The sequence below is a fragment of the Oncorhynchus keta genome, chromosome 36 (assembly GCF_023373465.1).
Source record: "Oncorhynchus keta strain PuntledgeMale-10-30-2019 chromosome 36, Oket_V2, whole genome shotgun sequence".
Lineage (NCBI taxonomy): Eukaryota > Metazoa > Chordata > Actinopteri > Salmoniformes > Salmonidae > Oncorhynchus > Oncorhynchus keta.
In genome coordinates this window covers 11,843,273-11,963,748 of record NC_068456.1, presented here as the reverse complement: position 1 = coordinate 11,963,748, position 120,476 = coordinate 11,843,273, and the positions used below count along the sequence as shown (strand labels likewise).

General features: G+C 42.3%; 3 protein-coding genes across 4 annotated transcripts; 2 read left to right on the top strand and 1 right to left on the bottom strand.

The window, feature by feature from the left end:
• Nucleotides 1–8,387: 8,387 nt before the first annotated feature.
• LOC118369646 (collagen alpha-1(XIII) chain-like) lies at nucleotides 8,388–63,305 on the top strand. The gene is made up of 37 exons (XM_035754186.2): nucleotides 8,388–8,408; nucleotides 12,014–12,049; nucleotides 15,132–15,158; nucleotides 20,139–20,189; nucleotides 23,459–23,494; nucleotides 24,298–24,324; nucleotides 24,614–24,640; nucleotides 26,417–26,443; nucleotides 26,571–26,597; nucleotides 26,765–26,791; nucleotides 29,131–29,196; nucleotides 30,963–31,043; nucleotides 31,191–31,232; nucleotides 31,344–31,361; nucleotides 31,976–32,002; nucleotides 32,492–32,527; nucleotides 33,970–33,996; nucleotides 39,080–39,115; nucleotides 39,206–39,259; nucleotides 40,070–40,156; nucleotides 40,260–40,286; nucleotides 40,473–40,508; nucleotides 40,606–40,662; nucleotides 40,764–40,787; nucleotides 41,004–41,102; nucleotides 41,256–41,390; nucleotides 42,564–42,608; nucleotides 42,767–42,817; nucleotides 42,916–42,942; nucleotides 43,101–43,187; nucleotides 44,197–44,232; nucleotides 45,346–45,399; nucleotides 45,525–45,578; nucleotides 46,062–46,097; nucleotides 48,597–48,683; nucleotides 57,043–57,081; nucleotides 59,208–63,305. Exons 2-37 carry the CDS (start codon nucleotides 12,029–12,031, stop codon nucleotides 59,235–59,237), a joined length of 1,668 nt encoding a protein of 555 aa, XP_035610079.2. The 5' UTR covers nucleotides 8,388–8,408; nucleotides 12,014–12,028; the 3' UTR covers nucleotides 59,238–63,305.
• A 100-nt stretch (nucleotides 63,306–63,405) lies between these two features.
• Nucleotides 63,406–84,185, top strand: LOC118369645 (cGMP-dependent protein kinase 2-like). 2 transcript variants are annotated; one of them, XM_035754179.2, is made up of 19 exons: nucleotides 63,468–63,750; nucleotides 64,412–64,948; nucleotides 66,257–66,423; nucleotides 66,863–66,976; nucleotides 67,842–67,947; nucleotides 68,361–68,424; nucleotides 68,521–68,598; nucleotides 68,790–68,884; nucleotides 69,270–69,338; nucleotides 71,307–71,405; nucleotides 71,582–71,732; nucleotides 74,346–74,482; nucleotides 75,924–76,013; nucleotides 76,134–76,275; nucleotides 76,371–76,534; nucleotides 76,833–76,955; nucleotides 77,608–77,670; nucleotides 80,604–80,670; nucleotides 80,780–84,184. In XM_035754179.2, the coding sequence occupies exons 2-19, from the start codon at nucleotides 64,479–64,481 to the stop codon at nucleotides 80,873–80,875; spliced, it is 2,295 nt and encodes a 764-aa protein (XP_035610072.1). In that variant the 5' UTR covers nucleotides 63,468–63,750; nucleotides 64,412–64,478; the 3' UTR covers nucleotides 80,876–84,184. The 2 variants fall into 2 exon arrangements, with proteins under 2 accessions (XP_035610074.1, XP_035610072.1); XM_035754181.2 differs by lacking the exon at nucleotides 76,833–76,955 and having other exon boundaries at nucleotides 63,406–63,750; nucleotides 80,780–84,185.
• Nucleotides 84,186–89,708: 5,523 nt separating this feature from the next.
• On the bottom strand, nucleotides 89,709–119,882 carry LOC118369644 (uncharacterized). Its single transcript, XM_035754177.2, has 8 exons — nucleotides 119,475–119,882; nucleotides 109,398–110,233; nucleotides 100,853–101,014; nucleotides 96,717–96,882; nucleotides 95,710–95,843; nucleotides 95,400–95,521; nucleotides 91,780–91,884; nucleotides 89,709–91,588 (listed from the first exon to the last, which is right to left on the bottom strand). The coding sequence occupies exons 1-7, from the start codon at nucleotides 119,548–119,550 to the stop codon at nucleotides 91,818–91,820; spliced, it is 1,563 nt and encodes a 520-aa protein (XP_035610070.1). The 5' UTR covers nucleotides 119,551–119,882; the 3' UTR covers nucleotides 89,709–91,588; nucleotides 91,780–91,817.
• Between the last annotated feature and the right edge of the window lie 594 nt (nucleotides 119,883–120,476).

Genomic DNA, 120,476 nt, shown 5'->3' with positions numbered 1-120,476 from the left:
GACGGGGACACGCCCAAGAGATTGCATGTAGACATGCAACATTATACACTTCCGTTTCCGACCGCAACCAGCTTCTTACATAAGCAAGACAACAGGTGTCAGTCGCAGTTTGACAGCATTTAGCTCGACTGAAGAGAAGGTTGGTGCTTGGCTTGCTCGATATCATTGCATCGAAACAACTTCCTCTTTTATGTGTGTGTCTGTCTGTGTTGCATGTGTCGCCTTTGGCCCGTAGCGTGTAAAGCTTTGGCCTCAGCACCCCTGCATTGTATTACTGGAGTTGTGTGGGCGCCATCACATGGGCTATATTTGCAGTGCCATGCCTTTGTAACAATGTTGTCTGTAGATGTCCCAGAGCGGCCTGCCGACCTGGCCAACAGGATGTGATGGTGAGCCCAGAATGCTGCTTGAATCAGAGTCCATGCTTGCTTCCCCATGCTTACGTGCTGAGGGTTTAGGATTTTGCGTCTGGGGCTGCTCACCCCCACAATAATTATCGGAGCACCCCAAAATCTTTGCTCCGCCCATCAGTAACTCTGCCTTTGCTGGATGGGCGTGCTTTGGCGAGCATCCCATCTCTTAGCGTTGTGCACGAGCTTGCAACGCAATGCTTAATTTCTGTCTTTTTTAATAATTGAATTATTCCTTTTTTTGGCTGCATATTGAAGACTGACCAGCACTTCCACACACAGTTCAGCACAGTTTCTCTAGTTTCTAGTTTCATAAGCTGCCAATATCCCTTTCCAGGACATTCAGAGCTGCATATACACAGTCAGTACAGATCTAGAATGACTGCGCAATATGTGAAGATGTTGGCTTGGTATGAGTCGGCCCAGCCTGGGTAAAGGGATATTGCTTTAGTGGGTGTGGAGTGTAACCGGTGACTAACTGCCGGTTGTTTCTCAACCAGGGCGTCCTGGGTCGAGGGGAAAGAGAGGTCGCAATGGTGATCCAGGTAGGTTTACAGTACTGTACCTGCCCTCCACTGTCCATTAGACACCTATAGGCCTGTAACACAAAACAGGTGAAGAAACATCATAAGCACACTATATCCAATGAAAACAGCAATCTCTTCTCACATGTTACGCTGACAATGAGCTTGTTTGCGAAGGCAATATAAGAAGTGTGTGTATGTGTTTTTTGAGGAATATATTGTGGCGAGGATATTGGTGAATGTTCCACCAGATTGAGTTTAGTGTTTTGATTCTGCATTGTGATGCAGTGAAAGCAAAACGTGTCAGCCAGGAACGCGATGACCGCCCATTCTGGTGTAACCAAACATCTCCTGTGGGTTTTACCCATTCAGGTTTGAAATTCCTTGCACCTGGGTTGACTATAGCCGAGGGTAGCGTCCAAAATAGTCAGCAGAAGTTGAGACAGAATCCTCCTCAAATACTAGAAACAAAGCCTCACAAAAAACAGGAATGGAAAGGGTAATGCAGCCCCCAAAGGGAAAGTTTTGTCACCCCTGACCAGATCATCTGTTATTCCTGGATGTTATTGCTCATGTCAGACTGATCTCAGGCTTGTAGGAGAGGCCAGACAGTCTGCACTCCCTCTGTCCGTTTGGAGAGTCATTTGGGTAAGGGCGGCTACCTCTTTTAGGGCTGTTTGTCTTACGTCTGTGACAGCTACTTGCAGTATAATAAGTCAGGTTTAAAAGTGACCTTTAGACTCTGGCCTCCTTCATTACAGTGTGGCTCCATGTCGGGGTTCTCGGGATCCTGAGCCCCAGGATTCTGTCTCCTCCTCACTGAACAGAATACTTGTCGGGCTCCAGACCATTTAACAGACAAACCATCATGTGCCTACTTCCATTCCCATTTTTCACACTGTTTTTAATGCAAACAGTCTGGAAAACCCTCATTATCCATTTTTTTCTTCTTCCAGTTCAGGCATTTATTTTACTCATACAATCCTTAACTAGGACCGGACAAATATGCCACTGAGAAGATAATGCTGGTGATTTGATGTGACGTTAAAGGGAAGGGATTTGTCATCAGTGATTTTCCTCACTGTTCTGTGATTGATGTGACGCCATCCTTTGTGACCCTGTCTTGATTTTGCAGTAATTGATTCTGTCTGGTGACTGAGGTCTTTCTGATTAGCCTTCTGAAAGGTCAGCGGGGGGGTGCGTGGTCACAATGTAAGAAATATACCTGCTCCTAGGCTCTGATTACTAGTGGAACATTGCCTCTGTAGCTGCCATGTTTTTCTGATGAGAGTTTTCAAGGTTTATGTAACCGTTCAGACGGGGCTCATGGAGTACAACGTAGGAGTGAAATAAAATGTTAATTCAGGGAAGTATTTTCAAAGAACCAGTTTCCAGGATTTCGAGTAAGCATGGTGAGAAGAGAAACTCCATTGAAAGTGCTTTTTATTCCGGGAGAAAGGGTGTCTGTGGAGATGTCTCTCCGCAATGGAAAAAAGTCAATGCAATGAGTAGTGCATTAATCTTAACTGGGTGTGGAGGAAGCTCTTGAGGAGCGACGCCGGTTTGGCGTTGGGCTCAGGCTACAGGCGGTGTAGTGTCATTTGGCATCTTCCTGGCACCAGTTTCCTTCTCTCCATCCCTTTTCTCATCAATCCAGGAATTGGTAGGCAGACAATTTACAACACTGCCAGGGAGGGGAAATGTCTCAAGGCTAGGAATGACCATCTTATGGGAGGGCTGAGAGAGATTTTGGAATCAGGCTCCCCAAAATGAATATTTCGATTTATGCGCCAATTTTCTTGTTGTGACACATGGAAAATATGACCTGCCTATGTGTGCACAGGTCCCGTATCCACCAAGAGTCTCAGAGTAGGAGTGCTGATCTAGGATCAGCTTTGCATATTAGATCATAATGAATAAGATTGTACTACTCTGCTTCTACTCTGAGATGCTTTGTGGATACAGTACTCCCTTCTATGCCTTTTAAAGGTGGTTAGAGCTACACAAAGAGTTTGGAAGAACTTCTCACTGGTCTGATGAAGTCTTCTTTACCTTCACGGGGGCTGGACGAGACATCCACCTTTTGTCATTTGTGTTTTGTAGATGGACTTGGCGAAAACACCGTCTCATAATTAAATAGGCATGTTTGAGTCATGATATTTACTGTTCTATGAATCAGTCAATGGCAGGAAGGTTTTTAGGGTGAGGCATTGTACCGCTCCAGAACAAATCCAAATGCAGGCAGCCACTGTAAACTGAACTTCAGAACACTTGAAAAACTTTCCAATTCACATTGACTTAACTCAATTTGATCAATGTTTTTCTACACTGTGTGACTAATTGAAACTTTCTCCCTCTCTTTTGCAGGACCTCCTGTAAGTAGACCCGATGCCTTGTGTGACCATGCAGAGAGTGGTAAAGTGACTGTTTTTGTGTTTGGGAATGTTTGTACCATGGATAAGTCCTTGAACGTCCAGTGAAATCTCTGTTTGATAGCAACCCCCCCCCCCCCCCACACACACACACACATCTTCCATGGATGCACCCTTTTGGTGTTGCTGTGCGGTGTGTTTGCAGAGAGCTTGTAAAGAGTGGTGACATGATGATTTTCAAAGCATATCGTTGAGCACATCAAGGCAACTATTTAAACATGGTCATTATAGTTGCTCCTCCTTGCATTGTTTGTGGGGTGGAAAAGCTTTGCGTTCGTAAGTGAATCAGTTTTCCTTATTCAAACATACATGTGACGTCTCTCTCCTTTTAGTGCACGATAATTACATTATCAGGACTGCTAAGCATTTCACTGGTTCGGCTCAGTGGAATATCAAGTGGACTTGACATTATGAATAGCATTGTGGATTTTTTATTAGGCCCTTTAACTAAAAGTCACTCCTTGGAAAGTATGAATCATAGGACCACTGAGGAGTCTTTAACGGTGCTTCTGAAGTCAGGAGCCCAGGGGTTTTTTCCACTCCCAAACTCCACCTCCATGCCTCCATTTGAAACACTCAAAGAAGCTTTCTGATGTCTGAGAACATGTCTCCCCGGTATCCTGCCAATACTCCGGGATCCTTAGCCATGTCAGCCTTAGCCTAGCATCTCAGAGCTTACCTTCTGGTTCTGTGGGGGGACAGTACGGAACACCTTGGGCACGGCTGCGACCTGGTGCTAAGAGAGGGTGAAGGTCGTGGCCTAGCTTCGGGCCATGGCAGTGATTGATCAGTCAGCAGCAGCCAGGCAGGGATGGACATCCAGACCAGGGCCAGGTATAGCCAGAGACGGCCAGGCAGGCCAGGGAGGAGTGGGTTTGTGGGTTCCGGAAGAAGACACTCCCATCAGGTTGGCTGCGTTGCACATTTGATGAAAAGTTAATGCTTAGCTATTACATAATGACGAAGTTGGTAGCATGAGGATATACAGATTCACATTTCACTGGGTCGGCATTGCTGTCACTTATACTTTTATTACGTGAACAAAGGAAGGAACCTTTCCAAATTATTTAGTGGAAGTTTGAGTTCTGGTTGGAATCGTTTTGGAAGTTAAGTGTCATTATGTGCTTTTGTGTTAAACCTTTCCACTTGAAATGCATTAGCTATTCATACGATTATATAAAGAAGCACTTACACTACATGACCAAAAGTATGTGGACACCTGCTTGTCGAACATCTCATTCCAAAATCATGGGCATTAATATGGAGTTGGTCCCCCCTTTTCTGCTATAACAGCCTCCACTCATCTGGAAAGGCTTTCCACTAGATGTTGGAACATTGCTGCATGGACTTGCTTCCATTCAGCCACAAGCATTTGTGAGGTCGGGCACTGATGCTGGGCGATTAGGCCTGGCTCGCAGTTGGAATTCCAATTCATCCCAAAGGTGTACAATGGGGTTGAGGTTAGGGCTCTATGCAGTCGAGTCAAGTTCTTCCACACCAATCTCAACAAACCATTTCTGTATGGACCTCACTTTGTGAACAGGGGCATTGTTATGCTGAAACAGGAACGGGCCTTCCCCAAACTGTTGACACAAAGTTGGAAGCACAGAATTGTCTAGAATGCTGTAGTGTTAAGATTTCCCTTCACTGGATCTAAGGGGTCTATTTTTTTAACCAGGTAAGTTGACTGAACACATTCTAATTTACAGCAATGACCTGGGGAATAGTTACAGGGAGATGAGGGGGATGAATGAGCCAATTGGAAGCTGGGGATGATTAGGTGGACATGATGGTATGAGGGCCATACTGGGAATTTAGCCAGGAGACCCGGGTTAACACCCCTACTCTTATGATAAGTGCCATGGGATCTTTTAGAGAACACAGAGAGTCTGGACACCCGTCTAACATCCTATCCGATAGATGGCACTGTACACAGTGGGGAAATGGGATATTTTTTTAGACCAGGGTCAAGAGTGCCTCCTGTCTGGCCCCCCAACCCCACTTCCAGCAGCATCTGGTCTCCCATCCAGTGACCAACCAGGACTAACCCTGCTTAGCTTCAGAGGAAATCAAGCATCAGGATGCAGGGTGGTATGCTGCTGGCCTAGTCCAAACCATGAAACACAGCCCCAGACCATTATTCCTCCTCTACCAAAATGCACAGTTGGCACTATGCATTCGGGCAGGTAGCGTTCTCCGGGCGTCCGAAAAATCCCAGATTAATCCGTCGGACTGCCAGATGGTGAAGCGTGATTCTTCACTCCAGAGAACGCGTTTTCATAGCTCCAGAGTCCAATGGCGGCGTGCTTTATACCACTCCAGCCGACACTTGCCATTGTGCATGGTGATCTTACGTTTGTGTGTGGCTGCTCGGCCACGGAAACCCATTTCATGAAGCTCCCGAAAAATAGTTATTGTGCTGACGTTGCTTCCAGAGGCAGTTTGTAACTTGGTAGTTGTGTTGCAACTGAGAACAGAGGATTTTTACACACTACGTGCTTCAGCACTCGGCGGTCCCGTTCTGTGTGTTTGTGTGGCCTACCACTTCGCAGCTGAGCCATTGTTGCTCCTAGATGTTTCCACTTCACAATATCAGCACATACATTTGACCGCCGCAGCTATAGTGGGGTAGAAATGTGATGAACTGACTTGTTGGAAAGGTGGCATCCTATGAAGGCACCACATTGAAAGTAACTGAGCTAATCAGTAAGGCCATTCTACTGCCAATGTTTGTTTATGGATATTGCATGGCTGTGTGCTTGATTTTATACACTTGTCAGCTATGGGTGCTACGAATTAGCTACACATTAGCCGAATCCACTAATTTGAAGGGGTGTCCACATACTTTTGTATAGATAGTGTCGCTATACACAAGATCCAGAATTGCGCAGGTCTCCCGGAACTTTCACATAGTGTTTAAAACACTCTAAAACAATCAGAGTTGATGGGAAACACCTTTAGACTTAAATGAAACTAAACAGCTTAAACACTCTCCATCAAGCTCCACCGTTCTCAAGCTCAGATTCAGGTTCAACATTGCTCAACACACACAGTTGACCACTATAAAGTGTACATTTGTCTGAGAATAACATATTGTTAAAATTTAATTGCTAACAGGCCTGTTTTTTCAGACCCGTTTTTTAGCCTTTTCTGGCAGCCTTATGGTTAGATAACAATCAGCTTCAGATCGACAGTAAATCCTGCTGCTGCCAGTGTCTGAGGGAAGTAATGAAGTCCAAACCTCTCTCCCACACCTCAACCCTCACCACTAAGGTTACAGAAAGGCCCCAGGGGCCACGGAAGCCCCTAGCGGAGGCCCTCTCATTCGTCCACTAGCACCCGGCCCAAATGGGAGCCACATGTGCCAGGTTACTGCTTAATTCCAATGAGAGGTTTCTTCCGGAGGTAGGGCACCCCTGACCCCTGCAGACGGCCCCTAGAGGCCCTGTAGCAGGCAAGCAGACAGACACCCATGTGCAGTGTGTTCTCACTCAGTACTTGGCCCTGCACCTCACCTCAGCTCTGCCCCAGACCTCCAGGACCATGCAAGGTGCTCCACAGAAGCACCAATCATTAGGCTTTCTAACAGCAGCCACTTGATTCACTCCCCAGATCAATACAATGTTGCTCAACTAAAGAAGATGAAATAACATTCTGAGAGGCGATGGGGAGTGTGGTAGCATATCTTCCCTTTATGATTTTCGAATGGATTGTTGATGCAAGATGAATGACTTCCTGTCTGGAACTGTTGGCCAATAGTGGCCCACACACTCAGTATAGGAAGCAGACACAATCATGACTCTTGTTGGCTTTTCAGGGAAGAATAGAGTCAAAATGTCAGTCTGTAAGCCCAAAAACTCCTCCATAGAGATAACATACTCCTCTGTGGACAAACAATGGCCAGTGGCTTTGGGAAATGTCAAGGGTTCCTGTTCCGTCCGACCAGTAATTAGTGCTGTGTCCTTTGCTGAAACAACACAGACATAAGGACTCTTGATTTATGTTTCCGTAGCTCACTGAAAACAAAACACACAATATTGGAGGAAATGTTCCTTTGGCAATATTGAACACCGTATCGGACATCCTTATGTCTTTGTTGGTTGTTCAAGACGCTAAGCCTAAGGGGAACATTTGTTTTCCATTCAACTTAGCCACCAGATGAATAAAGAACTTGCATAGATGAATCCATGGCATGCCTTCTTACAAGACCTATCTTTGCATGCTTTTACATGCTGATTGAAATGCATTGAATTTATGGTATGTTCTTTAATGTTAATGAGAATCTACAGTATATTATAGATAATGAATACCTTAAACTTCAACTGCTATGGTTTATGATTCATCCTCAACTTAAATAAGCATGTTATCAGCTCTTTAACCTGTTCAACTCTGACGCCCTCTGGTGGCATTTTTTAAATGATGCATAATATTGTATACTACCCTCATAAAGTACAATTCGGTTCAAAAAAAGTCCTACAAACACATGCTTAGTACTGTTGGAAAGAAATGTGGGATTCTGATAACGGTGTCCGACACAATGTGACTCATACAGAGCCTGAGATATAGCAGTCTCAATTGTTAAATGTTGGGGCATAAGAGATTTAAAAATCTAGGGTTGACATAAAAATATGTCCCCAATTTACTGTTCGAAAAGGACGTAGCTTTGAACAAAACAACTGCTCAGAGTTAAACAGGTTCAAATCAATTAGGTCTATCAAATGAAATGAAATGATGTATTGTTTGATTTGTTGTGGAATGGTGTGTTTTCTTTTCTTTTATGGCTGCTTGTTATAACTGACAAAATACAATGAGCACTGAGAAACGCATTTCTTAAATGATCAAATACTCTGCAATGAGAAAGTTAAATAATGACATAATACTGTAGAAAACTATCCAAAAACAATTGTCTTTTTTGACCATTTGATTCTGGCCTGGATCAGTGTGATGTGAACTTTTTCTGTAATAATGTCAAGTTCACTTTCTATTTTGTATCCATTTCTCTCACCCCTTTTCAGGGTCCACCCGGACGATCAGGCTTTCCGGTAACTGTCTTTTAACTGTCTGTCTTTCGTTCTGTCTGTGTGTTTTGAGATCTCTCTGATCGCTCTACTGAGAAGTTGTTTTTGTCCCAGGGTAATATCCCAATTCAATGAATGTTAATTGCAAACACACACATAGAGGACAATCAACCCAGGAGTTTGATGACTTCAAATGAATGAATCTGTACTGGGATTGACAACTTCTCAGCTAAGATACTTTGGAGATATCTGCTCAACAGAGGGACTGGGTGCATTATACACTCCTTTGTGTGAGTTTGAATACCTTTGTAGACATACAATGCATTCAATAAGATTTGCAGTTGTCTTTACTTTTACTACATTTAGATTGGAGATATAATTTGCATTGAAAAGGTTATGCCCCTTTTCATGAACAGCCCATTAGAAACCCAATTGTATAAGAATGAGAGACTTCCACAGAGCATCCCAGACATAAGTACTGTAGAGTTGGTATCACCTCAGACCCTCTTTGCCTAGCTCTTTGCTTACTGTGTCCCTGTCAGTTTCCTGGTTACCCAGCTCTAACATGACTAACTCCCAACCAGCCAAATCCACATGGTCTCCATCATAGAATGGCAACAGGAGGCCATCTTAGATCTGACCTTTGACCCAGCTACCAGCTCAAACCTGTGAACCCTCCTCAGTCCTTTCGGGCTCACTGGTGAAACAGGCCCATAAAACAGTCTGAAGTTGAATAGACGGCTCACAGGGCGAGCTTTTCAAGGGAGATTAGCTGACAGGTTTTGTCAAAGTTCAGATGTGATCCCTTCCAGGTTTTTGTGATTGATGATGCTGTCAAAGAACTGGTAATTATATCAGAAGTGCTCTCTCCTCTTCTTGGGAAGGATGTGGTTTTGGAGAGGGAACTTGTCTGCATTCGAATCAGTCATTTCTCCCCTTTTTCCATAGAGTGTTGTATGTCAGATTTGAGCTTTGAACAAAAGCGCAAAACCACCTTGTGTGATGTATGAACTCTAAGCGCTTTTTCCTTTTGTGATTAATCAAAGGACGTGATCTCCGTACAGTCCCGTCACAATGACACTACACCTTTTTTTCTTTCTACTTCGAGCCTGATCTATTAGCACATTTCACAATATCGTCACGTAATTATCACATTAAGATGAGCGTTTACTCTCATAACACTTTTGAAACCCTATACATCCTCCTTCAGTCACGCCTCATCTAAAGTAATGCAGGGGTCTGAGTTGTGTGCGTGTTGAAGCAGAAGCCGTGCTAGCGGTGGCGAGGGGAGCCGCTATGACTGCGGTCAGTCTGGAGAGTGAGAGTGTGCTGGTCCCTAGGCTATAGTCCAGCTGAGTCTCATTACTCCTGCTAAAGGAAAAGTCCACCCAAAAACTATCTTTTGGTATTTGTTTCATTAGTCCATTGTTGACATAGTCCCAAAATGTTTTGCTTGTCAGCAATCAAGTTTTGCATCATCTGCTGCTGCGTTTTGCGTCATATGATGCAGATACATCATACAGGGATGATTTCTGTATTTTGAAAGTTACAAACTTGTATCTTGAAAACTTGATTGCAAACAAGCAAAACATTTTGGGACTATGTCAACAATGGACTAACGAAACAAATACCAAAATATAGTTCTGGGTGGACTTTTCCTTTAATACACCTGAGAGGCCTCCACACTGCACCACTGAGGCCCTGTGTAAATCGTCCTGTCCTGAATCCTGACTGTACTGTGTGGGTGGGTGTAGGGGGAGGTGTGTTTATGAGTGTGTTTGGAGGGGGGGTCAGCAGTGTGGTCAGAGACCACTGAATTTGAGACTGCCGCAGCCCCAGCAACTCTATCTCCCAAACTGGGAGTGACAGGCGCTGCAGAGGGAGAGAGAGATAGGGAACAGGGGGTGGTGTGTGGAGAGAAAGTGGTCGCTCCAACTCTTATCTTTTTTTTAGGGCAAAAGACTTCAACAATAGAAGGAACACACATTGAGTAATAGAGTGGGGAGCGTTCAGATTTCTGTCTGAGATTTCTCGGAATGCTGCCTAGCACAATAACAGACTTGGCCCTGTGCGCGATAGAGGTTAGAGAGCCGGCTGTTCATCTGATGCTCGGAAATCAACAGTTTGAGGGAAAGCACTGTTAAGTGACCATAGGAAATGGTTTGTCTCACTTTTGCTCGTTCTGCTCCTTATAAAGGCATTATACTGAATCTGGGGGAATTTTGAGCAGTTATGATATCGCACGGCCTTGTCTTGAATCAGGACCTTGGACAGGGCATATAGAGCACTGCCTTAAACCAGCATATCTCCAGAGACCTGATAGCAATGCTCCCATATGGAGATCATTGTTTTTAAATCACAGCGAGCTGTAGCTGTTTGTTTTTGTGTAATTAGGCAACTCTCTTGGTAGTGGTAGATAGTGGTAGATAGTCAGCTTGATATTCAGATGCACTGAAAGATAGTCAGCTTGATATTGATGAACACCCATGTTAGGTTATTAATTAGGTCCATACTATATTGGGGGGGAGTGGAAGGTCAACCCAGGCCTCTCCACTCAACACCCCTCACAGATTCAGGTATCCAGCACATGTTGCGTTGCTGTGCGTTGTGATGACTTATGGGGCTGGCCCCAACCTGGAACTTGTTTCCGTAACACGTCATCGGAGTGAGTCGTCAAAAAGCTGTCATCGCCAGCCTACTCCAGGATGCCTGTCATGGGAGTGAGAGGGCGAGTTGCTCCTACTAAGAGGCTTTAGGAATGAACACCTTTTGCATAATAAATCATTTCAGCGCGTCCAGAGTTTACGGTCATTTAGAAGAGTGTGAACAAAGGTTATGCAATGGCAGATGGACAAGGGCATGACCTGGGGGAGGAAGGTCATTGTGGACTGTCACGTCCACTGGTGATGTTTACAGTGTTGCAAACAAAACAAATTGCTGTTAAATGTGTCCCAAATTGGACATGATACAGTATTTATGACCACCCAGATGTCTTGTAACCCTCTATGGGCAAAATAAGAAAACGGGGCAATATGTTCCAGCAATTTATTTAGTTATACATGAGGAACTAGAGAGTTCTATAGCTGTCACATAGGGAATGTCACTGTTAGTTGTGGCCACCTGGCAAATTGAATCTCTGACAAGTATCTGATGTGTAAGTATTAAGTGAAACTAATACAGTATATTAGGTAGTTATGACATAATGTTTACCTTTTTGATTTGTTTCAAATAATCCCTGATGAGGCTTGTTCTCTGACCACCATTAGTTCTCTGCTGCACTGACTTCTTTCAAGGCCTGGCATACTGTAGCTAGCCATGGGCCTTGAGGGAACCTACAGTTCTGGGCATGGCTGCATCAAAATTGCTCATCCTACCATAATGTTTAGGAATAGTTCCATAGTTCCAAAGCTACACAGTGCCTTGACTTTATCAGACTTGACGTACAGAGCCCGACCGTCTGCCATCAATTTAGACACAAATACATACTGTAATCTGTGTTTGCTGAAACAGCATAATATTACATTTTGATGGCATGACAGAATGAAAGCTCATTGGCTGTGATTGTAGTAGTGCTGGAGCATCTCATAATTTGTTTACCCCTTTCTTCTTGACTTTGCGTTGCTTATTAGGGTGACAAAGGAACAATGGGAATTCCTGGAAGATTGGTGAGTGACATGAGAATGTGCAACCGAGTAGTGTGTAGAAACAAAGGGACTTTGACCAAATAGAGGACACTTGGGTAATCACTTGAGTAGCATGTCTTCAACATTTCAAAGAAAAGACGGAAGAGAAATGGCACCAATGTTTAGGTTATGACCAGATAAAGATTTTTCAGATTTTTTTCCTGACATTCTTTGTTAATTAATATATTGTTTAATATATGCATATGGGATTTTTGTGAAGTTTAGTACGGCCCATTGCAGAATGCAACCCTTGGTGCCCCTTCATAAATGATAAAAACTGATATATGAGGAATGGGTTTGGTATAGTTTGACATAGCTAAAGATGCAATGCATTCAGAAAGTATTCAGACCCCTTGACTTTTCCATACGTTGTTACGTTACAGCCTTATTCTAAAATTGATTAAATATTTCTTTTTTACCCTCATCAATCTACACACAATACCCCATAATGACAAAGCAAAAACAGTTTTTATGAATTTTTTGCAAAACTGAAATATCACATTTACATAAGTATTTAGACCCTTTACTCAGTACTTTGTTGAAGCACCTTTGGCAGCGATTACAGCCTTGCGTATTCTTGGGTATGACGCTACAAGCTTGGCACCTGTATTTGGGGAGTTTCTCCCATTCTTCTCTGCAGATCCTCTCAGGTTAGGTTGGATTTGGAGCGTCGCTGCAAAGATATTTTCAGGTCTCTCCAGAGATGTTTGATCGGGTTCAAGTCCGGGCTCTGGCTGGGCCACTCGGGGACATTCAGAGACATGTCCCGATGCCACTTCTGCGCTGTCTTGGCTTTTGCCCCAGTCTGAGGTCCTGAGCACTCTGGAACAGGTTTTTATTCAAGGATCTCTCTGTACTTTGCTCCATTCATTCATCTTTGCCTCGATCCTGACTAGTCTCCCAGTCCCTGCAGCTGAAAAACATCCCCACAGCATGATGCTGCCAATACCATGCTTCACCATAGGGATAGTGCCGGGTTTCCTCCAGACGTGACGCTTGGCATTCAGGCCAAAGAGTTCAATCTTGGTTTCATCAGACCAGAGAATCTTTTTTTCTCATCATCTGAGAGTCCTTTAAGTGCCTTTTGGCAAACTCGAAGTGGGATGTCATGTGTCTTTTACTGAGGAGTGGCATCCGTCTGACCACTCTACCATAAAGGCCTGATTGGTGGAGCGCGGTAGAAATGGTTGTTCTCCCATCTCCTCAGAGGAACTTTGGAGCTCTGTCAGAGTGACCATTAAGTTGTTGTTCACCTCCCTGACCAAGGCCCTTCTCCCCCGATTGCTCAGTTTGGCTAGGTGGCCAGCTCTAGGAAGAGTGTTGGTGGTTTCAAACTTATTCCATTTAATAATGATGGAGGCCACTGTGTTCTTGGGGACCTTAAATGCTGCAGAACTTTTTTGGTACCCTTCCCCAGATCTGTGCCTCGACACAATCCTGTCTCGGAGCACAATTTGCGTCTCATAGCAAAGGGTTTGAGCTCAAGCTCAATTTCGGGTCTCATAGCAAAGGGTTTGAATACATATGTAAATAAGGTATTTCTGTTCAAAAATATATATAAATATGCCAAAAATGTCTGAAACCTGTTTTTGCTTTGTCATTATGGTGTATTGTGTGTATATTGAGGAGGATTTTTTTGTGTTTAATCCATTTTAGGATAAGGCTTAAAGGTAACAAAATATGTAAAAGGGGGAGGGGTCAGAATACTTTCCAAATGCACTGTATGTACAGTAGTTGTACTGTAACTTGGCATGTTTGCATGATGCTGACAATTTAACTTCACAAAAAGGCTCTTATATACAGTAATGGCATTTATAAGTTGCTCATATAACCTAATATTTGCACTTGTAGTGTGTGTGGAAGTGACCTGCTTTTAAAGCGTTGTGTCATAAATGCCTATGACTGCTTATAAAGCCATTTAACAAACATTGTATCATGTTAATGGAGCTGATTTTGTTACAGTAGTTACATACAAACATGCCAAATCACTGAAAAGTCTTAGAAATATCAAAAAGGCACCGATCGGAAAATGCTCCGTTTTTTTGTAAAACATCATCCACTATTCCATTACTCGCCCCTCCCACCCTCTTTCACACTTGTAGCTTTCAATTTATTCATTAATTTATTAGAACACAATGATTTTGTTTTAGGCCAATGGTTTAGCAGACATTTTAAAAAATATATATATTTTAGAAACACAACTTCCCCTTATTTCAAATCTGTTTCTTTTTTGGCCCGATTACTGAATATATTCACATGTTTTTGTGATTCCATGTGTATTTTGTAGTTTTCTGAATGCCTTTAGGGAAATGTTCCAATCAAATGCTACTTGTTTACCCGATTTGGAATTGCCTGGAGACATTACATGCACACATTCTTTATTTTAAAGATGAGGAAAACAGGTCGCGCTGACATGTTGCACACTTTTAGTTTTCTCATTTATTTAGATGTGTGTATTTTGGATATGGCCATATTTCAAGGCAATTTTACCACCGCAACATTTAGATAGATACCAGCAAGATAGATACCAGCACCTCGGCTCTCTCTGTTTTGCTCAGTCATCGTACTGGAAGTGAATTTTCACAAATCCGACTCCGGTTTGTGGGCTTGAAATTCTGGCTTTAAAAACACTCCCTCCTTCCCCAACCTGGGGCGTTCTACAGTGTCGCTCCAACTGTGAGGCCCATGCAGAGTACGCAATATTTCACACAGTGTAGAGGAGTTAAACTACTTTGTGGTCCTCAAGCGCCTCCTCAAAGGAAGTCCTTTTTTCTGGCCTGTCCCTCGCTCCCAGGCTCACTGCCTCTCCCCTCCCTTCACTCACTACTACTTCTGTGAGAATGTACGTCTCGACACCAGACAGCTCCCCGTGGCCCTAGACTTCAGCCAAGCCCAGCCTCCTCTCCCCACCCCCCATTCCCTTCCTTTCCTCTCCCTGTGACCACTTCTGAGGCTGATGCATGCCCTGTGTCTCTCTGTGCCTGTCTAACCCCGGTTCCTCTCTCTCTGTGTCTCTCTCCTCCTTCACACTTTGCATGCGACTGTGTCGGCTGTGACTGACCAGGGGTTAAAAGGATACGCAGGGGTGAAGGTAAGTCTATAGGGACGTCAGTATGAACAGCCACCCTCCAAAGCCTGCAGGAGACAAGGCGGGGAGAGAGGCTTCAGCAGACTTAGTGGGTGGTGGTGCTGGTGGTGGTTAAAAGCACACACTTGTTCACTGTACAGTAGTGTATGGAGGTTATAGTTGATTTATTTCAAGGGCCCTAGGTCTGTATTTTTAAAGGGTGTTAGGGTCACATTCTGAAAAGCATTTCCCACCCTGGTTGGATTACCTGTGCTTTTTTCTTTCAATGAAACAGAATAGCAAAGAATTGTCACATAAGCGTCTCGGAGTTCTAACTTAAGGCTCCCTCTAGAACTTTTATGACTTTTATGGAGATCATGGTATCAGCAGATTCCACTATAGATTTCAGAACCCTACGACTTGGAATTATATACAATGATGACAAATCTGCGTTGGTGGTGGTGCATTGCATCACCATGTGATCTTATTTCCATCTCGAAGATCTCAATATGTGTTCACTCCCTCGAATGGCCAATAGTAATCTGACCATGCAGACGTTTCCAGTCCACTAAATGGCCACATTTGCAAAAGAGATCAGATTTATCCACAAAGCAACCACTTGTGGATTCACTTTCATCAAACCTGAGGTGATTTGTGATGTGCAGAGCTGAATGTGTGACTAGAGGAGAAACATGCATTGCATTCTTAACTGTCGTGCTGTAGAGAGTAGCAAGCTAGCCAAACAACTCCAATATGGCTCAGCCAGTCTGCCTGCCGGCGGAGAGCCTCAGGAGTTATGGGTAGACTAATGTGACCACCAAGACGTTAAACGGAGAACCAGACAACGGCACTGGCTTTGGGAGGTCTCAACAGATCTGGGTCCAAAACAATCCAATGGCTTTCCTCATATTTCTCTGCACCGATTGTTTTAGGAGTGTAATATTGTGGCCCATTTCCCTCTGTGTGTGGTTAGCTCTGGGTGCCAGGAGAGAGGATGAGGAAACACAGGGGTTAGACAGGGAGGCTTGGATGAAGATCTTCATTAAATATGAAAACATCCTCTCCAGAACAGACAGAGCCAACACAAGGGGAGCTGGCAAAGTCCAGCTCCGGCTGGGCAGCTTTTATATTCTTCTCTTAAAACTTTAAAACAAACGAGTTCTGTGGGTTTGGTGGTGGGTCGTAATGTATGAGGCAAGTGACTGGCAGATAGACCAGAGAAAAGGAAAACAATGGTGAATTGGTTAAGTAGAGAGAGAACCACTTGGCCACTTGCGGCTGACTTTATGTGTATGGGAGAATTTCATATGGGAGGAAATTAAATCTCAAAGGCAGTCTCTGTCCTTGGTGTTTCATAGGCCTTGGCTGTAAATGTATGTATTTTGGGGGGTGGTTTCTGGTCTTAGTCGTGATTTTGGGGCTCTTGAGTTTGACCCTTTCCAACACCAGTAATCTGACCGCTCTAGAAGGGCATACATGTTGTTACATTACAGCCTTATTCTAAAAAGGATTAAATGTGTTTTCCCTCATCAATCAACACACAATACCCCATAATGACAAAGCAGGTGTTTAGAAATGTTAGCAAATTTGGAAAAATAAACAACTGAAATATCCCTTTTACATAAGTATTCAGACCCTTTACTCAGTACTTTGTTGAAGCACCTTTGGCAGCGATTACACCCTCGAGTGTTCTTGGCTATGACGCTATAAGCTTGGCACATCTGAATTTGGGGAGTTTCTCCCATTCTCAATAAATCCTCTCAAGCTCTGTCAGGTTGGAATTGGAGCGTCGCTGCACAGCTATTTTCAGGTCTCTCCAGAGATGTTTGATCCGGTTCAAGTCCAGGCTCTGGCTGGGCCACAAGGACATTGAGACTTGTCCTGAATCCACTCCTGCGTTGTCTTGGCTGTTTGCTTAGGGTCGTTGTCCTGTTGGAAGGTGAACCTTTGCCCCCAGTCTGAGGTCCTGAGCGCTCTGGAGCTGATTTTCATCAATGATCTCTCTGTACGTTGCTTCGTTCATCTTTCCCTCGATCTTGACTAGTCTCCCAGTCCCTGCAGCTGAAAAACCTCCCCACAGCATGATGCTGCCACCACCATGCTTCACCGTAGGGATAGTGCCAGGTTTCCTCCAGACGTGATGCTTGGCATTCAGGCCAAAGAGTTCAAACCTGATTTCATCAGACCAGAAAATCTTTTTTTCTCATGATCTGAGAGTCCTTTTAAGTGCCTTTTGGCAAACTCCAAGTGGGATGTCATGTGTCTTTTACTGAGGAGTGGCATCCATCTGGCCACTCTACCATAAAGGCCTGATTGGTGGAGTGCTGCAGAGATGGTTGTCGTTCTGGAAGGTTCCCTCATCTCCACAGAGGAAAACTGAAGCTCACCTCCTTGACCAAGGCCCTTCTCCCCCCGATTGCGCATTTTGTCCGGGAGACCAGTTCTAATAAGAGTCTTGGTGGTTCCAAACTTCTTCCATTTAAGAATGATGGAGGCCACTGTGTTCATGGGGACCTTCAATGCTGCAGAAATGTTTGGGTAAAAATAAAGGGAACACTAAAATAACACATCCTCGATCTGAATGAATGAAATATGCTTATTAAATACTTGTTTCTTTACATAGTTGAATGTGCTGACAACAAAATCACACAAAAATGATCAATGGAAATCAAATTTATCAACCCATGGAGGTCTGGATTTGGAGTCACACTCAAAATTAAAGTGGAAAACCACACTACAGGCTGATCCAACTTTGATGTAATGTCCTTAAAACAATTCAAAATTAGGCTCAGTAGTGTGTGTGGCCTCCACGTGCCTGTATGACCTCCCCACAACGCCTGGGCATGCTCCTGATGAGGTGGCGGATGGTCTCCTGAGGGATCTCCTCCCAGACCTGGACTAAAGCATCCACCAACTCCTGGACAGTCTGTGGTGCAACGTGATGTTGGTGGATGGAGCGAGACATGATGTCCCAGTTGTGCTCAATTGGATTCAGGTCTGGGGTATGGGCGGGCCAGTCCATAGCATCAATGACTTCCTCTTGCAGGAATTGCTGACACACTCCAGCCACATGAGGTCTAGCATTGTCTTGCATTAGGAGGAACCCAGGGCCAACCGCACCAGCATATGGTCTCACAAGGGGTCTGAGAATCTCATCTCGGTACCTAATGGCAGTCAGGCTACCTCTGGCAAGCACATGGAGGGCTGTGCGGCCCCCCAAAGAAATGCCAATCCACACCATGACTGACCCACTGCCAAACCGGTCATGCTGGAGGATGTTGCAGAAAGCAGAACGTTCTCCACTGGCGTCTCCAGACTCTGTCACATCTGTCACATGTGCTCAGTGTGAACCTGCTTTCATCTGTGAAGAGCACAGGGCGCCAGTGGCAAATTTGCCAATCTTGGTGTTCTCTGGCAAATGCCAAACGTCCTGCACGGTGTTGGGCTGTAAGCACAACCCCCACCTGTGGATGTCAGGCCCTCATACCACCCTCATGGAGTCTGTTTCTGACCGTTTGAGCAGACACATGCACATTTGTGGCCTGCTGGAGGTAATTTTGCAGGGCTCTGGCAGTGCTCGTCCTTGCACAAAGGCGGAGGTAGCGGTCCTGCTGCTGGGTTGTTGCCCTTCTACAGTCTCCTCCACGTCTCCTGATGTACTGGCCTGTCTCCTGGTAGCGTCTTCATGCTCTAGACACTATGCTGATAGACACAGCAAACCTTCTTGCCACAGCTCGCATTGATGTGCCATCCTGGATGAGCTGCACTACCTGAGACACTTGTGTGGGTTGTAGACTCCGTCTCATGCTACCACTAGAGTGAAAGCACCGCCAGCATTCAAAAGTGACCAAAACATCAGCCAGGAAGCATAGGAACTGAGAAGTGGTCTGTGGTCACCACCTGCAGAACCATTCCTTTATTGGGGGTGTCTTGCTAATTGCCTATAATTTCCACCTGTTGTCTATTCCATTTGCACAACAGCATGTGAAATTTATTGTCAATCAGTGTTGCTTCCTAAGTGGACAGTTTGATTTCACAGAAGTGTGATTGACTTGGAGTTACATTGTGTTGTTTAAGTGTTCCCTTTATTTTTTTGAGCAGTGTATTTCATAAATAATAATGCTGTAATGTAACAAAATGTGGAAAATGTCAAGGGGTCTAAATACTTGCCGAATGCACTGTATGTAGATCTTCATTTGTCCAGTTTGGTGAATCTCTGTATGATGGAAGTAACTGTAGACCTCTGCACTGTAGCAAACCATTTTTCTTAATGGTTTGCCTTTTGGTCACTGTGAGGCACAGGCACCATCAGTCCATCTTCTCCAGTACCACTGCGAGGTGACAAACCCACCTAACCTGAGTGTGAAAACAAATTCCTCCCCTCCCCAGTAGGCATTTGTTGAGGAACGTTAAAATCACCTGCGTTTTATGATGGCTAGTTGGGCTATCAAAGATGTCCCAGTGATAAGGTTTCTGGGGAGAATGCTAATTAGGGAAAGTGCTGGTAACCCGAGCAGGCCCTGTCTGGCCCCAATGGGTTCTGAGATTTTGCTGGAAGGGTCCGTAGGTCTGTATGGATGGGGCTGACACTGTGCAAATCACCCACTTTGTGCCAAAGGAGCCCAGAGGGTTTCCCCCTGTTTTTACAGCAGTGCTGCTGACCTTCTGAGCACTGCTGTCAAGGTTTAAAGTATGGCTCTGAAATGAGAACTTTTGACTTTGCTGGAAATGTATAGAAATAAGAACACTGTTGCTCTTAGGCTTGTTTCCTTAAAATGTGGGAAAGATTAAGTGTGTGTAGGAACTAGACTTGCTATATGTGTTACAGATGGTATTTAAAAAATAATTTTCCTAATTTACCATTGTATTCATTTGAGTGTTGTACATATTATACAGAATTACTAAGGAGAACATCTGGTGAGCTGACTAACACTTTGAGAGAGGTATTGTTTTGTTCCACTGTTGGTGCGTCTTCTCAATGTCTGTCTGTCTGTCTGTCCATAGGGAGCGCCAGGGGAGCCAGGCCTGTCCATCATTGGGCCACGAGGATCTCCTGTAAGTGTCATCACTTCTTCCTACAACTAATAATACTGTGCATGACCTGTACTGTTCACTTCCGCTTTAAGTCTTCAGTTCAATGACTCATGACCTTTCACTCTGAATAAGCCTGGCATGATAGTAATGTCATGAATTTGTCAACATGAAGAGTATATATTGTGAACCCCATACACATGACCACATACTGTAGCACAAATACCAGAGATTCTATGTTTGCCTGTCAGGACTTTCCAGAACAAGTTCTTGAGCTTGTCCACCACTGTGCTAATGGAGATTGAAGACTGATAATTACAGGTTGTTTGAGAGTACTTTGGCATTTTCTGAGGAAACCAGAGCTTCGATTTGGCTGTAATCTGGATCATTCCGTGTTTCCTCAGCATGAGAAATGAAAACATTCCTATACCTCTTAATAAAGTATTCCAGACACCAGAACCCAATGGTCCCTATTGTATTAAATAATTGATGTTCGTGAGATAAAATAAGACTTTATCCTGATTCAACTCCTTTCTTCTCCATTTCTCTTCTTTTTTTTATCAGTAGACAGACAAAAGGCTTAATGTGTTGGACCTCACTTTTGCAATTTCCTTTTTGATTATGCTGTGAAGAATTGGACATGTTTTATTTAGAGGTTTTCTTGTTCCGCCCTGGTTTTTGGACTGCGGGGTTACGGTACCTTGTTGTGGAGCCAATAAACTGGCTACTCAGGAGGACCAGACATCTGTTTTCCCAATTGACAATTAGCTACATACCTGTGTGCCCACTACCCTGGCCGGTAATAAGGCATTTCTAATGAACACCAGGCGACAAAGGAAGTAAAGCACAGCAGGAGAGTGAAGGAGGACACAGAGAACCAGTCAAGCAAGGGTACTTAAAAGGTGATTTCCCACAGCAGGTGAGGTCGATATGAGAGACTCACTCTTGACCTTAGGAAAGGGAGAGGGAGTGGATTTGGTGGAGAGAAAAGAGTGGAAATTACAGCTTAGGTTGGCCAGGTGGTTCCTCTTATCTTGAATGACGACTCACCCTGCCATCCTAGAAGTTGTTTTTGTGACTTCAAAATGAGCGGCGTTGTACAAAACAAACTCATTCGCAATTGGATCTGTAACCAATAGGAGTATCAAAGTTGATAACATCGTCACGTAGGCCGGTTCTGGCCCAATCCATTGGTTTCTGGGACCAATCAGAACGGTCAGAATGTGTTCGCATTCTAGAAATTGTCGGGGAGGGACGCAAATACAGACTCATCGGGGAGGAGAAACATTAGTTGGCCAGAGCGATGTGGATGGGTAGCCAGGCTGCCTGTTATCTGCCCGTGTCCTGCACACTGTCATTTCACAGATGACTAGACAAGACCTTGTTCTACTGCAACCTGACCACAGGGAAACAAAGGGAAAGGACCCATGCAGTTGTTTCAGATTCTAACAGTGCAATACTGAAAACACAAATAATCCCAAGAAAGTACAAATGAAGAAGGAACAAAAAATTAAGAAATACCCGAACGAGCAATGTCTGGAATATAAATATGTGGTGTGTGTATAGACAGTATAGACAATACATAAGAAAAAGGTATGTACAGCAGTAGATATGTAGGATGAGCTATGTCGACAATACAAAATGTACAGTGAGCTACAAAGTATTGGAACAGTGACATATTTTTGACATATTTGTATTAGTTCTGTCTCTGTACTCCAGCACTTTTGATTGGGAATGATGCAATGACGATAAGGTTCATTTGAAGGTATTTCCATCCATATTGGGTGAGCCGTTTAGAAATTAGTGCTTTTTGTACATTGTCTCCCCATTTTAGTTTACTGTGGATGTCACCATGATTACGGATAGTCCTGAATTAATTGTGAATAATGACGAATCAGAAACTTACAGAAGCACATATATCATACCCCAAAGACATGCTAACCTCTCAGCATTACAATAACATACTTTTTTTGGTGGGAATGATATTTGTGTGTCTAACTTTCTGACTCATCATTATTCATTCAGGACTATCCTTAGTCATGGTGGCATCCACATTAAGGTAGAGGTGTTTAGAAACATATTATATTATTATTTACAATAAAAGTGACTCCAAAATGACACAACACATTATTTACCATGCATTTCTATTGGGCACAAAATACTCTGAAACACAACCAAAACAAACAGCATCCAACAAATGTGTAGAGTCACAAGTTGGATGTAGTCATTGTGTGCAAGGAATATGGGACCAAATACTGAACTTTTTAGCACTTTATACACATATAACTGAATTTGTCCCAAGCCTAGTGGTTAGAGCGTTGGACTAGTAACCGGAAGGTTGCAAGTTCAAACCCCCGAGCTGACAAGGTACAAATCTGTCGTTCTGCCCCTGAACAGGCAGTTAACCCACTGTTCCTAGGCCGTCATTGAAAATAAGAATTTGTTCTTAACTGACTTGCCTGGTTAAATAAAGGTAAAATAAACAAATAAAATAAACCAATGATGAAGTCAGTTGACCATACATACAGCTCAACACTTTTTGCATGTTCAAGCACAAAACAACAGCAAGATTGAGAGAAAATGGTCCCATATTGTGAATATTTTTTTTAATCAGTGTTCTAGATTGTCTGTAAGGTTCATGTGCAAAGCATGTCATAAGCCGTGTCCTTAACTGTCTTTTCAACACAGACAATCCCTTTCGGAGGAAAAACATGCATAGCCTCCAATAACTCGTCTGGTCTCAGACATATAACCTGTTTCGTTAGGAAGTTCACCTCTTCTTTGTAATTTTCTCCCAGTTTGTCTTTACTGCCCCCCTCTCTTTTTCCTGAGATATTGAATGGCTTCCTCTAGTCCCACAGGCCGGGTAGCATATCCACACCTAGTGCAGAATGTCTTCAACCAAAGCTTTTTCATGAATCATTATTGACATTTACTCATTCAGTTTATTTGGCTTCTTCTCATTCGCAGTCGATCTTGATTCGATCAGAAAGCGCCATCCTTTGTTTCTTTCATTATTCTAAGACTTTTCAGTGTTGGGTTTCTCCCTCTTATTTCCTTTTTGTTTTGAGAATCAGTTGGTTTCCCCTCCACAACTCCCACAGCAGGCTCTCCCGGTAGTCTGCGGTAGCACTCGCCCTGTCAAGGTCAATTACAGCTCTGCCCAAATGTATTACTATGGAAGAGAAAAATGGCACCCTCTCACGCTGACCCTCTTTCACCAGATTTTCACCTCAATTTTCCAGCAGAAAAAGAATCCCTCTAACTCAACATCTATTTCTGATTCACTTTAGGGACAGCCAGGAACTAGAGGCTTCCCAGGCTTCCCGGTAAGACTTTGCAGCTTCCCCAGTCTTTAAGTCTTTATAATCTGTGTTTTGAATGTTTTGGTTACTATTTTGCAAGTGGCGCTTTATTATGTAGTCGAAGCTCCCAAATGTCAAAACGTTAGAAATAAGTGGTTTCTTGGCTGGTGTGAGCAGATTCTGCGTAAACACCAAGTTGACCAAATTACTCCAGATTTTACTTTTGGCTTCACCCGAGATTCCCTGGCTGGTTAAGTGCATAAGTGCCTTGATTATTGGTCTTGTTTTATTCAAATCTGCAGCCGTTCTACTGTCTCCTTTATGCCTCCTAATCAGGAATAGCACCATGTCCAATAACAAAGCTTGCTCTTTATGTCGAGAGCTCAGGACTATAAGGTTCTATCTGCAAAAAAAATGGTTCTGATATAATTGGCTTTAAAGTTCCCCAAAGCCTCATTGGTTTGAATGGGGTCAGCAATTGTTCTGTTGTGTTATTTTGAACGTACCAACATGAATTGGGGTATTTAGAGGACTATATAGGTAGAGAATATTGAGCAGGACAAGGCTATGTCAACGACTCTATTTTGACAAAAATGCAGAACCTTGTAGTTCCATGCTCTCTACGTTTTAACGTGCTTGTTTTACATTTTGTGTCGAGTTTGAAAACAAAACATGCTCTATTCTCCATTTTTTTTGTTCTTGACCTGGAAATACCTCTCTTCCCTTCCTTAAGTAGGTTCATGTCAGTGCTATGGTCTGTGCAGCCATGTGCATTATAACTGCTTATAACCTGCGTTGAAATGTCTTCTCCTCTTTTTTGATCCTAGGGTCCGATTGGGTTGGACGGCAAGCCCGTGAGTTTCGCCCCATTTCTGACAAACGTTGAATAATTGAGTAATTGAAGTACTTTAAGAGCCTAGAATCTATCGCCTTATGATGATGATGAGGATAATTAAGTTCATAATGATTAGGGTCATGATTGTAATAAAATCTCTATTAGTATCATGATTGATATTATAGGACGGAGGTAATAGTGTTATTTATATTTCAAAACAGTTTCCCCAAGAAATTCAAAGAGTCGGAGCTGTAGAAATCGATTTGATTCTTTTACCACATGCATTCACTCTTTTATGCCACACACAGGGGCAGAACGGCTTGAAAGGAGACTTGGTAAGCATCGTTTTACAACACAGTTTTTCAGTTCATGTGAAACTGTAGGCATTTTGCAGTCTGTAGTGTAGACATACACTCCTGCACTTCCAAAGGACTCAAACACTGTCTTTATGCGTTTTGAATGCCTTACAAATGTGATCACCATAAACGTGCACGTCGGTCATTTCTGCTTAAGCACCGTTTGTTATCCAAGTGAACCTCATAGCAGTTTGTTTACCTTGTGCCCCAAGTGTAGCCACTAAATCCATTGGGAAAACACTGTTGTGGCCTGATTTTGTTTTTGTGGGGGGAGTAATGGGCTAGCAGTGGGTTGCCTGTTTTAAGTGACAGGGAGAATGTCTGGCCGTATTTAACTAGATGGGGTTTTCAGCTGTAATCCACTCTCGGGTTCTCAATCAGAGGTAAAACTGACCGAGATAAAGCACAAAGGAGCAAAGGCAAACAATCGGTTGACTTGTGCATTTCATGCATATGGTGATTCCAATTCTTTGAGAGTCAAATTCTTTGGAAACACTTAAATGCACCTCTAAATATACAGTATAAAAGAACCACAAATAAAACAGGCAGACCACAGGAAGCATCAATTGTTGCATAAAAGGCTAACCATAAATATCTCCTCTCCAAAAGGATCACTCAAAAATGACTTATTTAGGCTTCAGAGATATACACATTTCTCCACTGAGGTGTCAGGGGATACAGATGATATATCCCATTACTCTGACATCGTTATAGGCCCACATGAATCCTGTGAGGCTTCTGAATGAGACACAATGACTGTTGAACGTCCCGTACCCCTTCACCTCCAGCCCTCTGACCGCTGGACAAATCTCCTCTAGGAGGTTGAATCCTACTTTTATTGATCACCTTTCTCTCCAATCTCCTTTTTAAATGGAGATAAAAACCCAGTTCACCTAAAGACTATATTCTTCTTGGACGATGGTTGTGGTGCCCCTGAAGGCTGTTTCTACGTCTGGTCCTCCAGGCCAGCGGTCTGGCTTTTATCAGGCCAGCTGCCGGTTTTAGGGGCCTTTGTGTCTCTGTTAGAAAGCCATTACTCTTTGTTGGACTTGGAGAGTTATCATGATGGGGCTTTGTTTTATAAGGGGTTATTCACTTCGGCTGTCTTTCGCTCGGAGCGTGTTTGGAGTGCTGCCTTCCTACAGAAGCTCACATGCAGGGAGCCGGCCTGGGCCAACACAAATGGCATGCCTGTCCTGGTCCAAGTGGTTGGATAATGTTCAATGTTGATTAATGTTAATTTAATTAGCCACTTTTCTTCTCCTCCCACATTCCCAAAAACTGTCAAACAATATTTTAACGGGTACCGAAGGCCAGTCTGTTAAATGCATAAATGATGTCTTTCCAGTCTCCACAATGCCTTTATGGAACTCCTATTATGCGCCAGGGTCACGGTCATGGAGTGTGCTTGATGTGTCCAACTGTGCACTTTCCCTGGGTTCATTTATCAACTAGTCCTGCGCCACTGACAGATGTTAGACAGCTCTCCCCAGGCCTTGATGTGTAGTCAAACGGAGCAGAGCAGGCTATGACAAGTGGTTGGTGCTGCCCTTTGGTTGGTGTGCCTGTTGGATCTAGTTGAATTCTCCTCGTGTCCATTTATCCTCTTAAAACAAAAACCATTTATCCTCTTTTGTCACATGCATTGTCCATTGAAATGAAAGGTTGCACTTATAAAATGGTGACAGTTTGAGAACATTATGTTTTAACATGGTTTTAATCTGTTGATTGATGTACTGTTTATTACTTTTTTAGGGTCAACGTGGTCCCAAAGGAGTTCCAGTAAGTTTTTTTTCTCCCTTTCAGGTTTTGACAGCTTTTCAGTTGATTAATGTGTCTGTCTCTCTTCACACTGATCTGTTCTCTCCACTTATTCCTCTCTCCTTCTTCACCTCTGTTTACCTACTAGGGTGAATCTGGTCAGAAAGGAGAAAAGGTGAGTTTTTCAGTGACATTTTCCGAAGCTGTGAGAGCTGGATTCACCCACAATGTTAGTGGTATAATCGACTGTAAGCCACCATACAAGTGTTTATTACAAAATGACAATGTTTTTCGTTTGAATGGGGAGTCTCTAACTCACTATCCGTCTCTCTCTCTCTCCAGGGCGTATGTGGAGACTACAGTCACAGGGTAAATGAATCATCTCATATTAATTCATGTACACCTTGGAATGTTTATAGAGTGACTCTAGATGACCATGCTAAACTGTAATCATTTTGTTGCTGGGAAAATTGCCCCTCGGCAATCGCTTACCGTAGCACTGCAGTGGATGGTGCTAAAATGTAATTGTATGCTGAGTCGGAGTCTCTGTGATGTGTTCTCTGTAGCAAATAACATTGTTCTCTTCACAGGTACAGACATAAACCAAGTTAATTGTGGGGTCTGCACTGTAATGGTAGTGTGTGGAGAAAAAAACGAGGCAAGACAAAATGAGTCTGATGAGTAGCACATGCAGCACATACTGTTAGAGAAAGGCAGCCCCATTATGCAAATCAGGCCTTCTCTCAGGGGCTTGGCTGTTTGAGTGAAAACAAGGCAATTACTGGTAGCCTGCTGGAGCACACACTACGTGATAAAGGTCTATGTGTGGGGGTGCCAAGAAAAATACTCTCCTGTGTGCTCAGGGATTGTTCAGATAGCCATTTCCAATGTCCATTTCCAATGTAATTCAACCTCCCATTATGTAATGCCTTCTGTGAAGTCTCTTGTTTCCCTCAGTAAAGCATACTGTAAGAATCAAAGAGCTCATGACAACAACTCAAAGCATGTGGGAAATAATGCTTATTTGATATACTCTGCAATGTGTTTAGGCTAAATAAACAAGTATAGCAGAGAATGTGTAGTTGAGAGGGAGAAGGTCAGAGCATTTGGGGTTGTTTAAAACCTTCAACCTGTGCTGGTGCCCCCGCCATACTGTGCGTGCATTGGATTGTTTTCATAAACGTCTCGGGGGCCCCCGGCACACACTGCATGGGAGGTCCTTGCCAGCGGGTGGGGGGTTGGTGCTTTTAGTAGTGAGTCGTAGATATCAACAGTTATTATATGTGGGTGTGTGGCCCATGTGGGTGTAGGGCCTCTTTGTACAGGATCGTCCAGTGAATACCCTGGCTGCTGTAATTTCCAGTCAGGCTCTGACGTTTAAGGTTTGTGGGTGACCCCAAAACTGTGTCCCAGTCGTGCTGCGAAGACAGCCAATGCTCCACTCCCAGGCGTCCCAGGCGTCCCAGGCGTCCCTAAGCCTCTGTCTTCCACCGGTGGGGTCAACAGTTTACAGTAGAGTAGTGCTGTTCTCCAAACCAGGCCTGGTTCTCACACTGTCCACTGTTTATCTAGATTCAGAGTGGACATATTATGACTGACATCGGCCTCAATTTTCAACTCTTTTCATTCATTATATTTCTGAATGCCAGAAAATGCAGCACACACTGTATTTTACTCTATTGCCACTGAATGTGGTGAAAAAAAGCCATTTTACGTCTACTTTTTGGGGAAATTTAAGGTGGTGCAACTTACGGAATGTGGGTGTGTACGGTGGATAGCTACTGCAATGGTTCCTGTCTCTACTTATCAACAATCACATATTGTACATATTTCCTCATTGATACCTCAGCATATCATTTTTCTTGATCAATGTTATGTTAAATTTAGTTTCAGACGTCTTTGACACGGAAACATTGCTTTGGCAACTTCAGATAATATGGTGGGGACATAGCTTTTTTTTTAAACCGAAATATACCTTCCATCAAGTTGGAAATATATACTCTCTGTTAAAAGTAGTCAAGTTGTACAGATCAGGTTCTGCTATATTTGAATGGAGAAAGCAATGGGACCATACGTATTGTAGCCCTCTTTAAAGCTGTACTTGATAATGCTGGTGAATCTCAACAGAAGCGGCGTATTGTACAGCCCTGTGTTGGAGGATTGGCCACAGTAAGTCTGTACTCTCTTTGTGGCAAGACTGAATCCTGCCTGATCTCCACTCAGCTACAACAGGACAGGGGGCAGGAGTACAGTTGATCTGGGAGATTGATGTCTAAATAACTCAACTGCTGCTTTTATACAAACACCCAATGGGGCTGCTTATTGCTTAAACTGGCAGCATTTTATCTGATCAATTACCATGTTGTACAGTATTTGACCTAAAGTAAGGTAGTGTATATCGTGGTATGAGTATCCAATCTGACCATCGAGGGACATCAACACTCCCTTTTGACACCAACTCCTGGCCCCTAATTTGCACTGTTGTTACTTCGCTCACTCTCTCTTTCTCTACCAGCTCCTCTCTCCTCTCTCCCTGCCTTGACATTTTCTTGCTGTTCACGCTCATGTTTTGTTTCTATTTCTCTCCTTCTTCTTCCCTTCCCAACCCCCCTTCTCATTCTGCCCTGTTTCTTTTCCCTGGCCTCCCGGTGAACTTGTTGCCCTGTGACTTTCTTACACCGCTGGCCACCTGTGCTTTGTGACCTCAGCAGATGTTGCCCATCACCGTGCGCAACATGCCTCAAATAAACCCTCTAATCCTAAAGCGCCTCAAGGTACATTTCTCTCTGTCCCTTCCGGCCCCTTTCTGCCTTTCTCTGGATGCCAACCGCCGTCGACCTCCGCCAAACCCCCCGTAATCCTCTGTTAACCCTCTATGGCACCTGGTTGTCTCAAACCTAAATTCTGTGATAAGAGGACAAGGATAGTGTCTCAGAGTCTGAGATACACTTGGTAGATACAGTTGGAACCCCAAAAATAAACAAATCAATACTATTTACTTTGAGCATATTCGTGACCATAGAGGGTATATGAAGTGGATTATGTAAATGCCCCAGGCTTCAAGGCCAATTTAAATTCCATTAAGGTGAATGAAATGTAAAAAAATCCCAACTTGGCTTGTTACTTGGTCCAATAAATCCTGCTTTTCTGTGGGAAAAATTATTTTTTTTAGGCAAACATAAAAAGCCTGACATAAAAAGCCTTCTATGATTTCCATAACCTTAGCAAAGATATGAAAAGAACATGAAAGAAAAGTCATTTTTCTGGCAGGAAGTGAGTCTCCAATCCTCTGAAAGGACCTCAGTGTCCCTTCCTGTGCCCAGAGTCCAGCCTGCTCTGTTAGAAAGAGGGCCCCTGGCACAGGTGGACCTCTGTTGGCATCCCTCCTCCATTTTGTTTCCCCCGGTGTGCAGTCTCTCTGTGCCAGGATGGAATACCTTGTTTGGAGACAATGCTACACACTGTGGTAGATCCAACACTAAAGACTTAGAGGGGAAATACCACTCAGATTTAGTCGGAATTGGCTCTGCTGTTTAAAATGAGCCCCTGGAATCAGCATAACGGAATGTGTTCATTTAATGGAAGTACACCTGGATCATAAATCATAGCTAGACACATCTGTCCTGCATGGAATTGATAAAATATGGATTTATTGTCGATGGATGTGTTCTGGGTTATCTGAGCCTTGATGTCCGGCCTGATCACAGAAGCTCAGCTTGAGCTAAAGACGTGCTCCTTGTAAACACGGTGCAGTCTACTCCACAGTGATTAGGAAGTGTTTAAATTCAAGGCCAATATTGTGTATTATGAAGTTTCTAAAGTTAAACCACATGTACAGTAATAAATAATATGTTAGCGTATTTTTTTCATGTCATATCTAGACAGTCCTTTGTATAAAATGGAAATGACCTTGGAGATATGGGGAGATATGGTCTTAGTGTGTAAGACAATAAATACATTTCTAAGAAAGTGTGTTTTCTGAGTTTGGTCAAATAAAGAAAGTAGATGTTTGGGACATAGGTCAATGAGATCATATCACCGTAAGACATTGGAATATGAAGACATGGTTAGTTGAGGTGTAGGCCTCTTTCCTCTTCGTATCTGTTCCTCGTAAATATGTTCATCTTGATTTTGTTTAGTCTTCTATTTTGTGTTGGTTAATTCCTCAGAGTGACACTAAAGAGAGATCAGTTGGCGCTTTTGGTGTCGTGAAGTTAACACGTCACGTTGAGATCGTAAGATGCTGCAGAAAAGACAGCGTGTGCCTTTTTTATTTCAATGAGTTGGTACTGTTGAAAACACAAACTGGTTTTGACAGGATAAATCATTTGAAGCACACAAAAACACAAATATATCCTCATTTGAACTCAAAGTGGTATTCTCTCCAAACATGGTGCTTAATGAAAAGAAACACCCGATAAGTCTAGATTCTTGCTAATATTGCCCGCCATAAAACTCCCAGTATGTGGAGTGCTTTGATGTGTTGCGTTGGCATGGCCTAGCATCACGTAGCAGATGGTAACTGTAGGTCTCTCAGCAGGGTGAGCCTGGAGCTCAGGGCCCACCAGGACCTCCCGGGCCCTCAGGGACCCCCGGACTGAACGGTGCAAGTGGACCACCGGTGAGTCCCCTCAGCCAGCTGACCACCACAATCAGGACTGGACCAGCGATTGCATTGGGGCTATGGCCATGGAAGTGGAAATTCTATGAGTGTTTGCCCAGAAAATGATTGTATCGGTGATGTATATTTGTTCTGAATCTGGTGTAGGGTAAACCCGGTGAACCAGGAAAACCTGGAAAAGATCCAAGGGTGAGTTTGGTTTATGCCTCTTGCTATTTCCTGGACTTATGCATTTTCCTAATGGAAATTTGGTATTGACATGCTTGTGACTTCTTCATCTCCCTTTCCCATTTTCTCCAGCTCCTGCCAGGGATGAAGGTAAACGTCATTTCTATTCTCCATAATCAACCCCATTATACATAAACTACATACAAGTGGACACGTGTTATCACTACTTATACCTCCACGTATGAAACACAAATGATCTGTGATTGTTGTCGATTGTCACACGTGTAGCTTCGTCATTCTGTATCTGGTGTTCATGTTGGGAAGCCTTCAGGGTGTTTATTCCTGTTCTCTGTGTTGCTATTGGACTAGAGGACTACATTTCTCCTGTTTATTGCCATGGATTATTAAGAATGGGGAATTTTAGATTGTGAAGCATGGAAACAGACAGGAAGGGCTTTTTTAAAGCAGCTCGCCCAACCAATTTCTCCATTAGAAACTAAACCAAGTTCATATCACAGCCAGAAGTTGAAAGATGTGTGCACTGTATCTTTTGATTGGCTTTCACAACAAGGAATACCTTCCCTCAACTGGACTGTGGCAAGATATGGCCATCTGTTTGTAAACCAGTCTTTGAACTCCCCAAATTGAATTAAAGTAGTGCTTACTCTTTTGTTGACCTATCCATGTAATGAAAGAGGAGGCGTGTCTACTATACATGTGCTGTTTGTTACAGTGACTTTATATGAACCTTTTTGTCATTTTAGGGTGAGCCAGGCATGCCAGGAATAAAGGTAGGTTTTGGATCTCAATTTAAGCTTAAACACATAGTTCAATTGGAATTTGTGGTCTCTAGAAACTCACAAATTGTGCCGTGCATGATTTATAGGTATTTCACGATAGAGGAAAAGTAAGGACTGTCTATTTTTCCTTTAGTAGTGGAATTATTTTGTATTTATTATCAAGCACCTGCTGGGATTAAGGCACAACCAGAGGGAAGATATTTCCTTTAATCATCCCACGACTTGATGAATAAACACTCTGTTTGCTGCTTGTCAGAATGGCTCATACAGAGAATGTGCCGATCGCCAAAGGGCTGTGTTCTCTAGCACAAGTCACAGGAAGTCCAGTTGCTGAACGGTGGATTGTACAAATCATTGTGGCCTATCTGTCTTGCTGTCGTCTGCAGTTCTGCATCCGGTTACCTTTTCATTCATTCATTTTCACCCTCTTCTCTCTCATTCTGTGTCTCCCCGTTTGACCTCTGTGTCTTTCTTCCATAGGGTGATGTTGGCCCTGCTGGTCCCGAAGGCCCCAAGGTATTTTTTATGAACATTATTACCTGTTGATCAGTCTCATTTGACCTGTACCACTGACCTCACTATCAGCAGGATCAGAAATCAGCATGCAGCCATTCCTGTACCTCAGTGTACTTCCTGCCTCACTGAAATAGCCCAGGTTTTGTATTAAGAGCTTAAACTACTCACAGTTAATTCTATTTATATACCCAGGCCCAACTGTAGCCTTTCTCCCCACTAAACATGGGCTCTTTCTCCCTCTGCTCTCACATTCTCCTTTGGTATTATATTATACTGTATAGGAAATCCAGGGATGGACACAGTCTCATACCATCATTGGTCAAGGGAGCATTCTTCTCACACAAACCCATACACACTCTCTCCCACTGGGCTGCTGTCGGAGCTAACCTTGGCTTTGAAGTACTGTGGGGGGCGGAGAGAGCCGTGCCTCTTAAACTCTCCACGTGCCTGTCCTTCTCCACCTTTCCGTGGCTTAATGGACTTCCTCTGGAGGGCTCACTCTCACAGCCTCTGCCCTTCACTGAGCTGGGCTCAGCCAGCACACAGTGTGACTGCACAGAGGGGGGGGGTGAAAAAAAAAAGAGGGATTGAGGGAGAGAGAGACCGCAACAGCCTGCATGGCTCTCACATCCCCCAACAGAACGGGGTCACATCCACACGAGCCTCTAGAGCTGGTTAAACGTCTTAGCCATCTGGGCAATGTCAAACTGTTTGGCTGTCAGCAAACCACAGCCCCTCTATGATCCATGCTCAAAGTCATTAGTGCACTACCTCAAGTGATATATTGAAAGTTTGATTCAAACTGGGCGAGTTTGTAAAAATAGATATTTCTGTATGACAATTGCCATTTAATAACTTATGTTTGACCCCTATTTTGGGGAACTCTGGAAGAACCTACAGCTCCAAGCTCCCGGTTATGTTATAGCCTTGTAAACTCCAGCTTTCCTCAATAGCACTGTTTTCCCATGACAGAGCCTCAAAAAGCTCGGTCCGGTTTATGAGGAGGTTGGTCAACCCTACAGCAGGTTACCCGGAGGACGACCAAGACTAAGGCCATGTCCATGTTCTTATGAGGAGCATTTCACCCCTTTGAAAGTTTGTATTGCACTTTAGATGTTCCGAGGTGTTTGAGGTACTGAAATGTGAAGGCATTGAAATACAAACTCTCCCATGTTCCCACTGCACCCTGTTCCTTATGGAGGTCCAATACCTTTCTGTAGCTGCGACAAACGTTCGTTCACAAGTCCACTGCTTTCAGAGTCTATTGCACCACCTGGTGGCATTCTACAGGAGTGCAACTTCATTTACAGAGGCAGAAGGAGAGGGTTGACCTCTCAACTTCGACGAGCTGTATGTTCGTGTATTGAAAAAGAAATCAAAGGAATCCTTTATAATATGTAACTGTTTTGTGTGTATCTGTGTCGCTCTCTCTCCTTCCGTAGGGACTGAAGGGAGACCTAGGACTGAGGGTAAGAGCCTTATTATGTCTCTCTCTCTCTCTCTCTCTCTCTCTCTCTCTCTCTCTCTCTCTCTCTCTCTCTCTGTCTCTCTCTCTGTCTCTCTCTGTCTCTCTGTCTCTCTGTCTCTCTCTGTCTCTGTCTCTCTCTCTGTGTGTTGTTGGTTAGATAGGTAATGTCAATTTCTCGGACTGTCAAAAACACAATGTGGGAGTTCTGGCAGCTTATTGTTTAGCCGAACACCTGGCACAAATGCACCCCAGAGACCACACCCCACTGGCTTTGGTCCGTTAATATATTTTCATGAATGGGCTGAATTGTCTCACGAAAAGCCTCATAGGAGAGGAACCTCCCAGTGAAAACATGTGGTAGTGGGTGTACAGCAGCCAGGTTGTTAATATCTAAAGTAAACCGGGAGTCTTTATCTGTAGACATAGACAAATCCTGGGCTGGTTCCTGAGTCTGGTCGAGATATCATCCCAGTTCAAAAAGCCCAAGTGGCACGGCCTTCTCCTGTGTAATTCCCTCCTGGTTAGTCGGGTGGAATATTCACCTCCCCCTTCAGTCAAGGGACCACCATGACAGGCCTCAGAGCCCAGAGGCTTAGATGCTGATGAGTGGAATACTTATTTCCCTTGGTACCATTGGTTGTCTTTTGATTTCCTCTATTTGAAATAGCATGATTGCTTTGCCCATGTATTCCTTCTGATGTCATCTCCATCCACACTGTAGGGAGATGAGGGGAAGACAGGTATCATAGGGTAGATGGGAGGGAAGGTCTAATGGAAGCCATATGTAGAGTGTGGCATCTTAAGAAGTTATTTTCGTCAATATCACCTCGCATGGCAAGATATCGAATGCAAGAATTTTAAAGAGAATTTGATCTCTGTGGATGTCTGACTTGAGTTTGTTATTGCTTGTTTAAGATACTTACCCCAATAGAGTTTGTGCTGTTGAAATTGCAAATCGTCTTTAAATGATCTTACCGTTGATGCTTTCCTAAATCAGAAGGCAAACGTTTATTTCAGTCATCACAATATGTGGGCAAATGTGCATCGGATGATTGATCTTATACATCATGTCGTGCAATCAAAGAAACAGACCAAACAATCCTAGAATGAAAAACGCATTGTCAGAGAAGGCGCCACATGTTGGTGGGAGGAGCCTTCCAGAAGAAATGCGTCTGTTTTGCCCATCGCTGCAGACCTCAATGCTTCAACAACAAAAACTGGGCTGCTCTCATCCACACCATTCCCCTATGGGATTTGAACCTTCTCAGTCTCTCATAGACACTGGCCTCTATGTGACGTGACCGACTGATGCAGTCCGGCCACTTGTTTTCTTATCTGTCAGCCCCCTGCCGTACTTTAAGTCCCACCCGTTTCCATGGTGAACATTCCCACTCCCTCGTCCCGAGATGCCCGACACAGTAGTAGCAGACGGCGTGTGTTTCCCCCATTAGACTCCACATATGGAGGGATTGGGAAAGAGAGGGAAAAACACTTCAAGGAAGGGTGCACGGTATCCACAGCAACAGTGTTCGAGCCATTCCTCTCACAGTGGGTTGTGAGAGGAATGGCTCAAAAAAAATTATACTAAAGAGAAAGTGCTTTTGCAGGCAAACACTTCAAAGCTGCACTAGATTCACCTTAGGATATGGGGTTTGCCTCTGCCCAGGGGAACGTTGTTCTATATTTGTACTCACAATGTTGGATCAGGATTACTGTATTGTACAACCAGATTGTAATAAAAAGAACAGGTAAAGGTTTGTGGCATGGGCCATCATCGTTAATGTCCACATGGTGCCGACCACCAGTCTGACCGAGCTATATAACTCTCAAGGCCCTCACTCAGCAGGTTACAGTCTCCAGGCTACAGTCGTCAGGCTGCAGTCGTCAGGCTACAGACGCCAGGCTACAGACGCCAGGCTACAGTCGCCAGGCTACAGATGCCAGGCTAGACATGGAGGAAGTAGACAGGACAGCCATAGACCTCCTCCTCTGCTCTCCTCTGCTCCGCCTTCATAATGGCTAGCTCACCATTACTGTACAGTGGTTCGCCATTAGCCCTGTAATGACGGATGTCTCTCCCCCGGTCTAGAGGGCCGGTTGATTTAATGAGCCTGTTAGACTGTTAGAAAAGCCTGCTTTTCATCTCTCCCTTGGGTCAGAGCTGTGTGGGCACTCTGAGACGCTCCTGTCAAGGTAAGCAGACGACAGAGACCCAGAGACAGGATAAGGTGACAGTGGTGCTCAGAACACAGGGGGGGAAGAGGTGTGTGGGGAGGTAGGCTTTGCCAAGCCTACCGTTTCAGACACAGACTGTCTGTCTGATTGACTGAATGGGGATCTTCCCTTCCTCTACCCTCACTCTCCCTCAAAATCAGAGAGCCCTAGACCAACACAGCTGGAAAGCACATTAGAACTGAGAGGAAGACAGAAAGTAGGCCTCTCTATTCACCTACCTAGTGCTATTATTCCTTTCACTTGCCTCAGATCCGCTCTGACAGTGCTTGTAGCTGCGGTGGCCATTCTAAGGCCATCTTACAGTATCTCACACTGTTTACGCCCTCTTTACTGGTGTATCAGAGGGATCATTACATTTAGTTTTGAACAGATGATGAATCTATTCCCCTGTTACCCTCAGGGCATTTCCTCTGAACTGGAAAGGCCATGTCCGCGTCGTTTCAATGAAGAGATTAGCGTATTGATAAATCAAGCAGCAGGCATGTCAGTCGACAGATTACGCCCATGGAGTATCATACACACACACACCGGTGTGAAAATAGAACCAGGGGGTGGAGAGTGACGGTGACGGGAAGGGATAGCTAAGTAGATGGGAGGAATGGTGTGAGCTGATTGGAGAAGCAGGAGATCAAAGCTTCCTGTTTCTGTGCTGTGCTGTGTTTGCTGGGGGCCCCTGAGGGCCACTCCATGTGATTAGAGCCGTCACCGCTCACCTGCCCTGATCCCACCCTGGTCAGGGTTCTGGACAGGAGGCCCGCACGGTGCTTTCATCTTCCCAGAAACGGATGGACACTCTATCCCCACGTTTCGATCCCCTGACAGGTTGGTGTGAAAGCGTTCATGGGGCAGCTGGGCAGGCTGTGGCTGCAGGGCTGGGCTCTGGCTCCAGTACAGTCTGCAGTCTACTGACGCACCAACCTCACCCTCCCTCCGTGGTGAGCCCCAACCACAGCACCTGTCAGAGGCTCCAGCAGAAATGCACTTGCTGTGTGTCTGTCGGTCAGGAGGGGGAGAGGAGGGTAGGGGTTGCCAAGTTGGGCGATGCCACCTGCCCCTTTGTCAGACCCTTAGGAGTCAGCCTGCCGCCTTTGCTCTCTCCACCAGGGACGTTCTATCACTCCTCCCTGTGTCTCTGTTCTTATTTGTTTATGTAATCAATCTGGTTTATTCTTAAGGATCTTGGTCATGGACATTGATCATTTGTTTTCATTACTTTTAAACATGACATGGCAAATACAAAGAGGTATGTTTTGGTTGGTTGATGTGCTTCCAATTAGTATGTTTCATTTGAGCTTCAGTGTGTTTCGTCAACCCAAACGTGCAATACTGTATGTTTATTGTCCCGCATCTAGTTTGAGATCGCTGTGACTGTAGTTATTGATAATCAATGTGATCTCTTAGAGGGACTTTGGTATACCCGGAATGCATGGGAAACAAGTGTTGAAGGTAGACCACCATGTGAAAGTAGCCCCTGACCTTTGACCCTTGTCCTAAACCATACAGTGTATCTGAGATTAAATAATTGGGCCACTCCAGTATCTTCCTCCCTCCAGATTGTTCCTCCCCAGACTGGTTGATCTATGAATACTTTTGAGAATGCCTTATATACAGTTGAAGTCGGAAGTTTACATACACTTAGGTTGGAGTCATTAAAACTCGCTTTTTAACCACACCACAATTTTCTTGTTAACAAAATATAGCTTTGGCAAGTCGGTTAGGACATCTACTTTGTGCATGACACTACGGTTTGCAACTACACATGGAGACAAAGATCGTACTTTTTAGAGAAATGTCCTCTGGTCTGATGAAACAAAAATATAACTGTTTGGCGATAATGACCATCGTTATGTTTGGAGGAAACTAAACTCTCTTCTTAAAGAACTACCAGCCTTCTTTCCCAGTATTCTGTTGGATTGTATTGTTGCCTGACAAAGCATTTCCTAATCCAACTGTTCTCTAAAATGCATGTCAAACCAATGATGAATAGTGCATGTTTTTTTGGCTCTGAATAATACTCCCAGGTCCAATAGTTGTTCTTCATCTGGATTTAAGAACCATATCTTGACATTGATGATTAGTAATTTGAAATGGGGCATAAATGTTACGAGAGTAACAAGTCACCCTCGTAACTCTGTCTAAAACATGGTTTTGAGTCTCAGCAAGCCAAGTAGATATAGTAAAAGCAAGCGAGAGAGATGGATTGTGTCCCAAATGGCACCCTATTCTCTATATAGTGCACTACTTTTGACCTGGGCTCTGGTCAAAAGTGGTGCACTTCATAGGAAATAGGGTGCCATTTCGGGCGCACCCACAACCTTCCATAAGCGCTATAAACCCATGTGGGTCCTGTGGTCACAGCTGTGACCGTACATCATCCGCCGTGCGTCCGCTCGTTAAGCTGGCCAATTGAAGAGGAGAGCAAACACAGAGATGAATTAAATAACTATCATGTGTTCCTTTACTATTTATAACAACCAATTTCTAGGGTTAATTGGCTTGCGGTGAGCTAGAAGCTCTTGACGAATGACAATCAGCGACAGTTCCATGTCCAAACCTAGACCAGCTATATGGGAGCATAGAATGCACCAACTCCAACATGCCTTTCCAAATATTGATCCCATTGCATGCTGTACTGAGGGAATTCTGTTCTTCCAAGAAAACTAACAAACACATGGATGTAAACAGGCCCGATGCTGTATCAGACTATTACAAAATGAATGAAAAATGCTTGTTTGGAAGATGTGGCCTGGCTACTGATGAAAAGAGCCTTACTGAATAACAACTTTCCCTATTTCTGTCTTCTCTCATTTCCCCCACCTTTGACCTTTGTGCCATCTTGGCCACCGTAGGGAGAGCCAGGTTTTCCAGGCACTCCTGGAAGAAAGGTAATTCCCTTGAAATGGTGTGGCTAACACAGAGTGTAAAGGCCTATATTTATCTGGGTACTAAAACTCTGTCTTCCTTCCACTGTAAAGGGTCAAGCTGGTACCCCTGGAACACCTGGTATTCATGGAAAGAGGGGCTACAGGGTAGGCCTGGAATGGGCATTGTGTTTGTGCTCTGTGTCTGTCAATCATGAGTGTTCCCATAACAACCAGAGCTCCATCAAGTCAATTGTCTATTATCTTCCCATTGTTTGTCTTTGTGACCCACTAGAGCTGCGATTCGTCTTGAGTTGCTTCTTTAGCTTTCTCCTCTGTTAGGCTGCCCAATCGGTTTCTGTAGAATTACTTTGATCTTTGCATTACTTATGGACTGAAACATCTGGGCCTTTAATGGCTTTGTTACTATAGCTGCTTGTACTGCAGTGGTGTGGCATCATCATAACATGTCCCATGTGACAGTGGACCATTTCAGAGAAGTCATTAACTAACATGACCCACACATTCCTGTTTCCAGAGAGTTTGCAAATGTGTGAAAACATTATCTTGTTGGAGAATGCCGTGATTTTTTTTGCAGATTTGAGTTTGTGCCTGTGTTGAGGGGTTGAGATCTAAAGCTGTGGACAAGAGGCTGTGCTGTTGGATGTTTTCATGTCATTCACTTTGATTTAGATCCATGTAGGTCCGTTGTGTCTTCTGTGAGACCAACCAGTGCTGCACTATTGAACTCCCATCAATGGCACAGTCAATGGGGCAGTGTCACTGTTATACACTAGAGCAAGTGTTGTCCTGTCAAATTCAAATCAAAGTTTATTGGCTGTGTACACAGTTTAGCAGATGTTATAGCGGGCGCAGTGAAACGCTTATGTTACTAGCTAGCTCCTAACAATGCAGTAAAATGTCAAACAGGTACACAAATGATCCATTTATAACAACTCTGTCCATGTTCTGTGGCAGGGTGACAAGGGTGAACCCAGCACAGCGGGGACTGGCATCAAAGGAGAACCAGGGACACCAGGACTTCCAGGCCTATCAGGATTCAAGGTACTATAGCTACCCAAATAGAGGCTGTAGAATAATTATAAAAATACACCTTGGTTTAATAATATCACGGGGGCCCCTTAAAATGATGTGTTCTCTTTACCAGGGTGACAAAGGCGACCAAGGTGTCAAGGTGAGATGGGAACGTTCCATAACCTCAGTTGACATTTTTGCACAACAGGAAATGTATGATCACTAAACATGATCCTCTCATTTGCTACAGTACCGTTGGATCCCATCCTTTTAGTGTTGAACACTGTGTTGAGGTTAATAATTGAAAGGAAAGAGGCTAACTGTCATACCTTTCATCACCCTCCAGGGGGAAGAAGGATCTGATGGCCCAGCTGGACCAAGAGTAAGTGCAGGCTCTGTCATAACGCATGCATTCATGTCAAAAGGAGATTTGGGAGATTTGCACCAAAACATTTTTTTTTTTCCCCCCTTAACTTTAGGGTCCTCCAGGTGCAGCAGGGGAGCCAGGAAAATCAGAAATCATCAACAATGAAAATGTATATCACCAATTATTTACTGCCTTATGTCAATTGTTTGATTCATGAAGTATTATCAATTGTTACAGGACTTCTATAACATTGTTTTTTTTTCTCCTTAGGATATTCGGAATGTACCTTTGATGGTGAGTGGACATCTCTAAAGTCTGTTAATGATGCATTAGAAGTGCATAGGCCTTCTTTATGCAGAAAGACAGCCATGTTGTCCGACAGACCATTTAAAGGCTGACTGTATTTTGCCACTGTAATTCCAATACAATGTTTGCTAATATGAATACAGTACTAGACATACAGCATACGTTTTCAATAAGTCATTCTGATCTGTTTCTTTATCGATCCAGGGCCCACCTGGACTACCTGGCCCTCAAGGGGGCCCCGGAACACCAGGAACAAAGGGTGAAGTTGGCCTTCCAGGCCCTTCAGGTCTTGACGGAGAGAAGGTCAGATCACCCTCTTATGGTCTATTCTTCAGTATAAATGTGCATTGTTAACCTGTCATGTATGATAAAACACAGCATCTACAACAACATGGCGATGACAATAATGATAAAAGTAAGGACAACAATGACAACGATGTCTAATTTGTTTGCCAGGGTCCTCGGGGGAAGCCTGGAGAGGCAGGTCCTGTTGGCCCAGCCGGCCCTGAAGGCCCCAGAGGGGAGGGGGGCCTGATGGGTTTCTCCGGAACCAAAGGAGATAAGGGGGACATGGGCCCATCTGGATCACCTGTGAGTAACTGGGGAACCCCAGACACTACACACACTCCCACACCAAAGCCAGAACACTACAGTAGCACTGTCATCTGGCCTCCCGAGTGGCGCAGCGGTCTAAGGCACCGCATCTCAGTGAAAGAGGCGTCACTACAGTCCCTGGTTCGTATCTAGGCTGTATCACATCCGGCCGTGATTGGGAGTCCCATAGGGCGGCGCACAATTGACCTTGCCTCGTCCGGGTGTGGCCAGGGTAGGCCAAATAAGAATGTGTCCTTAACTGACTTGCCTAGTTAAATAAAGGTTAAATAAAATGAATAATTCCCAGAAGAAAGGGACTGGAGCTAGCTCTTTGTACCACGTATTGTACCTCGTATTATCTAATTAGAAACCTTTTTTAGGCTTCAGTAATATACCTACTCCAGTACTGACAGTGGAGTGGGCTACACTCATCATACCATATAGCCAAAACACATCCCAAATACTGCAGTGTCTACGAGACTTTTCCTTCACCATTCTTGTATGATTATTTGTGTTAGTCATATCAACACACTCTATGTGTGGGTTTATTAACCATTAAATAACTGCTTGCAAGAAATTGTGTGATTGTCTAGCATCGTCTGTGTGTGTAGACACTGAGAAAGGATGGGCAGCATTGCGTCCCTCATTAACGGCAGTTTCATGCCCTTACAGCCAGAATCTGTAGGTAACCAGACAAAACTAAAAAACTGTATGTGATATATTTGGTCAACGGTTTTGGCACATTCAAGATTAATGTTAACTTTTAACAACTGATTTAAAAAATTTAATTTAATTTAATCGTCTATTTTGTATTAATTGACACTCTGATATGGAAATGAACCAAAACCAATCCCTGATTTGAACACACTGACAACATTTGAATCACTATCACCCCTTTCCTTGTTCTGTAGGGTTTAGATGGCCCTACTGGTGAAAAGGGGGTTTCTGGGCCTCCTGGTCCCATTGGATTACCAGGCGCAATGGTACGCAATGGTGCCCCTCAGACTGCATCTGAGTATACAGTATGCAGTGTCTGACCTGGCATTGGGTAGCAGCGAAATACTGTCCGCAATACTAGCCATCTGTACAGTGCTGATTGGGTGTACAGCAGTGTTTTATTCATGCGAGTAGCCTATGTTAACCTTGTATTCATGTGACTTGATGCTTCAGGGTCAGAAGGGTGAGGCCGGAGATAAGGGAGGAATGTCAGACATGGTAAGGGATCCCCTCCACTGTGTATCTCATTGTTTTTAATGACCCGTGCGTGTTTGAGTGAACTTGAGAGGGGTCAGATTCAGAGGACGTGATGTTTGAGTGAACCCACTAATGAGGAAGTGCATGCATTGATGACGTTACCTGATGTTTGTCTTTAGGTATACGGGCCTCCAGGTCCTCCAGGACCCCAAGGACCAGTTGGCCCCGCGGTGAATACACTATTAGGCAATATAAGCCCTCAGAAATATCTATTAAACCTCCTAATAATATGCCATATTTACATGAAGTGATTTCTTTTACCCCTCAGGGACCTGAAGGACTGGGAGGGCCAAAGGTAAGAGTTGATTGTGGTAGCCTCTGTAATGTCTTACTGTACCTCCAGAATCCTTTGATACTGTAGTTGTCAGTACTTTCTCAAATCGGTGGTTTTAGTAAGTTGGTGTAATGCCTATGTAGTAAATGTGAATAATGTATTTTCTGTGCCTCTTTTAGGGGGAGCCAGGCATAGGCATACGGGGAGAGAAGGGAGCATCTGGTTCGAAAGGCGATAAAGGGGACAGGGGTCATCTTGGGCTTCCTGTAAGTACACCAATTTGACCATCTCTTTGACCATTTTGCCATTATAAGTTGTATTTTGACTCCTGGAAACCAAAGTAGAGTGGGTGTACTCTTTGTTCGGGCTTTTGTGTCTTAGAACCAGGCAGCATGACTGTTCTGGTGTTGTCATGTCACTTTATAACTAGGCCTAACCAATGATGGTTTGATTGCTCAATGGTTGCATTAATGTTTTCAAAGTGCATGGATGGATGGTTGCTGCAGTACATAAGGGCAATAAAATCACTAATATGAAAACTAAAACATGTCATCTACAATATACATTACCATTGTCATATTTTTTTTTTTAGATAACTCAATAATTATTATTATTATATGGAAATAGTTAATAATTTTCTTCATTATGCCAACTTTTGTTTAGTTTCCTGATAATCTCTCTGGAATTCTGTAAATATATATAGTTCTATATTTATTTGCATGTTAAGGAATAGGTTTGATATGAATCACTGGGTGTCTCTTCCTTACTTCTGGTTTACTTCTTGGGAGTCAAAGGTCATTGTTGATATTCAGTACATGTTCTAGTCACATCGTCGATGGCTCAGTAACTCCTTTTATATGGAAATGATGAGGGATATTATGTATATGCTAATCAATATTGGTACAAGACAAGACATTTTCAAATCATCATAGACACTTAAACCTTCACACTTCAAACTGCATTCTATATGGACATCAACTATAGAAAGAAGTTGAACCATGCTTATGTTTCTGAAAAACACAATTTTATCAAATGTCAGGACTTAATTATTTGACATTGATAATCAAATGCACCTATAAAAGGAGTAACTGTTTCTCACATCATCACAACACAATCACCCTTCATCAACAACTGGATGTGTTTTTGAGTCACGAATCACTGCTTCACTCACTCACCCCTTACCCTCTCCCCCCTCCACACCTCCTCCTCCCATTCTCCCACCACCTACCTTCCATCTCTCCATCTCTGCTCTCTAAATGTTTACACACTGTCCAGGGGGCTCATGGTTTAGACGGCAGGCCTGGTCCAGTGGTGAGTGGCGCAAGTCCTGTACCCACCCAACACACATTCCTCCCCTACCCCACCTCCCCTCTTCTGCTCCCCCCATGGCTTATTTGCATGTCTGTCTGCGCTGGTGTCTTGTCTGTCTGTCTGCTTGCCTTTCCTACATGCTTGTCCTGTCTGTCCTGTCTTGTAGTCTGTCTGGTTGTCTGCAGAGAGAACAGTTCTGTTTTTAGGCATTTTTTGAGGATTGCTCTGGCATAGGGACGATGTTCACATGACTGTGTCCCATGTCTGTCTGGCATTGGAACGTGTCATAGTCCTAAAATGGGCCCTAAGATGTTTCTCCTCTCAGTGCGTATATGTTTTGAAGTAGTAAATGGCAAGAATTAGTCCCACTTGTTCATTACAGCCTGAATCCTAACTTGAGATGTGCATGGGTAACCCAGACTTAAATCATGTGTTGACGTCAATGGAAGATCTATAAGGACATTTGAGTTCCGAAATCAGACCTCAAGATTCAGCCTACTTGCATAAAGTCATGACAAACTGAGGGTCCGAGTCCATGCCATTGCAAATCTTCAAAACATACCGTTGTAATTCTCCTATGATCATATGCAAGCAGTGAAATGCTTTGAACTGGCGTTGTGATGTCCTACCAGGAGAGCATGCTGGGATGCTCATGCTGCATGTTGATATGTATACAGGATGGTATGGCAGTATGGCTCTGTCATGCAAAATTCTGTACATGCTGAACTATCTGTACATGCTGTAGTATCTGCCTGAGATGCAAGGTCCTCCTGTCGAATCCTGACTTCCACAGGGAGAGCGGGAGCTGCAGCTGACCTCTTTTACTAATCATATTTTTCTCCTTTTTTTGTTCCTGTTCATTCTTTAGCTCAACAAGCTTGGTGTAACATGCACAGTGGGGTAACCTAGAGAACACCACTACCTAATCAATCAATAGGCTATTATTTAATCATGACTAACATAAACAGAGTTGGTTAACTCCTCTTTTGGCACGTAAGTGCTCCAGAAAGCTTGTTGATCTATTGACGGAAATGCAATAATCTCTTTCCTTTGGATATCCTCCCATTGTAATGTCTGCATTCACTGATTGTCATCTTGTCCTTAAACTTAAAGGGCCTGATAGGACCAGTTGGTGTGGCAGGGCCAGCAGGACTGAAGGGAGATAGAGTGAGTACTTACAACACACACACTAAAGTAGCACACACACACCACATAAGAGCTATCAGTCAAAACAGAGCTTATTTATCTATTTGAGATGAATGATTTATATTGTTATTTTTCTATCAATTCAGGGTTACAAGGGAGATTCAGGAGAACCAGGACCAATTGGGCCTCAAGGCATCCCTGTAAGTAGTTTGTCCAATTACCTAAGTATCAAGAACATCAAATAAATACATTATTGCATTTACAATCAACGTTGTGAGCAATGAGCAATTTGGAGCATAGCATCATTAGTACCTTAAATAATCTATTAATTAAGTCTGAGGGAATCGATAGATCAAATTGATTGACAGCACAAAGCTATTACCAAATCAGTGGCTTTGTGGTTAGCATGTCCGCCCTGAGATTGGAGGGTTGGGAGTCCGATCCCTGGGCGAGTCATACCAAATACTTTAAAAATGGGATCCGATGTGTCACTAAGGAGATGGATTGGGGGTAAGGTCCTGCAATAGCGTTCTGTCCGGGGGGTGTACTTGTACATCACGCTTCCTCTCACGAGAGATCGGCCCCTGCAAGACTACTTACTTCACTTACAAAGCTATTACTCAAGGCAATGTCTCTCAATGCTTGCACAGGAAATCATATTGTGTTTAACTTCCTCTTCTCAGGGTTTAGTAGGACCACAAGGATTCAAAGGGAACCGGGTAAGATAACAGCTGATAATTATGTGCTTGTACTGCTCTCTTGGAGTACAATGTGCTTCTAACCAGAGGACAATAACATGTTCTCTGCTAATTAGTACTTCTGATAAACTATGGATTTCAAATGGCTTCTGATCCTCCATGCTCCTACTTCACTCAACACTAGATATACTCCCAACCAAAATGAGCGAAGGTATTCTTCATTGAAAAGTACTAATCAAAAAGACTATTGTCATTTTTCCGTAGTCTTTTTGGTAATAGTTCATCATCAATCAATCGTTTGCAAGCCCATTGGGATGTCAAGTTTGTTATTCTTAAAAGCATGGTGGGCCTGTATTAGGTAATATGAGCAGGACCATGGTGGATTCAAAGGCTCTCTTAAGTAGGCGAATCTGAATCCAAATGTTATTTAAATATCAATAACCTCATCTTCTGAAAAATGTGTCCAAAATAGCCAATGATGAGTGTCCTTCAATTGTGATTTTGGTGATGTTTGAAAAAATGATATTCTTATGTCCTTTGCCTTTCTGAGGTGAAAGTATTTGTTTTGCAGTGGCCTTTTTACCTCAGAGTTCAATTCATCTAGTTAAAATATGCAAATATGACTGAGGTAGTATAAATTGAGACAGGGGATCAAAAGAGATTGAAGATGTTTGTACTTGATAATGAGAGGACTGGAACATGTGAATGGACACATCAAAGACCTTAGAAAATTACATTCTGTTTTCTTTGAAGACAAGTCAAAAGGGCCTATGGTTACCTTGTACTGTCGTGTCTGAAAATGTTGTTCTTAAAGTAATCACATAATGCTACACTCCTATTTTGTAAAATAGCCACTGCAAAAAAAAAAAATCTACCAATGTATTAGAGATTATTTGGTTCATATACCCATGTCCCCCCTTCCCCTTGGAGAATGTTTCCTTCCTTCCTATTAACATCTGACTTAATATTCTGACTCCCACCTTAAAAGTCACAACATGTCATTGACCCTCTCAGCACTTCCAACTGGGTTCATGTCAGCAGGAAATATTTGACATTGACAAGTTATGGCTATTTCCTATCTGTGGATCAAATGTATTTGCTGCTAAAATGGGTTGTAAAGAAGGGAAAAGAGATTGATATTGTGAGGTATTTTGCTACACCAGTTGGAGGTGCTGTGGCCAGTTGTGGGATCGTGGTGCTGTTTTTACTCTTGTCCTGTCTTCCTTTGTTTCCGCAGGTCTTCCTATCCCCTTTTCCTCCCCTCCACCCTGCTCTGTTTCCCGTGGCTCTTTTTGCCGGGTCGTGTTGCCCTCTCTCTCCCTCTCACACACCCCGGCAACCTGCTCCTCCTGCATTCTAATGTCGTAGTCCCGGGTTCATCTTCTTCCTACTCCTCCTCCTCTTACCACTTACCTTCCCCGCAAGCCTGCCTGTAAATTCCTTTCACTTGGCTGACAAGTAATGTTCTCACAACGTTGCCACAACGTTAGCCAAGGTTGATGGTTTTCGGGCAACGTTTGGGCAACGTTGTGAGAGCATTATATGTGTTGGCCAGGATTGATTATCTTTCCAATTCCTTCTTGATAAACTCGTCTAGCCCCTAATCCAACCCCTTCAAAGGCCTTGATCTTGGTGAGCGGATGTTTGAATAATAATGTGGTCAGGTTTTATACATATACCCACATATAATATCTATGATATTTTACAAGGTTTGCTTTGGTTGGCAATATGATACAATAAGTACTAGCCTCAGAATTTATCGTAAATTACACATTCTCATGGAGGCACGATCCAATAGATCAACCTAATATAGGCTGTAGGTGCATAATGTAACAATTCCGCGTGTAAGTACTGTAGCCCTTCACGTCCATTATATAACTGCAACTTCAGCAGTAAAGGAATGCCATTTCTTGAGAGAAAAATATTCGCTTTTGAAGATACTGTAAGTGGCTTGTTTACTTGTAGCCAGCTAGTAGTCAGTCCAGCCACCTTTTAGTGTACACAAACAACAGCATACTTTTCCGCTGTATGGCTCATGAATGTTATGTTGTGTTAAGGCTAGTGATACCCTTGTAATATCCTGTAGTAGTTGATGAATCAAAATAATAATTTGTTCTTAACTGACTTGCCTAGTTAAATAAAGGTAAAATATATATCTTTTTTAATTTTTTTTAATTAATCAATGAAGTGTTTCTATCCCTGCAACAAGTCTGTGAAGGTTATCTCAGGCACTAAAGGAACCCGCTCACCAATAGCATTGGCCTGTATCCCTACTCCCTAACTTCCTCCACTTACTTTCCCCACCACTACATTCTTAAACTTCAGTACTCTTCTTCGTAAACCCCAAAAAAGCACATCATCCTTACTTTTATGGTCTTCAATTATCTGTAAAATGTCTAAATTCCTTAGGTAAGAATACAAGCTTCATGATTTGAAAAAGCAAACATATTTGCTTACTGTGTGGGCGAGCCAGCCAGGAGGAACTAAAGCCTGTCTCTTGTAATGCACTGTTGTTTGCAGGGAGAGAGGGGCAAGAAAGGCAACAGGGGAACTAAAGGGGATAAGGGGGACCAAGGAGCACCCGGATTAGATGCCCCCTGTCCATTGGTATGTCCTGCGTTCAATGTGCAAGCCAGGTGGCAAAAAGAAGGAGCGACCCTCAGAATACCACATAACCTGCACTGACAATCAGGAGTCTCTGTGTTCTGATCTTGACTTCCTTTTGCCTCTTAACCGACTCTAATAGACCCTGAAGTGGTTTTGGTCCAAGCGTCTCCTACAGTATTAGTCCAGAGATACCAACTGCATTCGTGATAATGATTTGGTATTCATTGAATGACTGGATGATTATTGGTTAAGAATGAATAATCACCCCAGGACCAGCGACCATGAACCATCTGAGGGGGTTTTCTTTTCAAGGGTAAGACTAACAGAAACATGACCCACGTACTCCAGTGAGTCTGTTCCTGTCAGTCCCGGGCCGCCTGCATGTTTAGGTGTGTCTGTAGCTACAGGCTTCGGTCTGCGAGCGGAGCGGTAGCAGGTCCTCTCATCAGCCAGCAGGGTATAATGCCGGTAAAGGAGGGGCAATGTGCAGATGTTTACAAGGTTGATTTCACAAACAGGGTTTCCGAGGCTTTAAAGGAGAAAAGGGTGAACCGGGCCTACCTGGCCTGGACGGGCTGGATGCCCCTTGTCCTGTGGTATGCTTCCTCTCTCCCTTCCCTATCCAGCATGCCTTGGCTTTTCTAACCACCCCTTAACAATTCCATACATTTTCTTATTCACTTTACTAAAGGCATAAGTAAGATCTAATATAATAGGGCTGCCTGAGCATTACATTGAACTAACACAATAGTACCGTTAGTTATGTCAAAATATTTTTACAAATAAAGGCTGTTTTACGGGTTGCTGACCAATTCTGCTATTTTGTGGGGGGTTTTTTGCGCTGATCTTAACTTTTTTTGTACACAATGTTTCCACCATTGTCTCCTATGACTGAAAAAAGCTTTTGGACATCAGAACAGTTAACCTGAATTTAGATGAAGATTTCTACTTCAACGAGTTGGCAGCGCAGGACATACTGCTGACCCCGGACCAGTCCCTAATCCCCGACACTTGGAAAAGAAAGAGACGGCGATATAGAGGACGACGTGTGGGCAACCGAATGAACCTACGATGGCGAGTAAATAAACCTCTGTTCTATTGGCGAATGTACAATCACTGGACAAACTGGACAAGCTTCATTCGAGACTATCCTATCAACAAGACCTGAAGAACTGTAATATACTATGTTCCTCTGAAATTTGGCTGAACAAGGACATGGATAATATACATCTAGCTGGTTTTTCTATGCATCGGCAGGACAGAACAGCTGTTGCTTTGTTGTCGACAGCTGAAGCTCGATCTCTAATATTAAGGAAATCTCAAGATTCTGCTCGCATGAATTAGAATACCTCATGATAAGCTGTAGACTTTATTATTTACCAAGATATTTTTAATCTATATTTTCCATCGCTGTCTATATACCACCAGAAACCGATGCTGGCACTAAGACCGTACTCAATGAGCTGTATGGTGCCTTAATGCTCATCCAGATGTGGCACTCCTAGTGGCTGTGATTTTAATGCAGGAATACTGAAATCTGTCGTACCTCATTTCTACCAGCAAGTCACCTTTACAACTACAGGGTGATAAAACTCTTGATCACCTTTACTCCACACACATAGATGCATACAAAGCTCTCCCTCGCCCCCCCCCATTTGGCAAATCTGATCATAACTCTATCCTCCTTCGTGCTTACAAGCAAAAATTCAAACAGGAAGTACCAGTGATGCGCTAAATACGGAAGTGGTCAGATGAAGGGGATGCTAAGCTACACGACTGTTTCTCTAGCATAGACTGGAATATGTTCCGGGATTCATTCATATGCATACAGGAGTTTACAACATCAGTCCCAGGCTTCATTAATAAGTGCATCGACGACATCGTCCCCACAGTGACCATATGTACATATCCCAACCAGAAGCCATGGATTACAGGCAAAATCTGCACTGAGCAAAAGGTTAGAGCTGCCGCTTTCAAGGTGCGGGACACTAACCTGAACAATTATAAGAAATGCCACTACGCCCTCCGACGAAATATCAAACGGGCATAGCATCAATACAGGACTAAGATCAATCCTACTACACAGGCTCTAGCGCTCGTCAAATGTGGCAAGGCTTGCAAACTATAACGGATTACAAAGGGAAATCTAGCCATGAGCTGCCCAGTGATGTCAACCTACAATACGAGCTAGACGGACCAGCTGGCAAGTGTCTTCACTGACATGTTCACTTCTTTCTGACTCAGTCTGTAATGCTTTCATGTTTCAAGCAGACCACCATAGTCCCTGTGCCTGAGAACGCCAAGGTAACCTGTCTAAATGACTATAACCCCGTAGCACTCTTATCTATAGCCATGAACTGATTTGAAAGGCTGGTCATGGCTCACATCAACAACGCCCAGACACCTTGGACCCACTCCAATTCACGTACCGCCCCAACAGATCAACAGATGACACAATCTCTATTGCACTCCACACTGCCCTTTCCCACTTGCACAAATGAAAAACACCTATGTGAGAATGCTGTTCATTGACTACAGCTCAGTGTTCAACACCATAGTGCCCTCAAAGCTCATCACCACGTTAAGAACCCTGGGACTGAACACCTCCATCTGCAACCAGATCCTGGATTTCCTGACGGGACGCCCCCAAGTGGTGAGGGTAGGCAACAACACATCCGCCAAGCTGACCCTTAACACAGGGGCCCCTAAGGGGTGCGTGCTTAGTCCCCTCCTGTACTCTGTTCACTCACGACTGCGTGGCGCGCACTACTCCAACACCATCATTAAGTTTGCCGACCACGGTGGTAGGCCTGATCACCAACGACGATGAGACAGCCTATAGCTGGGGTGAGCAATTCCAGTCCTCAGGGCCCTGATTGGTGTCACAGTTTTGCCCTAGCCCCAGCTAACACACCTGACTCCAATAATAACATAATCATGATCTTCAGTTTAGAATGCAATTCGATTAATCAGCTGTGTTTGCTAGGGATGGAGAAAAGTGTGACACCAATCAGGCCCCCGAGGATTGGAGTTGCCCACCCCTGGCCTATAGGGATGACGTCAGAGAGTGTGGTGGAAACGGAGAGCTGAGCACGCCACATTCACATCGACAGGGCTGTAAATGGAGTGGGTTGAGAGCTTCAAGTTTCTCATTGTCCACATCACTAAGGATCTATTATGGTTCAAAAACACTGACATAGTCGTAAAGAGGGCACGACAATGCTTCTTCCCCATTAGGACTCTGAAAAGAGTTGGCATGGATCCTCAGATCGTCAAAAAGTTATACAGCTGCACCATTGAGAGCTTCTTGACTGGCTGCATCACCGCTTGGTATGGCAACTGCTTGGCATCCGACCGCAAGGTGCTACAGAGGGTAGTGCGTACGGCCCAGTACATCACTGGGGCCGAGCTCCCTGACATCCAGAACCTCTATACTAGGCGTTGTTAGAGGAAGGCCCTAAAAATTGTCAAAGACTCCCACCACGCCATAGACTGTTCTCTCTCCTACTGCACGGCAACCGGTACCGATGCACCAAGTCTGGAACCAATCCTGGTAGAACCTTGAACAGCTTCTACCCCCAAGACATAAGACTGCTAAATAGTCAGTTAAATAGTTAACCAAATAGCTACCCGGGCTATCTGCATGAACTTTTTTGATTTTTCACATACTCAAACAAAGCCAGCCATGTAGCGGAGACTACTGCCATGCTCCCGGTCAACCTAAACAACCTTGCTTCGAGGAAAACTCAGTACCGCCACCGACTGTGAGCTGTCTTCGCCGTGGCTGCCGTTATAGCAAGACATTTAAGCATGTTAACCCTCGCAAGGCTGCCTGCCCAGACGGCATCCCAAGTCATATCCTCAGAGTATGTTCAGACCAGCTGGCTGGAGGGTTTATGGACATATTAAATCTCTCCCTATCCTAGTCTGTTGTCCCCACTTGCTTCAATATGTCCACCATTGTTCCTGTACCAAAGAAAACGAAGGTAACTGGACTAAATGGCTATCGCCCCGTAGCACTCACTTCTGTCATCATGAAATAACCTTATAACCTTACCTAACACCCTAGACCCACCCAGTCATCAAGTTTGCAGACGACACTATAGTGTACCTCAGGAGACAACTGAGAGAGTACATCCCCATCCACATTGACGGGGAGAGGGTGAAAAGCTTCAAATTCCTCGGCGGGCACTATCACTGACAATCTGAAATGGTCCATCCACACAGACAGTGTGGGGAAGAAGGCGCACCAGAGCCTCTTCAACAACAGGAGGATGAAGAAATTCATCTTGGCTCCTAAAACCCTCACAAACTTCTACAGATACAACGTTGAGAGCATCCTGTCGGGCTGATTTACTGCCTGATACAGCAATTGCACTGTCCAAAACCGCAGGGCTCTCCAGAAGGTGGTGCAGTCAGCCCAACGCATCACCGGGGGCACACTGCCTGCCCTCCACGACATCTACAGCACCCCGTGTCACAGGAAGGCCAAGAAGATCATCAAGAACCTCAGACACCCTAGCCACAGCCTGTTCACCACGTTACCATCTAGAAGGTGGAAACATTGCATGTGCATCAAAATTGGATCTTCAAGCCATCAGACTGTTAAATAGTCACCACTACCCAGCCTCCGCCCTGCCCTAAACTTAGTCACTGTTACTAGCCGGCTACCAACCGGTACTCAACCCTACACCTTAGAGACTGCTGCCCTATGTACATAGTAGAGGTCGACCGATTATGATTTTTCAACGCCGATACAGATTATTGGAGGACAAAAAAAGCTGATGCCGATTTTTAAAATGTATTTGTAATAATGACAATTACAACAATACTGAATGAACACTTATTTTAACTTAAAATAATACATCAATAAAATCAATTTAGCCTCAAATAAATAATGAAACGTTCAATTTGGTTTAAATAATGCAAAAATAAAGTGTTGGAGAATAAAGTAAAAGTGCAATATGTGCTATGTAAGAAAGCTAACGTTTATGTTCCTTGCTCAGAACATGAGAACATATGAAAGCTGGTGGTTCCTTTTAACATGAGTCTTCAATATTCCCAGGTAAGTTTTAGGTTGTAGTTATTATAGTAATTGTAGGACTATTTCTCTCTATACCATTTGTATTTCATTAACATTTGACTATTGGATGTTCTTATAGACACTTTAGTATTGCCAGTGTAACAGTATAGCTTCCGTATCTCTCCTCGCTCCTACCTGGGCTCGAACCAGGAACACATCGACAACAGCCACCCTCGAAGCAGCGTTACCCATGCAGAGCAAGGGGAACAACTACTCCAAGTCTCAGAGCGAGTGACGTTTGAAACACTATTAGCGCGCACCCCGCTAACTAGCAAGCCATTTCACATTGATTACACCAGCCTAATCTCGGGAGTTGATAGGCTTGAAGTCATAAACAGCAGAGCTGCTGGCAAAACTCACGAAAGTGCTGTTTGAATGAATGCTTATGAGCCTGCTGGTGCCTACCATCGCTCAGTCAGACTGCTCTATCAAATCATAGACATAATTATAACATAATAACACATAGAAATACGAGCCTTAGGTCATTAATATGGTCAATTCTGGAAACTATTATCTCGAAACAAGACGTTTATTCTTTCAGTGAAATACGGAACCGTTCCATATTTTATGTAACGGGTGGCATCCATCAGTCTAAATATTCTTGTTACATTGCACAACCTTCAATGTCATAATTACGTAAAATTCTGGCAAATTAGTTCGCAATGAGCCAAGCGGCCCAAACTGTTGCATATACCCTGACTCTGCGTGCAATGAACGCAAGAGAAGTGACACAATTTCACCTGGTTAATTTTGCCTGCTAACCTGGATTTCTTTTAGCTAAATATGCAGGTTTAAAAATATATACTTCTGTGTATTGATTTAAAAAAAGGCATTGGTGTTTATGGTTAGGTACACGTTGGAGCAACGACAGTCCTTTTTCGCGAATGTGCACTGCATTGATTATATGTAACGCAGGACACGCTAGATAAACTAGTAATATCATCAACCATGTGTAGTTATAACTAGTGATTATGATTGATTAAGTTTAATGATAGCTAGCAACTTACCTTAGCTTCTTACTGCATTCGCGTAACAGGCAGGCTCCTCGTGGAGTGCAATGAGAGGCAGGTGGTTAGAGCGTTGAACTAGTTAACCGTAAGGTTGCAAGATTGAATCCCTGAGCTGACAACGTAAAAATCTGTCATTCTGCCCCTGAACAAGGCAGTTAACCCACCGTTCCTAGGCCGTTCTTAACTAACTTGCCTAGTTAAGTAAATATTAAATAAAAGTGTAAAAACATAATATTTAAAAAACGGCAAAATCGGCATCCAAAATGACCGGTTTCCGATTGTTATGAAAACTTGAAATCGTCCCTAATTAATCGGCCATTCCAATTAATCGGTCGACCTCTGGTACATAGTGATTGAACACGGGTAACTTTAATAATGTTTACATACTGTTTTACCCACTTCATATGTATATACTGTATTCTAGTCAAGGCTCATCCTATATAGCTACTGCTGTACACACCTTTCATATTCATATACTGTCTATACACAGCATCATATACATATTTATATTCCGGACTCGGACATAGCTCATTCTGATATTTCTTAATTCCTTTAATTTAATGTGTGGGATTTGTGTGTATTGTTAGGTATTACTGCACTGTTGGAGCTAGAAACATAAGCATTTCACTGCACCTGCAATAACATCTACAAAATATGTGTACACGACCAATAAAATTAAATGTAATTTGATTTTGATTTGCTGCTACTAATACTGTTTACTATCTGCTACTTTATTCGTAGTTATATGTACATATCTACCTCAATAACCTCATACCACTCACTGCTCATCGACTCAGTACTGTTATACTGTATATAATTACGTGTTTTACTTCCCATTATTTCTCTATTTTCTTTCTCTGCATTGTTGGGAAGGGCCCGTAATTAAGCATTTCACTGTTAGTCCATACCTGTTGTTTACGAAGCATGTGACAAATATTTGATTTGATTTGAGAAGAGCAATGCCTTTATTTACAGAGTAGACATGCACACACTTGGAGCTGTTGATCAAGCTGTTAACTACAAATGTACTACTGTTTAGATAAACTAATCATTTATTTGCTGAGAATTGTATTTTTTCTTGCAAGGGCAGCAGAACACCAACAGTAATTAGTGGCGTGTGACAGAATCTATTTTCTTGATCATAATAACCCAGGACCCATTAAGTGACTTTAAATACTTTTCTTTTTCAAAGACTCTTGAAAGTTATAGCCTTACTTTTCTTATTTGTATCCCTGTCTTCTCCACTACCACTCGCATGGCACCTTTTCCCTCCACCTTATCCTTTACCATTTTGGGCAACAGAACTGTATTGAGAAAGATTCTCTTGGGGAAAAAAACAGGGCCTCCTCAATGATTTTAGTTTAACACTGTTTTGTTTATGTATTGAAAAGGAGAGAAAAAAATAGGTTGACGGTTTGATTCATTCATAGAATATGCCAGATGAAAGAAAATAACAGCCCAGTGGCTGTGTTTAAACCCTATTGCTAAAAGTTTGAATTAATTCTGACGATGGAGTCATATTTTTTACAAATACACATCTACTACTGTACCACTAGTTGTTTGGCTGGTTGTTGGTGCTTTTTAACACAATATGCATAGTACATTGCATAAATATTATACACACACAATAGTATTTATTCAACAGTAAATTGCATTGTGTTTTGTGTACATGTTTGCGTGTTTGCATGGTTATACTGTACAGAAAGTCACATTCTACAGTTTTAGCAGTTTGAGTAACACTTTATATTAAGTTAGTCTGTGTCAGAACAACTTAAACGAATAGTTCACACAAATGACCAAATTGCACATTGGTTTCCTTAACCTGTCAGCGGTCTATGGAGAAGGTATGACAGCAATCCATGCGTTGGTATAGTTACCCTGGCACTTCCCACATGCTAACGTTTTAGCTTTTGTGGCACAAATCTCATTCAAGTCATGGGACCAATATTGTCATTTTCCGCGCATCTTGTCCAAATCCTCCGAAAGTATCTAAAATGGATTGTGAAACTCAACAAAGTCACTTATAGATTTTGAATATGATGTGTGAAAATGTGTAATATCGGTCCCATGATTTAAGGGAGATTTGTGCCACATATGCTAACATGTTAGCATGTAGAAAGAGTGTGAGGGGAAACTAAACCAAAGCATGGATTGCTGTTATACTTTGTCTATAAAATGTAAATTTGTCATTTGGGTGCACTATCCCTTTCATGTAAAGCATTACCTCAGAGTGTGTATGACTCACTCCCTCTCTTTCTTTCCTTAGGGGGATGATGGCTTACCAGTATCAGGGTGTTGGAATAAAGTAAGTGAAAGAGTTGATATCCTGCTGTGAATGTACACTATCTGCATCTTGGGCTGATTAAGTGCTTGGTAGTTCTGCCTTTTGTATTATCCCCGTGGCAGTATAATCAACATCATCTGTCATTACTTCATTAATACTGTAGAAAAGTGCTTAGTTGTATTCATGTTCATTGAACATTGCATGAACTAATGTGTGTTTTTTTTGCCTTCTCTTTGCAGTAACGATAACTTCGGGGTGGCATGTGTGATTGTACATAGAATATTTATTTTTGTACTTTTTATGTGCTCTCTTATACTGACGAGAGAAAAAAGAAAATCATAAAAATATGCCAGGTTCTTTGTACAGAGTGTTTATTTGTATTACTTGTAATAATGTTTACGTATTGGATTTAATAGCTATGCATTATGTCAACATGTTTGGATGAGGAAGAAATGATAATGTGGCTACATATGCATGATATTTGTGCATAATGTGAACAGATATTGCCTATTAACTTATTGTATCCTGTTGTTTTGTTTTGTTGTGACCATGCTGCACTGAGTTGTGGGGCTGGAAAGATGAAGTGTTGGCTTTTTGAAATATCTTAGTTGAACCCTCTTTGTAGAGATCAAAATGATGAAAACCTACAGCCCCGCAAATGTTCCTGTCTAAATATGTACACAACTCACGTCATGGTGACAGACAGCACTGTATTTAGTCTGCACTGTACAGTATAGCCATTTTAATCACTGGTGCACAGATGCCCATGGTTCTCTATGCATACTCTTTTAACCGTTTAGGGTTCTGCTATCATAAACCCATAACGTATCCTGAATATCCAGCATGCCACACTACCATGTCGTTGTCTCTAAAAGGGAAACATTTTATCTCATGAAGGGGTTTCAACTGAGATTGCCTGACCAATTGAAGCTTTAGTTGTTTCCCCCTAGGCAAAACAGCAATTTTGAAACAGAGAACAAATACTTAGCATTCGCTGCTCTTTCACTGGCTGAGTAGTTTCACAGCCAGAATGACCAACCATTCTAAGCTACAGTTTTGCTTCACGTATAACCTGGCCTCAATTTCTCCAAGTCATCTGTAAATATATTTTTTTAACCAACTCTAAGGGGCCACATCATCCTGCTTTTTGAGGCTCTATTTAACTGTAGTTGTTTGCCTTTTTTGTTAGAACTTTATCAAATTGATACAAACCCATGTAACAAGCTTTCTCTTGGATGAATGAAATATTGCTGCTGACCCTTAAGGCATCCTGCTGCCACATTGCCTCTACGCCCAGTGTAACACATCCATCTATTTATATGAAGAAAGCTATTAATGGACAATGAAGATCTTGTTAAGAAATACCAGACTAGTTATTTGCAGCTGTACTTTGAGGGAGTGACCTACGTCCCCCTTGCTAAACTGTGTTTATGAATCAGTATTGAAGAGATGGATGAAGGGGACTGGAGTAGAGTTGGTCCACTGCTCATTGTAAAAAATAAATAAAAAAGAAGCTCTCTTTGTGTTCTGATCTGCCTGGAAATGTATAGCTACATTAAGAGATTACCACCTTTTAATAAAGTCTTCATCAGGTTCTTATACCTCATGCCATGTTCCCCTGCCTTGCTCTCCTTGTTATAGGTTCCACCCAAAGTTCATGAGAAATCATTGAGAATCTGTTCAAATTGACATTTAAATGTTTGTTGACCTTTTATATGTTCAAAATGACAATCAGAAATAAACCTTTTTGTTTAAGGTACATACAGTACAATTGTGTGCTTTAAAAATAACATATACCTTGTTTTATGTTTTTTTTTTTAAATTTATGTTTTATGGCATCCCTTTCATTGAAGACCATGCAGAGTTTGGGATCTGTGGAACCATTTTAGGAGTGTTGTATCATGCTAATGTTTCATTTCACATGAATTGTGTTAAGTGTGCATTGAAGTCTGCTATTTCCATTGCTCTGCTATGGTTTGTAGTAACCTGAATGTGTGTGTGCCAAAAAGCATGAATTGTGCTGTTTGAGGTGAGTTCTTTGAACTGCCATATACAATAAACGACACAGGAATGGTAAAAAGCATATACTATAGATTGCTAGTATGGAAAGAGTTATCCCTTGACACAAACCTCTTTTTCTTTGAAAGGGTCAAAATCCTTTCCAACTGGCCAAGTAGTAGAGGTTCAAGAGATCTGCTCAACAACGTTTCGCTCAAAGCTGCAGGATGGAAACTTGAAGGCATTTGGAGATATCCTTGAGTTTTGACCCCACCTGGGGTTGTCATTTTACTCACACAGATTTTCCAGCCGGCTGAACACAGAGGCAGTAATATTGGGGGGCTCCAGTCGCTAGCAGTGAGCAGACTGACTTCAATAAGACTCAGAAACAAAAGGATTTCAGTTTCCTTTGCAGTTCTTTGCTGAAGGCTCCTCGGGTTGGACAAGCCATCAAAGCCACAAAGCGATAGAGACGCATTTATTTGAGATATGTGCTTTTCTTTGAGATATATATCTTTATTCACTATGTGAAAGTGAGACATTCACTTTTTATAGTGTACAATTTCCTGTTTTTTATTTGACACCAACAACTGTGATTCAAGAATTCAGAGCAGCTCGCAGAACAGACAGATGTAATCTCTCTGTGTTCATGTGTTTCCAAGACAAACCAAAAAACAAAGGGAAATGCTTTTGATGATTCCTGATATCAAACTCACTGCCTTCTCTAATATCCTGGGTGTTGCAGGCATATAACATACTGTTTATGTAGCTATATGGCCTGACCTGTGCCCAAGGAAGAACTTTATTACCAGCATTTTGTTGGTATACATTTATACATGTCTAATAGACGTATATTACATTTATTCACATTCTTGTACCGAGATGTAAAACTCACCATATATCAATGCTGTAAGAGTAAGTATTGTACAGTAGGAGAGTGTTCACACACTTTTTTAAAGCGCTAACTCCATGTTCTTGAATATATTGATGTGACATGGGAGCCTCTCATTTTAACCCAAAATGTTTTTACTCAACATAGATACCCTATCGTTTTAGACTGTCTTAGATAATACATGTCTGCAGTCATACTGACAACTTTTAATTAGTATTTAAGCAATAAGGCCCGATGAGGTGTGGTATATGACCAATATACCATGGCTAAGGACTGTTCTCACGCACGACGCAACGCGGAGCGCCTAGACACAACCCCCAAGGTGCCTTATTGCTATTATAAAATGGTTACCAATGTAATTAGAGCAGTAAAAATACATGTTTTGTCATACCCATGGTATATGGTCTGATATACCACAGCTTTCAGCCAATCAGCTTTCAAACCACCCAGTTTATAATCTTGAATAACCTGATTCATATCAATTTGTAAGAGACAGATTACCATAATCTAATTTACCCTAAAATAAGATTCCTGAGGAATGCCACACTAAATGCAAGTCATCATGAATCAAATTGGGCAGCTAATTTCAGCAGGAATAAGTTCAACACCTTTATCCTGTCTGTATGAATCGGTGGGCTTCGGTGTGACTGTTTGTCACCTTTGAAGTCAAATATTAACCATAAAGAAGGCAGATATTTATCGTGGGCAAGTATTTATGTCAAATGTTGACATTATACAGCTCCTCTAAACATGTTGTGTCATGAAAAATGATGCTTTCATACTGATGAAAGAAAACCCCTGTTTTTAAAGGTCTCTTGTTTAGGATTGTGTGACGTGTCATGGCTGGAGGCACAAGACCAGTTTTGAAGCTATTGGACAGCTGGTAACCGACGCTTAGAACCATTTTAAATCCAATGAATTGCTTATTTAGGTCGCCTATGACATTTTGACCTTGTGAAACTCATTTTGATTTGAGCAGTTGGGGTAAAGGTATTTTATTACTTTCTCTTCCAAAAATGTAGCAACAATTTCATAGCATTCTTGTGTGAAAACAAAGTCCGACGACTGAACTGACAATATGTCCATCTTGTCAACGACTATGATATCTTGTGCCTTTTACTATGTTTAACACAACAGAAGCATTCCTTATGTCATGTTGACAACTGTCTTCTAACCCTCCTCACACCTCAAATCAAAATGCACATACGATAATAATTTGAATATTCAAAGTGGTGAATACAACACGAGTCCATATTCATATCCAAATTGTGTATTGCAAACCAGGGTCAGTTATTGTGGTTGTTCTTTAGATTTGATAAAGGCCACATTGACCTAGGCAGGCAGTGGGGGTGGACGATTGAGACCACTCTAGCTAGCATTACTGACACGAATTGGTAACAGAAATGTAGTCTAAAGGCAAAAGGATCTAACCATTTTAGATAACATTCTGATTTTTTTTTAAAACAACATTTTTATAGTTAATTTGTTTGGAATGTTTGCCTGAGAACTAGGCTTTACGCTGCCCCTGTTGATTATGAATTTGAATTAACATGTAATTACACACAAACAGCTCCTATAAAACGACCTTTATATAAAAGTGGATCAAGTCAAGTGCTGTTACTGTATTAAAGTAATTACTGTAAATGCAAATGAATGTAAAGTGTTGCCTTATTGTTTTCTTTAACAAAGGTGCTAAACAAGCAGCCTTCCTCCCAAGGATGTAAATCATTCTGGAAACATGTTTATTTAGTGGAGCAATGACACATAATGGACGTGTAATTTGGCCATTTTGAAGGTTTTCATTTGATTATAAGATTATGGTTCACCTCAAATCTTTCAAACCATCGTCCCCAGTAAATGTGTCACATTACCGCCCACAGTCCTTTATTAAGCTGAGTACTCCTATGAAGACTGTAGCTATATTCAAAGAATCATTCATTCTCTTGTAAGAATGTATTCAAAACACTATTTCACCTTAGTTGATTTACTGTAGGGTCGGTCATCTTTGAAAGTTTGTGTGAATTTAATGTCTGCTTTTTCTCACTGATATTTTGCACAATGGCAGTACTCTTTAGTTTTACAATATCTTCTCTGGTCATTATTATTACATGTTTGTATTATATTTCTTGGTATACATTTCCCAGTTGACTTTGTCTTCATCTTTTACTGTATTTATATATGAAGTGTACTCTTCATGTAATTATGCATACTTCATAGTATAACTATTTAACACATAATATCTTAGAACATGTCACTCATGAAAAACACTTAATTAACTGATGATAGGTCATGTGAAGTTATTTCTGGACCTGAGCACGAAATGTGGTCCTTTGTGAATATTTGTGTTTCTACTGAAAAACACTTCACAAAAAACCCTTCAATTATGTCTTCAATTCATTCTTGATTTTAGTCAAAGCCAATTTACAGTCAATGCCTTCTCATGTGAAGAGTACACAGATTTGTTTGAGGAATGGTGTTGTATCCACTGTAAAGTTATTTGATTCATCACTTTAGTCGACATTACAGATATGTTTATGCCAGTCTATGATCAATGCATTCTGTTTCGTATTAAGTGGATGTATCACTTATTGATGTCATCACCATTATGTGTATTTAAAGCAGTTTAGGAGAGAGATAGTTAAGGTCATAGAAACCATTTTAGAAGACCGTTATAGAGTACTGCGTTATAGTTAACCTGCCGTTGACATTCATTGAGTTGTTTTCTTAACTATCTACTATGTAGTGTGCTAGGTAGAAATCAAGATGTATAATATTATAAAACCAGTTTGTGTGATAATCAGTTTCAGTAGCTAACTGAGAACGGATATGAGGGCATTTATTTCAATGCATTTGATGTAAAAACCATCTGCATGCTGATATTTTTGTTTGTAAGCATTATTTACTATTTGACAGCAACAGTGACATTTTACAGCAAAATACTTATGGGAATTTATTTCATATGCCATTTTCTTCACAAAAATTAGGAATTATGTCAGTTAAGTGACCTTTTATAATTTCCTATGCTGTTACAGACTCTTGAAAATGAATGAAATGTAACATTTGAACATTGAATTGAGGTGTCAACATTTTGTTTCTTGAGAGTCAATGTGAGTCGTCAGTAAAAAAAAATGTAATACAGAGTTACGTATGCTGTCTAAGGTGCTGTTTCTTTCTTCTAGAAACTGTTTTTATAAACCATAAATGGCAGCTTTTGTCACTGATTGCCAATCATTATTTCCCTGTTCAATACATTTTGAGAACATTGTCAATAAAAATAAATGTAAAAAAAAAAGTGAATTATTATCATTTTAACCGTTGTCGCTAGAGGCATCTCAATAAAACCTTGTGGAAATAATCTCCAGTCGCCAGACTTTTTTGGTATAGAGCATTTATTCTGATAAACCTGGTCAAAGGTAGGCTAATAAGCGGAATTTGAAAGGAGTAATCAAGACATTCGCCTATATTTAAATTTACAGTATTAATGCAAAGTGCGAATATGGCCAGTATTTAATAACTGGTTCTACGTTGATTAACACCATGCAACCACCAGGGGTAGCCACCAGGAGTAGCCAAATTCAAAACAGATGTTCGCTTTTTGCCGTCATTGGACTGAGTGAGAGAAGTAATATTATTACCACGTCAGTACTCAACATGACGAGAAAAAGCTTTTGAGGAGGATGTCACAGATTCCAGTCCATTCAAAGGAGAGGACCTTATTTTATGCTGGTGTTTGAATACCTGAAGAGGCTCGTTCATAGCTTTTATGAAGAAGTTTACGGCATTACATTTCGAGAAATCGGGTACGTATTCCACGATATTGTAAGTAAAATAGCAGCTTGCTCTCTAAAATTCGATAGATATGGTGTTGTTTTGGAATATTGTGGTGAAATTACATTTAGGCTATGATAGGATACATGATGTGACTGTGTGAGGTGAACTTATCTAATGGCTTACATATATGATGACTGTGATGTGGTTGTCTCACCGAGCTATCTTCAGATGAATGCACTAACTGTCAAACGCTCTGGAGGATAAGAGCATTTGCTAAATGACAAAAACAATTGACACGTGGCATTTTTATTCAGCATTATTGTTGTGTTGCTGCAGCATATGCATGTCAGTGTTTCAATATCATAGAAATAGAATAACATTCTCAAGATATATTGATACATTGTATCTCAGTTATGGCAGCATGTATGTTATAGGATATTGTCAGTTCTGTGCAATGAATGCAAAAATCTAGGCTTCCTTATTTTCACAGTCATGTACCCAATTTTTTCCAAGTTTAATTCATTGGAGGTTAAACCGAATTCCATTTATGCTGTTATCTTCTTAGTTGTTGAAATATGATCATAGGGATGTGTCTCCTGTGGATTCAAGATTCTCTGTTGCACATCACATCTCTTTGTATTCCTAAAGGCATTATAGCAGAAAGCATAACATAAATAAATTCCTCCTCAGTGAGAAAATACTTTTCACCGGGCGGAGACATATCAGTGACTAGACGAGGGTGACCAAGAGCTTTCCTATGGTGGCCAGCCAACAGCTGGCCATGGGCAACGGTTCAATCAAAGCCCCACGGCCAGAGGACAGCTTCCTGGCCTCCAGCCTCAAGGTGTGTGACACGGAGCCCTTGAGGCTCAGGATAGCCCACCTGGAAGAAGAGCTGGCCCAGAGGGACCAGGATTTAAAATCCCAGGAGCTGCAGCTGCAGAGCCTGCAGAGAGAGCTGGAGGCTAAAGTCTCCCAGATAGAAAAGCTTCAGGATGCCATCGGCTACAACAGCCTAGGCCGCTCCCCTCTGATTCCCAACTGCCACCGCCTGCTCAGTGTCATCAACCAGGGTCCCACCCGCTTCCACAGGGTGGCTGTGGAGGTCCACCGTAGGCTCAAGGCCAAGGAGGGCGTGTCGGCCGAGCCCACCTCAGGGCACTTCTGCGGGGGTTTCAGAGTCCACCATGTGTCCATAGAGAGGGCACGTGTTCGCAAGGACTCCAGGTGGGTGTCAGAGATCAACAGAACCACACAATGTTGTTGAGGTTATTGGAGGGTTAATAACTCCAAAACAGTTCCATGTAGTGGTGGACAGCCCCGACTACTTGTTCCCATTATCTTGTTTTCCCACAAAGGCCTGTTCTTTACACATATAAACCCAGTTGCATTGTAACGTATGTGATAATTAGACACATGTCATGACATGCAAGCAGAAATGTTCGCCAAATCTTAAAAGCAATCAGCTGGATCTGTGATAATAAAGCCTACCTTGAATCATTATTTGTGCTCAGCGGAGTCTGGTGTAGGCTACTGTGCATGCACAGTTTTCAATCCGATCACACTTTGTCCGCAATGCACGTTTTAAAAGAAATGTCCCCGCGTTTGCGGAGAACACATTCAGGGTAAACACTGCCGGCTTAATCGTAAATGACCTTTAAATGGCACATTGTCCAAATCGGATTGAATCGGATTGAATCCCGGCCCAATCCTCCTCTTGAAAGGATAAGACGGTATGGAGCTCTGTCCAAGCCTTTGTAGTGTCTGCCACTCCAAGGAGATTTGAAAGCCTGTATTAGCATTGGGGATAATAGGAAGGCACACAGGGAAACAAAGGCCTAAGCATCTATATGCAATATGCATGGGCTGGATCATTATGGCTTTAATTAAGCAGACCTCGGTTGCCTGCCCCCTACTCTCCTGCTTTAGTCCATTCACCAGGTCCATTTTAGGTTAATGGACTGGCCCTCGGCTGTCTGATGTAATAATTAGAGGCCTTATAGTTAAGAGGGATGCAGGGGGAAACTGACACGCCTAATGGTACTACATCAACCGTTTGTCTCCTTCTATGTGACTGGTTTAGAGACTAGGGAAAATATAGTGCTTTGTCCATCTATGAAAATCAAACATGAATGCGGTAGTAAAAATACAGTAGTAATGCCTGATTACTAAGCTCTTACTCATGGTGGTGCAAACTCAACCACCAGTTAGCATCCCCGACTGTATGTTCGGTTTAGGGGGCTGTTTAAGGTGAAATAATGTGAAATCTGCATTTGAGGGTGTTATCCAGGACACTGCATGCATTGTTACTGTACATGTGTAATATATTGACTCATTTAGTTCAGAAAAGTTAGCCAGAGACAATAAAACTACATTATTCAAAATAAAATTCTGATATCTGATATTTGGCGTACAACTTAAACGTTGGATGAATATTGATTTGTAGGTGAAGTAAACCTTTGACCTCTAAAATTACAGAGTGTCTACTTTGAGGTGTTTCTCTCTACCTCTTATCTGTGCTCCTCTTGCTCCCAGCACCAAGAAGCTGATCAATGATGCCATCATGAACAATGACTTCCTGAAGAAGTTGGATCCGCAGCACATGAGGGAGATGGTGGACTGCATGTATGAGAGGATCTACACTGAGGGCCAACTGGTCATCCAGGAGGGAGAACCAGGGAACTTCCTCTATGTGCTGGCAGGTCATATCAACTTTATTAATCTCTGTTAACCCAGAAGTAAAATCTTGCGTAATTTGGTCTGCTGCGTGATTGACTTCTGTGTCCATGTGCGTTTGAAATGGAAAGTTCCGGCAAAAAAGTCTCCACCCTTGTAAAGGGGAACTCTCAGCCCCCCCAAAAACACCTTCCGATCTATGCAAAGCAGTTTAAGAACCTCCCTCGCCCAATCTTTTCCAAATAACGTGACGAAAACCCGCAAACCGGAACTAATGCTGCTCATTATCTCATGCATCCCATTCAGTCCCGGCAGAATCTTCGGTCTACATGCAGAATCTTCCCATAGGAGATTACAGCTTTAGTAACTTCTTCACAACGGGGTTGTCTGTGGGTTGTAGCACAAACACAGCACTTACCGTATTTAGCTGTTTGTCAACACTCATGCTAGGTTTTTCGTCTTCAGATGGCCTGCTAGAGGTCATGCAGAACGGCAAATTGCTCGGAGAGATGCATCCCAGGACCGCCTTTGGAGAGTTGGCTATATTGTACAACTGTAAGAGAACTGCAACAGTGAAAGGTGGGTTTGATTTTAGTCCCCTTTGAGATACAATACTTCTCCACACACATCACAAACCAAGTGTTCATACTCAAGTGCAATCATGCAACTAACCATGCATATGACATATGACATACAAAAGTATCCATTTATGACAAAAAGCAGCAGGATTTTCTGAGAAGTCACCAAGGGACTATTGCATCCTCATTAGAATATGCAAACCATATATCACACAGTCTCCTAGTCAACAGCTGCTTCCTCTAATCTTGCATAGAATATCGTTTGTATTTGTGTGTTTATTAAGGATCCCCATTAGCCTGTTGCCAAGGCAGCAGCTACTCTTCCTGGGGTCCAGCAACGTTGAGGCAGTTATAGAATTTAAAATATTACATGACGTTATGTTTCATAACACTTTACTCAATACATGAGTGGGTTCTCTCAGGCCACTACTCCCCTATCACATATTTACAACACAATATCCATGTGTACGAGTGCGTAATACTGTGCACCTCCCATAGTCTGTTCTGGACTTGAGGATTTATGAAGAGACCTTTGGTGGCATGTCTTGTGGGGCATGCATGGGTGTCTGAGCTGTGTGCTAGTAGTTTAAACAGACACCTCGGTGCATTCAGCTTGTCAACACTTCTTACAAAAACAAGTATTGATGATGTCAATCTCTCCTCCACTTCGAGCCATGAGAGATATATATGTTTACAATCCAGGGTTACTCCAAGCAGTTTAGTCACCATAACTCTTTCAGACATTAAAATGAGTAAATGTTCATGGAATGTTTGGCCAACTTCTATAACATTATAAGAGTATCCGGCCCTGTGAATGTCTGATATTATATGGTGTGTTGATTGGACTTGTAATTTCCAATGCCCAGCTGTATCCCAGGCTCATATCTGGGCTCTGGACCGGCAGACCTTCCAGAGTATTATGATGAAATCTACACAGGCTACGCAAGAAGAGTACTTCAGCTTCCTACGCAGGTACATGTAGGAGCTTGGTCTTCAAGCCTGAAACGGGCATTGATGTAAATGGAAGTTTGAAGGACAGTTTGAGTTGCGAACACATTTTTTTGCACCCCTTGATAAAGATGAGCAAAACATACTGTATAAAAATAAATAATGCAAATAGTAACATATATTGTGTCCTCAAAGAAATTGGAAAATTATATTATTTTATTCTAATACAATTTCTCAAAGAAAGAGATTTTGTTAAACAAGTTATTGCCCCCCTGTTTTCGAAACCTTTCAATATCTCATCATATTTGCACTTTTAAAAAAAATGTTCTATGAGATTAGAGAAAAACATTGGGAGGGATCTTCGACCATCCCTCCATACAGAATATTTCCAGAACCTTGATATCCTTTGTCTGTCTCTGTGTACTTATCTTGTACAGTGTATCTCTGCTGAGAGACCTGCCAGAAGAGAAGCTTGCCAAAATCGTTGACTGTCTGGAAATTGTGAGCCTTTACTGTTTTTCTAACCAGACTTTTTCAAAACTGGTGATTTGGGAAGATTTGTTGACATATAAAGTTAATATTCTGTCTCATTCCTAGGACTATTTTGATAAAGGAGAGTATATCATTCGGGAGGGCGAGGAAGGGAACACTTTCTTCATTATAGCTAAAGGAGAGGTAAGAGAAAGGACCCAAATCTCATTGTTCATCTTTGTTGCTGAAAAGAGTCACATTCTTCTCTGGCATTACAGATAAGTTAAAGCTGTTATCAAACCATGATAGATCATGCAATCTTATTGCAGACAGGTCAGCCAATTTGGATCAAGGGAAAAAAAGGTAGCACTTAACATGCTGTGTTTTCTGCCCAGGTGTGTGTCACCCAGACCACAGAGGGCTGTACTGAGCCACAGGAGATAAAGACTCTGGGTGTGGGCGACTACTTTGGAGAAAAAGCACTCATAAGGCAAGATCTGTTTGTTGATCTCTTTAACCATCTCAAAATGTTCAATGGGAAAAATCGCTCTGGCCTGGTTTGTCTTGAGCACCAAGTTCAAACACACGTGTAACATAGTACTTTGGGTTCCCTCTTTCTCCCATGTTAAAATGTATTTGTTCTGCAGTATATCAATCAATTCTTAAGGCTAGCCCCCTGACTGACAACCCACACATTTTACCACCATCAATCAAATTCTTTCACAATATTGTAGAGTAGTGGGTCGTGGAATGTTCGTCTGGTGACAAAGACATGCATTATCAAACAGCTATTGTATGATTCTGTAGTGAATTTCAATTGGTTTCAGTTCTGTGTAGTTCTGCTGATTTAAATGTGTCTGTCTGTCTCTTTCCAGTGAGGATGTGCGTTCAGCAAACATCATCTCCACTGAGAATGACACACAGTGCTTGGTGGTGGACAGAGAGTGAGTAGCTTCAATGCACACGCACAGACGCATGCACACACACATGCACACACACACACACACACACAAACATTCATACACAAATAATAACATAAAACAACAGTCATGTGTTGAAAACATTTGTATCGCTTTGGTACTATTTTCACAAGAATGTGGTGAATTTTCAAAACTCTTAGTACAAAACTCCAATCTGGTAACACTTGCAAGGCAGCCAGTCTTTCAAAACATTTCACTGTGCATTCATTTTGTTTGGAGACATCTTTCACCACATAACCACTGATCCAAAATATCCGTTTACTGTGAAATATAATGAGTACATTGGTTTAATCACCAAAACAACATAATGATATTGTCTCAATTTAGCTGTTTTAACAACCATTATATCCAATAGGACAAAAATACAAGATACATGTTTCAAAATTGCCCTTTGAAGTGCTGAAAGTAATATGCTATAGTACTGTACTTGCACTACCCATTCAAATTGACTGAATAATTTCTATCCCATGTGTGATCAAAGGTTTGATAATTGTAGACACCTTTAACAATGTAATCAAATGAAAGAAACATAATGTTTAGCAGGCACTGGTTTGCCTCAAGCCTGTCTTAAGCATTTGTCCAACGGTTCATGCACCTGGGGAAAAACCTTTTGAAATGGCGAATCCAAATCTGACATTGATCAGGGTTGATGTCATCCATGGCCTGAAGGAGGGTGGCAGGCTCATGTGGCTGACAATCATACAGTTTCCACCTCCATGATGATCATCATTTCTCGATAGGGTTGAGAAAAGGAGAAAACGGGAGCAGGTAAAGGGTCAGGAGTCGAGGATGGGCCCAAAACCATGCCTGAACCACCACCTTTGCATGGTGGAACCTGACATGGTCACACACAATGACATACATGACCCTTTCACCTTGACAGGCCTGCTCAATCTCGTTGAGGAACTCAATGAGGTGTGCAGCATTGTAAGACCCAAATAGAGGCCTACCATACCATGCCCTACCATACCATCTCCAGATATGGCTGCACAAATGGAGATGTTTCCCCCACGTAGTCCAGGCACTTGAACGGTACAAGTAGTCATTATCTATGACAATCATGTATTGCATTTTACAGAATTGTATTGTAGTTATCTATTGTAGGGATCCCGTGTGGCTCAGTTGGTTAGAGCATGGCACTAGCAACACAAGGGTTGTGGGTTAAATTCATACTGGGGTTAAATACAAAAATGTAGGGACTTACTGCTGTCACTTTGGATAAAAGCGTCTGCTGTGTAAATGGCATGTATTACAGTACTCTGTTGGCCAATGCAATTTGACTAAATCAGTGTAAAAAAAACACTGCAGTAGACCCCAGCAACTTAATGTATACTGTATAGGGGATGTATTTGTTACATACAGTACATCTCTGTTCTTGTCAATATCAGATTTAGTTTAAAATTAGTGTAGAGTCAAATCATATTAGTCATGATCATAATTGTACATTACAGTATATATCATAATTTATATGTTTATACTTTGCAAACATACATTTCAGTTATGTAGTAAAATCTGTATATAGTATACAAACCAGTTTCAAATCTATAGATTTACCCAACGGTTAAGTGATTATCAATTAAGAGCAGTTGGATTAAGTAATAGTAAAAGCTATTTTAAGAAATGAGAAGACAGTCATAGCAAAAGTGATATGAGAATCAAATTCTGAGAGGCAAGTACTTTATATGAACATGTGTTGCAATGCGAAACATGTATTTCTAGATGAAACACTGATTAAGTTTGGTGAAAAACTGACTGTATGATTTTTGTGTGTTGTACTCAGTCAATTGATAATGTTTTTAGAGTTTTGACATAACTGCTTTTTTGATGATCTATTTCGAGTTTTGTACTGGAAGTTGTGAAAAAGTACCACATTATTTGTGAAAATTGCACCAAAGCAATTTGGAGGGGAAAAAAACTATGCTTCCCCTTCAGCAACTTCAACCAGATGGTGGGCACTTATGAGGAACTGCAGGCATACCTGAAGGAATACGTTGAAGAGCTCTCCCGATGCGACGAGAGAAGAAATGCACTGTGAGTAGTGGAGGCCACAAAATTACTGTTACCATACATAATTCAAATAACAAATGGCAGCAACATTTACAAATACCCACCCACCCCAGGGGCCTCACTGTGTGCAGAAACAGATATTTAGGAGTGCACCATTAAACCCAAATGATTCCCCCTGCCTTCTCCCCTTCCTTCCACAGGCCCCTTTCCCCCCTTATCGACTCGTCCCCAGAGGCCCAGGAGGTGTGTCGGCTCAGGGAGAGGATCGCCGTCATCCCTACGCATGACCCCTTCCAGGACTTGGAGGTCATAGCAACACTGGGCATGGGCGGCTTCGGCCGAGTGGAGCTGGTGAGTGGCCGGATGTTTGGGTCACACCCCCCCGAAGCAATGTCGAAAACGACAGCATAGGGCATAGGCCTTCAGTTGCTATAAAAACAATTTAACATTCTGAGTGCACAAAACATTAAGAACACCTGCTTTTTCCATGAAAGCAATGATCCCTTATTGATGTCACTTGTTAAATCCACTTCAATCAGTGTAGATAAAGTGGAGGAGACAGGTTAAAGAAGGATTTTAAAGCCTTGAGACAGTTGAGACATGGATTGTGTATGGGTGCCATTCTGAGTGTGAATTGACAAGACAAAGATTTAAGTGTCTTTGAGCAATTCTCAGGCCGACTCTTTTCTCTGTATACATCAATGATGTCGCTCTTGCTGCTGGTGATTCTCTGATCCACCTCTACGTAGACGACACCATTCTGTATACTTCTAGCCCATCTTTGGACACTATGTTAACAAACCTCTAGACGAGCTTCAATGCCGGTCAGCACTACTTCCGTGGCCTCCAACTGCTCTAAATTGCAAGCAAAACTAAATGCATGCTCTTCAACCGATCGCTGCCCGCACCTGCCCGCCCGTCTAGCATCACTACTCTGGACGGTTACATTACATTACATTTAAGTCATTTAGCAGACGCTCTTATCCAGAGCGACTTACAAATTGGTGCATTCACCTTATGACATCCAGTGGAACAGCCACTTTACAATAGTGCATCTAAATCTTTTAAGGGGGGTGAGAAGGATTACTTTATCCTATCCTAGGTATTCCTTAAAGAGGTGGGGTTTCAGGTGTCTCCGGAAGGTGGTGATTGACTCCGCTGTCCTGGCGTCGTGAGGGCGTTTGTTCCACCATTGGGGAGCCAGAGCAGCGAACAGTTTTGACTGGGCTGAGCGGGAACTGTACTTCCTCAGTGGTAGGGAGGCGAGCAGGCCAGAGGTGGATGAACGCAGTGCCCTTGTTTGGGTGTAGGGCCTGATCAGAGCCTGGAGGTACTGAGGTGCCGTTCCCCTCACAGCTCCGTAGGCAAGCACCATGGTCTTGTAGCGGATGCGAGCTTCAACTGAAAGCCAGTGGAGAGAGCGGAGGAGCGGGGTGACGTGAGAGAACTTGGGAAGGTTGAACACCAGACGGGCTGCGGCGTTCTGGATGAGTTGTAGGGGTTTAATGGCACAGGCAGGGAGCCCAGCCAACAGCGAGTTGCAGTAATCCAGACGGGAGATGACAAGTGCCTGGATTAGGACCTGCGCCGCTTCCTGTGTGAGGCAGGGTCGTTTCTGGCAGGACGGTTCTGACTTAGAATAAGTGGACAACTATATATACCTAGGTGTCTGGCTAGACTGTAAACTCTCCTTCCAGACTCACATTAAGCATCTCTAATCCAAAATTAAATCTAGAATTGGCTTCCTATTTCACAACAAAACATCCTTCACTCATGCTGCCAAACATACCCTCATAAAACTGACTATCCTACCAATCCTTGACTTCGACAATGTCATTTACAAAATAGCCTCCAACACTCTACTCAGACTACATCCAATTTGCTATCACAGTGCCATCCATTTTGTCACCAAAGCCCCATATACTACCCACCACTGCGACCTGTATGCTCTCGTTGGCTGGCCCTCTCTACATATTTATCGCCAAACCCACTGGCTCCAGGTCATCTAGAAGTCTTTGCTAGGTAAAGCCCAGCCTTATCTCAGCTCACTGGTCACCATAGCAGCCCCCACCCGTAGCACACGCTCCAGCAGGTATATTTCACTGGTCACCTGCAAAGCCAACTCCTCCTTTGGCTCTCTTTCCTTCCAGTTCTCTGCTGCCAATGACTGGAACGAATTGCAAAAATCACTGAAGCTGGAGACTTATATCTCCCTCACTAACTTTAAGTATCAGCTGTCAAAGCAGCTTACCGATCATTGCACCTGTACATAGCCCGTCTGTAAATAACCCTCCCAACTACCTCATCCCAATGTTGTTATTTATTTTTTTGCACCCCAGTATCCCTACTTACACATTCATCTTCTGCACATCTTTCACTCCAGTGTTTAATTGCTAAATTGCAATTATTTCGCCACTATAGCCTATTTATTGCCTTACCTCCCTAATCTTACTACATTTGCACAAACTGTATATAGAGTTTTCTTTTGTGTTATTGACTGTACGTTTGTTTATCTGTGTCACACTGCTTTTCTCTATCTTGACCAGGTCGCAGTTCTAAATGAGAACTTGTTCTCAACTGGCCTACCTGGTTAAATAAAGGTGAAAGATATATATATATATATTTTTTAAACAGGGTATGGTAGTAGGTGCCGGGCTTACTGGTTTGTGTCAAGAACTGCAACGCTGCTGGCTTTTTCACACTCAACAGTTTCCTGTCTGTATAAAGAATGGTCCACCACCCAAAGGACATCCAGTCAACTTGACACAACAGTGGGAAGCATTGGAGCCAACATGGGCCAGCATCCCTGTGGAATGCTTTCGACACCTTCTAGAGGCCTTGCCCCAACGAATTGAGGCTGTTCTGAGAGCAGAAAGGGGGTGCAACTCAATATTAGGAAGGTTTTCCTAATGTTTGGTATACTCTGTGTATATGTAAACAATATGAGTAATTGTTTTATTGCAGGTGAAACTGAGAGATGAAGATACCACATTTGCCCTGAAGTGTATTAAAAAGAAGCACATTGTGGACACAAGACAACAGGAGCACATCTACTCTGAGAAGAACATCCTTCAGCAGACCAACTCACACTTCATAGTCAGGTCAGCGTCATGTGCTCATGCTGCTCTCTGATCCTCAAGGTTTATCCTCAGACAACAATGCCCATTACAGAGTCCCCAAAGCATTGTAAACATTCAAAGCGTTTTACTCATGCTTTTCTTCAAGCTTTGACATGGTTTTCCCAGTGTACTTTACACGATACCTGTTTGTAGCAGTGTGAATGATCTCCAATATACCCAATCATCCAGACTGCTATCACCTGGAATGAAACAGTGAAATGGAACTTATCACAATCACGTTCACCCCAAGAGCAAGAGGGAGACAAGCCATATTGATGTTTACAAGGCCTCCCATGTAAAACATCTCATAGGTTTTGCACTCTATTTTCTTTCACCAATTGCTTTTTGAAAGATGCTCTTGTACTGTTTGAGGAAAAAGGACATACAATATCATGCAATCGCAGTAGGTCGATTTATGCAAAGTAGGACCTCGTGTGTCCGCTGAATGCATAAATGAACAGTTGAGTGAAGGACAAATTCATTGTCGTTCAGATCTATGAAACAGAGAAGAGAATGATTGTTTTTAGTCACAATGGAAATTAATAAAGCATGTATTGTATTCATCTAGTATATGAATAATGCATGTTTAGAGTGCGGTTTCAAACAGAAAGTCAAATGTGTAATATAAATGAGGCAGTAGTCTTCCCTACAAACTTTTGATGATTTTTAAGATTTGTATGATTTTTTACAAATATTATGCACATGATCTTGAGTTTTCGACAAGGGGACGTTTATTTTTTCCCAAGCGATATGGTTCCATTGCCATGACTCCCATGACTTGAAAGTGAAAGGTCTCATTTCACTGAATAGCCTATACAGACAAGCCTTTGTATCTTAGGTCAGCTCTCAGATTAATAGGGGACTGTGGAAGTGAAGGGTGTTGACCTTGAGACAAGAAGTGGTTCATAAAAGAAAAGTTTGAACTTTTTCCTCTTAAGAGAGAGAGATGCCCCTCTGCAAATTCTATGGTCCGGGAGGAGTTGCTAAGGAGTCCCTTTAAACAATGTCAGTTTGTTTTGTGTCTCAACATTAAGTGTAGACTGAGGTTTGATTTATTTGCCCTCTGACATTCAAGGACAAAAGTCCTGGGCAAACACAGCTTCCAACTGCCACCCCAAAAAGGAAAGTTCCGTTTGATGGCCATCACCATCCTCACACTTCTCTCTTTTCCCTCACTCAAAATGGTCCTTTCTCTCCATCTGCTTTCCTACAGTTGTTCGTTGGACCTCAATTGACAAAAAGATCCAATGCGAAACAAATGGCAGCTTAACTACTTCATAGTACATCATCCAAAGAAATATACTGCAGAGCAGAAGACCTCTGTCAATAACTCATGTCTTTAAGAACTCCAGAACAATAACGTTAGTATTGTTCAGATGGTCCTTGTGCACTAAGTCCTCTTAAATGTCACTTTGTGTTCTAGGCTGTTTCGGACATTCCGAGATGACAAATATGTGTACATGCTACTGGAGGCCTGCCTGGGTGGGGAGCTGTGGAGTGTACTACGGGACATGTGAGTGTAGGTTGTTTTACATCTGCGAAAACACCCAAAAGCCTGGAATCAATGATGCCAATCAATCATCAGTATTAAGTCCTAGTATGTGTCTGAATGTTGGTCTTGACTATGATACAGGAGTTCCTTTGAGGAGCAGACAGCCCGCTTCTGCATTGCCTGTGTCCTGGAAGCCTTTGACTACCTCCACGCCAGAGGAATCATCTACAGAGACCTGAAACCTGAGAACCTACTACTGGATGCAGAAGGCTATGTCAAAATGGTAATAGACCTTAATTTGATCACTGCTCATTTTCAGTTGTTTGTACTTAGTCATATACAGTATGTTCATGTTACAGTATCTGTCTGTTTCCTTAGGCAGACTTTGGTTTTGCTAAGAGGATAGGCCTGGGGAAGAAGACATGGACGTTCTGTGGGACCCCAGAGTATGTGGCTCCAGAGGTCATCATGAACAAGGGCCATGACTTTGGAGCTGACTGTTGGTCTCTGGGGATCCTCATCTTTGAGCTACTGACTGGCAGGTGAGTCACTATGACAGTCTGACATGTGGCTCACAGTACTAGTAAAAATGGTGCTGCTCTTGAATTTGTCTCTACGAACACTTCACTTTGAGAGGAACCATTAGGCATTAGGGCCCCATTCGGCAACCATGGTAACCAGCTTGACATGGCGAGGTTGAGTGTATGAGAGACTATTTGAGATAGCTTTTTGGGCTGCATTGGGCTGTTTAAGTGTTTCCAGCATGTCCATGAAACCATGATTTTTTTATATAGTCACCATTAACAGGAACCCTAAGTTTCTGTTTTGTACGTATTTTAGTCCACCCTTTTCCGGAACTGACCCCATTAAGATCTACACCATGGTCCTCCATGGGATTGAAAAGGTTGACTTCCCCAAGAGGATCAGCAAGCGCCCCGATGACCTTATCAGGAGACTCTGCAAGTATGTGGTTGTAGCATTACAAACTGCTGCTTTGCTTGCCAATAGAAGTGTTGTCAGGGACAGCTTACTATTAGTCATTTTTATTAATCACACACATACAAACACACACTTTTTGGGGAGATGGGAAATTTGAGATTTTAGGCTATGCCTATTAACCCAGTAGGGGATTGTGCCTCTGATGATAAGAGGCTGTAGTTGAATGAACTAAGCAGTGTATCTGTCTGTCTACATTGTTTGAGGTAAAGCCAACACAAAAAACAATACTATGTAGTGCAACCCTTATTTGCATCACCATTTCAGATGAGAAAATGACATGTTTATATTGTACCGATAGGCTACTGGATAATGCTTGTGAGCACCATGTTTCAAACCCTTTGGCCAGCTCAGTCACACAGCAATTGGGCCTGTAGTAATTGACCAGACAAAAACCATTGCGAGTAATTGGTCCATGAGTGCCCTGCATTGATGTCATCAGGAAATCACATGTCAAACCAGACCAGCTCTGAATCAAACAGTCTGCGTCATATCTATCTGTACAATATCAATCTGCTTTCATGTGTATAGGGTATTAGCTGCAATCACATTATCAGCATTCTGGTTGTCCAGATGGTTGTCAACAATAACTGACCCGTGCATCATTTCCTTCTCCTAGGCTTAACCCTGTGGACAGGCTTGGTAATAAGAAGAACGGCATCATCGACATTAAGAAACACAAGTTGGTCCACTTCTTATTAATGAAGCATCATCAACACCACTCCGCACCTAGACAGATCCAATATCCTCGACACTCATCAGCTATTGTGATACTAATTATGCACCATCCAGGGATACAAGCACTATTGAAATATATCATTTGTCATTGGTGTTCTTTAACGGATTAATCCATTGATGGATTTCTGGTCCAATGCAATTTGAATCCAGCCCAGGTTTAACAGCTTGCTCAGTGGTGCCTTCATAACCAGTAGGCTACCCAGCTAGCAGATTTGGTTCCTTGGAAGTTGTGGGACCGTATGTTTTTGGTTTCCCATTGGTTCTCGGAACGAAGTCATGTGTTTCCTGACCGATTTAAAAAAATTAAAAAAAATTCTAAGAATGGAAGAAAATGTTGCTTGTCCTGGGAACAAAAGTTTTAGGTTGCAGGGAGGTTCTGAGAACATTTTACTATGGTTCCCTGAAAGTCTTCCTGGGAGATATTATGTTTTATTAACCTTCTGAGACCAGAAAAGGTAGGTTATTTGAAGGTAAGTAAATAACGTTTTAAGAACATTCTCAAAATTTAGTGAATATTTTGAACAAAATGTTTAAATATGTTCACTGAATGTTTCAATTACACTGCTATCTTAGTTTAGCTGTTTTGAACTCCAAGCAGAGAGAGAAATTAATTTGTAATGCAAACACTTATTTTTGTATTGTGACACAGCGTCAGTGAGATTCAAACTTATGATTTTCTGTTTTCTATCCATGGAATGAGTTCACTGAGATGGAGCTAACATACAATGTTTTTTTTATTCATACAAGGCTGTTCATTTTAGTCTATTCAAACAGACCCCATTTCAAAGGAAACGAGCACTCATTAAGATCAGCTGTGGCCAATTAGGGGCGCAGCCAACACACCTGAACACCCTTAACAAGAGTGAGGATAGAGTTTTGCCGAGAAGGGAATGTATATGTTTTTAGCATTCTTAGAACATTTTTTAGAACGTTACTGTTTTCTTGTGTTTTTTTATTGAAAGTTTACATAAAGTTCTGAGAACGCAACTGTTTACTGTTTACTGTTTTTCAATAACATTCTTAGAATGTTCTCTGAACTAGAGATGTGCACGGTTATTTGAATAATAAAATACTCATATTTTTGGGCCCAAACATGTATAGGCCTATTTTAACACTGAAAATTAATATATGCATGTGACATTGTTACATACAAGGATATATCATGACATTTCAAATAATCAATTTAATAAAACAACAAACTTTTCAATGTAGTTTTTATGACATGTAGCCATCCGGTAGCATTCACGTGTGTAGCTAGTTGTTTATGTTGGCCAATCAAAGCATAGCAAATGTAGTCTGAGTTCACTAATGCAATGCAAGATGGAATAAAATTACGTAATTAAAAGTTAGCGAAATGAGGAGTAGGCTACAACGAGCAACCAACTGGTTAGCTGTTGTTTTATATGAATGGGGTTGGGGAGAAAGTGCATAATGTAGGTTTAATCAACCAGTCTGACTAGGCTACACCAGTCAATACAGGCACTATTATATGGGATGATAACTTGTACTCTCTGCTGCTGTCTGCTCGCTCCCATTTTACCGGCACTAGAGCTCCAGCCTCTCCTGCACGCAGCAGTACTCAGGTTAAAAACAAAGTTTCAAAAAACAAGTGTATTTCGAATATCCAGATATCCCCAAAAATGTATGATGCACTGAAACGTTCTTTGAACAATTTGAGAACATGACTTTATATAGAACTGGGAGGAAACCTGTAGGAAATGTTATGCTTAGGTACTGAAATTCCCAAGGAAGAATGTTGTTTCTTAATAACATTTTCTGAACTATTTGTGAACATTCCCAATGTCAAACTAGTTGGAGAACGTTCCTAGAACATTACCAAATATTCATTTAAATGTAACCATGTTTGACCTTTTAGAAACGTTCTGATAAATTAATGAAATACCAAGAAAATTACTTTTTTGTTGGTGTAAAGTTCCTTGAATTTGCTGAGAATGTTCCAAAGCCAAGCAACTGTCCTGCACCATACCCAGAAAGTTGTGGGAATGTTGTATGCAAATAACCATAGGACAACCACACTCTCTAAGAAACATATGGTTCTCAGAATGGTATGTGCTAGCAGTCACTTGGAGACATTGGACTAAATATATCAGAACCGTATTAAGACTTCCATTGATGTCAAATTCTCACTGCACTGTGCAAATAATTGTGTGATGAGCACCTTTCCCTCCCTCCTCTTCAGTATCATGTCACAACACGCAGTATTGCATAACAAACAGCACTTTCACCTGGGAGCAATTAGCTGTGAGAATGGGGGGTGCAGTTGTCCCCCTACTCAGCAGAGTAGAGCCTTAATAGACCATAGGACTGGCAGAGCTGGCTTCTTCTCAAGTCATCAGGGCACTAATGTTTGAAGCAGGAGGAATATGCTTTTGTTTTCAACTCACTGAGCAAATGATTAAAATAGCGAGTGCCATTTTGACTTATGTTTTGTGTTTGGACAGATGTTCTGTGTAGGCGAATGATATTTGTTAGAAATGGTATGAAAACATTAGTGACCCTATTAGCAGACTGATGCCATTCTGTTTTTGGTGTTGCTATGATTGCATTCTTGTGTGTGTGTGTGTGTGTGTGTGTGTGTGTGTGTGTGTGTGTGTGTGTGTGTGTGTGTGTGTGTGTGTGTGTGTGTGTGTGTGTGTGTGTGTGTGTGTGTGTGTGTGGCTTCCTGTAGAAGAATTGTATTTTTTTCCCACTGCTTGAAACAGGGTCCTGTAGGGTGAGAGCTGTCTTTGTGGAGTAACTTGTGCATGTATGCAATGTGCTGTATTGTATTGGTCCTGGTGTAGTGTATGGGCACTGGGGGATGATGGGATCTGTAGTTCTGAAAATGAACAGCTGCCTCTTTGTGACATCCTGCAGGTGGTTCCAGGGCTTTAACTGGGAGGGGCTGAGACGCCAGAAGCTCATATCGCCACTGAAGAGAGAGGTGATGTGTAATATTACATTTACCACAAAAAAAAAGACTACATGGCTGCTAAAGAAGTGCTTGGATGTGACTGTATCTGACTGGTGTTCTTTGCTGTTCCTCTTCCCAGCTGAAGGGGCCGATGGACCACAGCCACTTTGACATCTTTCCCCCAGAGCTGGAGGAGACACCAGACGAGCTGTCAGGCTGGGACAAGGACTTCTGAGGTGCCCCTGGAGAAATTACACCCTAAAGCCTTTTGTCTATATAGGTGGTGTACCTCTACTACCTGACGCTAGTGTTCCGCTAGTGCAGTGAACTGTGCTATCTGCCTTAAAAACAATCAACTCCACAGAAGCAGCCATGACTGAATACTGTAATCCCATCTCTTCCCCGTGGTTGCCGTACTTGCCATACATTTGACATCATGACTGCCTGCCTGTTACTGCCTTTCTTGCCTGCAGACGGAGGAGATTGCCTCCTTAAGAATTGTGTTTTAGGTTTTTGGCCGGAAGAGCAGTGTGTGAAGTGCCACATGAAACTCTCATGAGACAACAAGGACATTCATCAAGTGATTGAAAGACTGAGTGCCAAAAACCCTCATCTCAGTCCATTGGGTTATTTCCCTCAGACAGCAACTGATGGAGGACAATGGAAATAAATAGAAAAGCTTATTTATTGTTACAATTAAAACCATTGCGTTTTTGCTTTTGGCTTTTTTCAAGGTTTTTAAAGAAGTGAACCAAAATGAGGTTTTAAATGGCATATATGGCTAAATGGCATATATATTAGGTTTTATACATTTCAAAAAAAGCCTCTTATGGACTCGGGGACCAATCACAATGAGAAAAGCTAAACAAAATATGATGTGATTAAATGAGTAGTAGAAATCAGACCAATTGTCCTTGCCATATCACACTCAATACATACCACACACAATACTTCTGAAAAAACCCTGAAGCAGGCCAAAAGGCAAAACACGTTGGTTTGACAATAAAAAAGCTTTTTTATTTACTTCATCAACCAAGAGTTGCTGAATATCCTTTCAACTTCAGTTTGCACCTCAATTCATTCACCTTAGTTGACGAGCGAAGTAGCGGCAGTGTTCCCTTCCCATCTTTCCCTCAGAGTGATGTGCCTAATTTGTGTCCTAAACAATAACGACAACCTTCGAGGATGTTCTCAGCCTTCCAAAATGTAGATACATTTGGCCATGTAGTGTATGTGGACACCTGTTCATCGAAACATCTCATTCCAAAATCATTGGCATTAATATGGAGTTGGTCCCTCCATTGCTGCTATAACATCCTCCACCCTTCTTGGAAGACTTTCCAATAGATGTTGGAACATTACTACAGGGACTTGCTTCCATTCAGCCACAAGAGCATTTGTGAGGTCAGGCACTGATTTTGGGCGATTAAGCCTGGCTCGCAGGTGGTGTTCCAGTTCATCCCAAAGGTGTTCAAAGAGGTTGAGGTCAGGTCTCTGTGCAGGCCAGGCAAGTTCTTCCACACCGATCTCAACATACCATTTCTGTATGGACCTTGCTTTGTGCACAGGGGCTTTGTCCTGCTGAAACCGGAAAGGGCCTTCCCCAAACTGTTGCCACAAAGGAAGCACAGAATCGTCTACAATGTTCCCTTCACTGGAACTAAGGGGCCTAGCCCGAACCTGCCCAGGGACTGCGGTTGAAAATTAGCCGGCTGGCTAAAACGGGTACTTACTGAAATGTTGATTACTGTGCACTGTCCCTTTTCCTGTAAAAGTAAAATAAACTCAAACAATGAAAAACAGCCCCAGACCACTATGCATTGGGGCAGGTAATGTTCTCCTGCCATCAGCCAAACCCAGATTCAAACGTCGGGCTGCCAGATGGTGATGCGTGATTCATCACTCCAGAGAACGGGTTTCCACTGCTCTAGAGTCCAATTGCGACGAGCTTTACACCACTCCAGCCAACGCTTTGCATTGCGCATGCTGATCTTAGGCTTTTGTGCGGCTGCTCAGCCATGGAAACCCATTTTATGAAGCTCCCGACGAACAGTTCTTCTGCTGACGTTGCTTCCAGAGGCAATTTGGAACTCAATAGTGAGTGATGCAACCGAGGACAGATGTTTTTTTATGCACTACGCGCTTCAGCACTCGTCGGTCCTGTTCTGTGAGCTTGTGTGGCCTTCCACTTCACGGCTGAACCGTTGTTGCTCCTAGATGTTTCCACTTCACAATAACAGCACTTACAGTTGCCCGGGGCAGCTCTGGCAGGGCAGAATTTGACGAACTGACTTATTGGAAAAGTGATGGCGCCACATTGAAAGTCACTGAGCTTTTTAGTAAGGCCATTCTACTGCCAATGTTTGTTTACGGAGATGTAATGGCTGTGTGCTCGATTTTTATACACATGTCAGCAGCGGGTGTGACTGAATTAGCTGAATCCTCTCATTTGAAGGGGTGTCCACATACTTTTGTCCATGCAGTGTATGTTTATATTTAATTTTTGAAATTGTGCTCTAAATGTTGATCAAATGTATAATCAGACATCTACACAGGCTTTGTCCTTCGATCATACCTTATCTGCCTGGTGTGGTATTATCAAAATATGTAATATAATTTCTCTCACTAATCCTCAGGACAGCCATTATTGTGTTGTTATATAATAGGTTTGATCCAACTTGGTTGGGAAAACGGTGCATTAAGTCATGAATCCACTTTATTCCCAAAGGGGCCAGTTTAGGGAATTAGTTGAGTAAAATTTTGCAAAATACAGTATGGCATGTGTACAATTGTATCACTAACTGATAGAAGTCATTATGGTTGTAAATGATCTATAAATGAAAATGCATTGTACTGTAGATACAAAACAGAAAGATGGGCCCTATATTTAACCGAGACAATAATTAGTCACATTGCATTGAATGTACTGGAAATTTGTGAGTAAGGATATATTTCCCTTCCATTCATGTTAAACAGTTGTTGGTACTAATTTTTAAAAAAAATGTAATGCAGCCATTACTGTATTTTATATAACCCCTAAACTAATGTGCACTCTTAACTTATTGAGCAAAGCTCTATTGCAGTATATGGTTTTGTAGATGTTACCAAAATGAACCCAATATTTAATCTGTTTATAATAAAACATATTTTCAATACCTGATACCTCTTTAAATTTTACAAGGTTGTTGTTGCTCTTGGATGTAGTCACATAGCCATGGCAATGACATCATAATCAATTGAAAAAACAACAAATATTTCAGATGCATGACAGACTGACAACCTTTTACAGCAATATCATTGCATGTCATTTTGGGGTGGGAAATTACTTGTAATTTCGTCATTGAATTGGCATTATTTGAAAATGTGGCTTTGAAGAAATATCTGTTTTGTAAACCACTGAAATTGTACTTTACAAAGATTTAAGGGAAGCAATGACACCCTCATCTGACCAGCTTCATGAATCGCAGCCATCAGAGGTCCAGAGCCAAGAGAACAATGCCTCTAAACAGGTAGTCAAAAATAAAGATTTCAACCTTTCTTTGGGAGAAAAGACATCTGTAAAATTGTAACATCTACAATGTAAGAGAAATCAGGGATCCACAAATAGAAAACGGTGACCCGTGATTGATGTTGTTTTGTGTTGCTTTGGAGGGTCCCAGAGACAGGCCTGTGGTGCAAGCTCTATGGCACATGGCCCGGAGGGGAGCTGAGGCTCTCTGCAAGACTCTGACTGGCTCAGAAAGAGAAGGTATTGTATACAAGGCAAGTCATAATACCTTTAGGAATGGAAGGAAGATGTGAATTCTCAGGTAGTGTGGTCCTTCCCAATACATACAGGTTCAGATGAGGGGATGCCCCAGCAAGACTCAATCTCAGAGGAGATGTATTTCCCTTGCTATGAGGTACGAGGAGTCAGAGTTGGCCCAAAGACACGTTATACTGCATTTATTCAGGGGATATACTGTTGTGACCTTGTTAAACGACTGTACCTCCAGAGCAGTGGGTGCTTGGAGAGAAGCTTCTCTTTGGGCGACACAGATGTGAGAATGTACCCAAACTCCTGGAGGTGAGTGTTCTGCCAAGAATTGAATCAATAGTGCTCAATATGTCCAAAGATGATATACTACCTTGTCTCTTTGACAACCAAGCTGACAAGCCAAGCATGACTCAGGAACATTTACACTTGGTGAAACGTCCCGTTGTACACTTTATCACAGACCCTACCTTTCAGAAAGTGAGGATGATGCCTTCATCAACATCAAGCTCAGTGCGATCCGTCAAGCATTTGAAGTAAGCAATCCCCTGACTAGTCATTTGTCAGCCAGAGACACATAGAGCTGAACAGAGCGTCACCCATCCATGTCTGTTTCCTGTACCAAAGCTCATTCTCAGAGACCCGGAGGCCAAACACTTCCTGAAGGAGACAGGAAAGAGCCTGATAGGAGGGCTACTATCTTTAGCAGGGAAGGTATGTAGCTTGTAATATATCCACCACACCCTCTGGAAATTTACTGAATAAAAATATAAATGCAACAATTTCAACGAGTTACAGTTCATATAAGGAAATCAGTTAATTGAAATAAATTCAATGAGCCCTAATCTCTGGATTTCACATGACTGGGCAGGGGCGCAGCTATGGGCCACTTTGGAGCCAGGCCTAACCAGTCAGAATAAGTTTTTCCCCACAAACAGGGTTTATTACAGACAGAAGTACTCCTCAGTTTCATCAGCTGGCCAAGTGGCTGGTCTCAGACAATCCCGCTGGTGAAGAAGCCGGATGTGGAGGTCCTGGGCTGGTGTGGTTACACGTGGTCTGTGGTTGTGAGGCCTGTTGGACGTACTGCCAAATTATCTAAAATGACGTTGGAGGCGGTTTATGGTAGAGAAATGAACATTAAATTCTCTGGCAACAGCTCTGGTGGACATTCCTGCAGTCAGCATGCCAATTGTGCGCTACCTCAAAACTTAACCCATCTGTGTCATTGTGTTGTGTGACAAAACAGCACATTTTAGAGTGGCCTTTTATTGTCCCTAGCACAAGGGGCACCTATGTAATGATCATGCTGTTTAATCAGCTTCTTGATATGCCACACCTGTCAGGTGGATGGATTATCTTGGCAAAGGAGAAATGCTCACCAATAGGGATATAAACTCATTTGTGCACAATCGTTTAGAGAGAAGCTTTTTGTGAATATCTAAAATGTATGGGATATTTTATTTCAGCTCATGAAACAAACACTTGTTGTGTTTACATGTGGAGTTTATATTTTTGTTCAGTATAGATGTTCCGCGAGAATAAATGCTTCAGTTGGTATTCAATACTTGCATCCATTATATTAGCTGCCATCTACTGTAAGAGCTTGGCATTTATCGAGACAAGCCCTGCAGTGTTTGAACAGTAGTTGTAACTCTCCCTGCTATGTGACCTTGTGGGTTTAATAGGCCTGTATGTCTCTCAGTGGGTTTGTTCATAATTCTCTATGCATCGCACATTTGTTCCTGAATTCTTCTGGAGGTGGACATTGGAAAACAGCCTATTTTCCTCAGAAACCCCACACAGTGAATATCAGATCTGTCCCATGTTGGAATCATGCCATTAGAAGCCTCTGAGTGTTTGTTTGTTTGGTTGTGTGTTGATCTCTGTAGAGCTCGGAGGGCTTTGGTCTGGTATGGGAAAAGCTCATGGCATTCACTGAAAATCCAACAAACTGGCCAGACATCGTTGACGAGTGCCAGGAGGCAGGGGTGAGCTGCTGCCATGGAGACGCATTATATCAGTACCATCCAAGCTCTCACTTTTATAGGACCATATGCTATTGTAATCATGTTATAACATGAATACCCACTTTCAATTCCTCTCTTTTTAATATTACTGCTAAGTTCTATTTTGTTGTCCATCCCCCACATAGCAATACATCTGGCTGTATATGTCTGTTAAATATTGTTCATCACAGCTCCATGTGAACTAATACTAAAGTTATTAGACCTACTTGTACTGTTGAGTCTGTGGAAACCTGACTTAGACGTGAAGGGAACAGTACGGTTTTCCCTGCTGTACATCATCCATACCAGAGAAAATGTCCCTCCATATTTCACTGAACAATGGCTCTGCTCCCTGCTTGCTATCTCTAGATGCACACCGTTGGCTTTTATGACATATTTTACGAGTCCATTGTGCTGAAGGTGCTGGAATGCCAGGAGTACATTCCAGCCATCTTAAAGCCAACTCTACGCACCCCGTGGATCTCAGAGGGCGCTAAGAAAACAGTACGCTTTTTTTATTCTCATAATCAATAGCAAATAAATGTTGTAAATGATACGTGCACTCAGCATTGATTTATAATGAGATTACTAAAGGTGATTTAACATCCTATCACAATGATATACCGTATGTGTGAAGGTGAAACTTTTGTGTTCATGTTCAACATGCAATAAGGTGAACCCACCCCTACAGTCACTGTCTGTTTTAAAATGTCTTCACAGACTGTGATGTTCTATGCCTGGTCACAAATTAAGAAGAAGAGGGAGTGTTTAATGGTAGGATGGGAAAGAAAAAACTGTTGCATGGCTGTTGTCTGTATTTTTATTATCAACACCGGAAAGGTGTGGGCAAAAATACATTCAAGTAGTATTAATATTTTTCATTTTTCGTACATGCATTACCACATATTACCAGGAGATGTCAGCTTGGTTCTGATGTAATGTATCCATGTGTGTCTGTAGAGGCCTGATGCGCTGTACCACCATCTGTATGAGGTGTTTGACTACACAGACCCAGTGATCCTGTGGGCAGCCTATGGACCACAGAGCAAGACCAAAGAATTCTACATCCTTCTTAGGGTATGTGACTTGTCATTTGGTATTTTATTAGGATCCCCGTTAGCTATTGCGAAAGCAGCAGCTACTATGGAGTCCACACAGAACAAGACATAATACAGAACAGTAACAGCTCAAGGACAGAACTACATACATTTAAAATAAGAATATAGAAATAAAAAAAGGTATTGTACTGACAAAATACTGAGAAGACCGAGAGACCCTATTGGACAGTGGTTCCCAAACCTTTTATAGTCCCGTACCCCTTCAAACATTCAACCTCCAGCTGCATACCCCCTCTAGCACCAGGGTCAGCACACTCTAAAATGTTGTTTTTTGCCATCATTGTAAGCTTGCGACACACACACTAGGCAATACATTTATTAAACATAAGTATGAGTGTGAGTTTTTGTCACAACCCTGCTAATCTGAAGTGACAAAGAGCTCTTATAGGACCAGGGCACAAGTAATAATATAATAACAATCAATCATTTTGCTCTTTATTTAACCATCTTACATGTAAAACCTTATATGTTCATCGAAAATTGTGATTAACTCACCACAGGTTAATGAGAAGGGTGTGCTTGAAAGGATGCACATAACTTTGCAATGTTGGGTTGTATTGGAAAGAGTCTCAGTCTTAAAATAATTTTCCACATAGTCTGTGCCAGTATTTAGTTTCATGCTAGTGATGGCCGAGAATCCACTCACACATAGATACGTGGTTGCAAAGGGCATATCAGTGTCTTAACAGCGTGCTTTTCCAAGGCAGATACTCTGAGCACAGCCCAATTCAGAAATCTGGCAGTGGCTTCTGATTAAGTAAAATTTTCACAAAACTGCTTGTTGCAATTTCGATGAGGCTCTCTTGTTCAGATATCGGTAAGTGTACTGGAGGCAGGGCATGAAAGGGATAACAAATCCCGTTGTTTGTGTCATCTGTTTCGGGAAAGTACCTGTGTAATTGTGCACCCAACTCACTCAAGTGCTTCGCTATGTCTCACTTTTCATTGTTTGTAAGCTTAAGTTCATTTGCACACACAAAATCATACAATGTTGTCCTTGTTAATGCAGACAGAGAAGAGCTCCAACTTCTTAATCATAGCCCCAATTTTGTCCCGCACATTGAATATAGTCCCTGTAATCCTAGATTCAGATATTCAGGCGAGAAAAAACATCATCCAGATAGGCCAATCGAGAAACTCGTCATCATGCAAGCAGTCAGACAAGTCAAAATTATGGTCAGTAAAGAAATCTTTAAGCTCGTCTCTCAATTTAAAAAACGTGTAAATACTTTGCCCCTTGATAACCAGCGCACTGGTTATGTGTGCTGGTTATCAAGGGGCAAATGTTGTAAAAGCGTTACATGGTCAATGTCCATATCATTGCATAGTGCAGAAAATACACAAGCGTTCAGGGGCCTTGCTTTAACAAAGTTAACCATTTTCACTGTAGTTTCCAAAACGTCTTTCTTGCGGTCAGGCGCATGCAAGCCTTTCGGTGGATACTGCAGTGTACCCAAGTGGCATCATGAGCAACTGCTTGCATGTGCGTTACCACTCCACTATGTCTCCCTGTCATGGCTTTTGCGCCATCAGTACAGATACCAACATGAGCAGCAGCTACGTTTGTCTACATACAGCTACATCAGTGGAATTCTCAGACAGTAACGCTTAATGTGATTGGATGTTAATTATCTGACTAGACTATCTGTATTTCACATTGTGTTGTTATTTCGCTGAACACTAGATGGTTTAATTTTATTTTTGTCAGTGAAACGAGGCTACTCGGGCGGGGGAAAAAACCTCACCCAAATGTATAGCCCCGATCAATGAGTTTCCCATCATCTTCGCTATAGTGACAGATACCCTTCTGTGTTTTCAGGGTCGGATTCTGTCTTTTATCCAACAAATGTTCAGCCTGGACAGAAAGAAGTATGAATCTCCCGAGTCACTGGCTGTGAAGGTCCTCTCTAATTGGAAAAGGCTGGTCCGCTTCCTGCAGTTCTTCCTGGATGAGAATAAGTATTCATTACTTATTAGTATGAATCATAAAGAGAGGGGAATCTCTGTCTAAGCACACACAGTTGAGTGTATCGTTCCACTTATTTGCAAGATCAGCTAGTTTCTACTGAGGTAGTGCTCTTTACGTCCTTCTCTCTATAAGAAACATAATTTGGTTCATATCCTGTGAGGGGTCAGTGAGTGATTTAAAATGAACTAAAAGCACAGAAGCACACCATACATTTAATGTCTTAGGAAATGTCAACTTTATTTTGAAAAATAACTTTGAATAATGATGCAATATGCATATTGAGATTTTTCATCCATTGCAGTAAATTGTACAATATACAATATACAGATATCACTATCTTTTGTCTTTAGTTACCAGCCCGACAAATGTATCATACATATTGACAGCCTTTACTGCCTCTCAGTTGCAACACATTTATATTCTACTTGATTAGAGTATTTAGAGGTACATGAATTCAGTATGATACAGTTAGACAATGAGTACATTATTATTTTAATAGGACTACATGATGACATTATGTAGAACTCATTAGTGTTGTACTACACTCTAGTTCACGTTGCTGAAGTACATACTGGATAACTAACTATTGTTTGCGTTCTTTCTGTGGGATTAGTGTCTTGTAAAATTGGATTAACTCCATTCCTGTCATTTACACAATGGACAGTTTTGAGCAGTTGAAATTAGCTACTGCTGTTTTTCAGGTAGGTGTCAAGGCTTTAAAGCCAATTTAATAATCCTTTCCAAAGTTTTTGTGTGAAACTTACCTTCTCTAGTTGCCCAGTGAGATTTCCAAAGCACTGTGGCACTTGTTTCGCCTGTCTGTTATCAAATAACCTCATAGTGATGTAGAAAAGCTAAATCACTGTTAGCTAGTCAAACCAGACCAAAAACAATATATATCCCGACCAAAAACAATATATATCTTGAAGATGAACAAGCAACAGCAGACTCTGGTAAATCACATCTTGTAGTCATATCAATTGATATAAAAATATATATATATTGACTGTTTTTTTAACAAATGTTTGACAGGAACATTAAAATACCTTAGGGAAATGCATCAAAAATGTCATCGTAACATCTGACAGCAGATTTTTCATTTTATTTGAACCTTGAACCTCTCTCTCCAATAATGATAGCTTTCCATCATATAGACATAGGAATTTACAGACATAACTCCCTTCCTGTACAATCATACTGACTGTACACACACTACATGAACACGTGTTATGTACAGCACAATCACACAACATATATACCACAATCTGTCATCCATCTATGGTCCATATTGCAAACACCTAGCCTATATAGGCCTACACTCAAAGCAAGAAGATAAATCACACTAAATATGTTGTGTAGATTCCGCAAGTACAATTCTGAAATATGTACGATATGTGTACGATATGTGTGTGTTTCACATTTGTTCATGGGAGCATGACTTGTCTTACTGTATGTAGACTTCTCTCTCACATAATGGATCACGAGACATTTGTAAATAATGTTATTATGCAGCAGCCATGTTCAATTGGGAGCAGACTTTACCATAGACGAAAGCACGATTCAACAAGCAGCCTTTTCTAATGTGTTCTATCTAATCACTGTCAATGATAATCCAAGTCTTTATTTCCACCCCAGAATATTGTCTATTTCTTCGATGAAACTACCACATCAAAGAGTTATTGTTTGCTCCATCAACACACAGTATTGAAATGTCAGCCTGAATGAATAAACTACATTTAGAGAAGACATTAAGCTACCATATGAATTGTATAGAAAACGAGTATAGTACAAGATTAAATAATTTATATCGTTTTCATGTACGTTGTGGAGTAAATGCATCTCTATTCTCACATACATACAAATGTTCCCTTATTTGAAACAATACAATCCCTTATTTTAGAATTGTATCGCAAGAGAGAGAGATGTCTATGACCATCCATCTTTTTGTTTTCTTTTCACTCCTCACTCAAAAAGTGTTCTTTCTCTCATCCCTCCTTTCACACTCATCATATCCCAGTCCAGTCAAGAATCTGTTCAACTTCACTTTGTCCTCCTCTTCAGGGCTGTCTCTTCCCACTTTGGGCCATCTGTTTCGTATCTAGGTAGAAAACAAAGACGTTCAGTGTTTAAAAAGTGTTGCCTCTTCACCTCTATGGATAGCTTTAAGATACGCTGGCCATTAATCATATGATAGCTGCTAAATTAGTTGTGCTTGTACGTTCACAGCATGCTTCCAACATGTTTCACTACACGTTAGCAATATTTTGATTGTTTCAGAACTTTGTGTACCTTCTTTGTTATTGGGGCCACTGGAAGTCCAGTTTGTTCTAATGGCCCAAAGCGACCATGGAGTTCCTGTTTCTTCCTGGCAGTTCCACTGGTCCCAGGTCAGGGCTGTATGGAAATTGGGCATTGTTATTGGTGTGCGCCAATGCTGTTACAATGAGCTATGCACAATGCTTGAGACCAGGATGTTTTTTTCCACATGCATTTATTTCCAAGAGAGGGTCTCCCTTTAGATAAATTATGCATAGCATCTCTATATCTCATTGGACCACTGTGAAATACATTGGGAATTCTCCAACTCCTCCCAGCATACCTCAAACCTGACACGGCAACCCCTCCGCTAATCGTCTGTGTCCGTGCCAAGCTCCCACCCTCTGTCTGAGGAGTGCCCCATCCAGCATGTGGAATAGGTTGAAGGGCCAAAGAAATAGCTGTTCTTTCCTCAAGCCCTGCAACTCCCACCAAATTCCTATGTTCTACAACCTTCAAACAACAGAATACCACAATTCTTCCACTGACTCGCATTAATAAAAAAGATATCTGGAATGATTTGCCAAGAACCTGTCATATAGTTTTGGTGCTTCCAACATTTTCTAACCCAAAATATCCATCTTTTTTTTAAATATCTACTCCCATTATGTTGACGTAGATTCCTGTGTGTTTAAAAAAAAAAGCTGACACATGAATTCAGTATGATACAGTTAGAGAATGAGTACATTATTATTTATTTTTTTACCCCCTTTTTCTCCCCAATTTCATGGTATCCAATTGTTAGTAGTTACTGTCTTGTCTCATCGCTACAACTCCCGTACGGGCTTGGGAGATACGAAGGTCGAAAGTCATGCGTCCTCCGAAACACAACCCAACCAACTGCATCTTAACACAGCGCGCATCCAATCCGGAAGCCAGCCGCACCAATGTGTCTTAGGAAACACCGTACACCTAGCGACCTGGTCAGCGTGCACTGCGCCCGCCACAGGAGTCGCTAGTGCGCGATGATACAAGGATATCCCTACCGGCCAAACCCTCCCTAACCCGGATGACGATAGGCCAATTGTGCGTAGCCCCATGGACCTCCCGGTTTGTGGCCGGCTGCGACAGAGCCTGGGCTCAAACCCAGAGTAGACCACTGCGCCACATTATTATTATTGTAATAGGACTACATGATGACATTATGTATAACTCATTAGTGTTGTAGTACATTGTGTTTTGTTCAACAAATGAGGTAGGTTGGAGCCACATTGGTATTTATCTGATTTAAATAGCCATATTAAAGTAATTTTATTTAAAGATGCTCTATGCTGAAATCGCTCCACCATTTCCCAACCTGGTCGCAGAGCATTTCGCATTGTTTTCTACGTAAATCCGAGACACTCCATTTAGTACGATATGCTACGTTTCGTATAGTATGTATTAATTTGTGGCTGTCCATCACCCATTTCGTATGAAATATTGTGAATGACAATTTCTGTTAGTTTTGCAAAATGTACAATAGGTTACGAATTTGCTAAACTTTTGATATGTTACGAAATCTACCTAGGTGGGTAGGAGTCTAACATTAGCTAGGCTAGGGGTCAGAGTTCTTTTAAAGGGTTAGGGTTACGGGAAGATATAACTAACATGCTAAGTAGTTGCAAAGTAGCTAAAAAGTAGTAAGTAGTTGAAAAGTTTCAAATGAGCTAAAATGCTAAAGTTGTCCGAGATGAGATTTGAACTCACGATCTTTGAGTTGCAAGACATTCAAATTATACAACAAACTATCCACCCCATAAAACCACCCTCCTTTCATTCATTGCCTTAAGTAACCATCTGTCTTATGTAACCATACCAAACTAAAATTCTAACAGTTTGCCTCATTTCCATTTATGTGACAAAACAAGTAATTATAGTTTAGAGAATTGTTTTACCATCGAAACCACGATGAAATATATTTTCCATAAGCAAAAATATTGTATTTTGTACAAAAACGAAAGTAAAAGACGCAAAAACGAAAGTTAAAAACGGGCAGCATAGAAATAGCACACACAGAAAAGATATACAACTTCATAGACTTGCTTTCAATGAGAATGACAGATATACAGCACCAGTCAAAAGTTTGGGCATGCCTACTCATTCCAGGGTTTTTCTTTATTTGTACTATTTTCTACATTGTAGAATAATAGTGAAGACATCAAAACTATGAAATAACACATATGGAATCATATAGTAACCAAAAAAAGTGTTTAACAAATCAAAATATATTTTATAATTTGAGTATCCACCCTCTGCCTTGATGACAGCTTTCCACACGCTTGGCATTCTCTCAACCAGCTTCACCTGGAATGCTTTTGTTCGACCATGAAGGCCTGATTCACACAGTCTCCTCTGAACAGTTGATGTTGAGATGTGTCTGTTACTTGAACTCTGTGAAGCATTTATTTGGGCTGCAATTTCTGAGGCTGGCAACTCTAATGAACTTATCCTCTGCAGGTAACTCTTGGTCTTCCTTTCCTGTGGCGGTCCCCATGAGAGCCAGTTTCATCACAGTGCTTGATGTTTTTTGCGACGGCACTTGAAGAAACTTTCAAACTCCTTTAAATTTTCCGTATTGACTGACCTTCATGTCTTAAAGTAACGATGGACTGTCATTTCTCTTTGCTTATTTGAGCTGTTATTGCCATAATATGGACTTGGTCTTTTACCAAATAGGGCTATCTCCTGTATACCAACCGTCGTACCTTGTCACAACACAACTGATTGGCTCAAACGGATTAAAAGGGAAAGAAATTCCAAATTTTTACTTTTAACAAGGCACACCTTTTAGTTAAAATGCATTTCAGGTGACTACCTCATGAAGTTGGTTGAGAGAATGCCAAGAGTGTGCAAAGCTGTCATCAAGGCAAAGGGTGGCTACTTAGAAGAATCTCAAATATAAAATATATTTTGATTTGTTTAGCACTTATTTTGGTTATGTATTTCATTGTTTTGATGTCTTCACTATTATTCTACAATGTAGAAAATAGTAAAAATAAAGAAACCCTGGAATGAGTAGGTGTGTCTAAACTTTTGACTGGTACTGTATACCTCCACGTTCGATGCAAATTTTGCCCATATTGTAGCTTTAAGTAATTATCTCTAAATGGTAAGATGATATCAGTTGGTCGGACATTTTCAGTGTTTTTCTTTCTAGAAAGCAGGAGTTGAGTCATTCTATAAACACAACCTATGACCTACTGCCAATGACAGTCTGAACTCCTCTTTCTACAAAGACTAAAGGATTTAAAAGTTAGTAGGTGCACACACCCACAAAAGATGATGAAACTAAAGAGAGCTGTGATTAATTACAACTTAACCTCTCTGTTCATGATCAGTTCAAGATGTTCACACAACTTTGAAGGACCAACAAGCTCCAACTGTTATCTTTAGTGACCTTTTTTTAGTTTCTTCAGCTAGAACAGACAATCTCAAATGGCTGACAAGTTGAGACAACAGCCAAGTCCTGATTGTTATGTTTTGTGGACATTTCCAATGTGGTATTCATAATGTTTCTTTGTGTGTTTATTAAGAAATACTGCACTGTAAATACTGTATTAAGAAATACAGTATTTTTTAGAAAAGACTTTAGAGTATAGAGAGGTCCTCACCAGTAGAGCTGTGGACAGGATCTCTTCAGGGAGGTGGATGTCTGTCCCAGTCTGCTCTGGTTTCTCAGCTTGGTCTTCTTCACCAGATCCTTCACTCTGCCCCATGTGTAGTTCTCACTCACCTACACAACCAAACATGCATATCTCAGCATGAACAAATAGGTTCTTTCCCCACTGTTTGATCAGGACAGTGTGTTTTTAAATCTACTGTAACATTGTGTTGTGCAGATGTACATAATTGGACCTCAAACAAGGGTTGAGGCTGTTGTGCACAGCCCAGTGAGTCAGAGGAGGAATGTTTGTGACTCACCCGTCTGTGTGGGGCAGAGAGACCCTCTGTACTGTCAAAGAGATAGGAGCGTGTCTCTCCCTCTGTGTAGCTCCTCCGATTCAGGGCCCTCCTACAAAGGGGCACCAGGGGCTGGTTATTACCTTGGTCACTCTCTATAGAGAGAAGGAGAGAGAGAGATATGATATGAATTCGTGTCATGAGGGCTGGAACCACTCACTACTCATAGTGGGGGAAAACTATTATGACACATGGTGATGTGAATCAGCTGTCCCAGAGGACACCCTGTTTTCGCCCTGCCACCACTTCCCACTCAACCTCCCCACCCCCTCAATCTGTTATCGCAGTACAGGGAGGACCATTTGCCATCCCCCTACTTCCCAGCTCCAGTTTCCAGAATCCTGCCTATTGGAGGAGCAAGAAATTCCTAAATCCATGGTACGTTATATGTTCCTTCCATATGCAGAATGCCAGGAATTTCCCTCTCCTGCTCAAGTAATAATTTAGCGATCTCCTCTGGACCACGTTACTGTCACCCGCCCACCTGCGGGAATGTGACCTGCACGAAAACAGGAGGGTTAAAAACATTTGGCGAAATGACTCTGTTGCTGGGTGACTAGCATTCCTTGGAATGTTATGTGAGATAAGGCGAAAACACACCTTGGTTGTCACCCGGTCACGTTTTGAAACCTAATATTCACTCATAATGTTTTAATAAACCCATTAGATCTGTTTCAGGAAAACGTTGGGGAAACATGTATTTTAATTCGGTCTTATGTCGTTGTGCGTGACTGAATGAGGCCCGCAGGAGCAGGTTATTAACTGCTAATCTACCTGACAATGAAATAATACACTGGTTTTCTGAGGGAAACGAAAAGGTTGCGTAGAAAACATCTGATGAAATGACTGTCAAACTGCGCCAAAAACACTTTTTGAGAATGTGTGGCATATCCATTGGATTTTGAGTGAGGAGAGTTGACTGGATGTTGATTATGGGTTGTTATCATGTTATTAAGCAGTTAACTGACCTCTCATGGCTGTGAGTCCTGTGTGACGTGTGACCTCAGGGATGGTGGAGAGGTCAGAGAGGGTGCCACTCATGGATGTGGTCAGGAACTCACTCCTGGAGTGTCTTTTCTGTTCCTGAAAGGCCAGGCCGGCCATTCCACAGCTACAGTGCTGCAGGAAGAAGTCCTGGGGGACAGACAGGAAGATAGGGTACAGGACTGTGAGTAGGAGGGACAAACCACCACATCAAAACAATGAGAAAACACTGCATATTAAATGTATTTGCAATCAGAATCTAGTTTTACTGTTTTTCTCGCTCGTGGGGTCAAGGGTCCTCCGACAGTACTTACTTGACTCAGACAGCAACCACCTGTTACAAAGAGTGAAAATGTGCTTTGGCCATCACAATCTTGCATTTTTAGGCCTTCTCTGCTGCCAAAATGTTATTTTCTTCTCATAAGCCTACAACATATGCGCTATGCAGTTACATGTGTGGTAGTTCACAGAAAAATCAGAGAGACTTTCCGAGTCATTGTTTAGAGTTGGAAAAAGTTCCCATCCGTTTATCCCAGCTGAGGAAACTCTGGACGTCACATCCACGCTAACGTAAAATCCTGTTGAAGTTCAAACCACGCAGATGCCCAGCAGTAGCATAAATGGAATAAGATGAAAGCCTGGAGACGAGAGTTGTTTTTTCCTGCTTCATTGTTAACAATCAAACTTGCAGTGTCACTTTTACAGTAGGGGGATTTTTCATCACGTGAATGTTACACACTCGCCACCTGCACAACTTCAGAACCCAGAGCTGTAACCCAAGTGACTCATTTAGGTGAAGTCATTTCCTAATCTTGTGCAAAATAATTTCATTCTCCGCACTGAAGTTAACTCTATCCTGGACACATGGTGCAAACTCTACACTAAAATAACCATCTCTGGACAGTGCTCTCTCCCGGAAATCCTTATTTGAACTCTGAATGGCCTGTTATGCAACCACTAGACGTTTATACCGAAACATGGGTAAGCATGGCATGATGAATGACCACTGAAGTCCTGCTCCACTGCTTTGTTTTAGTTTTTACTGAACTTTGACCACAGTCTGATATCCCCGCTGGACCCACAACCACACTCTCCCCTCTGTGAAGACACCCTCTCTACTGAGAAGGGGTGGTCTTTGCCCTCTCCAAGGACCACCCCATCTGTGTGTACTTAGCCCTTAGAAGGAGGCAGCTCCCACCTTTGGGGACTCAGAGGGCCGCCCACACCAGGCATTTGACCTCTGACCAAAAGAAGAGGATTAAACTGTTGGAGGCATTATGTCTCTGTGCACTCAGGGGAAAAGGGAAGGTCCAGAACACTCCGGCTCTGGAATGTTCCCTTCATCACATCCCGTTTCTCAATAACCCAGGGACAGCCTTCGGACGGCTCCTTTGTCTGAGGTAGTACTTATTTTAGAATAAGGAAAAGGGGAGCTTGAGGCCTGACAAGTGAGCTCACATTCATTGCTCACATTAGAAACTTGTTTAAAGTTTTCTTCCATTCTAGTATTGATTCTAGATATTTTTGTGCGTCTCAGTTCATCTGACTGATCGTAAGAAACCCCAAACCACCCTGGTCGTGGTAGGTTGGCTCTAATGCAATTGTCTGGGTCTCTGTGTTTTATAATGAGCCCAGCAGTGACCCTGGTGCTGATGTGAAAGGTTGGGTAGATGGGCCGAGGCACAGTGTCAGCACCACCATTCATGGGGCTTAGATGTGCCCCAGCTGACTTGCTCATCCTTTTGATGTGTCATCTACATGTTTCAGGTTGTGGCCTAAACATAGAAACACTCACAGCAGGGGAAATTATTACTAAACGCTTGGGAGGACAGCTGGTGTGGTCCTCAAAACCATCTGAAAATCGTGTGCACATCTTTCAAGATCGGATTGGGCCCAGAGAGAATGACACCCACATTATGTCCGTGTATCTTACATTTGAATGGAAAGTTATAATTATCGAGGTAAAATCATATCCGAATTTGGTGACCTTAAAGAATTTTAAGTCCTGCTAAGATTGTTGAAGAGAGTTTTTAGTTAGAGAGCATGTGGTTGTTTTTGAAAGAGCACTTTTTGGGATCTCTTTCACTGTCCCTCTCACTGTCCCTCTCTCACTGTCTTTCTCTCTCTCTTTGAAGACTTTGAAGTGTAGGCTCCTGCTGGGCTCACCCTTTGCTTCAGTGGAAAGCTTTTCCGGCCCCCAGGCCCAAACTGACAGAGCTAGTTTGGAACAAGCTCTCTGAAACCCCCTGAACATAGCCGCTCCGGTATTGTGCCAAAGTCTCAAAAGGAAAGCGAGACATCCACACAATGCCAAAGTACTTTTCTTTAGAAGCACAGGCAAATGTCACAAGAGAGGGGGCAAAGTTGAATACAATGCAATAAGGTGTCACCCAAATCTAGTGCCTGGGTTGTTGTTTTTCAAATCCAAGTTGAGTTTTTTTTTCTTGTGTTGAGCTGATTCCGAAAGACTAACTATGAACACTTGTTGAGTTGGGTTCAACCGATACTGAAACATAAAATTGAGGTAGTGTTAGGACTCTAAACTATACATTCCTAATTTTCTATTCAATTAATGTTTTATTCATTTTCACCCATGTTCCCATGTTATTACCATACAGATTCTTTTTAAACAACGGCACAACTCTTTTTTAAATCCATAAATAACCAATGGTATTTTCTCTCTCTGGCGTTGGTAATATTACATTCAGAGACAATTTATTCATCTTGTTTGGGAACGGAAAGCAAGAGTGAGGAGAGCTGGCCTTGGGATTTTATAGGTTATACATTGTTAACTGAGAAGATTTTTAGCTATTTTATGAGAGTTTACTGGAATGCTACTCTAACTGGTGCTTGCTACAGAGAAACCAAAAAAAAACGTAAATTGCCCTATTTTAATGCTGACGTTGGCCTTGCCTTTGTGCATTTTCATAGCCACATTTGTTTGAACCTTTACCTATATCTAATTTTGAATAGCTGTGAAGACAGTGATATTACAGCTACATAATATGATTAGCTAACATGGACATAATTTCAGATATAAACGGATTATTCTTGTTTATTTTTCAATTCCGGTAAATCATCTTGTTTGGATGATGTTGCTGGGGTTCGGATGTTGATTTTTCAGGTAGTCTAGTTATCATCAGGAATGATGCACAATTGTCCCAGCTACAGACCCTAACTCCTCTGCTCTCTCTAAACAGGTGTCAGGAAAAGCCCCTGGTGCTTGTTATTAATGACTTTGGTATAAACATAAAGGTGTCTCTGTGCCATGCTATAAGGACTTTCCTAAATGTGTGCCTCATATGTTTAAAGACTACTGGACCAAGCTGTTCTATTTATTAAATACACTTTCATCCACGTTCATCCTACTGCCATTCTGGAAACCGCTAAATGTACACTGGGACAGCATGAGTGAGCAAGGACGTACTGAGACCAGAAATCGTCCGTGTCATGTCTAACACACCGCAATTTTTTTCTCCCTTGAGGCCCCCATACCGGACCATTATTTTTGTCTCGAGGCCCCCACATCGGCCAATTAATTTTCCTTGATGCCCCCAATATAGGCACAATAATTATCATTCTGCACTAAAATCCCAATTTAAACAGGCCCGCTGGGCGAAAGATGGACCAGATTTGGCCAGTCCGTCCCTGTGGGTCATAATCGCTCACTTCAAAGCATGTATAGCTATCTCTGCACCACCTGGACAGCAGTCAACTGCAAATCAAAGATCGAAGTTCTTGGGTCTGTCCTACACTACCTACAGCGGCCTTTTACAACATTTTTACAACAGTTTTAGGAGCTTCGTAAATAAGATAAATCATAATACCCTAACGTTAAGGACATTCACGTTGTTAACTCATTGAGAGCGATGGTTTGGCCATAAACCAGCTTTATCTCAGTGCTTCCTCTCTTCGCCCTCCCTGATCTGACAAGACTGGATATGTTATGTAAAAGCAATATGGAGGAAGCCTATTTTTGATGAGAAGCTTTTTTTTTAAATAAGACAATACACCCAATCCAGATGCTTTAACCTAATGGAGATTTGACTCCAAAGACAGGACTGTGTGAGTATGCTGATAATGATAGTTTATAGTACTGTCTGTACAGTATGTGACTCACCTCTTTGTTCTTGGCCATCTTTCCATCCTTCTGCAGACCACAGATCTGCTTCTGCAGCCTGAGGTTGTGCTCCTGGAGCTGACCAATCTTCTCGATGAGCTGGCAGATGTGCTCCAGGTAGCCCAGTCCGGAGCCCAGGGGGTTGGAGCTGGCCTGGTGGACCTGAGGAATCAAAGAGAGGAGGGTTTGGTGAGCTTAGTGAAGTCATAGGTCTCTGTAGGGCTGCTAATTTAACTTTTGAGGTTGAGAACTAGATGTGAAATGTACAGATTTTGTTTCAAGACACTACCACATGTTCTCTGAGGAAAGGTTGTAAGAATGTATTGTTTGTATAGTTCCTTATCTTTACAATGGGTAACCAGTAAGCAATGAGATTTACTGGGCTACTGCTTGTAGGTAATTCAACTGAGTGTTTTTATGAGGGGGAAGAGAGAGAGAGAGCTGTAATCTATTGTTGAGGTAAACGGTCAAATGATTTCAGTGGTTTATATCGCTCTGTCATTCCTTTGTCATGCCTAATAAAAGGCTAAACCATTGACTGGTCCTTAATCCACCAAAAAGTTAATGTGTGATTTTAAAAAAAAACATTAGGTCCTCTGAAATTCTTGGGTCCAGTCATAACATCACCTTAAAGGTGCCGCATCACATGCCTAAAAGGATCAGTGGATTTAACAAGAGGGTGATGTTAGATGATGTAACCTGCTGGGGAGGGTATCCACCCTCTCTGGTATTCAACACATTTTATTTCATTACATTTTTATCGAAACAGGAATGTTCCTATGGGATATTTTACGACCTGTTACATGTTAACCATATCGGTTGAGTTTGTTTTACTACTAAATGCATTCCCCTGCTGCCGTGGGCCACTAAGTCTTTCCCTAGCTTCATGTCAACATTGACCAGGAGGAGTCGACTCTGGAAGGGATTATGTGACTCATATGAATTTATGTTAGGGTCTAGCCTCATCCTGACTGTATTGCATAATCTCTCGACATACCATAGTGGCACTGCATACGTTTGTAGTCGTTTGATTGATGGCAGTGGTGGCTGGATGTTCATCTTAGACATGGTGATGTCAAAGGCCTGGGAAAAACAGACGTAGTGCCTTTTTAAGAGGGTTGGAGCAGAAGTTCAGTGATTGCCGATTTTGTTCAAACTTATGACCGCACTGGTGTGGGAACACAAAGACGTGTCTGTGTGCCATTGTTTGTATGTTTGTTTTATGGTGTGACCGTTAGCCCGAGAGGCGCAGATGTTCGCATTTGCAGAAATATGAAAAGGGCATTTTGAGCAAATATTTATACAATCGTCCACATTTCACACAGTGTCCCAACAAAAGCAGGAAGTAAGCTCAGTTCGAAGCCTTTCTCCCCCCAGATGGCTTTTCCGTGCAACTTCTGTGAAACTCCAGTAAAGAACCTGTCCACTAATGGAAATGCAGGCCAAATAATGGGACACAAATTCATAACAGTCAGGAGAACTGAAATCACTCCTTTCCACTGACAGAAAAAGGAACATTCTGCCCAATTACACACAGTCTTGACCGGCTACTCATTTCCCAGACAGTGGTTTTGAAACATTTGTCAATGACTCATGGAGAAGTCCAGTACTGTCCTGGCTCTCCCCTTATCTCCCCAGACATGCAGGTGTCTGACCAGGGCCTCAGCGATGATCAGTCGGGTGGACAGTGATCAGGTGCCTGTTCCTTTAGTCTAGCCTGTAGCCTGGCCATCCCAGCTCTGTTTTACGGGGGCTCATTAAGATAAGGAGGAGATTCCTCCTCACACACAGTAAGTCATGGGCCAAGGATATGAGACCGGTAGCAGTCTTCAAATCCATTTTTATTTGTCACATGCTTTGTAAACAATAGGTGTAGAATAACAGTGAATTGCTTACTTACAGGTCCTTTTTTAACAATGCAGAGTTAAAGATTAAAAATAAATAATTGAAATAGTGGCGTGAGGAATAAATACACAGTGAATAATGGAAAAACAATGATGAGTAAAAATAACATGGCTATATACAGGGAGTACCAGTACCAGGTCTATGTGCAGGGTTACGAGGTAATTGAGGTAGCTATGTGTATATATAGGTAGGGTTAAAGTGACTAGGCAACAGGATAGATAATAGACAGTAGCACCAGCGGGTAGAGATTTGATTAGCTATTTAGGAGTCTTGTTCAGCAGTCTTATGGCTTGGGGAATCTGTTCAGGGTCGTGTTGGTTCCAGACTTGGTCCATGGCTTGGTCCAATTTTGTGGGCCTTCCTCTGACACTGCCTGGTAGAAGTCCTGGATGGCAGGGAGCTGTACTCACTACCCTCTATAGTGCCTTGCCGTCTGATGCCAAGCAGTTGCCATACCAAGCAGTGATGCAGCCAGTAAAGATACTCTCCATGGTGCAGCTGTAGAACTTTTGGAGGATCTGAGGGCCCATGCTAAATCTTTTCAGCCTCCTGAGGTGGAGGAGGCGCTGTCGTGCCCTCTTTACAACTGTGTGGGTGTGTGTGGACCATGTTAATTCCTTAGTGATGTGGACATGAGCACACACCCCTGAGGGGCCCCGGTGTTGATGGTCAGCATGGCAGATGGATTGTTGTCTACGCTCCGCCTGGGGGCGGACTTGTCAGGAAGCCCAGGATCCAGTTGCAGATGGAGATATTAAGTCCCAGGTTCCCCAGCTTGGTAATGAGCTTGGAGCGGACTATGGTGTTGAATTCTGAGCTGTAGTCAATGAACAGCATTCCAACATATTCCGTCCAGGTGGATGAGGGCAGTGTGGAGTGCAATAGGGATTGCGTCATCTGTGGATCTGTTGGGGTGGTATGTGAATTGGAGTGGGTCCAGGGTGTCTGGGATGATGGTGTTGATGTGAGCCTTTCAAAGCATTTCATGGCTATAGATATATGAGTGCTACGGGCGATAGTCATTTAGGCAGGTTACCTTGGCATTCTTGGGCACAGGTAATATGATGATCTGCTTGAAACAAGTTGGTATTACAGACCGGGTCAGGGATAGTTTGAAAATGTCAGTGAAGACATTTGCCAGCTGGTCAACGCATGCTCTGAGTAAGCGTCCTGGTATTCCATCTGGCCCCGTAGCCTTTTTTAAAGGTCTTACTCAGATCGGCTACGGCGGTGATGGACGCAGGGTGGGACTGATTTTATCACCGCTCAGGGTCCCGGGAATGCCCCCACCCTTTTTCAGAGCTTCTTCTTTCTTCTGGGGGGGTAACAATGTTTCAAACGTGGGAATCGCTGGCTAGCAGATAAAATGCCAGGCGTTGGTCTAGTTAGAGAATGAGTTCTCACTTGGCTCCTTCCGTCAAAGTTGTGAAAGTGTGAAATAGAGATATAGGAGAGGTGCATTTGTTAAAATGAGACCTATGGGGAGGTCTTTTCCGAAGCCAATACACAAGACCAACCGTTGCCTTGACAATGACAACAATTTGAGTTTGAAGATTTGAATATTATTCTAGCTAAACATAGAAAATGTGAGCATGATATGCTGATATCAAAGACTGTGGTGAAGAACTGAGGCTCTCCTCAGGCCTTGGTTCTGGAGATTTCCACTGTGTCTGCCGCATCAAAAAATACTTTCCTAAACATGACCGTGTTGGAAAGGAATGTGGTGCCAGATGTGAGGTGCACACAGAGATAGGGAGAAAGATACGTGCTGTACACGTATACTGCTTTTCTGTCCAGAAGACCCATTTGTTTTCAGCACACACAATCTAGGGAGAGAGTTGTATATCTCCATTGGCACTCTATGGGGAACACACTGTGTGTCTGTGCTGACAGGAAAAGAGGGTCTTGAGGATTTACAGAGACAGAATGTATGGCATAGTGCCATTATGGGTCAGTGGTGAGATTAACTACCCCAATGATGCTAGCTACCTCTCTCTGTTAGCCACCAACAACACCTCACTAAGACTCTGGTCTACCTAAGTTTATCTTACTACCTGCCAACAATAACCCATGGAAGTACTTGGGTGTCTACCATAAATTCAGCAGCTACATTAGTCATGTATGGCCCATTGCAATCCCTGACATTGGACTTAAATATTATTTACAGCACCTATCACATACTCCACAGAGGTCTTGAGCACCACGATCAACACAGGTCAGTTCATCATAAATAGATGAATCAGTGGAATGAATATGAAACCCCTAGAACGTGTGTTTAGTACTGTAAATCATGTGCATGCTTATGGGTTGCAGCTGTGGAATTCGACAGGACCACCATTTCAATTAGCAGGGCTTGCCATCTTTCTCCTCGTCTTCATTCTTTTATGACATCATATTTCACAGTGTTCCACACATCCTTCAACAGGGGGGGAAATATAGCCTGACGACTCAAACAAAATGATTTCCGCTGCTCTGTTGTTCGCAACATAATGCCTGGCTGTTCTGCCACCCCTAGGGGAGAGGGAGAAATATTTTTCTGCCCTCGTATTCCCCATATATCTAGAATATTCACAGTAAGCAAAATGTTGAAAAGACGTCTGAAACAAGTATTTTCCAGACATTTAGGTTCTGAATTAAAAGTGAAAATACATATTTTTCGGACGTTTAAAATATAAATTTTCCGGGTGTTGAAATCTGGTTCATTTTCAGTTCTGAATGAAAGTTGAAGGACGTCATTTATAGACGTCTATTTTTGGACCAAATCAAGGCCTGTCCAGACCGGACCAAATCTGAGCCAAACATCGATGTCTATGATTGGTTAAGATTTGGTCCAGATTTGGTCCAGACCGGTGCAAAAATCACAGTCCGTGGACGTTTAAGTCAAGTCTGGTCTGACCACACCAAATCTGAACCAAACATGGACGTCTATAATTGGTTCGAGGCTGGTCCTGAACACACATAAAAAAAGACGTCCGGACAGGATTAAAGAAAAATACATCCTAAAGACGTTGGCATCTGTCTGTGCTTATTGGGGTGTAGCCTACAGTGTCAGCCCGCAATGGAATTGTATGAATGTCCATCCAAGTAGTTGGCCTACCATTTTGTAAACCAGGCAGTTGCATTGGCTTTATTATTCCTGATTTGCAGCGATGCAACTCTCCAACAGCATCCTGGAGAGACACTCTGGGAATGGACAAGCCAAAACATTTATGCCCCTGCCTGTGACAAAGTAGGCACTGCTTATCACAGGGCCGCATCAGCGCTCTTCAAAAAACCCATATGGCACTGGTTGAGAGAAATTGTAATTGTTTTGGGGCAGAATTATGTGAGGTTTTATGTGTTGTTGAAGGTGCGTCTTGGTCAGTTTAGCTCAGAATATGCCGCCCCCGTCAATCTGCCTCCATAGACGGCTGCCTAATCCTGCCTACTGGGCAGGCCGGCCCTGGTCTGAGGCTGCCATCGTTGAAGTAATTTGTGGTGACGAGGGGCTGTGGATCGTCTCTAACCAATCAGAGTATTAAAGCCAATAATGAATTTCAAAACCTCCGTGTTCTGGCTCTGGCCCAACCCATCAGTTTCTGGATCAATCAGACAGCCCTGAATGTGTTCGCATTCAGTGAAGGGTCAGAGAGGTACACAGATCCAGACTCAGTGCGGAGAAGAAATGGAGAATAAACGAACGTCCATGGGCGTGGCATAGAGTTTGGTCAAAGGAAGGAGTCTGGGTAGCCAAGCAAGGGGAAATATGCTTTGAATGTCATGTGGTTCCCCCTAAGGATAGAGGCCTGCACGCATGAGATCAGACGGATAGCTAAACACATCCATATGATAAACGTTTTCTCTTTATGGTGAAATACAGTCAGTTCCAAAATGATTGGCACCGTTGATAAAGTTGTAAATATTGCAAATACTGCCCTATATTCTATGCACAAAAAAAGTATTATATTGTGTTATACTAATACAGTTGTTCAGAGATACAATTCAATACCTCACCTTGCAAGGATAACGGCACTGAGGCTTTCTATAAGACGTTTTATGAGATTGGAGAGCATATAGGGAGGAATCTTAGACCATTCCACAGAATCTTTAGAGATCCTTGATATCCTTTGTCTGCACTTATGGACGGCCTCTCAATTTGAATGACAGGTTTTCAATAAGGTTCAAATCCAGAGACTGTTGATTTTATGGTCAATTAACCATTTCTTTGTGGATGTTGATGTGTGCTTGGAGTTATTGTCTTGCTGGAAGATCCACTTGCGGCCAAGATTCAGCCTCCTGTCAGAGGCAACCAGGCTTTTGGCTAAAATCCCCTGGTACTTGCTAAGGTTCATGATGCTGTTGACCTTAACAAGGGCTCCAGGACCAGTGGACGCAAAATAGCCCCATAACATCAAAGATCCATCATCATATTTTACAGTAGGCACAGAGTTATTTCCTCATATGCCTTCCTCCTTCGAAGCGAAACCCATTGGTGCGCATGGCCAAAGAGTTATACTTTCATATAATCTGACCATAGCACTGGTTCCAATCCAAGTGCCAATGGCGTTTAACAAATTCCATGATGATGAATAGTTTAACCACCGGACTGCCTGTCAGCAATGCACCCCTAAAGTAGAGCACGGGGGGGCCCCCCAAAATAATTGCCACCCGCCAGCCAGTCGACTGGTCCGTTAAAGGGGCCCTGATGGCTATCAAAGGGTTTTATCTGGGTAAATATGTGAGTAATTGGAGCAATTTGACACCTGTGTGATGCGTCTAGGTAGGACGTCCGGCCCTGGTTCCAGGGAGCGGCAGGAACCAGATGAGAGAGAAAGGGGGGGGAGCTGGCTGGTTATCCAGGACAATATCCCCACAGCCAGATGAACAGGTGCTGTGTGACATGCGGCAGCATGAATAAAGCCCCCACACTGTAACACATGCTCTCTCCACCTTTTCCTTTCAGCCTGTATGCAACCGGGCCCTGTGTTTAGATTCCCCAACTGTATGCCATAATACAACCTTGTCTTGACTGGGTCTTTTGAACGTGACATTGTTGTGAAAGGTCTTTTGAGGGAGAGATGGGGAAGTATCTGTTAAGAGATGTGGGTTTTGAAGTCGGGCCTAGTTTTTCTAGTTTGGCCACCTCAAATTGTGTAACTGATTAGTTGGCTCATTTATTAATATTGGATTGTTGAAAATGGTATGTTTCATGTAAAGGATTTGAGATCAACTACCAGCTCTGGTGTCATCCAAGATATGATCTGAAGAGAGAGCCATCTATGTCCTGGGAAATTGTCAGAAGGTCATAGATGTCATGGGCATCACTTTCATCTTGGCTTGCTTGAGACGGCACACCAAACTGTCCCAGGCTTACTTAAGCCAACAAAAATGTTAACTTTTGTTGCACATAGTATCACTTATTGCCTCATTAAATCCATGACTGGCCTTCTTACAGTAATATAAATGTTATGCAAACATTCAAAAATGAATAACACATTTTTTTGGAGCAACATCAAAGTGTTTCAGTCAGATGAACCGTTTCACTATCATGATTCTCATTTCCACTGTAAACCAAAATCAGCACGACATTCAGATGAAGGTGCATGTTGACGCCGTATGAAAGACGGTGCTGAGAGCTGATAGTGATGAGTTGAGCAGCACATCACACAGGTTAGTATTGGTTGGCAAAGCTCCACAGCTGTCGGGTGCAGCACCGCAAGAGGACACTGTTTTATCATTTGGAACATGAAAAATAAGACTTTTGTTTCCCAGACATGAATGAAAACACCGCTCTCATTGGCAAGCTTTCGTTATGGGAACGTGTCTCTACTGGCCATTGTGAATGGGTCAAGTAGCGTGTTGTTGCTCAGCTATCTCACTAAGGAGGTCATAGCCCCATGGAGGTTCAGTATGAGAATACTGTATTTCTTTTTTTACCCATAAAGAGGGGTTTAAGATGAGCTACTGTTCCCTTTTAATCTTATAACAGTATGACATTCTCATATTGCAATAATGTGACGTGGTCTACACCTTTATTGCCTAATTTAGTGTCTTTTAGAGGTTTGATTCACCTTAGTTTTAATCCAGCACGCTCTTGAAATCTCAAAGACAATGTTGATAATTTCTCTCAAAATACACACAATTTCCCCCAATTTCCTGCCCATAGAGAGAGCTTCCTGGAGACTTGTTGTCGTTAGAGGTTCTGTGATTAGCTGGTGACATAGAGGCTGGGAAGGGTTGGTAATTAGGGATAATGACAGGGAGTGTAAAGATGTTTGTTGTCCACCACCCAAAAGGGGCCTTTCCTCAAGTCCCTGCCGATTTGGAGGAAGTCAAAACAAGCCCTGCTAATTGCCGTCGCTCACTGACTTTGTAAGCACAAAGACAGCAGGAAATGTGTTAAATATAAATAAAAGGAAGCACAAGGTACCTGCTTCTGTTCAACAGACCTAATGTTGCAGATGAAAGTACACAGATGGCATAGCTACAACAGCACTAAGGCATCGCTCTGTGTCAGGAATAGTTTCCCCATAAATAACACTTTATGGTTACTACATAAAACAGAATATAAAACATTAGAAATATCTGTGGGCTTACATGCAGCCCTGGGAGAAGCCAATAGGTTGTGTGTAAATAACAAGTGGGCAGGGAATATCTTTACCTCACTCAGTCTGCAGCATTCCTCCATATACTCCTCCAGGCTGTCACTCGTCGTGCCTTTCCTCAGAGGCGGCTGCTCAAAGTCAACCCCTGTCATATCGTCACAGGCCCCTGTAGAGCACTGTCTCCTGGGCTTTGTGTTCTCTGAGTTGACCCCCTCAGTTACAGCCTTGTTTTCACCCAGCTGCACTGAACCCCCTTTACCGTCCTCTGTGGGGTCACTCAAGGCTGTGTGCTGGGCCCTCTCCATGTCTATGTCCTTCTCAGTTATATGAAGGTCTACCCTCTCAACTTCTGTGTTGAGTTCAGCCCCCGACTCCACCATATCACACTCCTGCACAGCACTGTCTGCAGTCATACATGGTGTGTCTCTCATATCCTCTGTTTGTTTGGTGTCAGAACACTGGTCAAATGTGAGGAGTGGTTCTGGGGTAGGGACAGGAGTGTTGAGGTTACAGGAGTCATAGGAGGGTTCCCGGCTGTGGACCACAAAGCTCTGCTCCGAGCCGGTGGGTGTGGAGGGAGAGTTGGTTCCACTGGGCAGTTCCACCCCAGAGTCCTCTGACTCAAACTTGTACAGCCTGGAAAGCTGAGAGTTTGAGAAAATGTTTGACAGGTAGTCTGAGCTTGACTCCATCAGGGACTGTCCAGGCATGTTATCCAAGTCAGCATTCCCCTCCAAGCCTTTGACAGGCTCTGAGATGTCCTGCTCAGAAACTGACATGGCGATAGTGGATGAAGAATCAACAGCGTTGTTGAGGAGCTTCTCATGGAAGTTGTTGAAGAGCTTCATCTTGGTCAGGATAACCTCATTTTCCAGCACATTGTCCCCCTTTCCTGTGAATAATGAGAAGCATTATTAGTAAAACAGCCTTTTTTTGTGCATTAGCAGAGTTTCCTATTTCGAATGTTCCCACAAGTCACTTGAATTTCACTCAGTTATCCCCAATGAAATGAAATAAAATGCAAAATAAATACTTGAGTGAATGCCAGTTTTCAAGTGTTGCATAGCAGTACCCTAAGGGCTTCGAAAATACCATTGTCCGAATGCTAACTCTTTCAAAGTTAACTCTTTCTGGTTAAAATTGTTTACCTTTATTGACAACAGACAGAATATCTGTGAACATCCCTAACACCTAATTACAATATCTCTTTCCTAAGGAGAGTGGATGTCAAAGAGTAAAATGTAAGACACAGAAGTTGAGAGGGTAGACTCAAGCATTTGAAAAAAGTCTCTCTTCTTGTGTATGCGGGATGATGGTGTTTTTATTCCAAAAGACTCACAGTTGCATGTCCAATTCCTGTGACCATGAATGACACAGATGTACTGTCAAAACATAGAACCAAGAGATTTTTGAGGATCTTCCTGTGAAACCTGAGGACTGGTTTTATACCATCCAGCATTCTTCAACTCGGAGGTACAAAAATACCCTAGGGCACATTATTTGCCAGTGCCCCACACTGGGCTATCCAGCTTTGATCTTAAGGTCCAGTTAATACCATTATGGGGCACTCGTATGTGACATCTCCGCTTTCTCGCCACGTGCAATCTGATACTCATCGCTGTCAATCAAACATTCTTTTTTTCACTTACCTTGAATTCCAGAACAACAAACGTACATACCACCATATCCTTGAGCAGCGAAGAGGTTTTAATTAAATATTAGTATTACTCAATTAAAAAGGTTTAGTCCTGTGCTGCAATCTAGCCCATAAACCTTTCTGGTATAACATAATAGTAGATTGTTAGATCAAACTTCAACAATAAAGAAGGTTTGGGGAATAGCCGCTGTTTAAATTGAATATCTGGCCCATAGAAATTTGAGATGAAAAAGTTATAAATCCAGTGATTTCATCCACTTTAGAGGGAACTTTATTAAGGGGGTGGGGGTTGGAGGACACGTTTGTGAAAACTAAAAGAATAGTAAAACTAAAGTATTTTGAGTATCAATATAAGTTGAATCCCAGTACCGCTCACAGAAACAAAACAAAACGTTCTAACATGATGCCTACTTAAGGAGTTGTGGTGGGTCATTTAAGTATAAATACTAATAGGGTAATTGTATCTCTGGTTGTTAGGAAATGAGGCAGGCGGACATTGTGATTGGAGGGGAAGAGACATGGGTAGGATGATAAATAATGAAATTCACAGGAGCTCAGGCTGCATTATATACCCGAAACCTATTTGGCAGGAAATGAGTCATTGAGCTGAGTACACAAAACTGATTTGAAGTAGGTGTAACCACCACAATTTATTAAAACATCAACTGCCAAACTATTTGGAAACGGTGATGTGTCAGATTTAATGGCAGCCAGTCCAGTACATTGTAATAAATCATGACAGTGATACGGTTTCCCTCCTTTTGAAGTTAAATTAATGAGTTATTGCTTTATTTAATGATTTTATTATGGAATTAAGTTTGCATTTCAGAGGGGTATATGAGGTGGAGATACCTCTACCATGTTTGTTTGCAGCTTTTTCTCACAAAACAAAGCCCGTCGTTTTTTTTTATTTCACTGTGAATAACATCCACAGATATCAAAGTGCACCCATGTTTTTCATGAGAAAAAAAATCTGTTGTGATAATATTGTTTTGGGAATGGATAGTGGCTCTGCCAAAACAATGATAGCATTTCAATCTTATTTGGTCCTATCAGACTTGGCTCAGGTCTCTTCCCATTCAAAATGTCTGTGTTTTCCCAATTATTTTACATGTACCGAAATTGGCCAAAGCTAGTGTATCAAGGTATTGTGGAAAAGTTATGTGGGGTTTTCCAGATCACAAAGTTAGCCTCTTGAAAAGATTCATAAATGATACTGTTGCTCAGTGCTGTCAAGGTGGGCATTAACTTTAACATTAGTATCAGAAGACAATACTTGCATATACAGTAAAGCGTAGCCTACATGTGCGTCTCATTCGAATCCCCAGTTTTATGTGTTCAACTAAAGTACATTCAGTCAAAATCCCAATGTTTATTTAGCTACATATCATGAATTCCTATTAATCCCCATAATTGCATGTGTTGTACATGCGTCATTTGGTATGTCTCACCTGATTAGAATGAGATGTGTATTTTCTTCATGCCACTCCCATAGTGCCACTGTTACATGTGGAAAGAATTGCACTAGCTCAACTCAAGACATCGTATTCCCAAAACAAATTCTTGCAGAGGAGGCAAGGAAACGTATTTCCTGTTTCCGTCAAATGTAGCACATGACTTTTTCCACCGTGGTCAGAGAAAAAGTACAACTACTTAGACACTGTTCGGGCCCTATTGTGCCCAAGATGATCAAACAACATCAGATAAAAGACTAGTATCAGTGTGGGTTATTTCTGAGGTAAGTCGTTCTTGAACATGTCCCTGGAGTATACAGCCTTTGATCCAGCATGTACACTAAGTCCCAAACCAAGCTCATATACGATCATATGGTGCTTCCCTGAATAAAATCAATAAAGTAATAACACATTTAAAAACAAAGTGAAATACACATTTAACCAAGCCCTGTCGCTCCCAGAGGAACACACAGCATGGACACTCCTGAAACCTCAGCAGTCCAATCAGAAGTATGTAAATGTTTGTCTAGGATGGTCCTCAAGGTATGACTGTACTGTAAAACAACTAAGAAATATCACATGTATACCTGTTTACAGCAGCTCCCTAAGCCTTGATAAGGCGGTGGTCCCTTGGGGGAGATACGAGAGACTGCAGTCCATGTGTAACTCCAGCAGCACAGCCCTGACTATCTCTTAATTGGCTTTATCAAGTCAGTCTACAGTCAGTCGTGTTATCAACAGGAGTGTAATGGGAACTGGTGTATCTCACACAGTGGTAACAGATAAGAAGGAGTAGATAGTTAAAGAGCAACACTAATGATCTCCTGCATAACGACTACTGTGCTGCACTTCATCTTATATACTCTCAGAAAAAAAGGTGCTGTGTAGAACCTTAAAGGGTTCCCCGGCTGTCCCAGTAGGAGAATCCTTTGAAGAACCCTTTTTGGTTCCAGGTAGAACCCTCTTGAGTTCCATGTAACATGGAAAGCAAAAGAGTTCTACCTGGAATCGAAAAAGGTTTTCCTACGGGGACAGCCGTAGAACCCTTTCGGAACCCTTTTTTCGAAGAGTGTAGACAGACATACTGCACAATATGTAGGCTGTTGTATTTTGGGTTGAAATTTACAACATTTTTGTATTTACTATACTGTAAACTAAAGCTCCCCAACTGCCCCCCCCCCCAAAAAAAAAAAAACTAATCTGAGCTTGCTTTAACATGCAATAAAATTGTAAACCACATTGCCTTAATGTTTAGCAGCTAATATATTACTCCCACAAGCAGTCATTTACTCTATACGTAAAAGTTTCCTGACCTCCTTGTTCCACGAAATATGTGCCTTTTGCGTCCTTCTCATATTTTATGTAGAACTTGTGCACAAGTATTACATTTTAAAAGCCTGTTATATTAAATGAAGTGCCCTTTAATATAGACCACATGGAAAATTCAATAAATCCGATTTTGAATATGAATTAAGACATGCTAACGTGCCAAAATCCTGCATTTTGATATGTCCCTGTGTACATCCTACTGTATGTGAATTCTAGGAGGATTTTAACCCACTTAACCCCCAACATTCACCACCATTGTAAAGCCCTAGGTATTTTATTGTGAGTTAAAGCAGGTGTGCTGGTTCTACTCTTTTTGGCCATTTTCTGGTATTTTCTCGAGCATAACACATTAACCCTGTTACGAATAGAACAACAGGCTAGAAATGTTTTTGTGAAGTTTGCATTCAATTGCCTCTCCCTGTTGCACACAAAAAGCTTCCATTCTCCCTGTCACAAGGGGATTTATGGCTGATTTAAGATAAAGTCGTCAACCCTGTTACTTTGTTTGGCACTTATTTTAGTCATTTTTAAATGTAACTTCTTCTTATTAAGTGAACATGTGCTCTTTATGGTAGTATATTAAATGTAGGTGAAATAAAACCTCAAAAGGAACCTAATTGGTGGAACAACCCAGGTATTGATATCCACTAGTCTTTAAAGCAGTGCTGGGCTTGTAATTGAGCGCAGGGGTTTGCTGAAGAAGAGACATGTTTGCTGTTGGCCATGAGGAGAAAACAATCTAATTTTCAATTAACGACCTAGAGACCTGGCTCTCTGTTCAGAGAGATCAAACAGCACCTCGCCCAGCTCCAGGCAGCTTGGAATGTGAATAATGCAATATATTGTAAGTAACCAGGAGTATGAACATTAGTGGAGTTTTGTGTTTTGTCAAATACAAACAAGATACTGTTGTGTAGAGACCCTATTTTCCATTCTGTTTTCCTCGACCACAAACTCTTTCTTCAAGAACTTATCTTTCAGAAGAAGTATTGGAATGACTGAGTTGGAAAAGTTTACCAGGTTTTGGTCAACTGGTTTTGGCTATAGGTTTTCATTCAATAGCTAATCGAAGTGGTAGTGTAGTGGTTCAGAGCGATGGGCCAGTAACGGAAAGGTTGCTGGTCTGAATTGCTCCTGTAAGTCGCTCTGGATAAGGGCGTCTGCTAAATGACTCAAATGTAACATCAATCATGCAAAGGTTGCTATGTTTCAGGTTGCCTACACAAAATAAGCTTAGAGTAAACCATTTGTGAAGTCCCTTTTATCCAAGCCATCTTTTCTCAATCAACAACATTAAGAGAAAACGGATCCATTTTTCTGTGACTGAACACACCAGGAATTTATTTTCAAAACCAAGACTGTGGAAATGAATAAAAGCTGGAGATGAATAAAAAAAACATTCTGTAATGGATTAAAGTAAATAGAGAATTTTGTTCAAGAAATGAGAATAACAATATTTCTTTGAGAATAAACTTTTTTATATATATATATATATATAATAATATATAATATAATATATATATATATATATATATATGCCATTTAGCTGACGCTTTTATCCAAAGCGACTTACAGTCATGTGTGCATACATTCTACGTATGGGTGGTCCCGGGAATCGAACCCACTACCCTGGCGTTACAAGCGCCATGCTCTACCAACTGAGCTGTCTTATCATACATTTTTGTATAAATGCAGTAATTGCCAGTTCCTCTGAATTAGCAGCAGACAAAAACATGGGACCAGAGTGACTTTAATTACACACTGAAGTCACCTTGCTTATTCAACCACTTAATCCTACTACTGCCATTGTGACACAATCTGCTTGGTTTGATCCCACAAATCACCAGGTCTTACACCCAAGCAGGTGTCAACATCTCCCAGGTGTCATCATAGGAAAGACAAAACAGATCTGAAATCCTACACTGTAATTGAACAGGCTCAGTGGAGTCAGCCTGTTTCCAGCAAGGCTGAGTAACCCCACACATGTAATTAGGCTACACACTGTCCGCCCCTCTCGACTCGTATTTAGCCTCCTTTCTGTCAGAAATGACAGAGTCAGACGTTTTGCCGCAACATTAATTTAACATTCCAGACGTGTAGTATAATATTGTCGTTCAGGTTGGTCAACCAAAAAAAGTCATTTGAAAATCAACTTTACAATGATCTCACTAAAGGAGAGTTTCGATAAAACAGATGGATTGCCCTGCCGCCCTCCCAAATGCCTGGAGCCTCCACTCTGCTGTGAGAACAAAGGTTTAAGCTCCTGGGTGGCTGTCACTCCCTCACAGAGGGAAAACACATCCAGCCAGCACCAGTGTGTTGCCAGAGGCTGGTGGGATTGGGAGTGGCTAAAATATGTGCTGTAAGGAGAGGTGACATCCGTCCCTCTTCTCTGCGGTGTGGGTGTGTGTGTGTGTGATTGTTTCCTCCATTAGATATCACAGCTCCTCCCTGAGGTGTGTTGACCTGTGTACGTGCAGACTCAACATTCCACTACTGCTCTCTCCCTCAAGGGTAGAAGCTGGAATCCCAACAAACAGATGATTTATAACTAGAGCATGACAGATTGTTGTTAGGCTGAGCATATACATTTGAACTGAAAGTCTCCCATTGCTTCAACTAGGCCAAGAAGAGCTACAACTGAAGTTTTTTTCCCACTCACTGAAAAGTACGTATTCCTCAATAACTTTATCTACCCAAGCAAATGTGCTCTTCATAATGGAAGGGCAGGACACATGAGCTCCCCACTGGCAACACACTGGTTGAATCAACGTTTTATCCACCACATTTCAATGAAATTACGTTAAACCAACATGGAATAGACGTTGAATTAACCCAGTGGGTCAGGCTCTGGGCGATGGCATGTGTAAACCCTGGGCTAAACTGTTCATTCCATAAGTTTCTTGGATTCTAAGTGGAAAGGTCATAAACAGGCTGTGACAAGCCTGCAATTTTTACAGCCGGGGGGTTTAGCAGAATGTCCATTCTCTGTTAGCACTTTGGGTGGTCACAAGCCTGCTGATAGACCTTCATGCCCACTACTAGTCATTAAGTCACTATCATCATTTTCTTTTTTTTGCAAGTTTCACCCTTAAGTTGTTTATGAAGTAATGGTAACTGGAGGTGAATCCTCAAGAGCCACATTTATAATTCTATGACAACACAATTATAATTCAATTGACCCATGGAAAACATTTTCCAACATAATTTCCACCGCAGTTCAGGTGACAGAAACCATGTGTGAAACCTATCTGGTGAGGTGTGAAATACCGCCACACAACTTCCATCTCACTCCTTCCCCCCATGTCTTGCCCATCCTAAACCCAAGGAAGCCAACCAGGTCTCTTCTCGGCTGCATGTCTCTCAACACACAGGCCTGGTATCTTTTCTCCCTTTCCACCTCTTCCTTGGACGTGGCGTCGACCCTGAGGAGGGATCCCAGACTCCCTTTATCAACGTGAGCTAGGAGGTGCAGGGGCCCCGCTCCCCACTCCCCACTATCGGACGCCCTTAGGATAAGACAAGAATGTGCAGGAGAGCTAACGCAAGTAAAGTCTCCTTGGGGCCAGTTTCCTCCGACAGGAGGTCTGGAGTTTGAATCCTCCCACAATCCCCCTCACCAACCAACTCAGTTTACCTCTTAATTGAATGCAAATCAACATGAATATGTTTTAATAGGTAATTCCCAATTTTGTTGGGTGTTGGATGAATGAATCCTATATTGACACAGCCATTGGCTTTTTAACCTCTTGAAAAAGAAAAGGATGATTTTGCTGACCATTACATCCTCAAAAGTAATCCACGAAATGCAGATTTTTATGACCGATAACCCTATGAAATGGCATTTCATCCAACCACTAACAGGCATAGGTGTGTTGCCATTGTTGTGATCATCATTCATTATTGTGGCAGGATCACACTGGAAAAAATAGGGCATCAAGACACAGTTCATACATAGTTGAAGAAAATGTGTAGAGTACTCTCTCACTCCCTTCAGGTTCTCAAATACCTCAGGAGCTGAATCATTCCTGTCACCCTTTCCAAACAGGATGATTCCATATAGCAGTGAATTCCACTACGTGCCGTTCTGCTTGGCTCTGAGTCAGGGTGATGAATATGGGGAGAGGAAGAAGGGACAATTCATTTGTGGAATGCTACAATGTAAAAAAACAATGTCAAACATTACTAAGTATTTGCTCAGGGAAACTATGCACAAAGATAGAGCCAAGGACATTTTCTCAATGTTAGCTCCTTTTTCCCGACAAGAATTACAATGTCATTGTAATTCACAATCAGTTTTTGAGACAATCCTCTTGCTGTGAACTAAACAGTGATCAAATGACAACAATAGGACATCACAAGAATAGACCAATAAATGCCTTGTCTTTATGTACTGTTCACAATGTGAGCGTTATCTTTACAATGGGCCTTTTCTTCCAATCCAAGGATCATGACAAACAACGTGATTCCTGCCAAGGAGGGTCTAAGCTCTTTCACATCTACAACAATGCTGGGAATTTTCTGTCTCAGGACAAAACAAATTGAGGATCTGGGGGGGGGGAACAATCCTTCCCAACAGGTGTGGAGGACATACTGTACATAAGCTGAGATTGTTATCTGATAGAGGCGGATTCTTGGAATGCAGAGAAATGAGAAGTGGAAGAAAAATGAGGAGTTACACTGTATCACAAGGGCCCCATAGATTCTGTGACTATCAACAGGTCCTAAAAACAACATCACTTTGTTTTTTGTGTCAAGGTATTTTGAAACTTTTTTTTTCCTGAAACACACAACATAAAGCTTTTAGTCTGCTGATTACCATATGTAATCTAATATTCTCCAGACATGAGGATGAGGATTGAACATGTTTTACAGTCCTGTTTAGAACAGATCCACAGCACAGACTTTTAATGTCCCTTTTCCGTTAGGTTTTGTTATTTCATGACACCGATCGAGTTTTGATAAGTCAACCTACTTGTTCATGGCACGTCTGTACAAGATGCCTCGCTTTAGCTTGGGGCGTATATAACAAACAGATGGTACACAAATTAGGATTTTTTGTTTAAAATGTCACTCCCCAATGGTAGCAATTACATTTATTGACATTGGAAAGCAAAGTAATTGTTTTGTCTGGGCTTCAAAATAGAACCATGCTAGGCTGTGTAATAAAAGCGTATACTCTGGCTTATTCTAAATCAAGAGACCATTTATACTGTATCAAGTCCAGTTCTCTTCCGTCAGTAAAGTTCTGAATTTAGCACCTGCAGATTCACAGCAAAACAAATGTGTTGTCTTGCCCTTGCAACCTTTTAAGTCTACCACAAAATGCATCCTTGGTCCTTAATAGAACTACCAAAGAGGTAACACGGCCACTTTACTCTCCTCAGTTTACTGAGAAAAGTCCATGTGGATGTGAGACAATATATGTTTGCTTTTGGATATGAGGAGTTGTTCATGTGATGAGACAATTAGTCTCCTAAAATCCAGACACCATAAAAGCCCACTGCTGTTAACTAAAGACACCCTCTACCTTCAGGCTGAAATTACACCTCTGTCTCCAACCACAAAAACACATCCAGCAGACACTCAAATTACAATTTGTGCTAGCAAATCCAGCTGCTATAGACAGCTGGTAGGATGAGACATCATGATGGCATAAGAGATAGAGACAGGTTACATGAAGTGTACTATACCTTTCCTCCAGGGGGTCAGAATGGCAAAGGACTTCTGCCAGCTGAATACCATGCTGGCTTTAGTCTTCTGGCTCATGAATGGAATTCCACAGGTTCAGAAAGTGCAGAAAAAGTTAGTAAAATACTCCCTCCTCCTCAGCCTAAACAACAGCAGTCAAGCACTCCTCATCCCGTCTTGTTATTTGTCTTATTTTCTGCTTACTCCTGGTCCCCTGAGGCTCTCAAAGTAAACTTCAGTGTTCAGTTCTGTGGTTGGCATCTGTTGTCACAGGTCACAGAGCTGAGGCTGTTCCCTGTTTGGGTCATGTTGCCTGACTGCTGCCTACCTGTCTGCCAGTCTGTCTGGTAGCCTGCCTGTGGCGTGTTGCGTCTGTGAGTGTGTGTCAGTGAGCTTCACTCCTCCATCAGAGGAGAGAGAGGGGGCCGGCCTCAACAGACAACATGCACAGAGTCACTGGGAGGAGTGGCAGCCAGCCAGAGGGAGGAGGGAGGGAGGGAGGGAGGGAAGAGAGGGAGGAGGGAGGAAAGAGTGGTAGGAGGAGGGGGGAGAGAGAGAAGATGGAGAGAAGAGAGGGAGGAGGGGGGAAGAAAGAGAGGAGGATGGGGGAAGGGAGGGAAGATGGGAGAAGGAAGGGGATGGGAAAAGACTATGGAGAATCCAGGGACTCCAATTCATCCTGAGGGTGAGGGGATAGAGGGGATCGATTGGCAGATGTAGTATTATTCACTGAAATATATAGAAGGATGGAGATTTTCTTAAATGTCCAATGCAGCCATTTTTATCTCAATATCAAATAATTTCTGAGTAACAATTAAGTAACTTGCGGTGATTCTTTTCAATTAAAATTGTCACCACTTTGTCATAGGAAAAGTGAGGAGGGGGGTATCTGCATCATGTGTCAATTATGCTTATCATAAAACAGGTCTGTTTCACTTTTGTCTCTCGGTATAGAGACAGAATGGAGAATGTGCTTTTCTGTCTTTCATTATTAACTCTCACAT

Coding starts and splice junctions, on each gene's coding strand:
- LOC118369646 (XM_035754186.2), top strand. CDS start 12,029: ATGGGAATTCCTGGAAGATTG. Junction 39,260..40,069: donor ATGGAAAGAGGGGCTACAGG/GTAGGCCTGGAA, acceptor GTTCTGTGGCAG/GGTGACAAGGGTGAACCCAG. Junction 42,943..43,100: donor AAGGACTGGGAGGGCCAAAG/GTAAGAGTTGAT, acceptor TGCCTCTTTTAG/GGGGAGCCAGGCATAGGCAT.
- LOC118369645 (XM_035754179.2), top strand. CDS start 64,479: ATGGTGGCCAGCCAACAGCTGGCCATGGGCAACGGTTCAATCAAAGCC. Junction 64,949..66,256: donor CGTGTTCGCAAGGACTCCAG/GTGGGTGTCAGA, acceptor TCTTGCTCCCAG/CACCAAGAAGCTGATCAATG. Junction 68,599..68,789: donor TCATTATAGCTAAAGGAGAG/GTAAGAGAAAGG, acceptor TTTTCTGCCCAG/GTGTGTGTCACCCAGACCAC.
- LOC118369644 (XM_035754177.2), bottom strand. CDS start 119,550: ATGAGCCAGAAGACTAAAGCCAGCATGGTATTCAGCTGGCAGAAGTCC. Junction 96,883..100,852: donor AGATGGCCAAGAACAAAGAG/GTGAGTCACATA, acceptor TCTGTCCCCCAG/GACTTCTTCCTGCAGCACTG. Junction 95,844..96,716: donor AGGACTCACAGCCATGAGAG/GTCAGTTAACTG, acceptor TTCTCTCTATAG/AGAGTGACCAAGGTAATAAC.